This window comes from Mesoplodon densirostris, chromosome 3 (assembly GCF_025265405.1).
Source record: "Mesoplodon densirostris isolate mMesDen1 chromosome 3, mMesDen1 primary haplotype, whole genome shotgun sequence".
Lineage (NCBI taxonomy): Eukaryota > Metazoa > Chordata > Mammalia > Artiodactyla > Ziphiidae > Mesoplodon > Mesoplodon densirostris.
The window spans coordinates 60,449,382-60,593,560 of record NC_082663.1 but is presented as its reverse complement, the minus strand read 5'-3'; the positions used below and the strand labels follow the sequence as shown (position 1 = coordinate 60,593,560).

General features: G+C 39.1%; 1 protein-coding gene and 1 pseudogene across 4 annotated transcripts; one reads left to right on the top strand and one right to left on the bottom strand.

The window, feature by feature from the left end:
• Nucleotides 1-31,132: 31,132 nt before the first annotated feature.
• Nucleotides 31,133-32,824, bottom strand: LOC132486780 (cysteine protease ATG4C-like; annotated as a pseudogene).
• Nucleotides 32,825-72,440: 39,616 nt separating this feature from the next.
• Nucleotides 72,441-142,626, top strand: FAM169A (family with sequence similarity 169 member A). 4 transcript variants are annotated; one of them, XM_060091752.1, is made up of 13 exons: nucleotides 72,441-72,538; nucleotides 92,854-92,988; nucleotides 94,265-94,364; nucleotides 94,678-94,763; nucleotides 96,872-97,043; nucleotides 121,818-121,997; nucleotides 126,724-126,852; nucleotides 127,368-127,480; nucleotides 130,220-130,259; nucleotides 130,800-130,950; nucleotides 134,732-134,888; nucleotides 138,806-139,009; nucleotides 140,396-142,626. In XM_060091752.1, exons 2-13 carry the CDS (start codon nucleotides 92,857-92,859, stop codon nucleotides 140,942-140,944), a joined length of 2,013 nt encoding a protein of 670 aa, XP_059947735.1. In that variant the 5' UTR covers nucleotides 72,441-72,538; nucleotides 92,854-92,856; the 3' UTR covers nucleotides 140,945-142,626. The 4 variants fall into 4 exon arrangements, with proteins under 4 accessions (XP_059947735.1, XP_059947737.1, XP_059947733.1 ...); XM_060091754.1 differs by lacking the exon at nucleotides 72,441-72,538 and adding an exon at nucleotides 72,926-73,036 and having other exon boundaries at nucleotides 127,371-127,480; XM_060091750.1 differs by lacking the exon at nucleotides 72,441-72,538 and adding an exon at nucleotides 72,926-73,036.
• Nucleotides 142,627-144,179: the final 1,553 nt, after the last annotated feature.

Genomic DNA, 144,179 nt, shown 5'->3' with positions numbered 1-144,179 from the left:
CTTGCAGGATCTTAGTCCCCTGACCAGGGATTGAACCTGTGCCCCCTGCAGTGGAAGTCCAGAGTCCTAACCACTGGACTGCCAGGGAATTCCCTTGCTGCTTGTTTTTTTTTGTTTCTGCTTTTTTTTTTTTTTTTTTTTTTTTTTTGTGGCGTTGGGTCTTCGTTGCTGTGTGTGGGCTTTCTCTAGTTGCAGCAAGCGGGGCTACTCTTTGTTGCGGTGCACGGGCTTCTCATTGCGGTGGCTTCTCTTGTTGTGGAGCATGGGCTCTAGGGGCACGGGCTTCAGTAGTTGCAGCACAGGTCTCAGTAGTTGCAGCACACGGGCTTCAGTAGTTGTGGCACGCAGGTTTAGTTGCTCCGTGGCATGTGGGATCTTCCCATACTAGGGATTGAACCCGTGTCCCCTGCATTGGCAGGCGGATTCTTTTTTTTTTTTTTTTTTTTTTCTTTTTGCGGTATGTGGGCCTCTCACTGTTGTGGCCTCTCCCGTTGCGGAGCACAGGCTCCGGATGCGCAGGCCCAGCGGCCATGGCTCACGGGCCCAGCCGCTCCGCGGCATATGGGATCCTCCCAGACCAGGGCACGAACCCGTATCCCCTGCATCGGCAGGCGGACTCTTAACCACTTGCGCCACCAGGGAGGCCCGGCAGGCGGATTCTTAAACACTGCTCCACCAGGGAAGTCCTGCTGCTTGTTTTCATAAATAAAGTTTTATTGGTATACAGCCACACTCATTTGTTTACATATTGTATATGTCCACAAAAGCAAGAATTGAGTAGTTGAGAGAGGGACCATATGGTATTCCAAGCCAAAATATTTATTATCTGTCTCTTTACAGAAAAGGTTTACCAAACCCTGATCTAGAACATAACTGCTTCATTTGTGTTAAAAATGCATATTGTTTGGACTTGAGGATATGGGGAGGGGGAAGGGTAAGCTGGGACAAAGTGAGAGAGTGGCATGGACATATATACACTACCAAACGTAAAATAGATAACTAGTGGGAAGCAGCCACATAGCACAGGGAGATCAGCTCGGTGCTTTGTGACCACCTAGAGGGGTGGGATAGGGAGGGTGGGAGGGAGGGAGACGCAAGAGGGAAGGAATATGGGGACATATGTATATGTATAACTGATTCACTTTGTTATAAAGCAGAAACTAACACACCATTGTAAAGCAATTATACTCCAATAAAGATGTTTAAAAAATGCATATTCTCCAAATCATGGGCATTGAGTTTATATTTATATTGACTTACTTATTTGTGTTCTTCAGATCTTCTTCTATACATTCATTGATTTTTTTTTTGTATACTTGATTTAAGAATTATTGAGAGGGACTTCCCTGGTGGCACAGTGGTTAAGAATCCGCCTGCCAATTCAGGGGACAGGGGTTAGAGCCCTGGTCCGGGAAGATCCCACATGCCATGGAACAGCTAAGCCTGTGTGCCACAACTACTGAGCCTGTGCTCTAGAGCACGTGAGCCACAACTATGGAGCCCACGTGCCACAACTACTGAAGCCCGTGTGCCTAGAGCTCATGCTCCACAACAGGAGAAGCCACTGCAATGAGAAGACCATGCACCACAACAAAGAGTAGTCCCCACTCACTGCAACTAGGGAAAGCCTGTGCACAGCAACAAAGACCCAACACAGCCAAAAATAAATAAATAAATAAATAGATTTATTTTTTTAAAAAAGATTATTGAGTGGTATATTAAAATCCTCCACTGTAAGAAAGAAGAAAGTAAATTTAGTTTTATATTAAATATCCCAGTGCCTCATGGAATTCTATTTAGGTATTATAACTTTTGAAATTAATTAAAGACACAATGGAACCTCAAGTGCAAAATAAAGTTCAATATTTTTCTTTGAAAAAGAAAAATCTTCCACTGTGAGTTTTTCAACTGATCCGTGTACTGATGTTAATTTTAGCTTTATGTATGTATATATATATATATATATATTTTTTTTTTTTTTTCTGCGGTATGCGGGCCTCTCACCGTTGTGGCCTCTCCCATTGCAGAGCACAGGCTCCGGATGCGCAGGCTCAGCGACCATGTCTCATGGGCCCAGCTGCTCTGCGGCATGTGGGATCCTCCCGGACTGGGGCACGAACCCGTGTCCCCTGCATCGGCAGGTGGACTCTCAACCACTGCGCCACCAGGGAAGCCCACTTTATGTATATTTTAAGTCGTATTACTAGGTGTATATGAATCCAGAATCATGATGTTAGTTTCACCAACACCCACACCCACAGCAGTAGTTCTGTTCCTCATCTCAGCTTTCTTGGATCATGGCCGACAATAAGCACACTTTTCATTTATGTCAAGCCTGGTGGCATCTAGCACTACCTAGAAGGAGAGATCTTCAAGTGTTTTGAGCCAAAGAGATTCTGCTTTATGTCAATGAATTTTCTTAAAGCATCTAAGGAACATTCAAAACAGCTTTACATTGACCCGAAAGGCAGACCATCTGAAGTGCATGTACTCAGGTCTAGTTGTGATGATTGTTTGGGAAAGACTGAATATGATGTAGATAGGGTGGAGGTTTTTGCATTTAAGTTAACAGGAACGTTATTTATGGCAATGATCCTTTAAAAATGGTTATGAACAGTTTCATGGGGGACTTTCCTCCTCACGAATATGAGTTTTCTTACTGTTGTGTGTTGGGGAGGGGGGCAGGTGTTGTCCTAGTTTGCCCTTTCACTAAGAATGCTGCCTCCTGTTCCCTGCATCGTATATGCCCTGAGGATACTAGACTATGTGTCCTGTCACCTACACAATGATTAAAACAGGAGCTCACGAACAAAGTTGGAGGGCTCACACTTCCTGACTGCAAAACTTACTACAAAGCTACAGTAATCAAAACAGTATGGTACAAGCATATAGACAGATGCATAGACCAATGGACTAGAATAGAAAGCCCAGAAATAAACACTCACATGTATGGGCAATTGATTTCCAACAAGGATGCCAAAAGCATTCAATGAGGAATGGGCAGTCTTTTTAACAAATGGTGTTGGTAAAACTTGATATTGACGTGCAAAAGAATGAAGTTGGGACTTGCCTGGTGGCGCAGTGGTTAAGAATCCACCTGCCAAGGCAAGGAACACAGGTTCGATCCCTGGTCCGGGAAGATCCCACATGCTGCAGAGCAACTAAGCCCGAGTGCCACAACTACTGAAGCCCACGTGCTCTAGGGCCCACGTTCTACAACTGCTGAGCCTGCATACTGCAACTACTGAAGCCCATGCACCTAGAGCCCATGCTCCACAACAAGAGAAGTCACCACAGTGAGAAGCCCACACACCACAGTGAAGAGTAGCCCCTGCTTGCCTCAACTAGAGAAAGCCTGCACGCAGCAATGAAGGCCCGACGCAGCCAAAAAATTTTTAAATCAAAAAAAAAAAAGAATGAAGTTGGACCCTTATACTACATACAAAAATTAACTGAAAATAAAGACATAAGACATAAAACTATAAAACTCTTAGAAGAAAACACAGGGGAAAACCTTTGTGACATTGGATTTGGCAATGGTTTCTTGGATATGACATAAAAAGCACAGGCAACAAAAGAAAAAATAGATAATTTAGACTATATCAAAATTTTAGACTTTTGTTCATCAAAGGACATGATCAAGAGAGTGAAAAAACAGCCCATAGAATGGGAGAAAGATATTTGCAAATCATATATCTGGTAAGAGGTTAATATCTATAACTTTGCTTTATGGTCTAGAATGGGAGTTGTCAGACTGCAACTTACGGGCCAAATGTGGCTTGCTGCTTGTTTTTTGTTTGTTTGTTTGTTTGTTTTGGCTGCACTGCATGTCTTGCGGGATCTTAGTCCTATATAAAAAAACTCCTAAAACTCAACAACAACAAAAAACAACAACGTAATTAAAAAATCATCAAAGGGGGCCTCCCTGGTGGCGCAAGTGGTTGAGAGTCCGCCTGCCGATGCAGGGGATGCGGGTTCGTGCCCCGGTCTGGGAGGATCCCATATGCCGCGGGGCGGCTGGGCCCGTGAGCCATGGCCGCTGAGCCTGCGCGTCCGGAGCCTGCGCGTCCGGAGCCTGTGCTCCGCAACGGGGGAGGCCACAACAGTGAGAGGCCCGCATACCGAAAAAAAAAAAAAAAAAAAAAAAAATCATCAAAGGAATGAATTCCCTGGTGGTCCAGTGGTTAGAACTCCATGTTTCCACTGCAGGGGTCCCGGGTTCGATCCCTGGTCAGGGAACTAAAATCCTGCAAGCCATGTGGTGCAGCCAAACAACAAACAAACAAAAATCAAAAGATGGTCAAAGGATTTGAATTTCTCTGAAGAAAATATATTACAAATGGCCAATAAGATACTTAGCATCATTAATCAGTGGGGAAATGCAAATCAAAACCACTATGAGATATCACTTCACACCCACTAGGATGGCTATTACGTAACAAAAAGAAAAAAAAAACAGAACACAGCAAATATTGACAGATGTGGAGGAATTAAAACCCTTGTGCATTGTTGGTTGGAATGTAAAATGGTGCAGTCACTCACAAAGTTTAGCGGTTCCTCAAAAAGTTAAACAGAATTTTCATATGACTCAGCAATTCCACTCCCAGGTACATACCCGAAAGATCTGAAAACGGGGATTCAAACAGATACTTGTATGTCAGTGTTTGTAGCAGCATCATTCGCAATAGCCAAAATATGGAAACAACTGAAGTGTCCGTCAACAGATGAATGGATAAACAAAATGAGGTATATACAAACAATGGAATTTTACTTAGCCATTAAAAGGATTGAAGTTCTGATACGTGCTACAACACGGATGAACCTTGCTTGCTTCATCATGGATGAATACGTGGATTATATATGCTACGATAAGGGTAAACATCCATGCTAAGTTAAAAAGCTGGACACAAAAGGACAAAGGTTACATGATTCCACTAATATGAGGTATCTAGAATGGGCAAATCCATAGGGACAGAAAGTAGAATGGTGGTTACCAGGGGCTGGGGGGAAAGAGGAATGAGGATCTATTGCTTATGATTAGAGTTTATGTTTGCGTGTTAAAGTTTATGTTTTAGGTGATAAAGTTTGGGTGATAGTGTTGATAGTTACACAACATTGTGAATGTACTTAATGCCACTGAATTGTACACTTAAAACTGGTGAAATGAGGGAATCCCCTGGCGGTCCAGTGGTTAGGACTCTGCCCTTTCACTGCTGAGGGCCTGGGTTTGATCCCTGGTAGGGGAACTAAGATCTCACAAGCCGTGTGGCGCAGCAAAAAAAAAAAGGTAAAATGGTAAAGTGGTAAACTTCATATTATGTATGTTTTACCACAATTAAAAACCAAACCAAACAAAAAAGATTTTATAACAAGAGTGGCATTTATGTTTCTTAAAACTACCTTCCATAGTAGAGTATAATACAGAAAAAAAGACACTTTAACAAGAGAAATATGGAATGAATCATAAATCCACTTGATGACGAAGGAAATCAAAATGCTTAAGGAAAACACAACTACATCAAATACTACCATGCACTAAAATTAATCTGACAAACTATGTACACTTCTAGTAATTTTTTTCAAACAATGGTAAAAGATGTGAAACTAATTCAGTAGGAACAGATCAATCTCTATTTTGCCTGAGTTTCAAACTTTCTGACAGCATCAACTATTCCACTATATTAGAAACAGCAAACAGTCTGCTGCATCCATACATCATGGACTAGGTGGCATACAGGGTAAGCAGATGCCTTAGGGCAGCACCCTTCAGCACTCACTCATCTCTCTGGATCCATATATATATATATATATATATTGCATTTTATTTAGCATTCATAGGTATTCTATAGCAGAAGCATTTTCCAGGATATCTATTATATTGCCAGAAATGTAAGTTTCCCCAACTTATCTTTTAAAATTCTACTGAAATCCCATTATGTTTTTAAACCCCCCCCCCCACCCACACACACACGTATAAAACATTTACCAGATATATTGTTAGATTTTTTTAAATTGAATGATGCCAAAGAGTATTTATATAGTATGCTTCCACTTGTGTTTTAGTAAAGAGGGAGAGATATATGTTTGTATTCACTACTTTGATATAAAATAAAATACTTGTAGAATAATACATCAATAACTGCTAGCAGTTCCTTCTGGAGAGTGGACTGGGGATCTGAGGTAGAAGGATGTTTTTATATTGCTTGAATATTTTACTCTGTGTGTGTGTGTTTAATTTTAAAAATCTACCTATGTTTTTTGAGAGGGGCTCTTCTAGTTTCTGCTACATTAGATAATATACCTTTTGTTGCAAGTTGCAACCAAACTACTTTAGGTTCATACAACCTTCTCCTTTAAGGAACTCATGTAACTGCAAACTCTAACCTTCCAGCTTCACAAAGGAGCTTAAACAACGTGCTGAGCGCTTATCCAAGTCGCAGCAGAGATGACTGCTTTTAAGTACTTTATCTGCTCACTAGGCAGTGCAGCTCTTTCTAAGATAGAATCTTAGATTCTCATTAGAGAGGAAATGGATGACCTCATCAAACCTCTCACATCCTCTTTGGTGGAACTAGATATTCCAACCCAAAGGATGTATCTGAAACTGAACTGATAGCAATGAATACAGTTGCAGTTTTAAATGATATCTTTTTCTGTAAATAAAAATTTATATTCATTAAAGTGAGTTTGAACTACTAGTACTAGCATAGAAATAGCTCCAAAGCATAAAATGAAAAAAAAAACTGGTTTTAGAACAATATATATAGTACTGCTATAAGTTACAAAAAATTAAAGTCAAACTAATGTTTTGTAATAAGAATATATGTGTATGACTTGCATAATTCTTTAATATAATGTTCATTGTCTAGATTTTGGTAAATACAGAAAAGTTTAGGAAGGGAAATTGAAAATGAATCATAACACTTCCCAACAGAAATAATTCCTATTAACATATTGGTGGATTTCCTTCCAGCTTCTCTGTCTCTCTATTTCTCTGTCTCTCTTTCTCCCTTTCATCTGTCTGCGTCATATGTGTGTATGTATAGAGATATATGTATTACAGTTGTAATTCTGCTTTACTCTCATAGCACTGTATTTTTTATTGAAGTAAAAAAATGTATACTATTGTGTTAGTATCTGATGTACAGCAAGGTGATTCAGTTATATATATGTATATTCTTTTTCATATTCTCTTCAATTATAGTTTAATACAAGATATTGAGTATTTAGCTCCCTGTGCTATACAGTAGGACCTTGTTATTTATCTCTTTTACATATAGTAGTTTGTATCTGCTAATCCAAAACTCCTAATTCATCCCTCCCCCCACCCCTTTCCCCTTTGGTAACCATAAGTTTGTTTTCTGTGTCTGTGTGTCTGTTTCTGTTTGTAAATAAGTTCATTTGTATCATTTTTTAGATTCCATGTATAAGTGATATCGTATAATATTTGTCTGTCTCTGTTTGACTTACTTCACTTAGTATGGTAATCTCTAGGTACATCCATGCTGCAAGTGACATAATTTCATTCTTTTCATGACTAATATTCTATTGTGTATATATACATATATATATATATATATATATACATATATTACATCTTCTTTATCCATTCATCTGTTGATGGACATTTAGACTGCTTTCATGTCTTGGCTAGTGTGAATTGTGCTGTTTTGAACATTGGGGCGCAGGTATATTTTCGAATTAGAATTTCCTCTTAGCATTATATTATATGCTTCCATGTCAATAAATATTACTTGGAAACACAATTTAAAATGTTAAGCAATATTCCTTTATGTGGAAATATCATTTATTTAACCATATTCCTATTTTTACACATTTCCCCCTTTCTTTTTATTTGAATGCATTTTTTTTATTGGAGTATTATTGCTTCACAATGGTGTGTTACTTTCTGCTTTATAACAAAATGAATCAGTTATACATATACATCTGTTCCCATATCCCTTCCCTCTTGCGTCTCCTTCCCTCCCACCCTCCCTATCCCACCCCTCCAGGCAGTCACAAAGTACCGATCTGATCTCCCTGTGCTATACGGCTGCTTCCCACTAGCTATCTACCTTACGTTTGGTAGTATGTATATGTCCATGCCTCTCTCTCGCTTTATCACAGCTTACCCTTCCCGCTCCCCATATCCTCAAGTAGGTCTGTGTCTTTATACCTGTTTTACCCCTAGGTTCTTCATGACATTTTTTTTCTTAATTTCCATATATATGTGTTAGCATACGGTATTTGTCTTTCTCTTTCTGACTTACTTCACTCTGTATGACAGACTCTAGGTCTATCCACCTAATTACAAATAGCTCAATTTCGTTTCTTTTTATGGCTGAGTAATATTCCATTGTATATATGTGCCACATCTTCTTTATCCATTCATCCGATGATGGACACTTAGGTTGTTTCCATCTCTGGGCTATTGTAAATAGAGCTGCAATGAACATTTTGGTACATGACTCTTTGAATTATGGTTTTCTCAGGGTATATGCCCAGTAGTGGGATTGCTGGGTCATATGGTGGTTCTATTTTTAGTTTTTTAAGGAACCTCCATACTGTTCTCCATAGAGGCTGTACCAATTCACATTCCCACCAGCAGTGCAAGAGTGTTCCCTTTTCTCCACACCCTCTCCAGCATTTATTGTTTCTAGATTTTTTTTTAATTAATTAATTTATTTTTTCACCTAGTAATCTTTTTTTTTTTTACAAATTTAATCAGTTATACATATACATATGTTCCCATATCCCCTCCCTTTTGCGTCTCCCCCCACCCTCCCTATCCCACCCCTCCAGGCGGTCACAAAGAACCGAGCTGACCTCCCTGTGCTATGAGGCTGCTTCCCACTAGCTATCTACCTTACGTTTGGTAGTGTATATATGTCCATGCCGCTCTTTCACTTTGTCACAGCTTACCCTTCCCCCTCCCCATATCCTCAAGTCCATTCTCTAGTAGGTCTGTGTCTTTATTCCTGTCTTACCCCTATGTTCTTGATGACATTTTTTTCTTAAATTCCATATATATGTGTCAGCATACAGTATTTGTCTTTCTCTTTCTGACTTACTTCACTCTGTATGACAGACTCTAGGTCCATCCACCTCATTACAAATAGCTCAATTTCATTTCTTTTTATGGCTGAGTAATATTCCATTGTATATATGTGCCACATCTTCTTTATCCATTCATCCGATGATGGACACTTAGGTTGTTTCCATCTCCGGGCTATTGTAAATAGGGCTGCTATGAACATTTTGGTACATGTCTCTTTTTGAATTATGGTTTTCTCAGGGTATATGCCCAGTAGTGGGATTGCTGGGTCATATGGTAGTTCTATTTGTAGTTTTTTAAGGAACCTCCATACCGTTCTCCATAGTGGCTGTACCAATTCACATTCCCACCAGCAGTGCAAGAGTGTTCCCTTTTCTCCACACCCTCTCCAGCATTTATTGTTTCTAGATTTTTTGATGATGGCCATTCTGACTGGTGTGAGATGATATCTCATTGTAGTTTTGATTTGCATTTCTCTAATGAGTAAAGATGTTGAGCATCCTTTCATGTGTTTGTTGGCAGTCTGTATATCTTATTTGGAGAAATGTCTGTTTAGGTCTTCTGCCCATTTTTGGATTGGGTGGTTTGTTTTTTTGTTATTGAGCTGCATGAGCTGCTTATAAATTTTGGAGATTAATCCTTTGTCAGTTGCTTCATTTGCAAATATTTTCTCCCATTCTGAGGGTTGTCTTTTGGTCTTGTTTATGGTTTCCTTTGCTGTGCAAAAGCTTTGAAGTTTCATTAGGTCCCATTTGTTTATCTTTGTTTTTATTTCCATTTCTCTAGGAGGTGGGTCCAAAAGGATCTTGCTGTGATTTATGTCATAGAGTGTTCTGCCTATGTTTTCCTCTAAGAGTTTGATAGTTTCTGGCCTTACATTTAGGTCTTTAATCCATTTTGAGCTTATTTTTGTGTATGGTGTTAGGGAGTGATCTAATCTCATACTTTTACATGTCCCTATCCAGTTCTCCCAGCACCACTTATTGAGGAGGCTGTCCTTTCTCCACTGTACATTCCTGCCTCCTTTATTAAAGATAAGGTGACCATATGTGCGTGGGTTTATCTCTGGGCTTTTTATCCTGTTCCATTGATCTATCTTTCTGTTTTTGTGCCAGTACCATACTGTCTTGATTACTGTAGCTTTGTAGTATAGTCTGAAGTCAGGGAGCCTGATTGCTCCAGCTCCGTTTTTCGTTCTCAAGATTGCTTTGGCTATTCGGGGTCTTTTGTGTTTCCATACAAATGGTGAAATTTTTTGTTCTAGTTCTGTGAAAAATGCCAGTGGTAGTTTGATAGGGATTGCATTGAATCTGTAGATTGCTTTGGGTAGTAGAGTCATTTTCACAATGTTGATTCTTCCAATCTAAGAGCATGGTATATCTCTCCATCTGTTTGTATCATCTTTAATTTCTTTCATCAGTGTCTTATAATTTTCTGCATACAGGTCTTTTGTCTCCTTAGGTAGGTTTATTCCTAGATACTTTATTCTTTTTGTTGCAGTGGTAAATGGGAGTGTTTTCTTGATTTCACTTTCAGATTTTTCATCATTAGTGTATAGGAATGCCAGAGATTTCTGTGCATTAATTTTGTATCCTCCTACTTTACCAAATTCATTGATTAGCTCTAGTAGTTTTCTGGTAGCATCTTTAGGATTCTGTATGTATAGTATCATGTCATCTGCAAACAGTGACAGCTTTACTTCTTCTTTTTCAATTTGGATTCCTTTTCTTTCCTTTTCTTCTCTGATTGCTGTGGCTAAAACTTCCAAAACTATGTTGAATAAGAGTGGTGAGAGTGGGCAGCCTTGTCTTGTTCCTGATCTTAGTGGAAATGGTTTCAGATTTTCACCATTGAGGACGATGTTGGCTGTGGGTTTGTCATATATGGCCTTTATTATGTTGAGGAAAGTTTCCTCTATGCCTACTTTCTGCAGGGTTTTTATCATAAATGGGTGTTGAATTTTGTCGAAAGCTTTCTCTGCATCTATTGAGATGATCATATGGTTTTTCTCCTTCAACTTGTTAATATGGTGTATCACATTGATTGATTTGCGTATATTGAAGAATCCTTGCATTCCTGGAATAAACCCCACTTGATCATGGTGTATGATCCTTTTAATGTGCTGTTGGATTCTGTTTGCTAGTATTTTGTTGAGGATTTTTGCATCTATGTTCATCAGTGATATTGGCCTGTAGTTTTCTTTCTTTGTGACATCCTTGCCTGGTTTTGGTATCAAGGTGATGGTGGCCTCGTAGAATGAGTTTCGGAGTGTTCCTCCCTCTGCTATATTTTGGAAGAGTTTGAGAAGGATAGGTGTTAGCTCTTCTCTAAATGCTTGATAGAATTCGCCTGTGAAGCCATCTGGTCCTGGGCTTTTGTTTGTTGGAAGATTTTTAATCACAGTTTCAATTTCAGTGCTTGTGATTGGTCTATTCATATTTTCTATTTCTTCCTGATTCAGTCTTGGCAGGTTGTGCATTTCTAAGAATTTGTCCATTTCTTCCAGGTTGTCCATTTTATTGGCATAGAGTTGCTTGTAGTAATCGCTCATGATCTTTTTTTTGTGTGTGTGGTACACGGGACTCTCACTGTTGTGGCCTCTCCCATTGTGAAGCACAGGCTCCGGACGCGCAGGCTCAGTGGCCATGGCTCACGGGCCCAGCCACTCTGCGGCATGTGGGATCCTCCCAGACCGGGGCATGAACCTGTGTCCCCTGAATCGGCAGGTGGACTCTCAACCACTGCACCAGCGAAGCCCTCTCATGATCTTTTGTATTTCTGCAGTGTCAGTTGTTACTTCTCCTTTTTCATTTCTAATTCTATTGATTTGAGTCTTCTCCCTTTTTTTCTTGATGAGTCTGGCTAATGGTTTATCAATTTTGTTTATCTTCTCAAAGAACCAGCTTTTAGTTTTATTGATCTTTGCTATCGTTTCCTTCATTTGTTTTTCATTTATTTCTGATCTGATTTTTATGATTTCTTTCCTTCTGCTAACTTTGGGGCTTTTTTGTTCTTCTTTCTCTAATTGCTTTAGGTGCAAGGTCAGGTTGTTTATTCAAGATGTTTCCTGTTTCTTAAGGTGGGATTGTATTGCTATAAACTTCCCTCTTAGAACTGCTTTTGCTGCACCCCATAGGTTTTGGGTCGTCGTGTCTCCATTGTCATTTGTTTCTAGGTATTTTTTAATTTCCTCTTTGATTTCTTCAGTGATCACTTCGTTATTAAGTAGTGTATTGTTTAGCCTCCATGTGTTTCTATTTTTTTTACAGATCTTTTCCTGTAATTGATATGTAGTCTCATACTGTTATGGTCAGAAAAGATACTTGATACAATTTCAATTTTCTTAAATTTACCAAGGCTTGATTTGTGACCCAAGGTATGATCTATCCTGGAGAATGTTCCATGAGCACTTGAGAAAAATGTGTATTCTGTTGTTTTTGGATGGAATGTCCTATAAATATCAATTAAGTCCATCTTGTTTAATGTATCATTTAAAGCTTGTGTCTCCTTATTTATTTTCATTTTGGATGATCTGTCCATTGGTGAAAGTGGGGTGTTAAAGTCCCCTACTATGAATGTGTTACTGTCGATTTCCCCTATTATGGCTGTTAGTATTTGCCTTATGTATTGAGGTGCTCCTATGTTGGGTGCATAAATATTTACAATTGTTATATCTTCTTCTTGGATTGATCCCTTGATCATTATGTAGTGTCCTTCTTTGTCTCTTCTAGTAGTCTTTATTTTAAAGTCTATTTTGTCTGATATGAGAATTGCTACTCCAGCTTTCTTTTGATTTCCATTTGCATGGAATATCTTTTTCCATCCCCTTACTTTCAGTCTGTATGTGTCTCTAGGTCTGAAGTGGGTCTCTTGTAGACAGCATATATATGGGTCTTGTTTTTGTATCCATTCAGCCAATTTGTTTCTTTTGGTAGGAGCATTTAGTCCATTTACATTTAAGGTAATTACCGATATGTATGTTCCTATTCCCATTTTCTTAATTGTTTTGGGTTCGTTATTGTAGGTCTTTTCCTTCTGTTGTGTTTCTTGCCTAGAGAAGTTCCTTTAGCATTTGTTGTAAAGCTGGTTTGGTGGTGCTGAACTCTCTCAGCTTTTGCTTGTCTGTAAAGGTTTTAATTTCTCCATCAAATCTGAATGAGATCCTTGCTGGGTAGAGTAATCTTGGTTGCAGGTTTTTCTCCTTCATCACTTTAAATATGTCCTGCCAGTCCCTTCTGGCTTGCAGAGTTTCTGCTGAAAGATCAACTGTTAACCTTATGGGGATTCCCTTGTGTGTTATTTGTTGTTTTTCCCTTGCTGCTTTTAACATGTTTTCTTTGTATTTAATATTTGACAGTTTGATTAATATGTGTCTTGGCGTATTTCTCCTTGTATTTATTCTGTATGGGACTCTCTGAGCCTCCTGCACTTGATTAGCTGTTTCCTTTCCCATATTAGGGAAGTTTTCAACTATAATCTCTTCAAATATTTTCTTAGTCCCTTTCTTTTTCTCTTCTTCTTCTGGAACCCCTATCATTTCCCCCTTTCTGCCATACAATGTGAAAATATGAAAAACTTACTTGTGTCTTCAACATTTCTTTTTTTTTTTTCTCTGCACTTCTTGGCTTGCCGGATCTTAGTTCCCTGACCAGGGATTGAATCCAGGGCCATGGTGAAAGCCCAGAGCCGTAAGCACTGGACTGCCAGGGAACTCCCTCAATCATTTTCACTGGAAAAATTTCTAGCAGTAGACCTACTGGATTTGGAATGTGAACATTTTAAAGCAATTTTAAGACCTAATTTACTAATTGTTATGTCAGTGTACACTCCCACCAAGCCTATAGGAATGTCTAATGCCTATTTTCCTCATCCCAGTACTGGGTATGACTCTCTTTAAAACTCAGTACTGGGCCTCCCTGGTGGCGCAAGTGGTTGAGAGTCCGCCTGCCGATGCAGGGGATACGGGTTCGTGCCCCGGTCTGGGAGGATCCCATATGCCGCGGAGCGGCTGGGCCCGTGAGCCATGGCCGCTGGGCCTGCGCGTCCGGAGCCTGCGCGTCCGGAGCCTGTGCTCCGCAACGGGGGAGGCCACAACAGTGAGAGGCCCGCATACCGCAAAAAAAAAAACAAAAAAAACTCAGTACTAAACACACACACACCCACACCTACACATGCCCATGCCCATGTACACACCCTTTACATTTCTTTAATTAATAAAGATATTGAAAAAAATTTAGATGTTTACTGACCATCTGTACTTCTACATTTTTAACATGAAATATTTGCGCTTACAGGGAGATCAGCTCGGTGCTTTGTGACCACCTAGAGGGGTGGGATAGGGAGGTTGGGAGGGAGGGAGACGCAAGAGGGAAGAGATATGGGGATATATGTATATGTATAGCTGATTCACTTTGTTATAAAGCAGAAACTAACACACCATTGTAAAACAATTATACTCCAATAAAGATGTTAAAAAAATTTGTGCTTTTTCCCCAAATAACAATAATCATTTCACTTCTGAGTGTGTGTGTGTGTGTGTGTGTGTGTGTGTTTTCTAGGTGCTGAAGGATGAAGTACACAGAGTTACCACAAGAGGTTCCTAGCACACGTATTATATCAAAATCTGAAGTCTATTGGGCTCAAGTTTCAACAAGTCAGCATCTCCTGGAGTGGACAGTTTCATTAATTTCAATCTTAGAGCCTCCAAACAGTTGTCCTGGCCTCATAAGAACAGGCCTTTGGACATCGACAAAACTTATTGAAGAGAACAAGAGACAGTAGCTCAGTAATTCAGAAAGCTAGATTGAACTGTGCACTCCACACCCCACTCTCCTTCGTTTCCCTATCAAGATCCCCCATAACTTGACTCTTTTCGTTAGATATAGTCACTCTCAAATTTCAAAAGGAATATAATCACTTTAAGCCTAAGATGCCTTTGAGTCATTCATTTGATTGTCCTGCAAATATTTATTACTCTTTTCATATTTAACCAGAAGAACGATGGACATTTTTTTAACTCAGCAAATAAATATTCGCTACCACGTGCCACTATCCTAGGGGCTGGGAATATACACTGACCCCAGCCTTGCAGAGCTCACACCTGCGCTCTCCTTCCTAGTACCTCTAAGCAGACTCTCGGGGAATTCACCCCCATAGATGCTTTTGCCTTGATGGGAGACATCGTGTGCAGCCCGCACAGGAAGTGTCTGCTGCTCCAAGGTCCAGAACATTGTCTCCAAGACCCATGATTACATCCCGGTCTGTTCTGCATATCAAGCCAGCTAGTTATGACTTTTAAATTGCTTTTAAAAAATTTCACAGTGTAATATACCTACCCCATAAAGAGTACAAATTATACAAATATAAATAACAAAAATGAAAATCACCCATAGTCACAATCTTCACAGGTACCTTTTTTTGTTTTGTTTTGTTTTGTTTTTGCCGCACCACACGGCTTGCAAGATCTTAGTTCCCTGACCAGGGAATTCCCACAGATAGCTATTTTTAAACTTTTTTATAGGTATATCATTATATACATGCACATTTGACAAATACTTGTTGAATACTCACTGTGGAGAAAGTATATTCCAAGGGCTGTGTCTTAGTCTGCTTGGGCTGTCATAACAAAATATCGTAGACTAGGTGGCTTAAACAACAGAAATTTAGTTTCTCACAGTTCTGTAGGCTACAAGTCCAGTCAATCTGTTGTCTGGTGAGACTCCTCTTTCTGGCTTGCAAATGGCTACCCTCTCTCTTTGTGTTCACGTGGGCTTTCCTCTGTTGAAGTGGGCAGGGGGAGCTCTCTGGTGTCTCTTCTTATGAGGACACTAATTCTATTTGATCAGGGCCCACACTTATGACCTCATTTAACTTTAATTATTTACTCACTCCAAACATAGTCATGCTGGGGGTTAGGGCTTCAACTTACGAATTGAGAGAGGAAACACAAGCATTCAGCCCATAACAAGCTGTGAAGTCTTTACAAATGAATGAGACACAATGTTTGCCCACTTCTCACTAATGTAGGAATTCATGGCACAAACTCTGTTTCTGCCTCTTTGTGCTTTATCTATTTTATTATCTTTTGGAATTTCCACCAAGGATGGATATATGAGGTAAGGAGAGAAAGTGAGATTCAAGAAAGTTTTATTTCCCATTTGGTTTGGAGAACACTCTCTGGAAAAGGAGGTTTGAAGCTCTTAACTACTCCAAAGATCCCCACTGAAGCATCGTCTCTCACTTTCTGGCTTCTCCTTTAGGAAAGGAAGTTGTTAAATATATGCAACACGGACAGCTCTCTACATCCATCTACTCTACAGAGGAGCAATGATTCCAAGTGGGGCTGGATTCACTCCTTCAGAACATGATGGCTGACAACACACACCGCTGAGAACAGAGGTGAGTGAAATACGGTCTCTACTCTTGAGGAGCTCACTACCCAGTAAGCCGGTGACGAGAAGGTAGTGTGAGAAGTGCCGTCTAAGAAAGAGGTAAACTCGGGAAACACTAGGAGAGAAAAAGGAGACCCAGAAAGAGTTCTGGGAAGAAATTACACCCCCACTGAAGTCTGAAGAAAACTAGGATTGAGCTTGGAAGGAAAGGGGAAAGGTAATCTAGGTAAGGCTATAATAGTAGCCCACTTGGGCAGATGAATTGTATGTCAAGGCTGAATTCTGAAAGGGCAGGCTGAATGTGCTCATCTAGGGGACCAATCTAGACTGTCTCTAGGTAGAATGATCCCTCAAAAGGTTACCTTGAGATTTTTATCAAGATGGCAAAAACCTTATTGTTAATTAAAAAACATATGTTATAGTAAGATGGCAAATTGCATCCCCAGAGAAGCCTGTGGGAATCCTCAGAAAACCGAGGAAAGGAGAATGTACCTCTTCCAAATCTCTTTAGCATGCATACACATATCCCTGTGCTTTATGTCATAAATGAATTAAACTGAATTAAGCTGAATTGAATTTTGCAGTTCACTTAGTTGCTTGTGCCAGAAGCCTGTTATTCATTCTAAGCTACCTCTTTCCTTCCTTTATTTTATTTTATTTTTATTATTTTTTGTATTCAACAAATAGCTGTCAAATGCGCACTCTGGGCAGGCACACTACTAGACGCTGGAGAGACAGTGGAGCAGTGAGGCCTGCAGAAGAGAAAGGGGAGATGCAGTGAGAGAGAGGCGGGGGCCAGATCCTGAGGGCCTTGTGTGCTAAGCCAGGAGTTGGAATTTTATCCTGAAAGCCATAGATTACCACTGAAGTATTTTAAGCAAGAGAATGATGCCTCTAGCAGTCACAGGGAGAAGGTTTGCCCAAAGGGGCAGGATTTAGCAACAGTGAAACCGGTTAGGCCTCTGTGGCAAATCCTATCAGTGACCTATTCTTTATCCATCTTTATCCAATCCTTATTTTAAAAAATAAAAAGAACACTGCTAAGTATCTCTTATTTCTCTCTTCCCTTGAAACTGCTGTGACAACAGTTCTGGCAAAAGTAGAATTCTGCTGGGAATTTCCAGAAATGTTTTACTTTCCAGATAAGATGCTGCTCTCCATTCTCACTACTCCTCCCACCTGCAATGCAGTTAGGAGGCTGTTGGTTTGTCCTTGGTAACTTGTTTGGGTTGTTGCACCAGCTCTGCGCTGTTAATTTCTCTTTGGTTAAGACTTTGTATTTGGGTTTCTTTTACATGCAGCCAAACACAATCCTGATACAATTGTTACTACAGCAATTCAGGTAATGACATAATGAGAACCACACCACCCCTCTGAACTAAGACAGTGAAATGAAGCTATGGGTGACAGGATTAACTTACAAGCTATTAAGGAAGCAGGATCAATAGGACTTGTGATTAATTTGATGTGACCTATTGGAAATTATCATCAGAGAAATGACTTTTCCTCTGAGTTCAAGGACCCACAGTCCTCCTACTTATTTTTTTACTACCCAGTGTCTTTTCTTCTCCCAGCATTTTCCCTTCCCTACTTAGAAAAGTTTTTATGTGTCCTTGTTCAGAGGCATTTGTGTAGTAGACCAAAAAGAGATATTGCATAAGACAGCCCCCTTTCCTGGCTTTTGTTTTGTAAAATCTAGGTTCATTTGGGGTTACAGTGATCACTTTCCAGGGAAAGGAGACTGACCACTCATGGCCTTCCATGCAAGGAACCAAACCCAGTGAGAGCAGCTGGAGAGATTTCCTGAGACTAAAACAGGGCATGTCGGGGTGCAGTTTCCTCTGATGTTCCCTGCCTCAGAGAAGGGTCCCATTTAGTAGTGCAAGCCACTAACCTGGGACTCATCCTTCACTAGAACCTCTCCTGCATTGCCTCTCATATTTAGCCCATCACCTAGACTTTTCTGTTTTACCAAAGTATCTCCTGCATCTCTTCATTTCTTTCCAACTTCATAGTCACAATCCTAGTTCATAAAACATTATTTTAATCCTAAACTGCTGCAATATCCAGTGTGTCACCTGACCATAGTCCATAAAATGATCTTTTTAAATTTGGAATATTTTAAGAAGGGTACAGATATTGCAATGGCTTCCCTTTGCCCTTAAAATAAATAAAAAAAATGTATCCTCCAAATGCTGGCCTCTGTCTAGATCACCAACCTCATCGCTCCACCCCTTACTCACTGCCCAAACTCCCACCATGGTGACCTTGCAGCAACTAGAATGTTCTTTCTCTCCCCAAAGACTTTATCCTAGCCTCTTCACCTGCCCGGTCAGGTCTACTTAACTGCCACACCCACCTGCAAACACACACATGCACACACACACACACACAGAGATACACACAGACACACACATCCTAGCTAACTTATTTTCAAATTCAGGTTTCAGCCCAAATGTCATTTTCTCAGAGAAGCCTAACCTGATCCCACCTCACTGCCCAACTAAATCAGGGGCCCTGATTTTAAGGCATGGGTGTCTTTCATAGCACATTTTCAGTATATACTTGTGTGATTACCTATGTGTCATAAGTTCCATGGAGTAGCGACCCCACTTATCATTGTCTCTCCAGGATCTGGTAGTGTGCCTGCCCAGAGTGGGTGTTTGATGGCTATTTGTTGAATACAAAAACATAAAAGAAGAAAGAGGACTCTAGAATGAATATCAGGCTTCTGGCAAAAGCAACTAGGTGGATTGTGAAATTCAACTCAGCTCAATTCCATTTAATTCTTTTATGAAATAAAGCACAAAGATATGTGCATTTATGATAAAGAGAGCTGGAAGAGGTACATTCTCCTCTGCCTCTCTGAGGAGTCTCACAGGCTTCTCTGTGGATGGAATTCGCCATTGTGAATGAAAAATATTGCCTGTCATATCAGTAAACAAAGGATGTTGCAGCCATTAAGCCATCACAGTACAGCCGCCCAAGAGTGAGCCCTGAGGGAACTCAGGATGGAGGCAGGATGCCTGCCATCAAATCATCAGACACCGTAGCCATCCCCTGACAGTGCACCCTGAGGAGACTCAAGGTGACAAATCACAGGATACTGGCCCCAGAGAGCTGATGTGCATATCAAAGGAATGATTTCAGGGAGCCCAGTCTCTTGCATCTTCCCATACATAGAAAAGTGCTACATTCCTTAACTTGAGATGGCTGGTTTTCTTTCATTAACAGTAATCTTCTGCTGTTCCAACTTCCTGGTCTTTGTTGCAAAAACTCCTATGTATCCTGGCTCCCCCTTGCGTCTTTGGAGCGGTTTCTCAGAGTGATCTGAGATGCTGTGTCCCGGGCTAAAATCCTCAGTTTTGTGTGCCAAATAAAACATAACTCTCAACTTTTAGATTGTGCATTTTTTTCAGTCAGCACCATCCTATTACAACACGTAGCACACCAAAGAGGAAATGAACAGAGTTAAGGCAGAATTCTGAAAGGGCAGGCTGAATTTGCTCCTTCAGAGGATCTATCTAGGCTGACTCCTTGAAAGGTCATCTTGAGATTTCATGAGGATGACAAAAAAACTTATTGATAGGGGCTTCCCTGGTGGCGCAGTGGTTAAGAATCCGCCTGCCAATGCAGGGGACACCGGTTCGAGCCCTGGCCCAGGAAGATCCCACATACCACGGAGCAACTAAGCCCGTGCACCACAACTACTGAGCCTGCGCTCTAGAGCCTGTGAGCCACAACTATTGAGCCCTCATGCCACAACTACTGAAGTCTGTGCACCTAGAGCCCATGCTCTGCAACAAGAGAAGCCACAGCAATAAGCCCGCATACCATAACAAAGAGTAGCCCCTGCTCGCTGCAACTAGAGAAAAGCCCGCGTGTAGCACCGAAGACCCAATGCAGCCTAAAATAAAATAAATTAATTAATTAATTTTAAAACATTGATAATTACAAAGCATGTGTTATATGGACTTTGGAAGATAATGATGTTTCAGTGTGGGTTCAATATCACTAATTATCAGAGAAATGCAAATCAAAACTACAAGGAGGTATCACCTCACAGTGGTCAGAATGGCCATCATCAAAAAATCTACAAACAACAAATGCTGGAGAGGGTGTGGAGAAAAGGGAACCCTCCTACACTCTTGGTGGGAATGTAAATTGGTACAGCCACTATGGAGAACGGTATGGAGGTTCCTTAAAAAACTAAAAATAGAACTACTATATGACCCAGCAATCCCACTACTGGGCATATACCCTGAGAAAACCATAATTCAAAAAGACACGTGTACCCCACTGTTCATTGCAACACTATTTACAATAGCCAAGACATGGAAGCAACCTAAATGTCCATCAACAGAGGAATGGATAAAGAAGATGTGTATATATATACAATGGAATATTACTCAGCCATAAAAAGGAACGAAATTGGGTCATATGCAGAGACGTGGATGGACCTAGTCTGTCATACAGAGTGAAGTAAGTCAGAAAGAGAAAAACAAGTATTGTATATTAACGCATATATGTGGAATCTAGAAAAATGGTACAGATGAACCTATTTGCAGGACAGGAATAGAGACACAGACAGAGATAATGGATGTGTGGACGTGGCGGGGAGGGGGGGAATGAATTGGGATATTGGGATTGATGTATGTGCACTGCCACGTGTAAAACAGATAGCTAGTGGGAACCTGCTGTATAGCGCAGGGAGCTCACCTTGGAGCTCTGTGGTGACCTAGATGAATGGGATTGGGGTTGGGGTGGGAGGGAGGTCCAAGAGGGAGGGGATATATGTATACATATAGCTGATTCACTTTGTTGTACAGCAGAAACTAACATAACGTAAAGCAACTATACCCCAATTTAAAAAAAATTATTGATTGTAAAAATGTATCACTCTGAGCTTGATGTCAATAGTGGAGGAGGCTGCAGTGGTGGGAGACCAGGGTGGGTGTGTGGGGACTTTCTGTACCTTCTGCTCAATATTACTGTGAACCTAAAACCGCTCTCAAGAATAAAGTCTATTAAAAACAATATGTTAAAGATAACTTACCCCAAAAGATAAAATCGTGATTCTCATTCAGAAGCAAAATGAGCATGTTGAAGATTACGTTTTACTCAAAATTAGGGAATCAGGCAGATGTTAAAACTGGTTCAAAGGAAAAGTCAAAGAACAGACACGTTCATATAGTGGGAATATAGTGATGAATGTGCCAATGGAGGCAAATGAACTTCTTCCTCAGTGGGGGAGGGAAGTCAACTGAACATCTGTTGGACAGAATAGAATTTGCGTGCCTGTAGACATGTGCATGCCTAGAAAGATCAATCTGCATTTCTGTTATCTATGGGGTACAGAGCTGTAAACTAGTTCCCATAGAATTAGCATCTGGACTGTGGAAGCATGTGCTATCGTTTGCCTTTGAAGCACACATTTTCCCTACACATGCGTACAATAAACCATTAAGACTGTATGGCTCCATGCTGAGAATCCACTGTGTCTGCACAGACTTTGTTAAGTCCGGTGAGGATTGCTTCTTGGGTGAACCACAGAACTGCCATCTCACATGATCTGGTACCTGTAGGAAGATTGAACCACATCCTGACATTTCTTCTGAAACATTATATTCATCCCCTGGGTAGAAGCAAGGCATTGACTTCCTTATTCAGACTTTCTTATTTTTTTAAACAACTTTATTAAGGAATAATTTATCAATCATAAAGTTTACTTAAGAACACAAGTTAATGATGGTTAGTAAATTTACAGAGTTCTGTATCTACCACCTTCAATCATTACAGTTTTAGAAGATTATCATCAACCCAAAGAGAACCTTCATGCCCATTTGAAGTCAATCCCTGTTCCCATCCCAGCCCCGGGCTGTCACAAACTTACTTTTTTTCTCTATAAATTTGTCTTTTCTGTACTTTTTTTTTTTTTTGGCTGCACCATCCCTTTTATGGGATCTCGGTCCCCCGACCAGGGATTGAACCTGGGCCATGGCAGTGAAGCCCAGAATCCTAACCACTAGGCAACCAGGGAAATCCTCTGAACATTTCTATAAAGGAAATCATATAGTATGCGGTCTTTCATGCCTGGCTTCTTTCACTTAGATAATTATTTTAAAGTTTGTCCATGTTTTAGCATCTATCAGTAGGTCAAACATTTTTATTTCTGAATGAGTATTCCATTGTATGGATATAACACATTTTGTTTATCCATTCATCAGCTGATGGACATTTAGGTTGTTTCCACTTTTTGACTATCATGAATAATGCTGCTATGAACATTCATGTACAAATCTTTGTGTGAAAATAGTTTCATTTCACTTGAGTAAATACCTAGGAATGAAATTGCTGGATCATATGGCAAACATATTGTTTTAAAATGTTGGTCTTATTTTTATTCATGTGTAGTGAGGCCAACAGATCAAGAGATAATTTTCTTTGAAAAGATGGTCTGTTACTCACAGTTCCCAGGAGAAGGGGGCATGCCAGGCCAGGCAAGGCTATATTGGGAAGCACTGGGTTGGTCAGGAGACAGAAAGGGAAAATGTGAGCAAAGGACCTTATTTTGGCTTCTGCAGAAAGGTACTGGCAAGGCAGGGTAAGTGGATTTATGATTGGCTGGTTTAAATAATTTCAGTAAGTTATGGTGCATAGAGGCTGCCCCTAGTTGTCTGGTACCTGGCCCTTAGGTGATTAGAGCAGGAGGATAGTGGCTCTGTGTGCAGAGCTCCATAAAGAAGGGAGTGGGGGGCTTCCCTGGTGGCGCAGTGGTTGAGAGTCCGCCTGCCGATGCAGGGGACGCGGGTTCGTGCCCCGGTCCGGGAAGATCCCACATGCCGCGGAGCGGCTGGGCCCGTGAGCCATGGCCGCTGAGCCTGCGCCTCTGGAGCCTGTGCTCCACAACGGGAGAGGCCACAACAGTGAGAGTACCGCAAAAAAAAAAAAAAAAGGAAAAAAAAGAAGGGAGTGGGGTTGGGTTTTGGATTGGTTGGTTTGCTGGTTTGCATATGAAAGGCGCCCTCCTGGAGAGCTGTTTACTCTCTAGCTGGACCTGGGAGGGCAGACTCCCCACCTAGTATCTGCAAGGCTCCAGATGTCAAACATTAGAATGAAAAGACATGCTTAATACACATATGTTTCACTTTTTGAGAAACTGCCAAACTGTTTTCCAAAGTGTCTATGCCATTTTACATTCATCTCAGCAATGTACGAAGGTTCCACTTTCTCTATAATTTCATTAGCACTAGTGATGACCTTTCTTTTTTATTATAGCCATTTTACATTTTAGCAGGTGTGACGTGTTATCTTGTAGTTTAATTTGCTTTTCTCTAATAACTGATGATGTTGAGCCTATTTTCATGTGCTTATTGGCTTTTCCTATATCTTCTTTGGTGACATATCTGTTCAGAAATTTGCCCATTTTTAAATTGGATTTTATCATCTTATTATTGAGTTTTAAGAGTTCTTTATATATTCTGCAATCAGACATATAATTTGCTTCCTCACAGCATAGCAGCTGGGTTCTAAGAAAGAGCCTTTTAAGAGGCAAAACGTAGAAGCTGCCAGTCCTTGTACAGCCTGGGCTTAAGTCCAGAATGTCACTTCTGCCACATTCTCTTTTGTGTGGTACGCGGGCCTCTCACTGTTGTGGCCTCTCCCGTTGCGGAGCACAAGCTCCGGACGCGCAGGCCCAGCAGCCACGGCCCACGGGCCCAGCCGCTCCGCGGATGCAGGATCCTCCCAGACCGGGGCACGAACCCACGTCCCCTGCATCGGCAGGCAGGCTCCCAACCACTGCGCCACCAGGGAAGCCCTGCCACATTCTCTTGATTAGAGTTAGTGACGTGGCCAGCCCAGACTGAAGGGGAGGGTAAATGAGCTCCTCTTCTTGTTATGAAGAGTAAAATGCACATACAAGGAGGGCATGAATTGGACTTGGCTATCTTTAGAGATGGGCTGTCACCCTTTCAAGTACTTTAATAATTCTAATATCTATAATACATTAAACAAGTATGGTGGATGTTAAGATATTTTAAATGGTTCAATATAATTTTCAAACATTAAAAATTCTCTTATACCTCTTAGCTCAAATTCCAAATCTAAATCATTTATTTACTCATTTTAAATTGGAATCACAAAGCTAACCTGTTAGATGCTATAATTTGCCAAATTTTCTTAACATTACAAATACTTTAAATACCAAGCAAATAAAGATTGTTCCTCATGGCAGACAGACCCTAAGGTGATCCCCAATGATTTCCCTTGTCCCGGTGTCCATACTTTTGTGTAATTCCCTCCCCTTGAGTGCAGGCAGGACCTGTGACTTGCTTCTAGCCAATAGAATATGGCAAAAGTGATGTGACATCAGTTCCTTGGTTAGATTGTGTTATATGGAAAAGATGACCAGACATTACGCCCATGATTACGTTATGTTGTAAAAGACTGTTTTAGCAGACTGGAGTGAGAGATTCTCCTTGTGGGAGATGTAAGCATCTCTTCATCTTACTTGATGAAGTAAGCAGCCATGTTGGGAAAGCCTGCTGTGGACTGAATGTTTGTATTCCTCCAAAATTCATACGTGGAAATCCTAACCCCCAAAGTGATGGAATTAGGAGGTGGGGTCTTTGGAAGTAATTAGGTCATGAGGGTGACCTCATTAACTTCACGAATGGAACTAATACCCTTATAGAGGAGGCCTCAGAGAGCACTGGTGCCCTTTTTCTTCCACATGAGAACACAACTACAAGCCGACAGTCTGCAACCCAGAAGAGGGCTCTCACTGGAACTTGGCTATGCTGCTATCTGACATCCAGTCTCCAGAACTGGGAGAAATAAATTGCTGTTGTTTATAAGCCACTCAGTCTATAATACCTTGTTATAGCAGCCCAAGTGGACTAAGAAAAAGCCCACATAGCACTGTGGACTCATTTAGAAACGTGGACACCTCTAGAATCTGAGGGAGCCCTCCAGCCAACAGCCAGCAAAAAGTCAGGGTCCTCAGTCACATAGCAGAAAGGAAATACCTTCTACCAACAGCCTGAATGCACTTGGAAGTGGATTTTTTCCTCAGACAAGCCTCCCGATGAAAATGCAGTCAGCCAGAGCCTTGATGGAAGCCTGGTGAGAGCCTGAGCTGAAGACCAGCCAGGACTCCTGATCCTCAGAAACTGGGAGATAATAAACGTGTGTTGTTTTAAACCACTATGTTTGTAGTAATTTCTTACACAACAATAGAAAACTAATATATTATTAATCTTAACACAAAAGTACTAATGTTATGGATGTGATTTACTTTCTTTTTTCTACTAATTCTAATCTTCCTTTAGTCAAAAGATATCTATAAAACAATTATATCATCTATGCAAATTGGGATTCTTATTTTAATTCAGCCAATTGTGGTTGTATATCAGCCAGAGGGATTTTTCTTTAACTGGGACTTGGGATTTGATTTTTTATACTTTGCTAATGGGACATTATGAGCCATTTAATGCAGTTCTATACCTTAAAAGGGATGGTCTTGGGCTAACACATCTCCTAGATTCAAATCACACCTTACCTATTCTTCTGATTTGAATCTTCTACCCTACCCTGCCCTCTCCATAAATTATAGTCCATTATTTGTTCCTTGTTTAAATGTGTGTTTATTTGGCTTTTAAAAGCTATTATAATGTCTTTCTGCGTGACTTAAAGGTTGTTTTAATGACTCTTTCTACATATATCTTATTCTTTTTTTTTTTTTTTTTTTTTGCTGTACGCGGGCCTCTCACTGTTGTGGCCTCTCCCGTTGTGGAGCACAGGCTCCAGAGGCGCAGGCTCAGTGGCCATGGCTCACGGGCCCAGCTGCTCCGTGGCATGTGGGATCTTCCCGGACCAGGGCACGAACCAGTGTCCCCTGCATCGACAGGCGGACTCTCAACCACTGCGTCACCAGGGAAGCCCCATATATCTTCTTATTATTAGTGCTGTTTGAACGTGATCATTGCACTTTTTTCCTGTTTTTCGGGTCACAATTCATGTAGATATTTAAATAGCATTTGTCTGGATTCTGCATATTGCATACCAGAAACAATAAACATTTGATAAAAACTCCAACATGAGAAGATGTGGAAAAACAAACAGAAAAAAAAAGGAACCTGATGGAAGCAAACAGGAACAGAAGAAAAGAAAACCAACCAATAAATAATATCCTTGGGAAAATAATAGAAGATTTTGCATCCATCAGATAAGACTGGGGTACTCTGAAAAACTAACAGTGAACATTTGGAAATTTGAAAAATATGAAAGCTGACATAAAACACTGTGATAGAAGAGTTGGAAAGTCAAGTCAAGGTTATTGTCCAGCAAGAGGAGCAAAAAGAGAAAAGGAAAATAGAACAGAAAGGGGCGGGTGACATGGACATAGAGCATCAATCAGAGAGGTCAGAAATCATAGAAAGAAAAAAAAAAAAGGAAAGACAGAAATTTTCCCAAGGAAAAGTACAAGAAAATTTCCCACACATGAAGAACACAGAGCCTCCAAACTGAAAGGGCCCTCTAAGTGCTAGCAACATGAATAGCAAAACATCCACGAGGAGGCACATCCCTGACATTTCAGAACACCTGACTTAAAGAGGCAACATGAAAAGTTTCAGAGAGACAAAACAGGTTACATATAAAATAATGACAATCAGAGTGCCATAAGACTTCTCAACACCACTGGATAGTAGATAATAATGTAGTTATGCCTTTACAATTACCCAGCCAAACCATGAATCAAGTGTAGGGGTTGATTAAGACACTCTCCTTCCTTAGAGCCTGCTGAAAGCTGTGCTTCAGCAAATGCGGAGAGCAAACAAATGAAAGGAAAGAATATCATTGGATCCAGGAAAAGGAAGCCCAACACAAGAGAAACAGTTTGATGGAGAAGGGAATTCTCAGGATTATAGCTGCACAGAAGGGCTTAAGAGCGACCCATCCAGACTGCGGTAGGAAGGTAGAGTGCTATGGGAGGGAGGCCTCAGAGAAAAAAATGGAAATAGATTATCGAGAAATACGCTCGAGCATTGTGGGGAAAGAAAAAACCTATTGAGAGTTTTTTTTTTTTTTTCTTTTTGCGGTATGTGGGCCTCTCACTGTTGTGGCCTCTCCCGTTGCGGAGCACAGGCTCCGGATGCGCAGGCCCAGCGGCCATGGCTCACGGGCCCAGCCGCTCCGCGGCATATGGGATCCTCCCAGACCGGGGCACGAACCCGTATCCCCTGCATCGGCAGGCGGACTCTTAACCACTGCGCCACCAGGGAGGCCCTATTGAGAGTATTTGACAGAACAGATGGACCACTTGGGAAAATATAAAAGATCAGTACAGAGCAAACAGAATTTTAATAATTATTAATTCCAGGAAAAATAAAAACTTGTATGAGATAAATATAAAACTAACTGGATCATCACTAAACTATATTTGCGTAGCCAAAATAATATATTGACTACTGATTTAGCTAGAATTTTTTATCCTGGAGAAGGAGAGTGGAAGTAGGAGGTGGTAATACAACAGACTGTATTATCTTCCACTTAATAGGAAGTTAATAGTTTCAAACTGATAAATCAAGAAATCGCAGTATATATTACTTAGAAATATGAAGATAAATGCCAGGTTTAGGAAAAAAAGCTAAATTAATTCAAAATATGTGCCTCCAGGGAATAGGGAACTGATATTTTCATTAAGACCTTTCAATATCATTTTGAGCACCTACTATATGCAAGGCATATACCTCCTTCTCCTCAAGATCCCAATCTTCAAAGTCAGTCCACTACCAAAGAGCCATATGGTGACCCCTTTCATTGCCTCCTCCAGGACTCTGCTCCATCCATCACTTTTTTTTTCATTTCCATCATCAGTCAGTCTCTCCCTCTCCACTGGTTTCCTTCCCTTTGCTTATAACTGTGTCCAAGAACTTCCAGCCTGGCAAACTGACTGGCCAACTTTGGCTTCATTCCCTGGATTCTGATCTCATTTCTTGGCACAGAACATCGTTGGAATGATATCCACTACTAATGAGCCCTCGTTGGGCCCAGCTCCAGGACCTCCCACTTAATGGGTACTTGCCAGGCACATAACGCCAGCGCTACCTGTAGCAATGGGCACTGAGAAGTCAGAAGTACGGTAACTGTGGAAAAACAAAAAGGAAAGAGAAAAGGATGACACCAAAAGATGACAGGGTCATTATCGACATTGGGAACTCAAGAGCAGGACATTTGGTGAGAGAAGTAAGGAATATGATAAATTTGGTTTAAAACATTGAGTTTGAAGCTTATAGAATTGGGTATTAATCAGGGTAAGGTGGACAGTTAATCATGATCCTGAAACAGTGAAATATAATGGGAAAGGTTTTGGAGTTAATATATACTAGATTCATATTCTGGCTCTGCCGGTTACTAACTGAATAGGCAAGTCACTGCTCTGAGGCTCAACATTCTCATCTGCAAAATAGGGATTGTATCTTGATTAGAAAGCAAGCATGACAAATTTGAGATGTCACCAGGCAATCAGAACGTGATTCTTTCCGTTTGCCAATGCAGGGCACACGGGATCGATCCCTAGTCTGGGAAGATCCCACATGCCGCGGAGCAACTAAGCCCATGAGCCACAACTACTGAGCCCGTGAGCCACACTCCTGAAGCCGGCGCACCTAGAGCCTATGCTCCACAACAAGAGAAGCCACTGCAATGAGAAGCCTGAGCACTGCAACGAAAAGTAGCCCCAACTCACCACAACTAGAGAAAGCCCACAGCGCAGCAACAAAGACCCAACGCAGCCAAAAAAAAAAAAACAAAAACAAAAACTTGATTCTTATTGACTGTAGTGTGACATCTAGATTGGAGATGTCAGGACTGAAGGTCATATTCTGATTGCAATAGTGCAGAAGATCAAGGATAACGGGCTCGAGGTGTACTCGAGGGAGGGGGCAACCAAGGGTAGAGAGAAATGGGACAGTTTAGGAAATACTCGGGAGGTAGAACTATTAGGATGTTGCGATTTAGCGGTTTTGGAAGCGGGATTGTGGCAGATGATGTCAGTGCTCCACCTGTGTGCTTTTGGATCCCTCTACCATTTTCATGCTGTGCTTTCACTTCAAGCAGCCAACACCTGCGAAGAGAGCCAGAACTCTCTGGGATTACATCTCCCAGGGGAGAGCCCGAGCAAATGACTCCTGGCATGGAAGTATACCTCCTCCAGCTTCCTTGCCCCTGGTCCAGACCGCTCTCAGGTACGACTGTCTCCAGGCTCTTCCGTGGAGTTGAGCCTAAATTGCCCTCCTAGGGACTTTGTTGTTTTTTCGTTTGTTTGTTTGTTTTAATGTTCTTATATCTTTATTAAAGTACTTTATAAACCTGGCTCAGTAATAACTCTTATACTTTTACATCACAAATTTGCCTTTAAATAATACATAATACACTTAGGGCAGATTTACCTTATAGATGGCCTCAGCTTCTAAACACCACTGCACTGGTTTATACAAATAGCAAAAATCACATGGAGGAGCATCTACTGACATCTTTCCTGGTACTTATCTTTAGCTTTTTCGGAGCACAGGCTCCGGACGCACAGCCTCAGCTGCTCCGCGGCATGTGGGATCCTCCTGGACCTGGGCACGAACCTGCGTCCCCTGCATTGGCAGGTGGACTCTCAACCACTGCGCCACCAGGGAAGCCCAATCTTTAGCTTTTAAAACTGCATAATAAGTAGAGTTTCCATAAAATTTCATTTTTGAGATAGGAAACAAACAATTTTGCCTTTATCTGTTGGATTGGATGTAGTTATTATTAATAACGTAAACTTTAAATCTGTGGGGAAAACCAATACTTTACCTTCACTCCCCAGAGAAAGCTCAACAGCAAGCAAAATGAGGAGCCATTGTAAAATCATATTGCTAAGTATTACCTTAACTCAAAATTCTGCTTATGTAATTGTATCATATCACAGCTAAAAATTACTATTTAAAATATCAAGATACATCCAAAAGTATCCTTTGGTTGCATTAATATCAGGAGGCTTAGGCAGCACTGAAGATTCATTCTCTGGTCTTCTGGTCATTAGTATAAACTGAAGCTTTTGAAACTATTTGGTGATCCCATTTTGGGGCCCAATATCATAAAACCTTCAGGAGAATAGTGTACCCAGGTGGAAGAATTTGAAGACTGGAAGACTTGCAGTTAAGGTAGAGTTATCACTAGCAGATCTTAGGGAAATAGGAATGCAGCCAGAATCACTTGATATTTATTAGAAATCAAGATTTACTAAATCATTTCTCTTTCAGAAAAATAGCTTTAAAACTTGTATATTTTCAAATGTTCTTTTTTTTTTTTTTTTTTTTTTTGCTGTACACAGGCCTCTCACTGTTGTGGCCTCTCCCGTCGCGGAGCACAGGCTCCGGACGCGCAGGCTCAGCGGCCATGGCTCACGGGCCCAGCCACTCCGCGGCATGTGGGATCTTCCCGGACCGGGGCACGAACCCACGTCCCCTGCATCGGCAGGTGGATTCTCAACCACTGCGCCACCAGGGAAGCCCTCAAATGTTCTTTTTATAAAGAACATATAAAATTAAGATATTTGTGAAAGTAAACCAGTTTCAAGTATACTTGTTTCTCTTCCTTTTTCCTCCTTCAAAGGATTTCTTCTCATTGAGCACAAATGTGCTGATCTTTACAGCAAGACAAACCCGTCTGTGCTAAATCTTTTTAATCTTTTCTTTTCATCCTCTGAGAAAAGGTCTTCTTCATTGGTTGTAGTAGATGTAAAATCATAGTCTCTGGAATGACCATTTACAAAACTAAATAAGGGATATTTCTCCTTAGAAGAAATTTTCAGCATCTTAGTGATTTCTTCAGAAGCTCGTTTGAAGTCCTGAACATTTCGACAGTAAAATCCTATTGTACAGCTAAGATCCATTTTTCGAAATGACATCTTTTTGGGAGGAGGGCAGTGGAAAGCCTCAAGAGGGAAATCCTTTATGCTGGCATCTACAAAAGATTGGCAGTAATGAGGATCCATGTAAACCAAAGTGTCATCTTGAAATCCAGCAAAGTAATATGACTGTTTAGGTTTGCCACCAATAATACCCACACAGTATTCAAGGCTTAAAATACCCTTTACAAAATCTAAATAGTCGGCATTGTTTCTCTCTCCACCAAGTCTAACAGGAACTAGAATAATAATAGCTTTGTCATCTGTATTATCAGAGGCCATGGAAGCACACTGTTTATCAGTTACATCAGAACTGTAAACTGTACAATGTTGCACAACATAAATAGTTATTCCTTGTAAATCGGGGTGTCTTGCTTCTTCAACTGCTTTTCTTAAAATGTGAGCAACCGCAGCTGGTCCATACCAATCTCCAGCTTTTTCCCCAGACTTCTTTCCATATTCTATTAGTTGGTGTAAACCAAAGAGAGTGAAGGGGGAATCACCAAACCAAGGGATGATTTTCCTGTGATAAATTTCATTTTGCATTTCATGATCATCAGAATATCTCCCGATTGTTTCCTTCAGAGAAATTGTTGGGGTTTTAAGTTCTCTTTCCCCTGAAAGTGACGCTTCGAAAGATGCAGTAAATATTTTTTACAGTGTTGGAAGTCCATGATTCAGAGTCTGAATTTTCAGTGTTCAAAGCCTCAGGCCAGCCAGGTCTAAGCTCTACCAAGGAAGTGTAGTCTGAGTCCTTGAGCCAATAAATAGCATCTGGCCAGTTGTTAATGTACAGCTCCAAGCACAGTCTGTTGTCAAAGCTGAGCCTTCTATTTGAGGAAATTCTTCCCTGTGGGTAAGCCATATTCTTGAAATGAAATCTTTACGAAATTCTTCTACGTTTCCCTCAATTACATGATCTTCTATTGTACATCCTGATCTTGCAGGTAACAGTTCATTTTCATTTTATTGAAATCTTTGCTTTATTGCAGTGGTCTGGAACCAAACCTGCAATATCTCTGAGGTATGCCTGTAGTCTAAACAACTTCATATTTAAAATGGTAACACTTTCCAAGCAATAATACAGGGGAATTTCTACTAAAATATGTCTTTGTTTTCAACACCCAACTATATTTCACATTGTTGCAAGCAGATATAAATTTAGTTTTTAACTTGTCAACTTCATCTGTTCCTGTGGCCTCCCTATTCAGATTCTGAAGAAAAAGCCATCACTTGATTGCATTCTTCTGTAAGTTTAGTCTTTTGTCCAGGAAATGTTCCAGCTCCAGCAGCAACTGCTACAAAAGTAGCCAGCACACATGCAGACGCTCTGACCTCAGCGCCGCAGCTACAGGTACCTCGAGCTCCCCAGCCACCATAGTCAGGACTTTGTTTGATATCAAACACTTGCTTAACTTCCTTCTCTTCCATGTCTCTCTTCCTCACTCCCTGACTGTTTCTTCCTAGTGGCACTTCCTAATTAGTCGCTTTCACATGAATCTTCATCTCAGAGTCTGCTTCTGGGGAGTCCATCCTAAGACAGTGTGGTAGTCATTAATGTTACTTATTAATTTTTCTGCCCTCTGCCTCTGGGCACGTGGTAGGGCTATACTTCCTGGCTTTCTGTGGTTGGGTGTTGGGGCCAAGTTATCAGCTCTAGCCGAGGTGATGTGTGTTGCTTCTGGGCTGAGCATGAAATCGCCAAGATGAAACCCTTCAGAGCTCTTTTCCCTTCATTGTGGTGACCAAGAATGCTGAGATAGTGGCTTATCTCTCAGCCTGGGACCTAGAGGCAGTGTGACAAAGTGGAGCAGACCCCCAGCTCCGACTCAGTAGTCAGAGGGAGAAATAAACTTGCATTGTGTTAAGCCACTGAGAGTTGCGGGTTATTTGCTATACAGCAATACAACCTAGCACATCTTGACAGATACAGAGAGTGAGAAAAAGAGAAGAATCAAGGATGACTAAGATTTCTGACTCAGTCTATTAGATGGATGGGGTTAACATTCTTTGAGCTTGAGAAAAACAAGGAGGAAGAGCTGGATATTTTTTTGTTTTGTTTTTTAGGTGGGGAATTAAGTGCAGTTTTAGACATTTTCAGTTTGAGATTCTAGTGGCAATCTAAACTGAGATATTGAGAAGACTGGTTCTGAATCTCTGGAAAGTGATCTGAGCTGGAGACAGATAATTGGGACATAAGTAATAATTTAGGAAAATAGAAATATAAAATCAGGACCAAGGGAAAAATAGAATTGCATGGGTGTTAATGATAAACATTAACATAGATGCTATGATTGACATTAAAATTTTTTTTTTTTTTTTTTTTGCTGTACGCGGGCCTCTCACTGCTGTGGCCTCTCCCGTTGCGGAGCACAGGCTCCGGACACACAGGCTCCGCGGCCATGGCTCGCGGGCCCAGCCGCTCCGCGGCATGTGGGATCTTCCGGGATCAGGGCATGAACCCGTGTCCCCTGCATCGGCAGGCGGACTCTCAACCACTGCGCCACCAGGGAAGCCCTAAAATTTTTTTTTAATTGAAGTATAGTTGATTTACAATATTGTGTTAGTTTCTGGTATACAGCAAACTGATTCAGGATATATATATGTATTATTTTTCATATTCTTTTTCACTATGGTTTATCATAGGATATTGAATATAGTTCCCTATGCTATATAGTAGGAACTTATTGTTTATCTTTTTTTAATTTTTAATTTACTTTTATTTTTTTATACAGAAGGTTCTTAATTGTCATCCATTTTATGCACATCAGTGTATACATGTCAATCCCAATTGCCCAATTCATACCACCACCACCCCGCACCCCCCCGCCGCTTTCCCCACTTGGTGTCCATACGTTTGTTCTCTACATCTGTGTCTCAATTTCTGCCCTGCAAACCGGTTCATCTGTACCATTTTTCTAGGTTCCACATATATTTGTTAATATACGATATTTGTTTTTCTCTTTCTGACTTAACTTCACTCTATATGACAGTCTCTAGATCCATCCACGTCTAAACAAATGACCCAATTTCGTTCCTTTTTATGGCTGAGTAATATTCCATTGTATATACTTACCACATCTTTATCCATTCATCTGTTGATGGGCATTTAGGTTGCTTCCATGATCTGGCTATTGTAAATAGTACTGCAGTGAACATTGGGGTGTGTGTCTTTTTTTTTTTTTTTTTTTTTTTGCGGTATATGGGCCTCTCACTGTTGTGGCCTCTCCCGTTGCGGAGCACAGGCTCCGGACGCACAGGCCCAACGGCCATGGCTCACGGGCCCAGCCGCTCGGCGGCATGTGGGATTTTCCCAGACCGGGGCACGAACCCCTGTCCCCTGCATCGGCAGGCGGACTCTCAACCACTGTGCCACCAGGGAAGCCCTGTGTGTCTTTATGAGTTATGGTTTTCTGTGGGTATATGCCCAGTAGTGGGATTGCTGGGTCATATGGTAGTTCTATTTTTAGTTTTGTAAGGAACCTCCGTACTGTTCTCCATAGTGGATGTATCAATTTACATTCCCACCAACAGTGCAAGAGGGTTCCCTTTTCTCCACACCCTCTCCAGCATTTGTTGTTTGTAGATTTTCTGATGATGCCCATTCTAACTGGTGTGAGGTGATACCTCACTGTAGCTTTGATTTGCATTTCTCTAATAATTAGTGATGTTGAGCAGCTTTTCATGTGCTTCTTGGCCATCTGTATGTCTTCTTTGGAGAAATGTCTATTTAGGTCTTCTGCCCATTTTTGGATTGGGTTGTTTGTTTTTTTAATGTTGAGCTGCATGGGCTTTTTATATACTTTGAGATTAACCCTTTGTCCATTGATTCGTTTGCAAATATTTTCTACCAGGCTGAGGGTTGTCTTTTGGTCTTGTTTATGGTTTCCTTTGCTGTGCAAAAGCTTTGAAGTTTCATTAGGTCCCATTTGTTTATTTTTGTTTTTATTTCCATTACTCTAGGACCTGGATCAAAAAATATCTTGCTGTGATTTATGTCAATGAGTGTTCTTCCTAAGAGTTTTATAGTGTCTGGTCTTACATTTAGGTCTCTAATCCATTTTGAGTTTATTTTTGTGTACAGAGTTAGGGAGTGTTCTAATTTTATTCTTTTACATGTAGCTGTCCAGTTTTCCCAGCTCCACTTATTGAAGGGACTGTCTTTTCTCCATTGTATATCCTTGCCTCCTTCATCATAGATTAGTTGATCATAGGTGCGGGGGTTTATCTCTGGGCTTTCTATCTTGTTCCACTGATCTATGTTTCTGTTTTTCTGCCAGTACCATATTGTCTTGATTACTGTAGCTTTATAGTATAGTCTGAAGTCAGAGAGTCTGATTCCTCCAGCTCCGTTTTTTTCCCTCAAGACTGCTTTGCCTATTTGGGGTCTTTTGTGTCTCCAGACAAATTTTAAGATTTTTTGTTCTAGTTCTGTAAACAATGCCATTGGTAATTTGATAGGGATTGCATTGAATATGTAGATTGCTTTGGGTAGTAGAGTCATTTTCACAATATTGATTCTTCCAGTTCAAGAACTTGGTATATCTCTCCATCTGTTGGTATCATCTTTAATTTCTTTCATCAGTGTCTTATAGTTTTCTGCATACTGGTCTTTTGTCTCCCTATGTAGGTTTATTCCTAGGTATTTTATTCTTTTTGTTGCAATGGTAAATGGGAGTGTTTCCTTAATTTCTCTTTCAGATTTTTCATCATTAATGTATAGGAATGCAAGAGATTTCTGTGCATTAATTTTGTATCCTACAAGTTTATCAAATTCATTGATTAGCTCTAGTAGTTTTCTGGTAACATCTTTAGGATTCTCTATGTATAGTATCATGTCATCTGCAAACAGTGACAGTTTTACTTCTTCTTTTCCAATTTTTATTCCTTTTATTTCTTTTTCTTCTCTGATTGCCGTGGCTAGGACTTCCAAAACTATGTTGAATAGTAGTGGTGAGAGTGGACATCCTTGTCTTCTTCCTGATCTTAGAGGAAATGCTTTCAGTTTTTCACCATTGAGAATGTTTTCTGTGGGTTTGTCGTATATGGCCTTTATTATGTTGAGGTAGGTTCCCTCTATGCCCACTTTCTGGAGAGTTTTTATCATAAATGGGTGTTGAATTTTGTCAAAGGGTTTTTCTGCATCTACTGAGATGATCATATGGTTTTTATTCTTCAATTTGTTAATATGGTGTATCACAGTGATTGATTTGTGTATTTGAAGAATCCTTGCATCCCTGGGATAAATCCCACTTGATCATGGTGTATGATCCTTTTAATGTGTTGTTGGATTCTGTTTGCTAGTATTTTGTTGAGGATTTTTGCATCTATATTCATGAGTGATATTGGTCTGTAATTTTCTTTTTTTGTAGTATCTTTGTCTGGTTTTGGTATCAGAGTGATGGTGGCCTCATAGAATGAGTTTGGGAGTGTTCCTTCCTCTGCAATTTTTTGGAAGAGTTTGAGAAGGATAGGTGTTAGCTCTTCTCTAAATGTTTGAAAGAATTCACCTGTGAAGCCATCTGGTCCTGGACTTTTGTTTGTTGGAAGATTTTTAATCACAGTTTCAATTTCATTACTTGTGATTGGTCTGTTCATATTTTCTATATCTTCCTGGTTCAGTCTTGGAAGGTTATACCTTTTTAAGAATTTGTCCATTTCTTCCAGGTTGTCCATTTTATTGGCATAGAGTTGCTTGTAGTAGTCTCTTAGGATGCTTTGTATTTCTGCGATGTGTGTTGTAACTTCTTTTTCATTTCTAATTTTATTGATTTGAGTCCACTACCTCTTTTTCTTGATGAGTCTGGCTAATGGTTTATCAATTTTGTTTATCTTCTCAAAGAGCCAGCTTTTAGTTTTATTGATCTTTGCTATTGTTTTCTTTGTTTCTATTTCATTTATTTCTGCTCTGATCTTTATGATTTCTTTCCTTCTGCTAACTTTGGGTTTTGTTTGCTCTTCTTTCTCTAGTTCCTTTAGGTGTAAGGTTAGATTGTTTATTTGAGATTTTTCTTGTTTCTTGAGGTAGGTTTGTATAGCTATAAACTTCCCTCTTAGAACTGCTTTTGCTGCATCCCATAGGTTTTGGATCATCATGTTTTTGTTGTCATTTGTCTCTAGGTATTTTTTGATTTCCTCTTTGATTTCATCAGTGATCTCTTGGTTATTTAGTAATGTACTGTTTAGCCTCCATGTGTTTGTGATTTTTACATTTTTTTCCCTGTAATTCATTTCTAATCTCATAGCGTTGTGGTCAGAAAAGATGCTTGATATGATTTCAATTTTCTTAAATTTACTGAGGCTTGATTTGTGACCCAAGATGTGATCTATCCTGGAGAATGTTCCGTGTGCACTTGAGAAGAAACTGTAATCTGCTGTTTTTGGATGGAATGTCCTATAAATATCAATTAAATCTATCTGGTCTATTGTGTCATTTAAAACTTCTGTTTCCTTATTTATTTTCATTTTGGGTAATCTATCCATTAGTATAAGTGAGGTGTTACAAAGTCCCCCACTATTATTGTGTTACTGTCGATTTCCACTTTTATAGCTGTTAGCATTTGCCTTATGTATTGAGGTGCTCCTATGTTGGGTGCATATATATTTATAATTGTTATATCTTCTTCTTGGATTGATCCCTTGATCATTATGTAGTGTCCTTCCTTGTCTCTTGTAACACTTTATTTTAAAGTCTGTTTTATCTGATATCAGTATTGCTACTCCAGCTTTCTTTTGATTTCCATTTGCATGGAATACCTTTTTCCATCCCCTCACTTTCAGTCTGTATGTGTCCCTAGGTCTGAAGTGGGTCTCTTGTAGACAGCATATAGATGGGTCTTGTTTTGTGTCCATTCAGCAAGCCTGTGTCTTGGTTGGAGCATTTAATCCAATCACGTTTAAGGTAATTATCGATATGTATGTTCCTGTGACCATTTTCTTAATTGTTTTCGTTTTTCTTTTTTTTTTTTTTTTCGGTACGTGGGCTTCTCACTGCTGTGGCCTCTCCCATTGCAGAGCACAGGCTCCGGACGTGCAGGCCCAGCGGCCACGGCCCACGGGCCCAGCCGCTCCGCGGCACATGTGATCCTCCCGGACCAGGGCACAAACCCGCATCCCCTGCATCGGCAGGCGGACCCTCAACCACTGCACCACCAGGGAAGCCCTTGGGTTTGTTTTTGTATGTCCTTTCCTTCTCTTGTGTTTCCCACTTAGAGAAGTTCCTTTAGCATTTGTTGTAGAGCTGGTTTGGTGGTGCTGAATTCTCTTAACTTTTGCTTGTCTGTAAGGCTTTTGATTTCTCCATCGAATCTGAATGAGATCCTTGCTGGGTAGAGTAATCTTGGCTGTAGGTCTTCCCTTTCATCACTTTAAGTATATCATGCCACTCCCTTCTGGCTTGTAGAGTTTCTGCTGAGAAATCAGCTCTTAACCTTATGGGAGTTCCCTTGTATGTTATTTGTCATTTTTCCCTTGCTGCTTTTAATAATTTTTCTTTGTCTTTAATTTTTGCCAGTTTGATTAATATGTGTCTCGGCGTGTTTCTCCTTGGGTTTATCCTGTATGGGACTCTCTGTGCTTCCTGGAGTTGGGTGGCTATTTCCTATCCCATGTTAGGGAAGTTTTCAACTATATTCTCTTCAAATATTTTCTCGGGTCCTTTCTCTCTCTCTTCTCCTTCTGGGACCCCTATAATGCAAATGTTGTTGAGTTTAGTGTTGTCCCAGAGGTCTCTTAGGCTGTCGTCATTTCTTTTCATTCTTTTTTCTTTAGTCTGTTCCGCAGCAGTGAATTCCACCATTCTGTCTTCCAGGTCACTTATCCGTTCTTCTGCCTCAGTTATTCTGCTATTGATTCCTTCTAGTGTAGTTTTCATTTCAGTTATTGTATTGTTCATCTCTGTTTGTTTGTTCTTTAATTCTTCTATTTCTTTGTTAAACATTTCTTGCACCTTTTCAGTCTTTGCCTCCATTTTTTTTTCCGAGGTCCTGGATCATCTTCACTATCATTATTCTGAATTCTTTTTCTGGAAGTTTGCCTATCTCCACTTCATTTAGTTGTTTTTCTGGGGTTTTATCTTGTTCCTTCATCTGGTACATAGCCCTCTGCCTTTTCATCTTGTCTCTCTTTCTGTGAATGTGGGTTTGTTCCACAGGCTGCAGGATTGTAGTTCTTCTTTCTTCTGCTGTCTGCCCTCTGTGTTTATGTATTTTATATATAGTAATTTGTATCTGTTAATCCCAAACTCCAAATTTACCCCTTTCCCCTTTGGTAGCCATAAGTTTATTTTCTGTGAGTCTGTTTCTGTTTCATAAATAACTTCATTTGTATCATTTTTTAGATTCCACATATAAGTGATATATGCTGTTTGTCCTTCTCTTTCTGACTTAATTCACTTAGTATGATACTAAGTCCATCCATGTTGCTGCAAATGGCAAGATTTCATTCTTTTTTATGGCTGGATAATATTCCATTGTGTGTGTGTGTGTGTATACACACACACACACACACACACACATATATATACACACACATTGTATATATATATATATATATATATATATATATATATATATATATATACACACATACACACACACACACACACTACATCTTCTTTATCCATTCATCTGCCAATGGACATTTAGTTTGTTTCCATGTTCCATGTCTTGGCTATTGTAAATAGTACTGCTGTGAACATTGGGTTGCATGTATCCTTTCAAATTATAATTTTGTCCAGATATGTGTCCAGGATTGTGATGGCTGGATCATATGGCAACTTTTTAAGGAACCTCCATACTGATTTCCATAGTGCCTGCACCAATTTAATTCCTGCCAACAGTGTAGGAAGACTCCCTTTTCTCCACACCCTCTCCAGAATTTATTTGTAGACTTTTTACTGATGGCCATTCTGACCGAAGTGAGGTTGTACCTCATTGTAGTTTGGATTTGCAATTCCCTTATAATTAGTGATGATGAGTGTATTTTCATGTGCCTATTGACCATCTGTATGTCTTCTTCGGAAAAATGTCTCTTTAGATCTTCTGCCCATTTTTTGATTGGGTTTTGTGTTGGGGAGGTTGTTGTTGTTATTGAGTTATATGAGCTGTTTTTATGTTTTGGAAATTAAGCCCTTGTGGGTCTCATTGTTTGCAAATATTTTCTCCCAGGTTGTCTTTTCATTTTGTTCATGGTTTCCTTTGCTGTGCAAAAGCTTGTATGTTTGATTAGGTCACATTTGTTTATTTTTGTTTTTATTTCTATTACCTTGGGAGACTGACCTAAGAAAACGTTGCTACAGTTTATGTCAGAGAATGTTTTGCTTATGTTCTCTTCTAGTTTTATGGTGTCATGTCTTATATTTAAACCTTTAAGCCATTTGGGGTTTATTTTTGTGTATGATGTGAGGGTGTGTTCTAACTTCACTGATTTACATGTGGCTGTCCAGCTTTCCCAGCACCACTTACTGAAGAGATTGTCTTTCCTCCATTGTATATTCTCGCCTCTTTTGTTGAAGATTAATTGACCATAGGTGTGTGGGTTTATTTCTGGGCTCTCTATTCTGTTCCATTGATCCATTTGTCTGTTTTTGTGCCAATACCATGCTGTTTTGATTACTGTAGCTTTGTAGTATTGTCTGAAGTCTGGGAGGGTTATGCCTCCAGCTTTGTTCTTTTTCCTCAGGATTGCTTTGGCAATTGTGGGTCTAGGTCTTTTATGGTTCAATACAAATTTTAGGATTATTTGTTTAGTTCTTTGAAAAATGTCATGGGTAATTTGTTAGGGGTCGCATTAAATGTGTAGATTGGGAATTCCCTGGCAGTCCAGTGGTTAGGACTCTGTGCTTTCTTTGCCATGGGCCCAGGTTCAATCCCTGGTCAGGGAACTAAGATCCCATAAGCCGCATGGCACAGCCAAAAAAAAAATCTGTAGGTTGCTTTAAGTAGTGTGGCCATTTTAACATATGATTGAAATTTAAATTGGGCATTAAGCTTCCTGGCCAGGGAAACAAAGGACACATATTCTAATATATGACTCTCACTATTGGAAAGAAATAAGTATATCAGTTCCTTTCTTTCAAGAAACCAAAGTTCTGAATGTTCTCCTCCCACTTCAACCAGAGTAGCTTCTGAATAATATGGTCTTAGAGAAAGAATTTCATGACCCCCCAAAATTTGGAAAACTAGAGCTGATCTTCCCTGAGTATCATTTCTTTGGGCTAGATTTCTGCTACAAACTGAATGACAGAAAATTCAATATATAGTCTCTGAGGAACTCCAAATGGAAGAGAACCCCAGGGGTATCTAGGCAAAGCAGACTTTTCTCCAGGAAACAGCTTTGGAACTTTCCCAGCATTTATTTTCGCTATCTAAGTTGTCCTGTGAAGTTACATTTTGTGGCTTATAGCCCATCTTGATCACAAGTTTGGACAGTGCTGCTCTGTATTTGCCAGCATCTCCACTGAATAGTGACTGCTACAACTTTTGTGGCCATGAAACTTTCCCAACAAGTATTATAATGTCTTCAATAGAGCAGAAGGGAATAATCGACTACAAAGGGGCCTGGAAGTGATTTTAATCATGGAGAATGACTCTGCAAGATGACTACAATACCTAGCTAATGTGATATGTAGGGTTTTCTTTCACAGAACAGCAAATCAACTCAGTTCACTGAACAGACATGGTCATTGGTAAAGCATTCATGTATTTGTTGGAGTCTAGTAAGTTTTATGAGACTGAAAGAATAATTCTGGCATATATGTAAAATATTAACATTTGAGGAAAAATAGCAACCAGAGGAAAGAAAATGGAAAAAAAATTACAAAAAGTAAAAATTTTAAATGTAAATACCATGCAAGAACCACTAATATATGCTCAATAAGATGCCATGATAAAAGTCTTCTTTTATAGAGTGAACTGAGTGAACTAAAGCATGTTTTTGGTATTCATGATAGTGTCTAGAAGGAAAACCCACAAACCCTTAAAACAAAAAGACAATGATTTAAGTGTTCTCCTTATTCTCCCAATTATAATGGGTTCCAGAGTGTTTTAGGGAAAACTTAAATTGTAAAAATACTCATAGAATGGGCAAAACAGAGAACAACTATAAAAAGCTAGTGGTAGGCACAAAAAGCACAAACCATAGAAGAAAAGATTAGTAAATTTACACATTAAAACTAAAAACGTCTATTCATCAAAAGATACTATAAAAATAATTTAAACTTTTCATCAAAAGACACTGATAATAATAATAATAATACATATTAATAGAGTGCTTCCTAGATGTGAGGCACTGTTCTAAATATGTTACATATTTGCTTAATAATACTTAATATTATTGCTTAATAACAATAATACATACTTGCTTAATAATATTACCTTCATTTAACAGATGAGGAAATTGAGGCAAAAAGGATTTTTTAAAAGTGAAAAACAAGCCATGGACCAGGAGAATATATCTCACACACACACACACACACACACACACACACACACACACACACAGAATATCTGCAAAACAATAAACAGAATAAAAATGACCCAATGGAGGGCTTCCCTGGTGGCGCAGTGGTTGAGAGTCCGCCTGCCTATGCAGGGGACACGGGTTCGTGCCCCGGTCCGGGAGGATCCCACATGCCGCGGAGCGGCTGGGCCCGTGGGCCATGGCTGCTGGGCCTGCGCGTCCAGAGCCTGTGCTCCACAGCGGGAGAGGCCACAGCAGTGAGAGGCCCGCGTACCGCAAAAAAAAAAAAAAAAAAAAAAAAAAAAAAAAAAAATGACCCAATGGAAAAATGGGCAAAGGGGATGAACAGGAGACCCAGCGGTCAATAAAACATAAAAGATGCACAATCTCATCTCTGCAAGATGACTACAATACCTAGCTAATGTGATATGTAGGGTTTTCTTTCACAGAACAGCAAATCAACTCAGTTCACTGAACAGACATGGTCTGAAATGCATAGTAGAACAGGGATGAGACAACATTCCCAGAGCATCCAACCTGCAAACAAGACTGACAGTAAGTGCTGGTAAGAATGTAGAAGAACTGGAACATCATTACGCTGGTGGCAGCAGCAGAAATTCGCACAGCCACTGTGAAGAACAGTACGACCTTATCCAGTAAGCTCGAACAGGCGCAACCGCTAAGATTCAGTAATCTCACTCCTAAATATATATTCTTGAAAATACAAGCCCATGAGCACAAGGTGACATGGGCAAGAATGCCCATTGAGCCGTATTTATAATGGCTAGTTATTGGAAACCGTCTTAATTTCTACCAATAGGAGGTAAACTATAATTGATTCACCTGCTAGACTAACTCACAGCAGTGAACATTAATGATGGGCACCTGCCAGACTGTGTCTCTGTGAACCTCCCCCAGCCCTCTCCTCATTGCTTCCTGGGTTTACCAGACCCTTCTCTTCACATGGTCTTACTGTGAACGGGGCAAATACAATTAATTGTCTTTCTGTTTATTAAATTACAGGGTTTTCTTTTCCCCCATATTTTCTCCCTCAGATTACCCAACACTTTTTTTTTTAATTGGAAAGTCTCTATATCCTGCAGTCACATATTTATAAACAATTGCTTGCTTTACCTCCAGAGGGCTAATCACATCCACGGTGTACACGTTTGCTTGTTTTATTCTGTGGCAGCCTTATTTCTAAATCACTGGGTAAGAGACATCTCACTGTGGTCTCGAGATAGAAAAAACATCCTTGCATGTGCTGAGTTTTGAAAGATGATTAGAGTTTGCCTGGCAGACTGTGGTAGGTAAGGGCATTCCAGGTGGAGGAATGAAAATATGTGAAAACACAGAGATGGAAACAGCTGGGTTGTTGAAGGACCTATGAGCAGTTTCTAGAGCTCTCAGCATGACTGCAGTAGTGTCAAGGGCAAGCCCGAACACGGAAGTGTCAGATTGGAGGGGGAAGGCTTTGTGTCTTGGGAGGAGCGAGGGAGCACATTAAACAGCCATGTCACTTTCTCTCTGCACGTTTACCCCTCTGCTTTCACACTGCTGCCCCTAAGCTTTTTTCATTATTGCCATAACAAGTCACGTTAACATATTAATCTGGAAAAATAATTGCTGAAAGGACCCCCGTTTTGAAGAAGGTGCTCAGGAGGAGCACTCTTCCTTTTGCTCCCTACTGTACATCCCTCTGAAAAGTGGCTGCAGAGTGAAGTAGACAGGGACCTGACCACATGGGACTTGGGAAAACCTGCTAATCGCTGGGACTTAACCTGGTCGGGGCGGGGGGGGGGGACTTAACCTGGTCTGTGATGTGCCCAGCAAAAGGTTTTAGGCAAAGGATTAGTCCAAAAAACCCTACACATCTGAGAGCAAACACACACTCCTACACACACATACACATATGTGCATGTACAGATAAATAGACACACTATTTAGAGGCATTAGATAGATTCTCTATAAATGTATCAAATATGTATATAAATGTATACATAATTGCTTAGTTTACTATATTCACACATATATGGTGTGTTATACATATATATATATACATACATGTATGTATATACATAATACCATCTCGTATGTATATATAAAGAATATGATATTTATATGTATGTATGCAATGTGTATATACGTATCTATATACTGTATAGAGGGCGAAACAAACAGTTGGAGAGAGAGAGGTAGAGAGATGGCGAAACTGGATAGATACCTACCTACACTACTAAAAATGGTTACCTCTGAAGGCAGATTGGAGGGGGGACTTTCACTTCCTGTTTATACCTTTTAGGATTATTTGGATTTGATACAAGAGCATACATTGATTTTGTAATATAAAAATCTCAAAAGCATAAAAATTTAAGGATTATGTAGATATAGGCTAATAATGAACATTTTAGAATAAATGCCCAGTGTTCTATGGAAATAAGGGCTGTGGCAGTGGTGTGAGGTAGGGATGGGGGGCTGCAGGGGGTGGAGCAGATACAGGCTGGAGATCAGTCAGGAGGCCTTTGCAGCAGATCCAGGAGAGGATGATGTGTGGATTATATGCACTCTTTCACTGCTGAGCCTTTGCTGTGCTCCTCCCCAAATCAGGAATCTGTCTCCCACCACAACTTCTCCACCTACTGAGATTCTGCTCATCCTCCAAGGACGAGTTCAAATCCTGGTTTCTTCATAAAGCCTCCCCAATCCCAGTCTCCTTTCCAGAGTCACCTCCTCAATGTTTCCATGGCACTTTATTTCTTCAAGGATGGCATTTCTTTCTGCCTTGTTCTATCACTAGTTACTTATATCTCTGAACCAGACTGTAACAACTTTAAAGGTCAGAGCCATTTTCCTAGCCATTAAAAAAAAAAACCCCACAATTCTAGCACAGGGCTTTGCATGTCATAGATTCTCAATAAATGCTCTTTGAATGAAAATCATTCAAAAGAACCAGGTTTTGAGATAGAAACCATTTTAAAGTGATATTTTCCTTCTTTTCTTCTGTTGATGTAGCTTATGATAAATCTACAATTTTTTCCTAATTTCATTACTCTTCAATTAAAAAAAACCTGACTGTAATGACCACATAGCAAAAAATAAAAGCTTATTTTCCTAAACAGTGTAATTTTTTTTCAGCTTTTGAAAAAATTTGATTGAAGTCTGGTTGATTTACAGTGTTGTATTAATTTCTACTGTACAGCAAAGTGATTAGTTATATATACATTCTTTTTCATATTCTTTGCAATTATGGTTTATCACAGGATAATATAGTTAATTAAATATAATAATATAGATAATATAGATAACTGAATATAGTTCCCTGTGCTATACAGTAGGACCTTGTTGTTTATCAATTCAATATATAATAGTTTGCATCTGCTAATCCCAAACTCCCAAACCACCCCTTCCCACACACCCCTGCCTTGGCAACCACAAGTTTCTGTTTCATAGATAAGTTCATTTGTGTCATATTTTAGATTCCACATATAAGTGATATCATATGATATTTGTCTTTCCCTGTCTGACTTCACTTGGTAATGATCATCTCTATGTCCATCCATGTTGCTGCAAATGGCATTATTTCATTCTTTTTTATGGCTGAGTAGTATTCCATTGTATTTATGTACTACATCTTCTTTATCTATTCATCTGTTGATGGACATTTAGGTTGTTTCCAGGTCTTGGCTATTGTGAATAGTGCTGCTATGAACATAGGGGTGCAGATATCTTTTTGAATTAAAGTTTTGTCTGCATGTATGTCCCAGAGTGGGATTGCTGGATCATATGGCAACTCTATTTTTAGTTTTTTGACAAACCTCCATACTGTTTTCCACAGTGGTTGCACCAACTTACAGTCCCACCAACAGCATAGGAGGGTTCCCTTTTCTCCATACCCTTTCCAGCGTTTGTTATTTGTAGGCTTTAACGATGGCCATTTTGACCAGTGTGAGGTGCTACTGCACTGTAGGGTTTTTTTAAAATAAATTTATTTATTTTATTTAATTATTTTTGGCTGCATTGGGTCTTCGTTGCTGTGCGTGGGCTTTCTCTAGTTGTGGCGAGAGGGGGCTACTCTTTGTTGCAGCACGTGGGCTTCTCACTGCAGTGTCCTCTTGTTTTGGAGCATGGGCTCTAGGCATGCAGGCTTCAGTAGTTGTGGCACGTGTGCTCAGTAGTTGTGGCTTGAGGGTTCTAGGGCTCAGGCTCAGTAGTTGTGGTGCAGGGGCCTAGTTGCTCTGTGGCATGTGGGATCTTCCCAGACCGGGATTTGAACCCATGTCCCCTGCATTGGTAGGTGGATTCTTAACCACTCTGCCACCAGGGAAGCCCCCACACTGTAGTTTTGATTTGCATTTCTCTAATAATTAGCAATGTTGAGCATCTTTTCATGTGCCTCTAAACAGTGTAATTTGATATTCTGCATATCGGTGTCTACTTTATGGAATTTCAACCTTGCCTGCCCATAAGAATCATCAGGGGAATTTTTTTTTAAATACAGTTCCCATGTACTGTATATTTGAAAGTTGCTTGGATCTTAAAAATAGATCTTAAAAGTTTTCATCAGAAGAAAAAAAATGTGTAACTATGTATGGTGATGGATGTTAACTAGACTTATTGTGGTGATCATTTCTCAGTATATACAATGAATCATTGTGTTGTACACCTGAAACTAATATAATGTTATATGTCAATTATACCTCAATTAAGAAAAAAAAAGTTTCCAGAGCTACATTCAGAGATTTTGATTCAATTGTTCTGAGGTGGAGGCTAAGGCCCTTATTTTAAATCTCCTCCTGTGATCTTAGCATGCAGCCAGGGTTGAAGTTTTATTGAGCTAGCCCATCCCCAAAGGATTTCCTTTGAACTCCTTTACCAGAGAGAGATCAAAGGCTTCACATGGATTCACTTGAGATCAATTTCACTTGGCCATCTGGCTGACTCTCTGGGTCTTCCTCATTTCCACCAAGATTCTAACAATGTTTAAGCCCCACCAACCCCATCCCTTTACCTGCTCACCCTACACACAGGTCAGGAACTTTATTCTCATTTCACTTTTTTAAAAACTTTGCCATAAGTTTGACAGATTATAATGCATTTTGTCATTTTGCTTTTACAGTTCACTATAAGTGTCTTTTAAATAATTCTTCCAACTTTATTGCTTCCTATTTTTCAAAAATATACTATTTATATAAAAAACATACTGGGAATTCCCTGGCGGTCCAGTAGTTAGGACTCTGCATTTCCACTGCAGGGGGCACGGCTTCAATCCTTGATCAGAGAACTAAGATCCCACATGCCACATGCCATGTGGCATGGCCAAAAAAAAAAAAAGAACAAACAAGCAAACAAAAAAAAATACAGATATATGTGTATTGCATATATGTAAGCACACACACACACATGTGTGTATACCTATATCTATTGTTCTGCACCTTTTTTTAGCTTATTCTGAGATCTTTCAAACGTACAGAAGAATATATATAAGAAGTAGTCAATAAATAGAAGCATAAATCCAAATGGCCAATAAACATATGGAAATATTCTCAATCTCATTTTAGTTAGGAAAATGCACATTCAAACTACAGTAAGAATGCAGTTTACATCTATCATCCTGTCAAGAGTTTAAAAGTCTGACAAGAGGACGATGTGGAGCAATGCAGTGCTAAAATACTGCTGATTTGAGTATAAGTTAGTACAACTGCTTTGGAGAGCAAGTTGGCAGTATTTTGTGTATTAGTCAGCCATAGCCATAATAATGCTCTGTAAAAAAACCACTCCAAATAAGCAAAGATCTCTTTAAAAGAATACAAAAGAAAAATGAAAAGAAGTTAAAGAAAACTTTGATAAATTGAACTTCATTAACTATTTATTAACACTATTAAAAGGGTGAAAAGAGAATCTACAAACTAGGAAAAGACTTTTGCAATAATACATCCTACAAAGGACTTATATCCAGAACAAGAAAAGAACTACAAATCAATAAGGAAAAGAAAAAAAGCTAAATGAAAAAATTAGGCAAAGACTTGAAGAAGCACAAAAGAGGATAGTCAAGTGGCCAATAAGCATATAAAAAGATATTGTTCATCAAAGATATGAATAGGTTGAAAGTAAAAGGATGGAAAAAATATATCATGCAAACAGCAAAAGAGAACTGGAGTGGCTATATAAATATCAAAGTAGACCTTACTACCAAAAAAAGTTACTAGAGTTAAAAAGTCACATTTTATCATGATAAAAGTATCAGGAAGATGTAACAGTTATACACATAATACTTACCTAAAACTGAGCCCCAAAATACGTGAAGCAAAACTTGACAGAATTAAGTGGAGAATTAGACAATTAGTAATAATAGTTAGATTTGAACACCCAACTTTCAATAATGGGTAGAGTAACTAAAAAGAAAATCATCAAGGAAATAGAAGACTTCAACTACACTACTTATTCACTAGACTTAACAGACATTTACAGAATGGGTCACCCAATAGTTCATCCAACAACAGCAGAATACACATTCTTCTTAGGTGCACATAGAATATTCTCCAGGATAAATTATATTTTAGCCTATAAAACAAATATGTACATTAAAAAAGAAGAAAGATCTATCATCAAAAAGAACACAAATAATAAATGTTGGCCAGGATGTGGAGAAAAGAGAACCCTCCTACACTGTTGGTAGGAATGTAAATTGGTGCAGCCACTGTGGAAAACAGTATGGAGGTTTCTCAAAAAACTAAAAATAGAACTACCATATGATCCAACAATTCTACTCCTGGGTATATATCTGAAAAAAACAAAAATATTAATTATAAGAGACACATGCACCCCAATGTTCATGGCAGCATTATTTGCAATTACCAAGATATGGAAGTAACCTAAATGTCCATCAACAGATGAATGGATAAAGAAGATGTGATACACACACACACACACACACACACACACACACACAGTGGAAGACTACTCAGCAGTAAAAAAGAATGAAATTGTGCCATTTGCAAAAACATGAATGGACTTGATTGGTATTATGCTAAGTGAAATAAGTCTGACAGAGAAAGACAAATACTGTATGATATCATTTATATGTGGAATCTAAAAAATACAGCAAAATAGTGAATATAACAAAAAAAGAGGCAGATTTACAAAAATAGAGAACAAACTAGTGGTATCAGTGGGGAGAGGGAAAGTGGGAGGGGCAGGGTAGGAGTAGGGGATTAAAAGACACAAACTAAAAAAAAAAAAAGATACAAACTATTATTTATAAAATAAGCTCCAAGGATATATTGTACAACAGGGGGGAATATAGCCAATATTTTGTAGTCACTCAGTTCTTATGTTTCATTCTTCTGAGGGTGTATGAGTGAGAGTCTCCATTTCATACCTCCGGTCCATTTTATTGTTTGTTTGTTTGTTTTTGGCCACACCGCACAGCATGTGGGATCTTAGTTCCCTGACCAGGGATCGAACCTGTGTACCCTGCCTTTGAAGCATGAAGTCTTATCCACTGGACCGCCAGGAAAGTCCCCTCTGGTCCATTTTAGACTGAAATCCTTTCAAATGTTTAGATAGACTGACCATAAAAAGAGAAGACTCAAATTACTAAAATCATGAATGAAAGGGGATCATTACTACTGACCTTTCAGAAATAAAAAGGATTATAAAGGAATACTATGAACAAGTGTATGCCAACAAATTAGGTAACCTAGATGAAATCAACAAATTCCTAAAAGCATACTATCAAAACCAACTCAAGAAAAAAATAGACTTTGAATCAACCAATAACAAGTAAAGAGATTGAATTAGTAATCAAAAACTACTCACACACACACACAAAAAGCCCAAGCACCAACTTCACAGCTGACTTCTATGAAACACTTTAAGAATTAACAATAATTCTTTTCATACACTGCCAAAGAGAGAATACTTCATAACTCATTCTATGAGTTCAGTATTACTCTGATAACAAAGCCAGACAAAGATATCACAAGAAAAGAAAACTGCAGACCAATATCACCTATGATCATAGGTGCAAAAATGGGATTTATCCCAAGAATGCAAGGTTGATTCAACATATGAAAGTCAATCAACATAATACATGATATTAATAAAATAAAGGAAAACCACAGAATTATCTCAACAGACAAAGAAAAAACATTTGACAAAATCCAACACCCTTTCATGATAAAAAACACTCAGCAGAATAGAAGGGAACTTCCTCAGCCTGATAAAGGGCACCCATGAAAAACCCACAGCTAACATCATACTCAATGATAAAAGACTGAAAACTCTCCCCCTAAGATCAGGAACAAGACAGAGATATCTGGTGTCATCACTTCTCTTCAGTGTTGTCCTGGAGGTTCTAGCTAGGGCAACTAGGTGAGAAAAAGAAAAAAAAAGGGAATCAAGATTGGAAGGGAGGAAGTAAAATTATTTTTATTTGAGATGACATGATCTTCTACATAGAAAACCCTAAAAAATCCAGAAAAATAATAGAGCTGATAAACAAATTAAAGTTGCAGGAGGGAATTTCCTGGTGGTCCAGTGGTTAGGACTTGGCGCTTTCAAGGCCACGGCCCGGGTTCAATCCCTGGGAGCTAAGATTCTGCAAGCCACGTAGCAAAAAAAAAAAAAAAAAAAAAAAAAAAAAAAAAAAACAGTTGCAGTATATAAGATCAGTACACAAAAATCAGTTTTATTTCTATACACTAGCAGTGAACAATCTGAAAACTGAATTAAGAAAACAATTTCATGTACAGTAGCATCTGAAAGAATAAAATAAATTTCTCTAAAGAAGTATAGGACTTATACACTGAAAACTATAACAATGTTTAAAAAAAAGTTAAGATCTAAAGAAATGAAAAGATACACAGTGTATACATACTGAAACACATAATATTAAGATGATAGTACTCCTCAAATTGACCTACAGCTTCAATGCAATCTGTATCAAGAACTCAGTTGCCTCTTTTACAAAAATGGAAAAAATGATTCTAAACTTCATATGTGCTTTGTTTGGCGGTGGTGGCAAACTATGCTCAGAGACTGAGATTGTCTTTGCCGATATTTTTGTATCTATTTGACACACGTTTACTGTAGGAATTATAATAATTTTGCAAGCCAACAGCATACAGGATAATGTCTCTTAATAAGTCAGTAAAGTAATAACATACTCCAGGAACTCCCCTGGAGGTCCAGGGGGTAAGACATGGCCTTCCAATGCAGGGGGTGCAGGTTTGATCCCTGGTTGGGGAGCTAAGATCCCACATGCCTTGTGGCCAAAAAACCAAAACATAAAACAGAAGCAATATTGTAACAAATTCAATAAAGACTTTAAAAATGGTCCACATCAAAAGAGAAAGAAAGAAAAAAGATAAGAAATAACATACTCCAAACAAATGATAGATCAAAGATACTATTGTTCCAGGCAAGGGAGATAAAAGAAATAAAGTCCAAATTTAGTTCAAGATATACCTTTATACAAGTTGGTTCTCAGGAGAGGCAGCTTAGCCAACAGTGAGCTGACATCCAGCTGCCAGCAAAACAAAAGTGAAAAGTCCCCTGTTGCTAGAACACATTGCTAGGGAACCATGGCACTGGTGTTGGCAGGCAAGATGATCTTCTTCTTTGGGCCACTGCATGGCTTTTGCCACTGTGGATAAAACAGTTACCTTTACCATGGCAGGAGCTAATGCCCTAAGATCTTCAAAGGCTATTTAGATCAGCAAAGGGTGGCCTTACCCATACCTAACACTCTTGGATAATCCTCACATACTGTAGCTATTTTTAGCCTAAATGTCCCCTCATAATAGTTGCTTCTTCATATGTTCTTATTAATCAGCCTCCAGTGGGTCCCCTCAGCAGCTGAGTTACTGAGTGCTTATCAGCAGCCCCAGATGTGGATGATGACATCCTGACATATGATTTCACTTTGATATCAAAATAACAACTTCACTCTTAACAACAATTTCATTTTTGTCATAAACATGTGGATTTGAAATCATATCAAACCACTACACAATAAGATGGAAATGCCAAACTTGAAATGACTGATGTCCATCAACGGGAGAAGGGGCAAATACATCATGGCATTTTTATCCAATGGAATAGTACACAGAAATCAGACAGAAGAAGCTACTTCTACACTCAACAACATGGATGAGTCTCACACACATAATGCTGAGCAAAAAAGTCAGACAAAAAAAGTTCATACTACATTATTCCATTTACATGAATTTCAAAAACAGGCATCTATGACGTCAGGTGTCAGAATGATGGTTACCTCTGGGGAGAGGTATTGACTGGGAGGGGGAATGGGGGAGCCTGCTGACATGTTGGAAATGTTCCCTGTCTTGATTTGGGTGGTAGTTATCTGGGTGCCCACATATTAAAAATTAATTGAGGGCTTCCCTGTTGGCGCAGTGGTTGACAGTCTGCCTGCCGATGCGGGGGACACGGGTTCGTTCCCCGGTCCGGGAAGATCCCACATGCCGCGGAGCGGCTGGGCCCGTGAGCCATGGCCGCTGAGCCTGCGCGTCCGGAGTGCGTCCGTGCTCCGCAACGGGAGAGGCCACAACAGTGAGAGGCCCGCGTACCAAAAAAAAAAAAAAAAAAAAAAAAAAAAAAAATTCATTGAACTGTACGATTAACATTAGAGAACTTATGCCCTTTCCTATAAATGTGATGCCTTAGTTCAAACTTAAATATCAAAAGTTTAAATCCCTTCACTTTGTCTCATCTCAGTTTCTCTGTTGCGTGAATAATCTCACCCTCTGCAGAGTTCTAATAAAGGTGATAACCATGATACTTATTCAAAATGCAGATTCTTTGGTCCCATTCTAGATGTCCTGGATTGGAATGTTTAGAGAGAAGAGACTCAGGATTCTGCATTTTAACCCTGAAGCTGGGGAACACAGGGAGCCTGCACACTGAAGGCCTAGTTCCAGCCTAGCCCACACCCTGGTGCTAATCAGTTCCACTGTAGCATTTTCAAACTAAGGCCAAGCTGAAACATTGAGAGACACTGTGCATTGTTTAGCCTTGATGTGGGGGAAGCAGAAGACTGTCCCTCTTCTAATCCTTGGCAGGACATGCCTTTCATAGCCGGATATGCCTTTGTTTGGATTGAAAGTTCATTTCTTTTTGCTCCTTTCCAATATATAAAAGAAATCAAGAGTTTTGCCTGATCTTTTTTTTTCCTAGTCATCCTAGTTCAGAGTTTCATGGGGTTTTGTTTGTATGTTTTATTCATTGATTTTTGGTTATGAAGTTGGGGTAAAGGAGTCTTTGCTTTATGCTTTCTTGATTACAACATGTATTGCTTCCACATGCAAATTTTTACTTTGAAAGCATTTTTTTTATTTTTTGCTTTATAACAAATTTAATCAGTTATACATATACATATGTTCCCATATCCCCTCCCTTTTGCGTCTCCCTCCCACCCTCCCTATCCCACCCCTCCAGGCAGTCACAAAGCACCGAGCTGATCTCCCTGTGCTATGCGGCTGCTTCCCACTAGCTATCAACCTTACATTTGGTAGTGTATATATGTCCATGCCGCTCTTTCACTTTGTCACAGCTTACCCTTCCCCCTCCCCATATCCTCAAGTCCATTCTCTAGTAGGTCTGTGTCTTTATTCCTGTCTTACCCCTATGTTCTTCATGACGTTTTTTTTTCTTAAATTCCATATATATGTGTCAGCATACAGTATTTGTCTTTCTCTTTCTGACTTACTTCACTCTGTATGACAGACTCTAGGTCCATCTACCTCATTACAAATAGCTCAATTTCATTTCTTTTTATGGCTGAGTAATATTCCATTGTATATATGTGCCACATCTTCTTTACCCATTCATCCGATGATGGACACTTAGGTTGTTTCCATCTCTGGGCTATTGTAAATAGGGCTGCTATGAACATTTTGGTACATGTCTCTTTTTGAATTATGGTTTTCTCAGGGTATATGCCCAGTAGTGAGATTGCTGGGTCATATGGTAGTTCTATTTGTAGTTTTTTAAGGAACCTCCATACCATTCTCCATAGTGGCTGTACCAATTCACATTCCCACCAGCAGTGCAAGAGTGTTCCCTTTTCTCCACACCCTCTCCAGCATTTATTGTTTCTAGATTTTTTGATGATGGCCATTCTGACTGGTGTGAGATGATATCTCATTGTAGTTTTGATTTGCATTTCTCTAATGAGTAAAGATGTTGAGCATCCTTTCATGTGTTTGTTGGCAGTCTGTATATCTTCTGTGGAGAAATGTCTATTTAGGTCTTCTGCCCATTTTTGGATTGGGTTGTTTGTTTTCCTGTTATTGAGCTGCATGAGCTGCTTATAAATTTTGGAGATTAATCCTTTGTCAGTTGCTTCATTTGCAAATATTTTCTCCCATTCTGAGGGTTGTCTTTTGGTCTTGTTTATGGTTTCCTTTGCTGTGCAAAAGCTTTGAAGTTTCATTAGGTCCCATGTGTTTATTTTTGTCTTTATTTCCATTTCTCTAGGAGGTGGGTCCAAAAGGATCTTGCTGTGATTTATGTCATAGAGTGTTCTGCCTATGTTTTCCTCTAAGAGTTTGATAGTGTCTGGCCTTACATTTAGGTCTTTAATCCATTTTGAGCTTATTTTTGTGTATGGTGTTAGGGAGTGATCTAATCTCATACTTTTACATGTCCCTATCCAGTTTTCCCAGCACCACTTATTGAAGAGACTGTCCTTTCTCCACTGTACATTCCTGCCTCCTTTATCAAAGATAAGGTGACCATATGTCTGTGGGTTTATCTCTGGGCTTTCTGTCCTGTTCCATTGATCTATCTTTCTGTTTTTGTGCCAGTACCATACTGTCTTGATTACTGTAGCTTTGTAGTATAGTCTGAAGTCAGGGAGCCTGATTCCTCCAGCTCCATTTTTTGTTCTCAAGATTGCTTTGGCTATTCGGGGTCTTTTGTGTTTCCATACAAATGGTGAAATTTTTTGTTCTAGTTCTGTGAAAAATGCCAGTGGTAGTTTGATAGGGATTGCATTGAATCTGTAGATTGCTTTGGGTAGTAGAGTCATTTTCACAATGTTGATTCTTCCAATCCAAGAACATGGTACATCTCTCCATCTATTTGTATCATCTTTAGTTTCTTTCATCAGTGTCTTATAATTTTCTGCATACAGGTCTTTTGTCTCCTTAGGTAGGTTTATTCCTAGATATTTTATTCTTTTTGTTGCAATGGTAAATGGGAGTGTTTCCTTGATTTCACTTTCAGATTTTTCATCATTAGTATATAGGAATGCCAGAGATTTCTGTGCATTAATTTTGTATCCTGCAACTTTACCAAATTCATTGATTAGCTCTAGTAGTTTTCTGGTAGCATCTTTAGGATTCTCTATGTATAGTATCATGTCATCTGCAAACAGTGACAGCTTTACTTCTTCTTTTCCCATTTGGATTCCTTTTATTTCCTTTTCTTCTCTGATTGCTGTGGCTAAAACTTCCAAAACTATGTTGAATAAGAGTGGTGAGAGTGGGCAACCTTGTCTTGTTCCTGATCTTAGTGGAAATGGTTTCAGTTTTTCACCATTGAGGACAATGCTGGCTGTGGGTTTGTCATATATGGCCTTTATTATGTTGAGGAAAGTTCCCTCTATGCCTACTTTCTGCAGGGTTTTTATCCTAAATGGGTGTTGAATTTTGTCGAAAGCTTTCTCTGCATCTATTGAGATGATCATATGGTTTTTCTCCTTCAATTTGTTAATATGGTGTATCACGTTGATTGATTTGCGTATATTGAAGAATCCTTGCATTCCTGGAATAAACCCCACTTGATCATGGTGTATGATCCTTTTAATGTGCTGTTGGATTCTGTTTGCTAGTATTTTGTTGAGGATTTTTGCATCTATGTTCATCAGTGATATTGGCCTGTAGTTTTCTTTCTTTGTGACATCCTTGTCTGGTTTTGGTATCAAGGTGATGGTGGCCTCGTAGAATGAGTTTGGGAGTGTTCCTCCCTCTGCTATATTTTGGAAGAGTTTGAGAAGGATAGGTGTTAGCTCTTCTCTAAATGCTTGATAGAATTCGCCTGTGAAGCCATCTGGTCCTGGGCTTTTGTTTGTTGGAAGATTTTTAATCACAGTTTCAATTTCAGTGCTTGTGATTGGTCTGTTCATATTTTCTATTTCTTCCTGATTCAGTCTTGGCAGCTTGTGCATTTCTAAGAATTTGTCCATTTCTTCCAGGTTGTCCATTTTATTGGCATAGAGTTGCTTGTAGTAATCTCTCATGATCTTTTGTATTTCTGCAGTGTCAGTTGTTACTTCTCCTTTTTCATTTCTAATTCTATTGATTTGAGTCTTCTCCCTTTTTTTTCTTGATGAGTCTGGCTGATGGTTTATCAATTTTGTTTATCTTCTCAAAGAACCAGCTTTTAGTTTTATTGATCTTTGCTATCGTTTCCTTCATTTCTTTGTCATTTATTTCTGATCTTATTTTTATGATTTCTTTCCTTCTGCTAACTTTGGGATGTTTTTGTTCTTCTTTCTCTAATTGCTTTAGGTGCAAGGTTAGGTTGTTTATTCGAGATGTTTCCTGTTTCTTAAGGTGGGATTGTATTGCTATAAACTTCCCTCTTAAAACTGCTTTTGCTGCATCCCATAGGTTTTGGGTTGTCGTGTCTCCATTGTCATTTGTTTCTAGGTATTTTTAAATTTCCTCTTTGATTACTTCAGTGATCACTTCGTTATTAAGTAGTGTATTGTTTAGCCTCCATGTGTTTGTATTTCTTTGAAAGCATTTTTAGTTCCAGCATTACTTGTAGGACAGAATTTAACTGTTGAGCAAATTCCTCATTCTGGTAACTAAGCTGACATGAAAAAAAGCCAATTGGTAATATTGCTGCCTTCTGCTCTGCAATATTTTAAAAAATCAGTAAATGAAGCTGGCAGCGGTGTTAGTGAAAAAAAAACTTGGGTCCGCTTGCCCACGTGTAGTAAAGCCAATCCACTGACACTGGGTTGTGGTGAGGGAATGTGCAGCGTTTATTGTAAGGCACCATATAAGGAGTTCGGACAGCTAAATACTCAAGAAGCCTGAACTCCCCAGTGGGTTTCAGGAAAGCGTTTTTAAAGGCAAGGGGAGGGAGGTCGGTCCCATGGTGTGTGGTCAGCTTCTGCACAATCCTCTGATTGGTTGATGGTGAGGTAAAGTAAAAGGCGATAAATTGTTGCACGTATTTCCTGGTTCCAGAGGGGATGTGTTAATTTCTTCCAACTGGTGGTGGTTTTAGCACCTGTAAAACATCTTGGGAAATGTGCATAAGATACTATTATCTAGGTACTTCAGAGAGGAGCTAAAGCAGAGGACATGGGGGAGGAGGTCTGTCCTGGGAAGGCCTTATAGAGTCTTGCTTGGTTACAATGGGGCTGGGGGGTATTGGAGAGGTGGGGAGGAGGGTGAATGGCAGGGTGGGATTGTAATGCCTCTCCATCTTTAGTAAACACAAGTGTAGGTACTTTATACATTTTGGTTAGTAGAGTGTTTGCACAACAGTGTACTCAGATTGTGGAATGTTCCACCAAAACGCAAAATAATGTGCTGTAATTCATTTTCATTTAAAATGAGTTATGTCTTTCTCAAAACAGATTAAAGACCTAAATGTAAGGCCAGACACTATAAAACTCTTAGAGGAAAACATAGGCAGAACACTCTATGACATAAATCACAACAAGATCCTTTTTGACCCACCTCCTAGAGAAATGGAAATAAAAACAAAAATAAACAAATGGGACCTAATGAAACTTAAAAGCTTTTGCACAGCAAAGCAAACCATAAACAAGAAGAAAAGACAACCCTCAGAATGGGAGAAAATATTTGCAAATGAAGCAACTGACAAAGGATTAAACTCCAAAATTTATAAGCAGCTCATGCAGCTCAATATCAAAAAAACAAACCACCCAATACAAAAATGGGCAGAAGACCTCAATAGACATTTCTCCAAAGAAGATATACAGATTGCCAACAAACACATGAAAGGATGCTCAACATCACTAATCATTAGAGAAATGCAAATCAAAACTACAGTGAGGTATCACCTCACACTGGTCAGAATGGCCATCATCAAAAAATCTAGAAACAATAAATGCTGGAGAGGGTGTGGAGAAAAGGGAACCCTCCTATACTCTTGGTGGGAATGTAAATTGATACAACCACTATGGAGAGCAGTATGGAGGTTCCTTAAAAAATTAAAAATAGGGCTTCCCTGGTGGCTCAGTGGTTGAGAGTCTGCCTGCCGATGCAGGGGACACGGGTTTGTGCCCCGGTCCAGGAAGATCCCACATGCCGCAGAGCGGCTGGGCCCGTGAGCCTTGGCCGCTGAGCCTGCGCGTCCAGAGCCTGTGCTCCGCAACGGGAGAGGCCACAACACTGAGAGGCCCACATACCGCAAAAAAAAAAAAATTAAAAATAGAAGTACCATATGATCCAGCTACCGGACAGATACCCTGAGAAAACCATAATTCAAAAAAGAGTCATGTACCACAATGTTCACTGAAGCTCTATTTACAATAGCCAGGACATGGAAGCAACCTAAGTGTCCATTGACAGAAGAATGTATAAAGAAGATGTGGCACATATATACAATGGAATATTACTCAGCTGTAAAAGAAACGAAATTGAGTTATTTGTAGTGAGGTGGATGGACCTAGAGTCTGTCATACAGAGTGAAGTAAGTCAGAAAGAGAAAAACAAATATCATATCTTAACACATATATATGGAATCTAAAAAAATAAAAATAAAATGGTTCTGAAGAATCTTAGGGCAGGACAGGAATAAATCGCAGACGTAGAGAATGGACTTGAGGACATGGGGAGTGGGAAGGGTAAGCTGGGACAAAGTGAGAGAGTGGCATGGACATATATACACTACCAAACGTAAAATAGATAGCTAGTGGGAAGCAGCTGCATGGCACAGGGAGATCAGCTCGGTGCTTTGTGACCACCTATAGGGGTGGGATAGGGAGGGTGTGAGGGAGACACAAGAGGGAAGAGATATGGGGATATATGTATATGTATAGCTGATTCACTTTGTTTTAAAGCAGAAACTAACACATCATTGTAAAGCAATTATACTCCAACAAAGATGTTAAAAAATATATATATATATATATGTTTAATGAAAGGTACTTAGTGATTATTCACTAATTTTATGTCCATCGTTTAATCCATGGAGCATACATAGGTATACAGATTATGGAAAATTTCATGGACATCTTCGACATAATTATCAAGTCGCTTCTTTTGTATATTTTTACACATTATAGTTTTAGTAAAAATATCTAATTTAAAGGTCAAAACAATATAAAATTTTCATTTTTATATGTGCTCCTTATATCTTTGTATGAAGTGGGCTTTCAATTACAGCATCCAGAAACTATAATACAACATAGGTATTAACTTATTCAATAAATAAATCCTAGTTCATTTCCACAAACAAAAACAAATAAACAAAAAATAAAATGAGTTATGTCTTTTTATAAGGTCCCATAAAGGGTGATCCCAAATTTTCTTTTTTTTTTTTTTTTTTTTTTGGCTGCACTGTGCAGCTTGTGGGATCTTAGTTCCTGGACCAGGGATTCAGATATTGAACCCAGGCCCCCGGCAGTGAGAGCATGCAGTCCTAACCACTGGACTGCCAGGGAATTCCCAATCCCAAATTATCTGAGATCTGCTTTCCAGTATCAAAGATCCTTCACCTAATACAGTTAGGATCACCTTAGTGTAGAGGAACACTTTGTTTGGTTAAAAAAAGGTTAATTATTTCCAGAATAGACAAATTAGAAATAGACACCCCAGAAAACCTAAATAGACATTTCTCCAAAGAAGACATACAGATGGTCAACAAACACATGAAAAGATGCTCAACATTGCTAACCATTAGAGAAATGCAAATCAAAACTACAATGAGGTATCACCTCACATGGGTCAGAATGGCCATCATCAAAAAATCTACAAACAATAATGCTGGAGTGGGTGTGGAGAAAAGGGAACCCTCTTGCACTGTTTGTGGGAATGTAAATTGATACAGCCACTATGGAGAACCATATGGAGGTTCCTTAAAAAACTAAAAATAGAACTACCATACGACCCAGCAATCCCACTACTGAGCATATACCAAGAGAAAACTCTTGATTTGAAAAGATATGTATACCCCAATGTTCATAGCAGCACTATTTACAATAGCCAGGACATGGAAGCAACCTAAATGTCCATCACCAGAGGAATGGATAAAGAAGATGTGGTACATATATGCAATGGAATATTACTCAGCCCTAAAAAGGAATGAAATTGGGCCATTTGTAGAGACGTGGATGGACCTAGAGTCTGTCATACAGATGAAGTAAGTCAGAAAGAGAAAAAGAAATATAGTATATTAACGCATATATGTGGAATCTAGAAAAATGGTATAGATGACCTTAATTGCCAAGCAGAAATAGAGACACAGAAGTAGAGAACAAATGTATGGAAACCAAGGGGGAAAGGGGTGGGGTGGGAGGAATTGGGAGATTGGGATTGACACATATATGCTACTGATACTATGTATAAAACAGACAACTGACAGTGATTTGGGCTGCAGGTAGCAGTAAGTGTCAGCTTGCAGCCATCTGCAGGGAGCAGTAGCTGCAAGCAAGATCTTAGTTCCCGGGCCGGGAGTTGTAACCACTGGACCACAGGGGCCAGCAGCTAGGGCCTGGATCCCTAGTTCTTGCCCACCTTGTCAAAAAAGAATTCAGGCAAGGAGGCAGAAGGAAAAGAGAAAAGTAGAAAAGTTTATTGGGAAAGCAAAGTACCTGTGGAAAGACGCACGGGCGAACTCAGGGAGAGAGAGTCCCAAGAGTCGCCCTTCTGGGGAGTTTAAATCCTTTATAAGGGGGCAGTCTTCTGGGTCTTTGTCTTCTTTTTGACCAGTCGTATTGTTTTGAACCCATGGCTAATTTGCCTCTGGACCCTCTCCTGGGTGCGCACACACCCTCGGTTAAGATGGATCCCACTGCAAAGGCCTCTGGGAGGAGTTAGTAGGACTTACTGTGGTCTGGCATCTCCTGCCTTTTTGACCCCGTGAAGGCTTTTGCACATGTGTAGTGCCTCCCTTGCTCCAAGGATGGGAAATGGGTGAACTCTTGATCTTTTAACAGGGTTTAGTCCCACTCTATCCCTGCCATAAAAATGCCCAATGTCCGGTTATTTACCCTATTCCTGTTGCTGGTTTTTATATCAAGGTACAGATCTTGAAATATAGACAGGAGTCCGGTCATAAATATGTAGTCCTGGAGCCCATTTGTCTCCTGCTTCAGGAAATGTAAACAGGGGGCTGGTAATGAGCCTGGAGCTCATCTTCTTCTCACCCCAGGAGGTGTGAACAGGAGGCCAGTTGTAAATGCCTAGCCTGGAGCCCATCTATCTCCTGCCTCAGTGGGAACACACTGTATAGCACAGGGAACTCTGCTTAATGCACTGTAGTGTCCTAAATGGGGGGGGGATATATGTACATGTATGGCTGATTCACTTTGCTGTGAAGTAGAAGCTAATACAATATTGTAAAGCAACTATACTCCAATAAAAATTAATTTAAAAAAAAAGAGAAAAGAAAAAGGCGCCCCATCCTCTGGCTGATGGAGTTAGGGCACTTGGTATGGCACACAGAGCCCAGGTAGGATTTTAGCCTTTTCTCGTGCCCTCTGGCGTGTGGCCTTGTGCCAGGTCTAGCATGTATAAAGACCATGGAGCAAGGACACTATAGTGTGTATTCTCAGGGTCCCTCTTCAGCTAGGAATCGACTCTGCTGGGGAGTGGGCAAGGATTAAAGTACGGGACTCATTTACTACGAGACTGATGGAGCAGGGGCCTTTACCCAGTTGTGTAGGAAGAGGACCTACACAGCCTCTCCGTGATCTGTCACCTCCTTTTTTTTTTTTTTTTTTGTCCCCTCTTTTTGATCTTGGACACGTTGGTCCTGAAAACTGCAAAAACTCTGGGTATGAGTAACTCCATCCAAACCCTCGTCCTAAGAGACTTGACCAAACTCTAGCCAGCTTCTAGCAGCCTAAGGCCCTGGCATGACCCACCGTCCACCCCCCCTTAAGTTCCTGTCTGGAAAAGCTCTCAGCTGACAAAAGAATTACTGTTTGTTCCAGCCAACACCGGACCATAGGCCCTTGACCTCCCATTCTCAGAGCATTTATTGAAAAAACTTACAGTTGTAAATTCTTCTTCTGTCCCTTTGAGATATATGTGAGTCTCCTACAACCCAAGAATGTCTTTTTCAAAGACCTGAAAGCCATTTCTTTGAAGCTTAATCATCAGGATGATAGGGCCTCTGCCTCCCAGTCTCTGGGGGACACCAGATGCCTAACTTGGATGAATTCCACATAGCAGACACAGAAGGCCTAATCACATTCACATTCACGTTAACCAACCCCCTTACCAGCTTTTTGTAACTTTTCCCTTTTCTAATTTTGCTTGCCCCTCCCTCCCTGCTTTGCTCCCCCCTCCCTAATCCCCAATTCTCCTTTTAAAATGCCCCTTCACTTCTGCGCAAATCAGAATTGAGTTCAGCTCTTTCCCCTGCGGCAGTAGTTACTGAATAAAATCTGTCTTCATCCCCTTTAACTAGTGTGTGGCTTTGTTTGTCTTTGATGGTTCTACCAATTCTTATCCTGCTCCTTTCTATAAAAGTAATTTAACTTGCCGTCCCTTAATGTTCTAGCACACATATTCTTCCATCTTGATATCTAGTTTCTATAAATATAATATTTAATCACTGCATGTTATGGGTTACGTACCACACATTTCTTAACCAACACCCCACTAAATTTGTTCTTATTATAAAAAGACTATATGTTTATCATGAAAAAATAATATTAAAAAATATAAATTACCTATTCAGTAATGCCACTACCCAGTTTTTCCCCTTTTGAATTCATTTTCCAACTTTTGGTGTTAACGTTTCAACATATATCCTTATGGTTTATACATTCTCTGAATATATCTGTATAATTGAGCATAGTTTTAAAAGCAAAAGTGGTATCATACTCTTTAGACAGATGTCTTTGCTACTCAACATTTTCCTATTGTCCATAAATATTGTTCAGAAAGGCGGTGTAAAGACTACAGCACGTTCCACTGTATGGAGGTACCAACGCTTTCAGTAACAACTCTTTGGTGGGCTTTCCCACCACCAGTATTTTCTTGTTACAAACAATATCAAAATCATCTTGTTTGCAACTCTTTGTGCTCACCCTTAACTAGTTCCTTTGGATAAATTCTGAAGGGAGCGTTTAACTCCACTGATGACTCAACTCCTTTCTTTGGGCCTCAATACCCCACATTCACCCTTTCCTCTCTGGCTACGTCTCTGCTTCCCATGTAGGACCTTCTTCTGGTCTCTGTTAGGTTCTGCCTGTGCCTGTGCTTTTTCCTCCCAGTCTCCCACAGTAAGCTCACTCATCCCATGGCTCCTCCAACCTCCATCCCTATGCAATGACTCCCCATCTATACCTTCAGTCTAGATGTCTCCCCTGTTGGGGCCCAGGGCAGGCCGCCTCAGTAATCAAGAAGGCTCAGTGGCATATTGATTATTTTGAATGAAAGTTACCTAAGGGAATTCCCTGGCAGTCTAGGGGTTGGGACTCCATGCTTTCACTGCCGGGGGCCCGGGTTCAATCTCTCCCTGGCTGGGGAGCAAGCTGCGAGGCACAGCCAAAAAAAAATAATAATAATTAAAAAATAGCCAATGCAGTAGAGACACTTTGACCCTCCTCTCTGTCTCCCTGAAAGGAGGAAATAAATCTCCCATGTGAAAGGTGCCTTCCCTGTGCCAGGAGGTAGAAAGATATCCTTATCACCAGAGGTAGGGAATTCGGGGCTGAGAAGCCTGTATAAATAAACCTTGTTCCTCCTTTACTAATTTACTATCCAAGCCCAAACTTTGCTTAAATTCCTTACTAATTAAGCATCCAAACTTAAGGTTCTTTGTCCTGTCAAATCCACACAAATTTATTGTTTCTTTGTGTGAAAAAATATAAAAGCTACCCGCCTTTGGTCACTTTCTGAGCATCATTTTATGATCTCCTATGTGCATGAAATTTAATTGGTTTTTCTCTTGTTCATCTGTCTTGTATATTAGTCCAGCCACTGTTACTGATCCAGACGTGGGTCTGCTTGCCTGTGCCCAGTAAAGCCAGTCTACTGACACTGAAACTCTGCAGGGCCCTCCCAGGTACAAAAGACTTTCCACGTACTGTACCGTGGCCCGTGGCCCGTGGCCCGCTTCTTATTTACAGGATAAAGGCTTCAGCCTCCTAGACCTCCCTGAGCTCCAAAGAGCAGATTCAAACAGTTGCTAATCAGGGAAGTAAGGAAATGCAGAAACAAAGGAGTAACAATCAAGAAACTATAGTGCAGGATCCTGGTGCCTCCTCAAGGAATATAGGTAACAATATCTTTGAGTTTTCTGCAGGAACTAAGGCCTCCACCCAGGTGGAGGATGGTAACTTCAGGCTGAGCACAAGATTCCTCGGGCACCGCCCCTTTACCTCAACCACCAACCAATTAGAAGAAAGTCACACACCCTCCTCACCCCAAATTTTGCCTGTAAAAACTTTTCCCAAAAATTATCGAGGAGCTCGGGTTTTTGAGCACAAGCCACTCATTCTCCTTTCTTGGCCCTGCAATAAACCTTTCTCTGTTCCAAACTCCCACATTTTGGTTTGTTTGGCCTCACCGTGCATGGGGCACATGGACTTGTGTCCAGTAACAACACTGGGTTGTGGTAAAGGAAAGTTCAGCATTTATTGCAGGGTGCCAAGCAAAAAGTCCAGGGCAGCTAGTGCTCAAAATACCCAACCTCCCTGATGGGTTTCAGGGAGGCATTTTTATTTTTTTTATTCTTTATTTTAAAAAATCAATTATTTATTTATTTTTGGCTGTATTGGGTCTTCGTCGCTGTGCGTGGGCTTTTCTCTAGTTGCGGAGAGTGGGGTCTACTCTTTGTTGTGGTGAGCGGTCTTCTCATTGCAGTGGCTTCTCTTGTGAAGCACGGGCTTTAGGCACGTGGGCTCCAGTAGTTGTGGCTCGCAGGCTCTAGAGAGCAGGCTCAGTTAGTTGTGGCACACGTGCTTAGTTGCTCCGTGGCATGTGGAATCTTCCTGGACCAGGGCTTGAACCGGTGTCCCCTGCATTGGCAGGTGGATTCTTAACCACTGTACCACCAGGGAAGTCCAGGGAGGCATTTTTAAAGGCAAGATATGGAGGGGAGTTGCAGGGTATGTGATCAGCTCATGCACAATTCTCTGATTGGTGGATGATGATGTCACAGGGGTTAACATTATCAATCCTCAGGCTCCAGTAGGTCGGGTCATCAAATAGTCAACTTCTTCCATTTGGTGGGGGTTTTAGCATCTCAGTAAAACAACTGAGGAAGTGTGCATCAGATACTGTTATCTAGGTAATTCAGGGAGGAACTAAAGCAGAGGGAATGGGAGGGCGCAGTCTGTTCTGGGAAGACCCCATAGGATCCTGCTTCATTACACCACAAGAACTCAAGAGGGGTAGAGAGGGAAATTGCCCCCCCGTCCCTGACAACCCTGAGCTCCAGTTCCTAAAGATCTGTTTCAGATGTTCCCACTTGAATGTCTTACAGCACAGAAAACTCAACAGAGCCAAAATTGAATTCATGATTTTTTTTACCTCCTAAATTCTCCTTCTCTAGTGATGCCTATTTTAGTAAGCAGCACCAACATCTACCCTGGTTGAAGCCAGAAGCCTGGTGGTCTTGCTTCCCTTCTCTATTACTTTGCACATTTTGCCAAGTCCTGTTGATTCCACTTCCCACCTTTGAGCTTTAGAATTCATTTACTTCTCTTCATCCTCACTGGGACCTCTAGACCAGACTGCCCTCTCTCACCCAGATTAATTAATCAGCTCCATAACTGGTTCCCTGCCTCAGTCATATTTTCTTCAATTCATTTTCCCCATTGCAGCCTGAGAAAATTTGCTAACATGTGTCACTCTGAAACGTAAACTTTTTAAACAGCTCTCCCTTGCCTTTGGGAGGGAGTCCATACTGACCATGGCTGACCAGGGCTTTTTAGAGGAATAACTGGTCCTGCCTGTTTCTCTGGTCTCGTTTCTTGACACCCTGCACTCTGCTAAAAGCACTAGTTGTCTTCTCAGTTCTGCCAGCAAACCATTGTTCTGCAGGCACATCCACATTTCTTGTTGGCTCTGCCTGTCCCATTTGTCACTTTGTCCCATCACAGGGTCTATACAGCACAGTGCCTGGCATAACAGACTTTTCAAAAGACACATGTTCAGTTAATAAATATATAATATTGGGTGAGAGGGTGTTAATATAAATATTTTCTAGAAGCTTGGATATATACTAATGGAGAAGCAGTATGGTTAAGTCTAAAGTCTAGTATAATTCAGGACAACGGTCAAATCCCTGCTCTACCACCGTGGGTCAATTTCTTCACCTCCCTAAACCTCAGTTTCCTCATCCTTGAAATAAGGATATAGTATCTACCTGAAATAGTGTGAGGATTAAACAAGACAACTTAAGTAAAACATTTAGTACAATGTTTGGTACATAAGTGTTTAATAAACGTAACCCAGCAGCAGTGATAACGGTGACCATGATACTTTGCCTCCAGATGGGCAGGGTCCATTTGCATGCCAACCTATTATAGAGTGAGTAGCTGTTTCAATAAGCTTTGTGGTTGCTATGAGTGATGAAAAATAATACCTCTTATTGCCTGCAATAAGATAGGCAAACTTTTTTGTATTTCTTTGATTAATAGTAATATACCTCTTTAGACATTCATGGTATTATTTATACATTTTGGCTTTAAAAAAATGCTTTAGTGACATCTTCATGCACATAACTTTTTTTTCCACTGTTTTGAAATTTTTACTTATTTTCTTGTCATTGATTCAACAGCCACTTTAGGAAATAGACTCAATAAAAAACATTAGATTGTAGTTAATTTTTTCTTCTTTTTCAAAGTTTCCTTAAGTATTAAGGGGAACATTCACATTTTCATCACTTTTGATACGTATTGTCAGGTGGCTTTCTATGAAGTATAGACTACTTATACTCATTTTAGGATTCCTCTTGATGCCTTGATTCTTCTACTTGTTTTTAATTAAAAATGAAAAACATAATTATACTTTTCTGTATATTCCTTATACACTTGGCATGGCGATTACTCTGGCCAGTAACTTGTTTCTAGACTACTACAGCCACTTCTTATCCTTCCTCACAGTGATATTCGAGACTTACTGAGGTCATGTGTGCAATGTTTAAAATCAAATGCACTAAATGATCAAGTATAAGATATTCTTTTCATGGTCAGGGAGTAGTGTGTTTTCTTCATCAAACACCAGGTAGGTAAGTCACAGAGAGCACTGATTTCTGCAAAATGCAGTTTCTTAAGACAGCAGCAAAATGATAGAAGAGCATCTATAAAGTATAGTATACATATTATAGAAGAGTGTTCTTTTTTCCTAGCCATAGCAAGGAGACAGTGTTTAACTTTGAATTTTAGTGAGGACTGCATTTGTTGGCAAGTGACCAAGAAGACTGGGGGTAGGCAGTCTGGAATTGGTGTGGTAGCTCTATCACGTCATGATTGTTCCATGTTACTATATCTTGACTCTGGCATAGTTAATACATGGGTTTCATTCTCATGGTCAGCTCATGGTTACAAGACGGCTGCTCTGATCCTAGAGGTCAGGCCTTCATCCAGGCAGGAAGGAGAAAAAAGCACAAATGGCAAAAGGCAAAGGGATAGCTCAGCGTGTCTTTTATCAGGAAAAAAAAAAAAAAAAAGCTTTCTTGGAAAGCCATACCAAATAATCTTCTGCTTACATTTCATTGACCAAAATGATCATAAGCTGCCAGAGGAGTCTGGGAAGGAAAATAGTTTGGGTTGGACACATTGCCACCCTGAACAAAATTGGGTCTGTCAGAGAGAAGGGGAAAATGGATATTAACTAGGCATCTTGCTATATATGGATGTAAATATGTAACTTTTCTTTAGTAATATGAAAAATACCACATCTTCTTTCTCTTAAACTGAGCCTAAACTTACCAAATACTCTGTGCTTAAACTTGTATCTCATATTAGATCAAACCAAACCGGAAGAACAAATGTAACTGGTCTTCTCAAACCTGTTATTTCTCTTGTTCTTCAGGTTCTTTTTTCTTCTTTTTCTCAGTGCATAGTACCATTCAGGAATTTGAAATCCTCAGATAGTAGTAGTGTTTGACAAAGAAAACCCCAACAAAATACTGCTTTTAATAATTAAAGCATTCCTGTGACATACTTTATATACCTGAGGAAAAAATAAAGCATTCTTCTAGGGTGAGTAGGAAAGATTACCTTCTCGCTTCCCATTTTCCATGGCTGACACTATTAGCTAACTAGTTAACTAACTGGCTAATATTTTAGATCTAGAAGTCCCTTGGCTACCTCAGTCATGAAAACCTTTTCATTGTAATTTTATGAATTTAAAACATGTGTATTGTATACATTGGACCCTAATGCTACCCATCTAAGTCTAATGGAGGGTCAAAGATGGTGATGAATCTTTTCTCAGGAAATGTGTTTCTTCCATTCACTAAATAAATGTATAAGTAAAACTTATAACTGTTCTCTGGAACCTGAAAAAAAAAAAACTTGGAGAGCAATTAACCTTAAAAGTTTGTGGGGTTTTTTGTTGTTTTGTTGTTTTTTGCTTTTCAAAAACTAACAGATAATGTAATTTTGCTTAATATATATGTGAGGAAGTCTTAAAGTTTTCTTTCTAACTAAGGGTTTAATTCCCTCTTCATGTCCAGGAAAATACTACTGGATCTAAGAAATCATTTAAACATGAAGGCACTGGTATTTGGTATGTTTTAGGGCTTCAAAAGTGAAATTCAATCATATGGCATAAGATTTTGTGTCCATGAAAGGTGGTAGAGAACACTGGTTGAGTGTGCTCTTGAGCCAGATTGCCAGGATTATTAGCTGTGTGACCCTGAGCAAATTACTTAGCTTCTCTGTGTGCCTCAATTTCCTTGTAGGTAAACCAGGGATAACATTGGTATGTACCTCAAAGGATGGTTATTAGAATTAAATGAGTTAATTTCCACAAAGAAGTTAGTAGAGTGCTTTGCAATTTGTTAACAATCAAAAACATTAGCCATTATTTTAGCCATTAGGAATTTCTCTTTTCCAGTACAGTTTAAGGGCTCTTTTCTGGGTCATTTGTATCAGCAATCTCCAAAGTCCAGTGTTGTAACAAGTCTCTCTTAACATGGTTTCATTCCACTTTTGACATATACTAACAATGCAGTAAGAACTCAACATGTTTCTTTCCGCTTATAACTTAACAAAATAATAATTAAAGCAAGCATATGCAACAACAAAAATCAAAGCAATAATCCTTTTACTTGCTATAAAACTTTTTAGACAAAAGCGTCAAAGCATATTTCAGATTATTTGGTAGTGATTTACAGCATGCATTAATCTGATAAAGACTTGTTTTTTTAATTCTTTGCGCACTAAGAGCACATGGATCTTCAGAATATGGGTAAACACAGAAGCAAGATTTCATGTATCTCAGCCAAAGAGGAACGTAAATGGTGATTTTTTTTTTCTTAAAACACTCAAAGCCTTATCACGTTGCAGGTAAAGAGAACGAAGCCAGAGCTTCCTCACAGGACACTCCTCATAGGTAGGAGACAGCACTTCTTTAGCAGGTCTCTGCAGTAAAGATCCTTTTGCTGCAGGAAGAGAGCTGGGTTTAGCTGCTTGAATGAGGGGCCACTGGACCCTCTCTTTTATGGGGCTAGGTGAGTGTGGCTTTGATTCCTAACAGAGTGGCCAGACATTCGAAAGACAGGCTTTCCAGGCACAAGTAGCCACTGACTACAATAACAGCTAAAAGCCAATCACACTCATGCATTTCAAACATAAAAAGTTGCATTGGCTAGCTTTACTCTATGGCCCAAGGCGTCAACACCTGTAGTGGGGTAGCCAAAAGAACATCTTCCCAAGTGGCAATTGTTTGGAATTGCCCTGGGGACTCCGACTTACATACAGCCCTAGAAATATAAATTCCAGAGTTATATAACTTCATTCATTCAAGATTTGCTGTGGATAAAATACATGCATCCCACTGTTCATTGCAGCACTATTTACAATAGCAAGGATGTGGAAGCAACCTAAGTGTCCATCAACAGATGAATGAATAAAGATGTGGTACATATATACAATGGAATATTATTCAGCCATAAAAGGAACGAAATTGGGTCATTGGTAGAGACGTGGATGAATCTAGAGACTGTCATACAGAGTGAAGTAAGTCAGAAAGAGAAAAACAAATATCGCATATTAACGCATATATGTGGAAACTAGAAAAATGGTACAGATGAACCGGTCTGCAGGGCAGAAATTGAGACACAGATGTAGAGAACAAACGTATGGACACCAAGTGGGGAAAGCCGCAGCGGGTGGGGATGGTGGTGTGATGAATTGGGAGATTGGTATTGACATGTATACACTGATGTGTATAAAATGGATGACTAGTAAGAACCTGTTGTATAAAAAAATAAATAAAATTCAAAAATTAAAAAAACCCCAACTATTCAAAATTCCTGCTCAATTAAATCTAGTTCATTGTTAAGGTCCACAGAAATGGTAACTACTTTATGTATAACGTTTAAGATTTCTGCTAATATTACAAATTAAAAAAACATTACAGATGTGAGGTTGATTCTTACGAGCAACTGAAGGTAGAAAAGTCTATTTGATGAAAAAAATCTGAGCCAAATATCTCTGCATCAACAAGTATTCTTTGAAGTATTTATTGATCTCATTGATCGTTAGTAACTTCATGAAAGGTCGGTACTATGATTGCTAAATATTTCTGAGGAATTAAAGAAGCAATTTCAAAGGCACTGGATGAGCTAAAAACAGTGCCACGGCTCTTGAATGATGAGTTTATTTTCCAGAGTTTATGGATAATAGGAAGTCTTAAAATTACTCAAATGCAATACTATTCCTCAGTACATTTATTAAACATATTTAAACCATGGCATGCATTACTTTAAAGAAATCTACCAGGCTTTAAATACTTGAGAGTTTATCTTTCTTCCGTGGGAGTGTAATTAGCAAAAGGGCCCTGGGCGCTAAGGCAAGGGAAATGAATTGGAAGAGGAAGCGGAGGAAAGGAGGGTGGAGCACGGTCCTTCTGGGTTAGGGATAGTTTTGCGTGTGCTAGTTTCTGAAAGAGAAAGGCTCAACGCAGGAATCTGGTGGTTCCTTGTAATCTCAAGATGGAAGTCTGGGCACTTGGGCTTGTCCAAATTGTGAAGGGGCCTCTCGACTTCCTTTCGCCTTCCATCCTCCAGTGTGGCAGTGGGTTTCGGAGGGAGGTGGCCGGCGGAGGCCTCTGGACCTCGTCCGCACTCTCCGTATCCCTGTCCGAGGCCGGCAGGCCTCGCCCACCCTGGGTAAATTCCCGGAGGTCCCGCCCCTCGGTAGAGGAGAACTCCTTGGGGCGTGCAAACGGGATCCTGCGAATGTTGACATTCAAGGAATACGCAAATTCAGCGTCGTGGTCCCCGCAGCTTACCCGCACCTATTTTTATACCTAAGCCAAGGTCACTCTTTAATACCCGGCCATTGCCTGAGCTGGGGCGTCGCGCTCTGACTAGCTACGGTGGCGGGAGCGGGGAGAGGGGGCGCGGGTGGCGGGGCGGCGGCCGCGTGGCGCCCTCCGGCCGGCCGAGCCCGCACCTGCCCGGCGCCCGCCTAACCAGCGAGCCCGGCGGGAGGCAGGGCGGCGTCCCGGGCGTTGAGGAGGGGCCGCGCGGCGCGGGCGGGCGGGGGGATTCGCGGTGGGCGCGGACGCCGCGCGGCTGCTAAGGCTGGAGGCGCTGCGGCGCGAGTGCGTCACGCTGGCGGAGGGCACGGTGGGCTGCGGCCGACACGCCGACCAGGAGCCGGGCGTCCCGGGCGAGGGGCAGGCGGCTGTACCGGCCCCGGCAGCCGCGAGCGGCGCGGCCCGGGCCCGGCCGGAGGTCGCCAGCGAGCCGCCGCCGGCTTCATTCATTCCCGCGGCTCCGCCTCCTTTCCCGGGCTCCGGCGGCGCGTCCGAGGTGAGTGCGCGGCCCGTCCCGGGCGGGGGCCGCGGGCCCAGGCCGAGGCTGCCCGGTCCGGCCTCGCGTCCCGCCGGCCCCGGCCCCGCACCCCCGCGCGCGGACCACGAGCTGCGGGCTGCCCCGAGGACTCGGGCGCGGCGCAGGCCCACGCCGGCCACCCGGGCGCGGGGCGCGCGTCTAGCTGTGTGCGACTGGCCTGCTCCCCCGAGGGGCGTGTGGCGCGCCCCAGGTGCGTCGGCCTCCGCGCCAGCGCCACCATTTTGTGTGAGGGAATGCCTCCTTCTCCTTCCTCCGCCCGCCGCGGCCCGCTCCCCAGCTGCTGCTTGCTGTGCCCCCTCTACTCCCCTCCCGTCCCACCTCTCCCACCTGGAGCCTGTCCGCCCGGTCGGTCGCCTCAGCGTGGGGGAAGCGGACCTGGTGGCTGGTGGGGCGGAAGCATTTGGACTCGGGTTCAGCCACGGATGCTCTGACGGCCTCTCTTACCTTTAACCACTTTTGGAATAGGTATTGTATAGATTCCGTTCTAGAATGTAGGTCATTACAATTTTGTTCTAATTCATAGCTGCCCATTATGCAATTTTTCGAGGCCTGTGCCCTAGGAAATCAGTGGGTGAAGCTTTGGTTTGTTTAAGGCTCAGGGATCTGGATTACATTTACCCCCATTATCGCCCTTTGGGAGAGGAGGTGAAGTATCTCCCTGGCTTTTCAGCTTCTGGAAAGTGGTATGAGTGTCTTACCTGGAGTAGATTCTAAAATAACCTCTACCCCTTCCTCCTTTGGGATATCGTTTCAAAACCTGAATGAAAACGCTCTCGTGTGAGGATTTTGAGGGGGGTAGGGACAGGTTGCTAAAAGACTACCCAAAGGAAAAGTTGTGATTTAGAACTGTTACACCTTCCGTCGTTTTCACGGTTCCAGAGAATTTGGTAATTCTTGTTTTAACTTGTCTCCTCGCAAATATACGTACGTACCTAGTAGATTATACTCCGGTCATCTGTATTTTATCACTGCATCACAGACAGGGATTAAAGTCTGGAATGGTGGCAGTTGCATAATACACACATTTGGGCCCTGGAGGGAATTCACTAAAATGGATCCGGGTTTGATGTGCCTTGTATCGTCTGCTTACATTTATGTATGTATGTACAAAAGATGTATAGGTTATTTTTGCAAACTGTATTTTGCTTTTCTCCTTCAAGAGGAACGATTTTTAGTGACTAACATGGACAAGATTAAGTTTTTGGTATGTGGATGAGACTAAGTTTTTGGTTTTTAAAAACCTTTGCTTGTTTGTTGTTGTTTGGTTTTTCTGGTGGGGGGAGCCCAGGGAATGTGGTGGTGAGAGGAACCTGGGAAAAGTCCATTTGTGATAAGACTTGCAGTACAAATAAAGGTAAACTATCACAGCCTTTCACGGAAAGCTTGTAGCTGTCACAGTGAACTCCTCTCTTTGAATTTATGATGAGGATTGGCTTAGGGAACTTAGCTTATATGAGTAGCAACATTGGTCTGCTGCTTGAGTGATTATAACCTAAGATGCTTTACCTGTGGATTTTAGGTTCTAACAAGTTCCAAATGAGACTGACCTTTGAAATAGTATTCGAATCATTACAGCTGGTATCATTTCTCTAATAAAGATACAATATACGTCAAACAAAAGGCTTAACTTTGATTTGGAGAAAACAAAATATTTTATAGTTAGATGCTTTTGAGAGTCATCCTCTTTATTAAATTACTCAACTTTTTTTTTGATTAGTTGAAGACTCTTTCACTTAGTATCTCTGCAAACACATGATTCCATATCATGTACCATCCCTAGCAGAAGTGTCATGCCACTCCTTAATGACATGTTCTGTGGGAAGAATTACGGATGTGAAAGGGACCTTGGACGTCAAGAGATGAGCTGAGAGATGTCTTGTTTCAGAGAACTTAAGGAAGTAAAGATTGCCTGCTAAGGGTTGCCTATGCCCTGACTGGACCTGTGCTAGGTTCCAAGGGATTGAGATTGTTCCTGCCGGCAAGTTCAGCACATAGTCAAACACAATCCCTGTATCTTTACACTGATTCTCTTAATACACGTGTCAGAGAGGTTCACTGAATTGGTACTATTGTATTTAATTAACCTGAGTTTGGAAGTGATCTTGGTGTGCTTTTTTATCTTTAATGTGGCTTGAGATTTTGAGCATTATTATACCAATGGTTGAGAAATTGAAAAGAGAAAGAAAAACCTCCAACATTTTTCTACTTATCTCCTACCTAGCTAACAACCCTTTTTAAGCCTTCTGTGTGTGTTAGGTTCAGTCATATGCCTAAGATTTACTTTTTAGAGTTAATTAGAATACAAAAGGATTGAGTATTCGGGCAGGTTTTCAAAAAATATCAAGGATTCTGTAGAAAGGATCGTTGGTTGAGTAGGAAGTTAAACAAAACTTTCATGTTTATTCCCATTTCTAAGATTTTATGATTCGAAATTGAAAAAAAGAATTGCACGATTATTGTGTTTATAGTGATTTTCTTTTCACACACCATTAGGCTTCTGATCCTTTGTATGTTTAACCCTGAAATTAAAGTACTAAATTTGGCATGCTTCATCGGTAGTAGGGGTATTTCACAATTCTTTAGTACAACAACAACAAAATTACTCAAGGTTGTATTTATTAAGGAAGAGGTGTGATGATTTAAAGATAATCTGGGAACAGCTGATAATTATTAGACTCACTGAATTTTAGAGCTGGTATATGAAACCTTAAGGTTTATCTGCTCTGTAGGAGGGATCTACTCATCTAGTCCAACCTATTTTTTGGGCCAGAACGTTTGTGACTTCGCACATACTTTTTAAAAAAAGCATGATTTTAGTTACCAGCTGCTCCAATGAGATGTTAGTTTTAGGTTACACCAAAGGTAGCTTTCATGTATTCAGCAAACACTGAGTGTCTTATGTTATGGACCACAAAACCAAATAGACCCCACCCACATGGTGTTTATAGTTTAGTGAAGTATTGTGGATTAAAATGTTTAAAATTCCTTAAAATCTAAATGCACAAAGATTTTTGCAAATATGTATAGGGAACAAATCAACTTAGTAAATTGTATTCTTCAAGAAAGTGCCAAGCTGCATGTTGGGGGACCCCTGCATTTATGGATTGTGCAGAGGAGAGAGAGGGTTCAGTTGCTGAAAGAAACTGAGGGAAAGAAGCTAAAAAATAGAATTGAGAGAGAGTGTTGTCCAAGGAAGGAGGGAAACTTTTAAGTGGCAGAAAATAGTCAGTTGGGTCTGGTCTGTCATAAGGACAAGAGGAGTGAGAATGAAAATAATCCCTTGAATTTGGGAATTGAGAGGTTATTGGTGGCCTTAAGAGAAGTAATATAAGTATAGCGATAAGGGGAGATGCCAATTTAAGAATGAATAGCTGTGGAGAAAAAGTCAATGAGCTTGACTCTTTGTTGTACAATGATTGATAAAGTAATAAACTGTACTGATAAGGAACTTCTTAGTCTGAAGTCCTTTTTTTTTTTTTTTTTTTTTTTACTTTTTGGCCACACGGCAAGGCATGTGGAATCTTAGTTCCCCCACCAGGGATCAATCCCAAGCCCCCTGCAGTGGAAGCACGGGGTCTTAACCGCTGGACCACAAAGGATGTCCCTCTAAAGTCTTATACGTATTAACAATGCTTTCAGGTTTAGATCAGCCAGCCCCTGATATATCAGATGAAGTTATTCTGATTCTTAAGTTAACAGTAGTTATTATTCAGAGCAGTATAATTACACAATTTAAACCAAATAGACATAAGTTTGAACCCTGGCTTTATAAAAGAGTAGTTATAACAGAGCTTATCTCAAAATGTTGGCAGAGGTAAATGTGATAATGTTCCTAAAGGTGAGCTACAACTAATGTTATCAATGAGATTAGGATAGTTTTTTGTTTTTTTTTTTGTATCTAGTTCAGTGTTGCTAATCTTTTTCTCCCTTTTATTATCTTCTCCCCACATCGCGCCATGTACAGCACTTTTTTGAGGTACATTTCAAAGCACTGATTTACTTTTTCATTTTTAAAATTGTGATTTCTCTACCACTTGTCAGAGCTTTTGCTTTACCTGAGATAAAGTATAACCAAAATGAGTTGAGTTGGTAGAATTCTAGTTAAAACCAAGAAAATCTTTGGTTTTCATTATTTTGTGTATTATGTAGGGGAAATATGTGTTTTTTGAAAAATTGAAAGTAATTCACGTAGTCCCCTTTATAGCTTTTGTGGATCCCAGACTAAGAATCTGTTTTCTATTAATTACTTAATCCATATGAATGGGAAATAGAGCTATATTTAGCAAAAAACAACCACATGTTGGGAGTCTTGATATTTAGCTTTGTATGTTAATGCATATCTAAAAGTCCTTGAAATTAATTTCAAGGCTGAGGAGATTTCTTGATAAAATTTTCTAAACTGTGAAAAAAAATTGAAGTGATTCTGAGTAAATTTTGTTTGGAGAATACTAACTTTTTGTATCTGAGTAGCTTCTCAGAATGGCGACAACAACAACAAAAAGCATAGTTTTATTTTATAAAATGATTTACATGATTTTACAATTTCATACACAAATAACCACTCAACTGAAGTCTAGAAGCTCTTGGCTCTCCTTTCTAGAACTGGCTCACAGATGTTCTTGTGCCTTTATTTACAACAGGGTAAAGATATGTTACTCCAACCAGAGTTGGAATGTATCAGCTGTCACTAACAGTACTCTCATCAGCTAATTGGTTGGTCTGTGTTTTCATGCGGCATGATACATTTGTGGGTAGAATTTATTGTTGGGAAGGCCCGTTTCTTTTACTCTTTAGAGATATGTTGAAAAAGTCTAAGTATTCATCTGTGTATTGACTCTTCAAATATTTGAAGGGAACTTTCTTGCCTCCCTTCCAAGACTTCCCCAGCAAGACATGCCCTCACTGATTTCTCCCAATTCCTATTCCTCATCTACTGTACCGTGGATTCCAGATCCTTTGCCATCCTGGTTGTTTTCCACCGGAGGCATTCCAGTTTTTCAGTGTGGTTTTCTTAAAATGTGGATGTTCATTGTCCGATGCATGAAGAGGGCAGGGATTCTTTTCCATCTCTGCATCTGGACAGTCAGAACCCTAATAATGATGCCCTATTCTGGGGTCATTTTGCTTTAACTTAAAAAAAAAAAAAACTTGCTCATAATTCGTATTGAGTCTAGTACCAACTGAATCTCAAGCAATGGATAATAAAAAAAACTGTAATTTCGGTTTTTTTCCCTTAGCTCTATTTTGTAGTAATTTGTTAAAAGAAATATTTGGTAAGCATTTTACTTTGTCAGCTTTTAAGTTTCCCTTTTATTTTAGAACAGTTGGCTTTCTATTTATTATGTAGTAAACATTTAAAAATTCTGACGAAGATGGATCATAGTGATTAGAACAAGTATCTAAAGTCTGAAGAGAGGATACTGCAAGACTTAAAAAAAATCTAACACTTAAAGAGTGACTGAACAATATGCTTGATATATTCTATGATAATTGTATGATTAGATACATTATGGGTTATACTGACCTTTTGTCTTGACCTGGGAACCTGGTTAAATCCAGGTTCTGGAGAGAGATTGCCTAGGTTTAGAGACTGACTCTGCCGCTTACTAGCTGTGTGAACTTGGGCAACTTACTTAACCTTTTCACACCTGAGGCTCCTCGTTGGAAGAATGTATGAATACCTGCCTCATAGGGTCATTTTGAGGAATAAGTGATATAATACGTGTAGAGTGTTGAACATAATGCCTCGTGCAAGGTAAGCAAGCAATGAATGTTCATCATCAGAAAACATTTTGAATTATAAAAAGTGGTTATAAATGAATTTGATGATATTACCCCTTTGTAAATTATTTCCTATCTATCTTCATTATCTAAGTAATCAAACATAGACACCTAAGTTACTAGTTAGAAAGGACATCAGAAATCATTTGATTCATCCCTACTTTATATGTTTGGAAAAATGGATTATGCTTCTCTGGAGTTCTGAGCCTGGTAGAATAGACGAAGAAAAGTAAATCACACTCTCATGTGATAAGTATGTTAAAAGAAGTATGCACAAGGAACTTACGAGAAACTCATGAGTTTCTCAACTTGTGTGCCTTCATTTCTACCTATTAATCCATCCTACACACAGTTGCTAGATAAATTATCTTAAAGCATAGCCTTGGATGTCTCTCTTTTGCTCAGGATCTTTAAATTGCCTCCTTCTGTGTGCCAAATAAAGTCCAAACTCTTTAGTCTGGTATTCTTGGCCTGTTATGTTCTATCCTCAATTTATTTTCCTAGTGTACCTACCACTACTTCTTTTTATATACCTTAACTCTGTTGGTGAATCCAACTACTTGCCATTCTCAGCATGCTTTCTGGCTTCCATTTAGCATTCCCATCTTCTTAGAGGGTCTTCCTTTCTTATTTTCTTTTTAATTAATTTTTATTGGAGCATAGTTGCATTACTCGAGGGTCTTCACTTCTATCTCTGCCTGTTGAGAGACTATCTCTTGCTCTTCCTTTAGCAGCAGAACTTCACGTGTTTCATCTGTGGCAGCTCTTGCTCCTAGCACCAGTGTGTGGTTTATTTATACAAGCCTTTGTTCAGTCATTCATTTATGTAGTAAATATGTATTGAAGCCAGAGAGGAAGGCTACTACTATCTCTTTTTTTCCCCAGGACTGCTGCCAGTGAAAGGTAAGAAAACAATTTCACTTGACCTGGGTAAGCATACACACCTGAGTTTGCACGAGGATTGCAAGAGCAGGTGTATGGGGCCATGAGTCTTACGTGCAGAGTTGGAGAAGCCTGGAAGGGAGAGCGGAATGGTTAGCCTGTGGGTTGGAGGCTGCTGTTTTTCCAAGTTGGGGTGATACTCTGCAGATAGCAGCAGCCCTTGGTTACATTTATTTGTTGTGCAGTGAAAATACTAGGGGATGGGGTGGGGTGGTTTTTGGTGGTGGTGATTGTGACTCAGCAGAATATTTCATAAATCATATGCCCAAATGAAGCACCAAGTTTTGTTTTGTTTTTGCTTTTTGTTCTGAGTATTTCCTTTAAAATGAAAATATCCATCTTCGTGGTTCTGAATGAGACAAACCTGTGATATTTTATGTGAAAGATATCTACAACAATATGCATGTTGTTTGGACTCCTGTTTTTTAAAATTGCCTGTGTCCTTGAGGTTTCCTACCAAACCCCTGTTAACTTTAAGCACCATAAAATCAGACCTGTTACATGGTAAAGAAACCAGGTTTAAAAAAATAATAAATTTAGATTGTCTAATGTTGAAATGAAGGACAAAACTTTATGGTGTATTCATTTAAGTAGTTCTTATTTTGCCCTTCCTGATGTTTGTAGACGGCTGGGTTCAGTAAGCTGTTCAGTAAGCTGGGTCATGAAGGGCTAGAGTAGCCGACATGTTCTAGAGGCGCGTGTATTCTGCAGTACTATATGTAGTCAGTCAAGTGGAAGCTTCAGTTATAAGCAAATTTTTTTTTTTATCTTGTATAACTTAAAAAAATTTTTTAAACATCTTTATTGGAGTATAATTGCTTTACAATGGTGTGTTAGTTTCTGCGTTATAACAAAGTGAATCAGCTGTACATATACATATATCCCCATATCTCCTCCCTCTTGCGTCTCCCTCCCACCCTCCCTATCCCACCCCTCTGGGTGGTCACAAAGCACGGAGCTGATCTCCCTGTGCTATGTGGCTGCTTCCCACTAGCTACCTATTTTACATTTGGTAGTGTATATAAGTCCATGCCACTCTCTCACTTTGTCCCAGCTTACCCTTCCCCCTCCCCGTGTCCTCAAGTCCATTCTCTACGTCTGCATCTTTATTCCTGTCCTGCCCCTAGGTTCTTCAGAAACTTTTTTTTTTTTAGATTCCATATTATGTGTTAGCATATGGTATTTATTTTTCTCTTTCTGACCTCACTCTGTATGACAGTCTCTAGGTCCATCCACCTCACAACAAATAACTCAGTTTTGTTTCTTTTTATGGCTGAGTAATATTCCATTGTATGTGTGTGCCACATCTTTTTATCCATTCATATGTTGATGGACACTTAGGTTGCTTCCATGTCCTGGTTATTGTAGAGCCGCAGTGAACATTGTGGTACATGACCCTTTTTTTTTTTTTTTTTTTTCTTTTTGCGGTATGTGGGCCTCTCACTGTTGTGGCCTCTCCCGTTGCGGAGCACAGGCTCCGGATGCGCAGGCCCAGCGGCCATGGCTCACGGGCCCAGCCGCTCTGCGGCATATGGGATCCTCCCAGACCGGGGCACGAACCCGTATCCCCTGCATCGGCAGGCGGACTCTTAACCACTTGCGCCACCAGGGAGGCCCACCCTTTTTGAATTATGGTTTTCTCAGGGTATATGCCCAGTAGTGGAAATATCACCTATTAATTTATTGTTAGGCTTTTGCATATGTATCTGAGGAGTGTAAGTAGCTCTCTATATCTTGCTGCAAGTGTATATCTAGTTAGAAACGGATTTAGCATCCATTTCTGGGTGTGGTCATTTAGTATTTGTGTTCTGACTCATTTTGCTTAGGAGTCTCATTTCAGCCCTATGAGCCCTGTTTTGCCTCCCCAAGGTAGAACCCCCATATCATATTCTGTCTCGCTTGGAGGTTGGATGCAGGCATGTAACCTAAATTTTGTCAATCGGATGCATCCAAGAGAGGCTGCACTACAAAAGCGATTGAGGAAGAGGCTCTATATGGAATCTCCTTTCTTCCCCGCATGTCTCTTCCCTTGGGTCCCTCCTTCCTCCTTCATCAAGAATAACTACTGTTAACAATAGCAATATAATGTATGCCCTTCCACATCATCTTCTGTGTAAACATGTAAGTATATACCAATATTTTTCATAAATTAGTTTTAAAAGTACATGCAATAGGCTTTTTAAAAAGAAATTAAGAGTTGAGCATTTTTGGTGTTTGTCCTGTTTTACGAATTGTCCATGCCACTTGCTTGTTTATTTGCATCTTAGTTTAAAAACCATTGTATTTGTATTAAGCAACCTAACTCTTGCAGGTCATATTGGTTATATAACGTTTGTCTCTGAATTTTTTGTTTTTATATGTAAAAATTTTAATATGTATTCAAAGTTATTAGTTTTACCCTTGCAATTTATTCCTTCCTCAGAGTCCCTTTTTCTCTCTCTGTTCAAGTAATTTGCCTATGGTCACACAGCTAGTAATCCTGGCAGTTTGGCTCAAGAACACACTCCCTTAACTAGTATTCTACATATTCCACCTTTCATGTGTACAAAATTCTATGACATATGACTGGATTTTTCTTTTGTAAGCCCTAAAACATACCAGATACCCAATACCTTCATCTTTAAATGATTTCTTAGATCTAGGACCATTTCTGGATATGGAGAGGAATTAAACCTTTAGAAAGAAAACTGGTAAGATTTCTTTTGATATGTATAAGCAATCTTATACCATCTTAGGGTCCTAAGGCGCTGTGCTTTCAGACATAGCGTGGTAACTAAAAGGATAGGCCTCACAGCTAGACTGCCTGGGTTTAAATTCTAGCTTTGCCACTTACTATAGTGTGCCTTGAACAAGTTACTCTGCTGCTATGTGTTTTAATTTCCTCATCTGACAAATGAAATAATTAAATTATCCACTTCATGGGTTTGGGATAAAAACTCTATCAGGGATACATGTGAAATGTTTCAAATAGAACCAGGTGTGTAGTCCACTGTTGGCTTCAAAAGATGATTTTGTTTTCTACTTGAAATAAAAAGAGGTAACAGGTATGAACTGCATTTAACTTCCTGCCCCATTACCCATAAACTTATAGGTAGTCTTTACCTATATGTAATCAAATCTTTTTCCTCTCTCAGAAGATAGAAAAGGATTTCTGAGCAGTGTTGAGCCCACCTGAGAGTTGATAGTTGTAGCAGTCTGTTCAGTGGTTTCATTTTTGTCATACTTAAAAACTGAGCTCTAAGAGCAGAGAAGGATTAACCTAGGAACTAGGGTCTTGTGTGGGTAGGAGGGATAGAAGGATAAAAGGTGAGTTGGGGAGAGAGTTCAGTTGAGCTGATGTAGTACATAGGCTAGGTTCGTTAGGGAAGGTTATGATGTTCGAAAGAGACAAGGGAAGAATCAAGAGGAGAATCATAATAAGGTCCAGAAACAGGCCTTCTGTGTAAAAGGTTGAGAGCTTTGCGGATTATGTTGCTGGGACACCTAAGCTATTTTCGGTGTTGGGGGAACAGTGAGGAGAGGTAGGATCATGCCTTGGATTGGTTGAGATAATTATTTTTTCTCTAAGAACTCTTTCAGCTCTAAAATTTCCGTAATTTTTTGGATCTTCTCCTCCTCCTAAAGCCCCCAGATAATAGCAATAATCTATAAGAATCTTGAAATTATTTAGGAACTAGTGTTAAAAAAATATATTTCCCTGTTTTAAGAGTATAGTTGATATCCAGTAATTAACCTTAAATAGGGAAAAAAATCACAATAATAGGAATATGTTTTTTAACTCTTATATTTTCTTTCTTGTTAAGAGCATTCATTCTTGCAAATAGATACTTTTTCAGGAAAAAGGGATGAAATTATTAAAAGATGGGTGTAAAATAGCTGGTGGGCATCTTAGAGTTCTTACGTAAGAGGTATAAGCATTAATTTTTTTTTTACAGGTTATCCAGGATTAATGAGCATGCCATTTTGCTTAATTTATAAATTAATTTGGACACTTTTTACACTTCATTGTCCATTCTGCGTAAATTTTTTGATGAGTTAGTTCGCTCAAGGCGACATTAAGCTTTCTCATTCATGTAGAATCTAGTTAGGCCTTTCGGTTCATCTCATGGGCAGAGCATAAAGTACTTGACAGAATTTGATCTGACAGCTTTACAGTTATGTAACATAGAACAGAAGCTTAAAAACAACAAAAAGGAGAGAGAAGTGACTGATTTTTTTCACAGCAACCTGTATTTCTCTCCAGAACCTTATTACCCTTCTCTTGCCTCCCTGAACTAGCGGAACCAGCTTAAGGCTAGTAGTTTACACAGTCTTAAGTCACCACTATTTTTTAAAATAAACAGTTAGAAACATTTAGAGGTGAAAGGTCCTTAGGATTATCCTGTCCAGTTGCATCACATTACCAATGAGAATACAGAAGCCTAAAGACGGTAAGAAACTCGCCTAGGGTCACAGAGCTGGTTAGCACAGCTGACCCGGGAATCAAGGTCACAGGATTCCAATGCGAGTACTTTTTCTGGTGTAATATGTGAATAGAATATTTAATAACAAGGTAATTATTGTGATATTTTGCAAAAGGAAGTTTCTTGTAACCATGACAAAGACTATGATATTTGATTTTGCATATTGAGTACAAATAATTATATTGGAATGTATATTTGATTGTCTGGATTCATATTCTTCTAGCTCCACTAGTGGTATGACGTTGATCAAATCTTAATCTCTAAAGCTCCATTTCTTTATCTGTAGAATGGGGCTGATAGAAGTGCCTCATTACGTATTACATGCCACAGTCCCTTTAAAGTATGGTGTGTGGTCATTTCTCAGTAAATGTTACCTGCTATTACCGATTTATAATAATTTCTAGTTCTTTCATCTTCTTTAAATACTAATTGGTGATTGTTTAGCCAATAAAATTTAGCACTGAGAATGACCAGTAATAAACGTAACAGATTTAAGGACAGATTTGAAAACACAAAAATATTTTAGAGGAGGTGTGTGTCTGGGCTTTTGGAATTGGGGAAACATTTTCTCATTTTTTTCATATTAAAAACTGATGCCATAGTTGTTTTTAAACTATATTCAGAAATCACAACTTTTTTTTTGGAGAAATCACAACTTTTAAAAAAATAAATTTATTTTATTTACTTATTTTTGGCTGCATTGGGTCTTTGCTGCTGCACACGGGCTCTCTCTAGTTGTGGTGAGCAGGGGCTGCTCTTCATTGCGGTGCGTGGGCTTCTCATTGTGGTGGCTTCTCTTGTTGCGGAGCACGGGCTCTAGGTGCGCGGGCTCAGTAGTTGTGGCTCGCGGGCTTTAGGGCGCAGACTCAGTAGTAGTGGTGCACGGGCTTAGTTGCTCCGCGGCATGTGGGATCTTCCCGGACTGGGGCTCAAACCCGTGTCCCCTGCATTGGCAGGTGAATTCTTAACCACTGTGCCACCAGGGAAACCCCAGAAATCACAACTTTTAAGTTTGTTGGGAGATGTCCTGGAGGTGAGATGAGAGAGAAAAGAGTGAAATAATTCCTTCTATAGTGAAGAAGAAATACATTCATTTTAAACTAGCTTTGCTGCCACAAAAATGATGGATTTAAGGATTTGTTTAGTTATGCTTCCAAATCTCAAAAAAAAAAAGATTTTAAAAAAGTCCTTTAGATCAACAATATTAAAATCAAGTCAGATGTATCTGGAAATTGCCAGATTTCTAGTGCTCCAAGTCTAAAGTTTTTCACTATAAAATGTGCTCTTAAAGGGCCTTGAATGTGATGCAGTAACCCAGTATTTAACTGCGTCTGTAGGATGGGCTTGGGTGTCAGATCCATGTCTGGATCTCAGGTTTGCCACCCGCTCTCCATGTGACTTTGGGGAAATGATTAACCTCTCCAAGGTGGTTTACTTTTCTATAAAATAAGAATATTGGTTGGGTCCACCACATATCTTTGCTACAAGGCTTGAATGAGAGTGAATGGCATTCTTCTAGCACAGTTCTGACACATTCTGGCACTTAATAAGTTAGTTGTTAAAAATCACAACCTCTAATTAAGTGAAGTTTTTTCCCTCCAGTAATGCTCTTTATGTAAATTTCAGAGTATTTAAATGATTGGATTTCAGGAAAATAGAATTGTTTCATTTTGTGTTTGTATATAAAATTTTTTTTAATTTTTAATTTATTATTTTTGGCTGTGTTGGGTCTTCGTTTCTGTGCGAGGGCTTTCTCCAGTTGTAGCGAGCGGGGGCTACTCCTCATCGCGGTGTGCGGGCCTCTCACTGTTGGGGCCTCTCCCGTTGCGGAGCACATGCTCCAGACGTGCAGGCTCAGCAGTTGTGGCTCACGGGCTTAGTTGCTCCGTGGCATGTGGGATCCCCCCAGACCAGGGCTCGAACCCACGTCCCCTGCATTGGTAGGCAGACTCCCAACCACTGCGCCACCAGGGAAGCCCTGTATAATCTTTAATAATAAAAATTAGCCTAGAATAGATTATTTTTCTATTTAAAAATCTCAATCTAAAAAGGTTTAAGAATGAAGGATAATGACTTTCTCTTTTTACACTTGAGTTTAGTCATGTTATACTTGCCTTTGATCTGTAGCAGTCTTCTTTTTTAATTTTTATTATTTATTTATTTATTTATATTTTTGGCTGCGATGGGTCTTTGTTGTTGCGTGCAGGCTTTCTCTTGTGGCGAGTGGGGGCTACTCTTCCTTGTGGTGCGCGGGCTTCTCACTGCGGTGGATTCTCTTGTTGCGGAGCACGGGCTCTAGGTGCGCGGGCTTCAGTAATTGTGGCACGTGGGCTCAGTAGTTGTGGCTTGCAGGCTCTAGAGCACAGGCTCAGTAGTTGTGGCGCATGGGCTTAGTTGCTCTGTGGCATGTTGGATCTTCCTGGACCAGGACTCAAACCCATGTCCCCTGCATTGGCAGGCGGATTCTTAACCACTCCGCCACCAGGGAAGTCCCTAAGAAAGTTAATTTAGTAATAGATTAAAAAAAACAATCCCTGATAAACTTGCTATTCCGCCAGTCTCTTCCTTGTGGGTCCACTGTGTATTCTTTGTCTAGAATACTGTTTTTTTTTTTTTTTTTTTTTTGCGGTACGCGGGCCCCCCACTGCCGTGGCCTCCCCCATCGCGGAGCACAGTCTCCGGATGCGCAGGCTCAGCGGCCATGGCTCACAGGCCCAGCCGCTCCGCGGCACGTGGGATCCTCCCGGACCGGGGCACGAACCCCGGTCCCCTGCATCGGCAGGCAGACTCTAAACCACCACGCCACCAGGGAAGCCCTACTGTATTATTTTTATGTGATTGTAATCAACTATGCTTTTGTAGACCAAGATTTTGGCAGCAATCTTCAAATATTAATTTACATTTTATCCTTTAAATCAGGATTACTCTTAGCAAATGAAAATTTTAAATGTTTCATTCATACCTTGTTTTGGTAGCTAATATTCTAGAGTCTTTTGAGTTGGTTTAAGAGGAATACTTTTTTGAGGGGGGAGCGGCATGCGGGATCTTAGTCCCCTGCCCCCCCTGCCCCCCACTCCAGGGATTGAACCTGCGTCTCCTGCAGTGGTAGCCCACTGGACCGCCAGGGAAGTCCCAGGAATGCTTTTATATTAATACTTTTTGAGCTTCTGTAGTATATTAAATGCTTTTGAATGTTTTACCTGGATACAAAGCTGGGAGCTTGTCTACAAAAGAGCAAAAACAGTTACTAACATTCTTTTAACTAGCGTCCTCATTATGCTTCTTTCACCCACTACTGACCATTTGTTTCATGTTTTTAGTTTTGTCTAAATTTTAATCTTCACTACAATTGTTAGATCTGACTATAGAACATAATGTTGTATTTCCTTAGTTCGCTTTTGCATATTGACTTTGATAGAGTTATAAAGATTTGCCACACTAACAAATAAGCGTCCTTCAATGCAGAGCTACTGTTTTATTTTATGATCCTTTTCTAAGTATAGCCTCTTTTTTTTTTTTTTTTTTTTTTTTTTTTCTGGTACGCAAGCCTCTCACTGCTGTGGCCTCTCCCTTTGCGGAGCACAGGCTCCGGACGCGCAGGCTCAGCGGCCATGGCTCACGGGCCCAGCCGCTCCGCGGCATGTGGGATCTTCCCGGACCGGGGCACGAACCCGTGTCCCCTGCATCAGCAGGCGGACTCTCAACCACTGCGCCACCAGGGAAGCCCAGTATAGCCTCTTTTTAAGATAAGCTCCTGATGGTTCTCTCCTGAAATTCAGTCTTTTTTTTTTCCCCCCTTTTTGTAAGTTGGATGGAAGTTCTGTGGTATTGCTTTCATAAATCGTTCACAAATTTTTCTTGCTTTCTCCTTTTATTTAGACATTTACATTTACTAACAGATGGGCTGAATTTATGTGTTCTATTTCTAGGTTTTGATTTTTAAAAATTAAAAATCAATGTAATTAAAAAATACATGTTTGTATGTATATAAATTTATATATACAAATCAGGGCCCCAGTCATATGTATATCAAGTTTTAAAGTTCTTAGCACCAAGATTTCAGATTATGGCAAAAAAGTAACTTCCTCTCATTATCATATCTTCGAAATTCATAAAAATATGTTTAACTATGTATATCTGTTACAGTATATGTCTGTCCTGTCTTTTTTGTGTTTATCTCATATTTCCATTAGATTTTCAGTTTCCTGTCTACTAATACTTTTGTTGTGTTAAAATAGATTTGATGAAGGTCACCTTCGAGAAAAGTAACTTTTATTTTTTCAATTTATTTTCTCCTGCCTTTCCATTTATAAATTTTTTAAAAAATTAAAATTGAGGTTTTTGACAGATATTCGGCTCTGCAGTTTTTATTGTGGGTAAATACAAAGCAGGTAACTTTTAAGACAATATAATCTTTACCAGCTTTATTTATACCTCCTTTAAGAACTAGTAGATCAGTAGTTGACATAGCTCATAAGTTGGGTTTTTTTTTTAACTTTTTCTCATGGAAATTTTCAAGAATACACAAATCAGGATGCTCTCCACAATGGATTTGATCAATATGTCTCTTTAGTTTCTTTTAATTTACATTAGTTTCCACTTTTTTCTTTAAACTCTATTCTGTATATATATTGAAGAAACTGAGTTATTCTAAATTTGGCCGGCTGCATACTTTAAACAGCATTTCACATGTTTGTCTAATGGCTTAGGTAGATTTGGATCCAATTTTCTTGTTGCATTACATCAAACTACATACAATATCTGCTTGTCTTACTTTTAGTAAGATTGATAAGTCTGGGTATGCAGGCCTGTCACAGAGGAGTGCATTTAAAAAAAACATAAATCAACAAAGCATTATTAAATATTTTATACCTTGGAAAAAAAACAGAAGTGAGTGCGTATATCTACCGAAATATTCCTGCAGCAATGCTCATGGCAGCCCAAATGCCCATCAGCAGTAGATTGGTAAATAAACTGTATATGTGTATTGTGGAATACTACATAGCAATAAAAGGGAACAAATTAAATGATAGATGCAGCACCACTTATGTTTCTCACAGAAATAATGTTGAGTGAAAAGAGTTGATGCAATAGAGAGCATACTATATGATTTCAGATATAAGAAGTTAAAAAATGGGCAAAATTAATTTCTCATTTAAACATATTGTAAGGCCAGTGAAACAATGCTACCTATTAAAAAGTGCTTCTTTCTCCAATTGATTGAAATAGCTCTGTAATCATATACGCAATTTCTATAGGCATTAGGGTGTATTTATCTTTCTCCATTGGTCTGTCTATTTATATGCCTGTATCACATAGAAGTTTTATATATGCTTGTATCATATAAGGTTTTTTGGGGAGGGGTTTTGGTTTTTTTTTTTTGCGGTACGCGGGCCTCTCACTGTTGGGGCCTCTCCCGTTACGGAGCACAGGCTCCGGATGTGCAGGCTCAGTGGCCATGGCTCACGGGCCTAGCCGCTCCGTGGCATGTGGGATCTTCTTGGACCGGGGCACGAACCCGTGTCCCCTGCATTGGCAGGCGGACTCTCAGCCGCTGCGCCACCAGGGAAGCCCCATAGAAGTTTTATAACCTGCTTTAATATCTTAGAGGGTTTGAACTTTTCTCCAGTCATTGCTCTGCCTTTTTAGGATTTTTCTAGCTATTCTTATTTATTCTTTCAAATTCACTTTATAATCAATTTGTCTTGCTTCAGGAAACAATAATCCTGAAGATGTTTTCATTAGGATTGCATTAAATTAACAGATTATCTTAGAGGAAACTGCTACCTTAATGATGCAGAATCTTCCTTTTCAAGAACGTGGTTTGTCTTCCCTGTTGTTCACTTTGCTTCCTTCAGGCATGCTGTTTTATAGTTTTCCTTATATAAGTTTTATATTGTTTATTGTTAAATTTAAGTCTATTTTTATCTTTACCATTGTTAATGGGGTTGTCTTTTCTATTTTTACTTCATTTTTTCCCATTTATTATTTCTCCTTACTGATTATTATATATATGAGGGCTTGATTTCTGTATGTAATTTTATGTCCTACCATTTTACTACATTTTCTTATTGTTTGGAATAATTTTTCCATTGATTCTTTTCGGTTTTTCAATTAAATTTATTATTTGCGAAGTAAGGTTGAGATAGTCTCCCCTCGCCCCAAGCCATGCACATCCCCAATTGTTATACCTCTAATTGCTTTCTCTTGTCTAATTACATTGGCAAGTACCTATTTAATGTTATTTATTAGTTAAGTCCTTATTTTTCTTGACTTTAGTGAAAAAGTCTATAGAGTTTTCCCCATTAAGGTGCTGGCTTTTTTTTTTTTTTAACAGCTGTATACATGAGAGATACAGTTTACATGCTGTAACATTTACCGATAACAGCTGTACAGTTCTGTGGGGTTTTTTTAGTAAATTTATAGGGTTGTGTAGCCATCACTATATGTAGTTGTAAACATTTCTATCATTCTGAAAAGTTCCCTTGTGTCCTTTTACAGTGACTTTTATGTTGGGAGGTATATGAGGATATATTTGTATGTATGTGTGTTTATATCCTATACCTTATAAATATTTATTTTTATAATTTAAGGAATTATTCATTTTTTTAATTGAAGTATAGTGGATTTACAATATTAGTTTCAGGTGTACAACATAGTGATTCAATGTTTTATAGATTATATGCTATTTAAAGTTATAAAATAATGGTTATATTTCCCTGTGCTGAACAATATATCCTTGTAGCTTATTTTATACATAGTAGTTTGTACTTCTTAATCCCCTACCCTTGTCTTGCCCCTCTGTTTCTCTCTCCCCACTGGTAATGAACAGTTTGTTCTCTATATCTGTGAGTTTGTTTTGTTATGTTCATTTATTTGTTTTATTTTTTAGATTGCACATAAAAGTAATAACATACAGTGTTTGTCTGACTTCTTTCACTAAACATAATACCTTCTAGGTCTAGCCATGTTGTTCTTTTTCTTTTATTCTTTTTTTTTTTTTTGCGGTACGCGGGCCTCTCACTGTTGTGGCCTCTCCCGTTGCGGAGCACAGGCTCCGGACATGCAGGCTCAGCAGCCATGGCTCATGGGCCCAGCCGCTCTGTGGCATGTGGGATCTTCCCAGACCGGGGCACAAACCTGTGTCCCCTGCATCGGCAGGCAGACTCTCAACCACTGCACCACCAGGGAAGCCCTCTTTTATTCTTTAAAAGAAAAAATTTCATTCTTTTTTTAATGGCTGAGTAGTATTCCATGGTATATATATTAACACATCTTCTTTATCCATTCATTTGTTGATGGACACTTAGTTTACTTCTGTATCTTAGCTATTGTAAATAGTGCTGCTATGAACAGTGGGATGCATGAATCTTTTTGAATTACTGTTTTTGTTTTCTTTGGATATATACCCAGGAGTGGAATTGCTGGATCATATGTTACTCCTATTTTTACTTTTTAATTAAAAAAAAAATTTTTTTTTTGGCCGTGCCGCAAGGTGTGTGGGATCCTAGTTCCCTGACCAGGGATTGAACCCAGGTCCACGGCAGTGAAAGTGCCAAGTCCTAACCAGTGGACCACTAGGAAATTGCCTATTTTTCGTTTTTTGAGAAACTTCCATACTTTTTTCCACATTGGCTGCACCAATTTACATTCCCACCAACAGTGTTCAAGGGTTCCCTTTTTTCCACACCCTCTCCAACATTTGTTATTTGTGGTTTTTGTTGATGATAACCATTCTGACATGTGAGGTAATATCTTACTGTGGTTTTGACTTGCATTTGTCTGATGATTAACGATGTGGAGCATCTTTTCATGTGCCTGTTGGCCATCTGTATGTCTTCTTTGGAAAAATGACTATTCAGGTCTTCCGCCCATGTTTTAATTGGTTGGTTTTTTTTTGATATTGAGTTGTATGAGCTGTTTATATATTTTGGATATTAACCCCTTATCAGTCATATCATTTGCAAATATTTTCTCCCATTCAGTAGGTTGTCTTTGAATTTTGTTGATGGTTTCCTTTGCAGTGAAAAAACTTTTCAGTTTAATTAGGTCCCATTTGTTTATTTTTGCTTTTGTTTCTTTTGCCCTAGTAGACAGATCCAAGAAAATATCTCTACAGTTTATGTCAAAGAGTATTCTGTCTATGTTTTCTTCTAGGACTTCTATGGTTTGCGGTTTTACATTTAGGTCTTTAATCCATTTGGAGTTTGTTTTTGTAAATGGTGTGAGAAAAATGTTCTAATTTCATTCTTTTACATATAGTTGTTCGGTTTTCCCAGCACTACTTATTGAAGAGACTGTCTTTTGTCCATTGTATATTCTTGTCTCCTTTGTCATAGACTAATTGACCATTGGTGCATGGGCATTAATTCTTATTTCATTGCTTGTTTTTAATACAAGTGAGTGTTTAAGTTTTCTTTCTGACATATATTTAGATTAGCAGGCTTACGTTGTAGTCTGTCTTGGCATAGTGAAAAAGAAGTCTCCTTACAACAAAATGCTGCGCTATTACAATAAAAAGTTTTTTCTCAGTACAGGAAGATAGCCTTTCACGTTCTGAAACATTTTGTCCCATGTTGTTTGTTAAAGAGGATGGCATTCCCTGTGGATATGTTGGATAATTGCAGTCATGAGGAAATGGAAAATTCTGCTGAAGATTACATGTCAGATCTCAGGTGTGGGGACCCTGAAAATCCTGAATGTTTTTCTCTTCTCAATATTACGGTAAGGCATCCTGCAGTGATTTATCAATCTTTTCAGTTGAGTTTATACATGAAATCAATATCCTTTTATTATCTTTTAAAGTGTTAACTAATCACTTTTGAAAATTTTATCAGAAGACTTTTCAGTAAAATGCATAAATATTGATTAGTTAGTACAGCAGCATGATCAAGTTTTAAAAGGACTAACTTTACAGGCAGTTGCTTATTATTTGTATTGTGCCTTTAAAATTATATGTAAGTAGTTTACTAGTTTTGCTGAGATTGATTACCATATTTGAGCTAACCCAATTAAGTCTACTTTAGATTTGGAAATTGTTGTTTTAGAAATTTTTTTAATAAAAAAAATCAGCAAAACACTACATTACACATTTTTGTGTCACAAATCTTCCTTTTCCCAAAATATTAAAATAAAATTTCTAATTAGTAAACTGAGATATATTTTCATAGATCATTAGATGTGAAATTATTAGAATTCTAGTGTGAATTTGATGATAGTCAAATAATTCTCTAACCTCTTTAGGCCTCAGGTTTTTCTTCTGGAAAATGATGTTTATTTAAAGAATTCTTTTTTTTTTTTTTTGCGATACACGGGCCTCTCACTGTTGTGGCCTCTCCCGTTGCGGAGCACAGGCTCCAGATGCGCAGGCCCAGCGGCCATGGCTCACAGGCGCAGCTGCTCCGCGTCACGTGGGATCCTCCCGGACCGGGGCACGAACCCATGTCCCCTGCATCGGCAGGCGGACTCTCAACCACTGAGCCACCAGGGAAGCCCAAGAATTCTTTAAAGTTTCTTCCAAAATCAATATTTTGTAATTTTCTGAATGGCAATATTGTGTGTAAGTAGGGAATTAACGTTGGATTAATGAAAGCAGAAAAAATTTAAAGTATTGCATATATCTCACTGGAAAAATGAATTTACCCTAGTGGTTTTTACTAGAAAATGGAATTCTTTCCTCCTCAAGTGGTCTAAATAACAGATGATAAAGTTTAACAACTTTATGGATCATATCATGCTTTTGTTTTTATTCATATGCATAGCTAGAGCGCAGTAATGTTTATTGAAATAGACTTTCATTTTTCCCCCAAGTTAATAAAATTCCTGCAAAAGCGAAGTCTATCTGATTTGCTCTTTTTTTTTAAGACTAGAAATATCTCCTATGAAATGAAATTATATAATTAGCGTTAACGTACGTTTGAAATTTTGGTAGAAGCATGGTGTTTTTGTCTGATGTTTTCTTACCGACTCTTGACTAATCTTTAATAAATTGTCATTTCAGATTCCTATTAGCCTGTCAAATGTAGGCTTTGTACCTCTCTATGGTGGAGATCAGACCCAGAAAGTTCTTGCTCTTTTTGCACCCGAGGACTCACTCACAGGTCTCTGTTTTGTTTAATATTTGTAAATTGAGGAATTTGTTTTTCAAGCAATTAGAAATCTATTGAAAGATAGCTACATGAAGGAATTTTTAAAAAGAAACTTATTTCAAACTGTAAATTCAAGAAAATAAAATCCTCAGTTGCTTATAATTAAATGTTTAGTGCGTGAAATACAATAAAAATGGTATAAATGGGGCTGCCACATTGTATTGTAAACTATGGGTATATTTAAGGGTATCCTTGAAAACCTTACCAAATAGTAATATCATGTACTTTAAGACTTAAATGTTAACAATCATTTATTTTCTTTTAGCTGTGGCACTTTACCTTGCCGATCAGTGGTGGGCTATTGATGATATTGTGAAAACATCTGTCCCTTCTAGAGAGGGACTTAAGCAGGTAACAAGATCCTGGAATTTTAAAAGTGTTTAGGAGGCCATTTCACAATATGTTTCCCATAAACAGTGATAGTTTTTGAAGTTATTGAGCTTTTCTCCATTTTAGTATACCAGGTTATATTAAACCCTTAGAGTTCCATTGTTAACGGTGAAACTGGCACTTAGATTGGGCTTCCTTGATTTTATGTGAAAGTGTCTGAGAATTGGGGGAGGAGAAATGAGTACCTGTGGTTTAGTTAAGCTGTAGTTACCCATATCAACTTTAGCTTCTGATTTTTCTTTTTGGATGGGAAAAAGCTTATTACCTCTGTGTGGTTGCTTAAGTTCTCTGTCTCTAGGAGAGAATGACCAGTAAACTTGCTTATCAGTAGGGCCATTTTGAGTGGTCTATTCAGTGTTCCAAACAGTGTAGTGGAAGGGAGGTCCTCAGCAGCATGCTGTAAAACTGGGTCCTTTATTCTGTCTTAGTCACCATTTTATCAGTTACTTAGAAGAAGACATAGTTGGCATACTTATCAGTTCTGCATGCCACAGTGCTGAATGGGAGAACTAATCCATAAAGGCAGAATTAAGAAACAAAGAGAAAGATCTAACATGATGAAAATAAATTAGTGAGAAAGGTAAAGTAGTATCTATGGGTTCAAAAATTTAACTGTACTGTATACCATGAAGACCATACTAAAACAGCAACACATATGAAAAAGATTGGGCTTCAGTTAATTAGAAGTAAAATCAAGGAAAGCAAAAAAGCTAATAAAAACCTTAAGTTTATACAGAAAAGCCCCATTATCTTATCAATATCTTTGATGTTTATACCTGTAATATCTGCATGCCCAACATGAAGAGAAAAAAAAATGTTAGGGATCTGAAGCAATTTGAAGGGAGAAGACTGAAATGGCAAGAGTACCCCAAATCGTATTAGATTCGTCTTTTCCTCTGTTTAGCTTTGATAGGAAACTTAAGAGAATATCATGGCTGTCTTCAAATATTTGTAGACTATGTGATCCAGAATATCAAAGTATAGTCTTTGGGAAAGAGATTTCAGCTCAGTATCAGAAAGAACTTCATTCTGGTCAGAGCTGTTCAAGGAAGGCATGGGGTACCCTGTAAGCTGGAGAGCTTTGTCATTTCATGTGATGTTTGGTATTGGAAATTCCTTACCGGGGAGGTTTTTGAGAGTAGTGTGTGTATACCTAATGCTTTTTGTCTCCTCTCGCCTAATTAGAGGACATTCTTGTTTTTCTTTAGGGAGACTTGGGATGGGGTGGGGGGGATAGATTTCATGGATAGACTCTTGTTTTTAGCAGTGACAGATGTCTATGGGGAAAACCCCACTGTTCAATGTCAGGCAATTGGTGAAGGTGCCCCTGGGACCGTGCAGCCCTGCCTGTAGGAGGTGAGGTTCTGTTTCCATTCTGTGATTGCCGCAAGTTTTATTTTCATCAGACTGCCCTGGTGCCCCTGTCATTGCCCATCTGGTCTGGCAGAGGGGTATGTGTGTATGTGTGTAGGGGGAGACAGGTATTCCTATAGTTAGACAACAAAGACATGACTGTTAAATGACCATTTTACCTAGAAAAGATGAGAGAGATTCCTTTCCCAAGAGCATAATTATGGCTTTGCTCATCAAATGAGATAATCATTGTTTTTAAAGTCCTCAGGGCGTAACACTAAGCTTTTTTCACTTTCTTTTCCTTCTTTCTTTTTTTTTTTTTTTTTTAATGTGTAGGCTGGAATGGGGTGAAAAGAAGCATTAGAAATGGTGGGGGGCAGCAATTAGAGTGGGGGAGACCTGGGATCTGGGCAGCTGGAAGCAGAAAGAGAGCACTGACGGCTAACATGGAGATGCTGGGGATTGGTATATTGGAAACCTGTTTTAGAATTTTGCTGAGAGGCATTATTTCATGCATAATTTGTGTCCATAGAAATGGATTGTTATTGGTATGAATGACTGGTCTCATCTTTGTGATAATAAAATGGTTTACAAATCATTCTGAATGTATTCAAAGTGCTTTGAATGTCAGTACAAGGTATGGAAGCAGGGAGCAAGGTAAATTGCATCTCCGAGTTGATGCTAACTGTTGTGCCTGGTGTCTCATCTCTTTGTAGGTGAGAACTCTTGGGGAGAGAGTGGTTCTGTATGTTCTGAATCGAATTATTTATAGAAAGCAGGAAATGGAGAGAAATGAGATCCCATTCCTGTGTCATAGCAGTACTGATTATGCTAAGATTCTGTGGAAGAAAGGAGAGGCCATTGGGTTTTATTCAGTTAAGCCTACAGGTGAGTCTTTAAAAGTTATTTAAAATATATATTACGTAAACCCACTTTTTGGACCCCAACTGTATCAATGTCCCTTTTAAATTAGTATCTAGAGTATGAATTGAGATGATTTTACTCAGTATTTCTTGGGAGTACTTTGATTCTATATAAGTGAGGATTGTTAGGAAAGTCTTTTGAAAAAAAAAGTAAACCTGTGACAGAGTGGAAAATTTCTCCACGTATGTGGACAGAGAGTTGTATGTTGAGCCTCAGATTTGTCTTCTTTCCCTCCCATTTCCTTCCCTTTATTTAAAGGTCCTTGTTTTACTTTGATTCCTGCTGCTATCACTATTACTGGCTCGTTTTAAATCCCCTACCTGTGGACCAAATGCGTAGCCTTTTTCTTCTAGTATAGCTGATTCAGCCTGACATAGTAAAGCAGCTAAAGCAAAGTATTTTAATATATTTAGAGAATCCAAACAGCTTTGAAATAGTCAATCTTGTAAAGTTTGGATTTCTGATCCTAAGACCCAACTATACCCTTTTCCTGAAAGACTAGTGCAGCTTCATCTTGCTTTACCTGTTTTCCCGTTCATTCAGTTCCCTAGAGCTACTGGAGCCAGAAAAATCAAACCTGCTTACTCCATGTACACATATACCCCACACCTTACAACCACTACACCACAAAGGCAGCCTTGTGTACCTTGGCCAAAAGACCTTTCACAGAGAATACTCACATTATTTTCCTGTCTTTTATATTTCACACTTGCCAAATTTAGCTCTTGTGGTCAGATGCAGTCTAAAGATAATACCAAATTTCCTGCTAATTTGAAGGACAGTTGTGACTAATACCTTAATTGTATAATTAGTACACATTTATGATGAGAACATCAGTCATGATGAATATGATGAGTACATATAGTCAGTAAAAGGAAGGTCACTTTTTCTCAATAAAAAAAAACCTGTAGTTTTTTTTAGATCTATAGTTTTAAATGTTTTTGCTGTTTAGTAAATACTTTAACTCTCCCTTAATATGCTGTTTTATTCTTGTATAAATTTGAAGTAGAACCAATAATTTACGCAGCTCCAGAAAGATATCATCATACAGAGGTAGAATAATAATGTTTGTTAAATGGAAGCTTAGTGCTGCATTGCATAAAAGGCATCACTTTATTGTTTTTAAAATGTTTTCATAAGTTTGGGGCTGGAATATGGTTTAATTACTTTATGCTTTACTTTATACAAGTAATTCCTATGGAATTGGAGGCTTTTTGCTGCTCACGCTGGCTGCAGCGGGGTTTCCTACTTGAAACTAGCTCATAGACATTTGAAGTACATAAGAGTTTATGCTTTCTCATTTAGAGCATCTGTAGATGAAAGACATACAGTTAAGAAAGGGCATAGCATTCCCCCCTCAGTATTTCTGATCAATATTTGATTCCAGGCATCGGCTCCTCTTTGTTTTCTGTGTTTTGGGAGCTCCTCCACTCCTCTGGGACCCGGCTTCTATTGTTACTTTTTCTGGCAGTCAACTCAGTTTTATATGCTGGAGCTTCCAAGTACTACTTGTCTACCCTTTTAGCTCCTTCCATACTTCTCTACTAATTGCCTTACTTCCTTAGTATTTATTTCAGTGTTTTCCTGCTTTAAGTTCTGGCTCTCATCTGCCAGAGAACAGTGGAATTAGATGTGCTTATGCCTTTGGATCAGTAACCATCTAATTCAGTCTGGAAGTGTTTTTTCTACAAAGGAAACCCAAACATAAAATAATTTGAAAAAAATTGTCCAAAACAAATACCGAAACACTTTGTGATAGAAGTATTCCTAATGTACATATCAGGAAAAAAACTGTACCAGTAGCAAAAAGATAAAATCTTTATTAAATACATTTGTAGTTGAATAAAAGCCTTATGATATCACTTATTATTTATGATTTTTAAAAATAAAATAGCAAATCAGTATATAGGGATATTAGTTGGAACATAAAAATAGCCTTGAGGGGACTTTGTTTATGAGGTCAAATCCTATTACAGTATAATGAAATTCAAGAAAGTATAAATTTTTTTTTGCCTGAAATAAAGAGATTACTATGAAGGATGTATAGTTTGTTTCTTGGGTTAGGTAGATGTCAGATCACTAAAAATAGTTTTTAACAGTAGGTCGTTGTGTAATATCTGATACATAACTCTAAAGGGAACTTGCAGAATTGAGTAACATCACTATAATAAGATTTTCTGGTCCCTTCTATGGTTATTAAGCATTTTAATCTATAAAAATAAAAAATAGGAACAGGATTAATGCTGAACCTTGTCACATTCTGGTAGTAAGTAATATTTATTCATGGACTCATAAACTGGAAAAAAAAAAAAGGTAAGCTCCATGTATTTCGTTGAGATGTATTTTCAATAAAACTTTATTTTTTGTTGAATAATTAGTTTTCCCAATGTATAATAGTTTTCCAAATGTATAATATACTTGTGTTTTGATCCATCATATACTAATATTAATTATAATGATAACTCAGAATTTCTTTTGAATTGATACTTAGAATCTTATGGTCACAAGAAACTTAAAAAATGTATATTTTTATATACAGATATGTTTTTGCAGAGAAGAATGATTAGATAATCAATATATAATCCAAATATAAAAATATATTACATTAGGGTAATAGTCTATAGTATAAATATAATAGAAATAGAAGGTCAGGGGTGGGGAAGGAACAATGTAAGCTTTTTGAGTGTTAAGAGTGGTTAGTTCAATAGTAGAGGAACAGTTTGTTCAATGGATGATGACAGTTATCAAATCAAATTGATAATAGTTTTTAGGGTCCATTTGATACATTTAAAATAGTAGTGATACAGTTTTTTTTCTTTAATCGATATTGTTTAATTGAAAAGGGAAACATAGTAAATTTACATAGCAAATCCTGGCAGACACCGTGTTAACTAATAGATCATGGTTAACATCACCAGCAATGAGACACATCACCATCAGAGACCCCAATTTATGATGTGGTGAGAAGGACATAATGTCATTTCTGAGGTATTTTTGCCCAAAATGCATAACCTCAATTTTATCATGAGAAAACATTAGACAAAGCCAAATTGAAGGTTATTTTACAAAATAACTGATCAGTAACCTCCAAAAGTATCAAGATCATGAAAGACAGGGAAGGGTGGAGGAATTATCAAAAATCAGAGTTGGGACATTAAACTAAATGCCATATGGAATCTTTGATTGGATTCTGAAACAGAAAAATTAGTAGAAAAACTGGCAGAATTTGAATAAGGCCTGTAGTTTAGCTAATAGTATTTTATCAATGTTGATTTTCTGGTTTTGATAATAGTACTCTGGCTATGTAAGATGTTAACATTAGGGGAATCTGGGTGAAGGGTATGTGGGAACTCTTTGTATATTTTTGCAACTTTTCTGTAAGTCTAAAGTTATTTTTATGATAAATAGTTGTTAAAAAGTTAATGTTATGTTAGAAATTACATTCTTTGTAATTATTGAAACTTAAGATGGAAATTTTAGATGTTACCAAAATGTGTGAATACATGCCATCTATTTCAATATTATTTAATGGTTACATGAGCAAAAAAGTTCCCTTTGAGGAATTTGACTGGGCCAAGAGAAAAAATATTCTAAAAATACCAGTATAAATGGTTCCCCTGGGAAAGGTCCCAGTCATTGTCAGCAATCCCCACCTTGCACACTGATCAACTTTTTAATGTCTCGTTCTTTTTTTTTTTTTTAAATATTCATTTATTTATTTGGCTGAGTCAGGTCTTAGTTGCAGCACATGGGATCTTTGTTGCAGCACGTGGGATCTTTTGTTGCGGTGCACGGGCTTCTCTAGTTGCGGCATGCAGGCTCTCTAGTTGCGGCGTGCAGGCTTAGTAGTTGCACACAGGCTCTCTACTTGTGGTGCGTGGTCTCAGTAGTTGTGGCTTGCGGGCTCAGTTGCGGCTTGTGGGCTCAGTAGTTGTGGTGCACGGGCTCTCTAGTTGTGGTGCACGGGCTCAGCAGTTGTGGTGCATGGGCTCAGTAGTTGCGGCACTTGGGCTGTCTAGTATGGTGCGCAGGCTCAGTAGTTGCAGCACATGGGCTCTCTAGTTGTGGTGCGTGGGCTCAGTAGTTGTGGTGTGCGGACTTAGTTGCCCTGTAGTATGTGGGATCTTAGTTCCCCAACTGGGGATCGAACCCGTATCGCCTGCATTGGAAGGCAGATTCTTAACCACTGGACCATCAGGGAAGTCTCTAATGTCTCATTCTTAACTATGAACAAATAGCTTAGTTAGGAAAAGTCACTGATATGAAAGATGGAGATCAAAACCAAAAAAGAATAAAAGCAATTTGGAAGAGACAGACAATGCAAAAACAAACAAAACAATTCAATATTTGTGGAACGTATGAGTAGTTAGTACATTCATAAATGGGAACAAGATATATTAAAACAATGTCCATAGAGCTCTTGGAAATTAAAAACGCAGTATAAGGGAGATAAAGTTGATGTTGATTAGAAAGGAAAGCAACCATAACAACAACAAACCCTAAATGATGGAAAATAGGAAAGAAAAGATAAAATTAGAGGAACAGTCTGCATAATAGATGTTTCAGAAGGAGAGAACAGAGAAACTGGAGGGGAAGAAATCACCAATGAAGTAGTTCAAGAAAAGTCTCAGAATTATAGAACATGTATTTCCAGGTTAAAAAGGCCCATTGAACATCCATCGCAATGAATGAATTAAAATAGGCCCGTGCTGAGGTAGATTATTGCAAAATTTCGGAACATCTGGGATAGAGAAAAGATTCTGTAAGCCTCTACAGAGTGAGAGGGGGGAATTTATACAAAGGATCAAGAATCATAATGATTAGATTTCTCAAAAGCAGCACTGCACTGAACACTAGAAGTGGAACAATGCCTTTAAGATACTGGGAGAAAGTGATTTCCAATATAATTCTATGCCCAAATTATGAATGAAGTATGAGAGTAACAGAAGGAAATTTCTACACGGTTAATTTTTTTTTTAATTTTTTTAATTTTTTTTTTTTACCTTTCATGCATCATTTTTCAGGAAACTAACAGAATTTATGCTCTACTAAAATAAGGAAGTAAACCAGGAAAGAATGATACCAGATCAGGAAACTAAGGAGAGAAATATCCCCACATCACAGCTGTTTGATAGTTCTGAGGCTGCTCTGTCCAGATTGGCAGCCACTAGCTTTATGTGACTATTTAAATGAAAATTAATTAAAATGAAATAAAATTTAAAATTCAGTTTCACAGTCATACTAGCCACTGTGTAAGTGTTCAGTAGCCTCATGTGGCTAGTGGCTACCACATTGAACAGAGAGATATAGAACATTTCCATCATTGCAGAAAGTTCTTTTGGACAGCACTTTTCTAGAGATTGACTAATCTAGATTGTGGTAAGTCAGAAAGCTCTGCGTCATTGATCCAAGAATATGGAGGGCTTCCCTGGTGGCACAGTGGTTGAGAGTCTGCCTGCCGATGCAGGGGACACGGGTTCGTGCCCTGGTCCAGGAAGATCCTACATACCGCGGAGCGGCTAGGCCCGTGAGCCATGGCCGCTGAGCCTGCGTGTCCGGAACCTGTGCTCCGCAACGGGAGAGGCCACAACAGTGAGAGGCCCGTGTACCGCAAAAAAAAAAAAAAAAAAAAAAAAAAAAGAATATGGAATACCTGATGTGTTTGCACTTATCAAGATAAGTGTTACAGTTGTGGGAGACTTTGGGGGGTAAGTTAGAGGTAAATACTAAATAATGAGTGATCAACCATTATTAAGGCAAATCAAAAAGCAGTGCAGGAAAAAAAAAGCAGTGCAGGAAAAGGAAAACAATCATGATATACTACATGGCTCAGTTATCAAAAGTGTGTGTGTGTGTGTGTGTGTGTGTGTGTGTGTGTGTGTGTGTATAACATAAATGCTGAAAATTGACCTAGCCAAAATTATAAATTACTGTATTGGGGTAATAGGGCAGGGCATGTATAGGCAGTATGGTAATGGTGTATTGGGAGTAGGGTATGTGCATGTATATAAAAGCTAAATTCTCATCTTCCATACTGGGAAGCCAGTTGATTATGCCTAAAATGGAAAAAGCAAGTAGTAAGTTACTTAGAGATAATGGGGGTAAATACCGAAAAAGACCCAAGTGTGTGTTTCTGGGGGATGGAAAGTGTGTTTGTATGTGTGGATCAGGGAAGCAGTCACAGGACGGTTTTTTTCCCAACAAATCTTAGAGGACTGTTGTACGCGAACAATGTACATGTAAAACTTTGATTAAAAGTAAGAAGTGAACATGATCAGAGAAGGAACTATTCCCAGAGTCTAATCAGTGTCTACCACAAAACTAGATGAAGCTTATAAATCCTCACAGGGCCTAAGATGATCAGGACCCCCTGGTAAAAGGGCTGTGCTAACTAGAAAACTGCTAAGGAAAAAAATCTCATACAGGTATGAAAAATAAGACAAAACCACTTGTTAAATCAGTGGAAGTTCTGTTAACTGTTTGTCCTATGTCAAGAAATACAAAAGATATAAATGTGTATAAATCAGATACCACATTTTAGTGTAGACAAGCTGAGAAAAAAAACAAAATGGAGGACACTATCATTAGGTGCTATTTTGGAAATATTATTTGGCCTCAACTGTGAATCACCTTGATCCAGTTTGAAGACTCATGTTTTGGAAAAGCATGAGAACCATATGGGAGAAGCAGAATCTAATCAACAACTACTTTAAAATCAGTTTGTTGATTCACTTCTAAAGGGAATTATGATCAATACCAGGAGACATAGTTTTGGTTTTTGTAATTTCCATTTGAAATAATTTATAGTGGAAGCATTCTTTCCTCTCTTCATTTGCTAGTTAGCTTTCCTTATGACTTTCCAACCTTTTTACTGAGAGCTATAGCTGTGATCTTACCTCCTCTTTTGGGCAGGTCACTCTCTTTCTGTTGACTGAAATTCAGATATCTGGCCCTTCTGTTTTAAGATTATTTAAGGAATAACAAAACTGTGATATAAAATGATAAGTATGGAGATACACCAGAAATACAGCTACACGTGGAACAACTCCTACAGAACACCTACTGAACGCTGGCAGAAGACCCCAGACCTCCCAAAAGGCAAGAAACTCCCCACATACCTGGGTAGGGCAAAGCAGAGAGATTCCCGCACAGAGGAGCGGTGCCGAGCGGCACTCACCAGCCCGAGAGGCTTGTCTGCTCCCCTGCCGCGGCGGGCGGCGCTGGAGATGAGGCTCGGGCTTCGGTCAGAGCGCAGGGAGAGGACTGGGGCTGGCGGCGAGAACTCAGCCTGAAGGGGGCTAATGTGCCACAGCTAGCCGGGAGGGAGTCCGGGAAAACTCTGGAGCTGCCGAAGAGGCAGGAGACTTTTTCTTCCCTCTTGGTTTCCTGGTGCGCGAGGAGAGGGGATTAAGAGCGCCGTGTAAAGGAGCTCCAGAGACGGGGGCGAGTCGCGGCTGAAAGCGCGGAGCCCAGAGACGGGCGTGGGACGCTGGGGCTGCTGCTGCCGCCGCCAAGAAGCCTGTGTGCGAGCGCAGGTCACTGTCCACACCGCCCTTCCGGGAGCCTGTGCAGCCTGCCACTGCCGGGGCCCCGGGATCCAGGGGCGGCTTCCCTGGGAGAACGCACGGCGCGCCTCGGGCTGGTGCAACGTCACGCCGACCTCTGCCGCTGCAGGCTCGCCCCGCACTCCGTGCCTCTCCCTCCCGCCCAGCCTGAGTGAGCCAGAGTCCCCGAAGAGGCTGCTCCTTTAACCCTGTCCTGTCTGAGTGAAGAACAGACGCCCTCAGGCGACCTACACGCAGAGGCGGGGCCAAATCCAAAGCTGAGACCCAGGAGCTGTGAGAACAAAGAAGAGAAAGGGAAACCTCTCCCAGCAGCCTCAGAAGCAGCGGATTAAAGCTCCACAATCAACTTCATGTACCCTGCATCTGTGGAATACATGAATAGACAACAAATCATCCCAAATTGAGGAGCCAGGAGTCAGTGCTGTGCCTCTGAGGTGGGAGAGCGAACTTCAGGACACTGGTCCACAAGAGACCTCCCAGCTCCACATAATATCAAACGGCGAAAATCTTCCAGAGATCTCCATCTCAACACCAGCACCCAGCTTCACTCAACGACCAGCAAGCTACAGTGCTGGACACCCTATGCCAAACAACTAGCAAGACAGGAACACAACGCCACCCATTAGCAGAGAGGCTGCCTCAAATCATAAAAAGTCCGCAAACACCCCAAAACACACCACCAGACGTGGACCTGCCCACCAGAAAGACAAGATCCAGCCTCATCCACCAGAACACAGGCAGTAGTCCCCTCCACCAAGAAGCCTACACAACCCACTAAACCAACCTTAGCCACTGGGGACAGACACCAAAAACAACGGGAACTACGAACCTGCAGCCTTCAAAAAGGAGACCCCAAACACAGTAACATAAGCAAAATGAGAAGACAGAAAAACACACAGCAGGAGAAGGAGCAAGATAAAAACCCACCAGACCTAACAAATGAAGAGGTAATAGGCAGTCTATCTGAAAAAGAATTCAGAATAATGATGGTAAAGATGATCCAAAATCTTGGAAATACAATAGACAAAATGCAAGAAACAGTTAACAAGGACGTAGAAGAACTAAAGACGAATCAAGCATCGATTAAAAACACAATAAATGAAATAAAAAATACTCTAGATGGGATCAATAGCAGAATAACTGAGGCAGAAGAACGGATAAGTGAGGTGGAAGATAAAATAGTGGAAATAACTGCTGCAGAGCAAAATAAAGAAAAAAGAATGAAAAGAACAGAGGACAGTCTCAGAGACCTCTGGGACAACATTAAACGCACCAACATTCGAATTATAGGGGTTCCAGAAGAAGAAGAGAAAAAGAAACGGACTGAGAAAATATTTGAAGAGATAATAGTTGAAAACTTCCCTAATATGGGAAAGGAAATAGTTAATCAAGTCCAGGAGGCACAGAGAGTCCCATACAGAATAAATCCAAGGAGAAATACACCAAGACACATATTAATCAAACTGTCAAAAATTAAACACAAAGAAATCATATTAAAAGCAGCAAGGCAAAAACAACAAATAACACACAAGGGAATCCCCATCAGGATAACAGCTGATCTCTCAGCAGAAACTCTACAAGCCAGAAGGGAGTGGCAGGACATACTTAAAGTGATGAAGGAGAAAAACCTGCAACCAAGATTACTCTACCCAGCAAGGATCTCATTCAGATTTGATGGAGAAATTAAAACCTTTACAGACAAGCAAAAGCTGAGAGAGTTCAGCACCACCAAACCAGCTTTACAACAAATGCTAAAGGAACTTCTCTAGGCAAGAAACACAACAGAAGGAAAAGAACTACAATAACGAACCCAAAACAATTAAGAAAATGGGAATAGGAACATACATATCAATAATTACCTTAAATGTAAATGGACTAAATGCTCCCACCAAAAGACACAGACTGGCTGAATGGATACAAAAACAAGACCCATATATATGCTGTCTACAAGAGACCCACTTCAGACCTAGAGACACATACAGACTGAAAGTAAGGGGATGGAAAAAGATATTCCATACAAATGGAAACCAAAAGAAAGCTGGAGTAGCAATTCTCATATCAGACAAAATAGACTTTAAAATAAAGACTACTAGAAGAGACAAAGAAGGACACTACATAATGATCAAGGGATCAATCCAAGAAGAAGATATAACAATTGTAAATATTTATGCACCCAACATAGGAGCACCCCAATACATAAGGGAAATATTAACAGCCATAAAAGGAGAAATCGACAGTAACACAATCATAGTAGGGGACTTTAACACCCCACTTTCACCAATGGACAGGTCATCCAAAATGAAAATAAATAAGGAAACACAAGCTTTACATGATACATTAAACAAGATGGACTTAATTGATATTTATAGGACATTCCATCCAAAAACAACAGAATACACATTTTTCTCAAGTGCTCATGGAACATTCTCCAGGATAGATCATATCTTGGGTCACAAATCAAGCCTTGGTAAATTTAAGAAAATTGAAATTGTATCAAGTATCTTTTCCGACCACAATGCTATGAGACTAGATATCAATTACAGGAAAAGAGCTGTAAAACATACAAACACATGGAGGCTAAACAATACACTACTTAATAACGAAGTGATCACTGAAGAAATCAAAGAGGAAATTAAAAAATACCTAGAAACAAATGACAATGGAGACACGACGACCCAAAACCTATGGGATGCAGCAAAAGCAGTTCTAAGAGGGAAGTTTATGGCAATACAATCCCACCTTAAGAAACAGGAAACATCTCGAATAAACAACCTAACCTTGCACCTAAAGCAATTAGAGAAAGAAGAGCAAAAACATCCCAAAGTTAGCAGAAGGAAAGAAATCATAAAAATCAGATCAGAAATAAATGAAAAAGAAATGAAGGAAACGATAGCAAAGATCAATAAAACTAAAAGCTGGTTCTTTGAGAAGATAAACAAAATTGATAAACCATTAGCCAGACTCATCAAGAAAAAAAGGGACAAGACTCAAATCAATAGAATTAGAAATGAAAAAGGAGAAGTAACAACTGACACTGCAGAAATACAAAAGATCATGAGAGATTACTATAAGCAACTCTATGCCAATAAAATGGACAACCTGGAAGAAATGGACAAATTCTTAGAAATGCACAAGCTGCCAAGACTGAATCAGGAAGAAATAGAAAATATGAACAGACCAATCACAAGCACTGAAATTGAAACTGTGATTAAAAATCTTCCAACAAACAAAAGCCCAGGACCAGATGGCTTCACAGGCGAATTCTATCAAGCATTTAGAGAAGAGCTAACACCTATCCTTCTCAAACTCTTCCAAAATATAGCAGAGGGAGGAACACTCCCAAACTCATTCTACGAGGCCACCATCACCTTGATACCAAAACCAGACAAGGATGTCACAAAGAAAGAAAACTACAGGCCAATATCACTGATGAACATAGATGCAAAAATCCTCAACAAAATACTAGCAAACAGAATCCAACAGCACATTAAAAGGATCATACACCATGATCAAGTGGGGTTTATTCCAGGAATGCAAGGATTCTTCAATATACGCAAATCAATCAATGTGATACACCATATTAACAAACTGAAGGAGAAAAACCATATGATCATCTCAATAGATGCAGAGAAAACTTTTGACAAAATTCAACACCCATTTATGATAAAAACCCTGCAGAAAGTAGGCATAGAGGGAACTTTCCTCAACATAATAAAGGCCATATATGACAAACCCACAGCCAGCATCGTCCTCAATGGTGAAAAACTGAAACCATTTCCACTAAGATCAGGAACAAGACAAGGTTGCCCACTCTCACCACTCTTATTCAACATAGTTTTGGAAGTTTTAGCCACAGCAATCAGAGAAGAAAAGGAAATAAAAGGAATCCAAATGGGAAAAGAAGAAGTAAAGCTGTCACTGTTTGCAGATGACATGATACTATACATAGAGAATCCTAAAGATGCTACCAGAAAACTACTAGAGCTAATCAATGAATTTGGTAAAGTTGCAGGATACAAAATTAATGCACAGAAATCTCTGGCATTCCTATATACTAATGATGAAAAATCTGAAAGTGAAATCAAGGAAACACTCCCATTTACCATTGCAACAAAAAGAATAAAATATCTAGGAATAAACCTACCTAAGGAGACAAAAGACCTGTATGCAGAAAATTATAAGACACTGATGAAAGAAACTAAAGATGATACAAATAGATGGAGAGATGTACCATGTTCTTGGATTGGAAGAATCAACATTGTGAAAATGACTCTACTACCCAAAGCAATCTACAGATTCAATGCAATCCCTATCAAACTACCACTGGCATTTTTCACAGAACTAGAACAAAAAATTTCACAATTTGTATGGAAACACAAAAGACCCCGAATAGCCAAAGCAATCTTGAGAACGAAAAACGGAGCTGGAGGAATCAGGCTCCCTGACTTTAGACTATACTACAAAGCTACAGTAATCAAGACAGTATGGTACTGGCACAAAAACAGAAAGATAGATCAATGGAACAGGATAGAAAGCCCAGAGATAAACCCACAGACATATGGTCACCTTATCTTTGATAAAGGAGGCAGGAATGTACAGTGGAGAAAGGACAGTCTCTTCAATAAGTGGTGCTGGGAAAACTGGACAGCGACATGTAAAAGTATGAGATTAGATCACTCCCTAACACCATACACAAAAATTAGCTCAAAATGGATTAAAGACCTAAATGTAAGGCCAGACACTATCAAACTCCTAGAGGAAAACATAGGCAGAACACTCTATGACATAAATCACAGCAAGATCCTTTTTGACCCACCTCCTAGAGAAATGGAAATAAAGACAAAAATAAACACATGGGACCTAATGAAACTTCACAGCTTTTGCACAGCAAAGGAAACCATAAACAAGACGAAAAGACAACCCTCAGAATGGGAGAAAATATTTGCAAATGAAGCAACTGACAAAGGATTAATCTCCAAAATTTATAAGCAGCTCATGCAGCTCAATAGCAAAAAAACAAACAACCCAATCCAAAAATGGGCAGAAGACCTAAATAGACATTTCTCCACAGAAGATATACAGACAGCCAACAAACACATGAAAGGATGCTCAACATCTTTACTCATTAGAGAAATGCAAATCAAAACTACAATGAGATATCATCTCACACCAGTCAGAATGGCCATCATCAAAAAATCTAGAAACAGGGCCTCCCTGGTGGCGCAAGTGGTTGAGAGTCCGCCTGCCGATGCAGGGGATACGGGTTCGTGCCCCGGTCTGGGAGGATCCCATATGCCGCGGAGCGGCTGGGCCCGTGAGCCATGGCCGCTGAGCCTGCGCGTCCGGAGCCTGTGCTCCGCAACGGGGGAGGCCACAACAGTGAGAGGCCCGCATACCGCAAAAAAAAAAAAAAAAAAAAAAAAAAAAATCTAGAAACAATAAATGCTGGAGAGTGTGTGGAAAAAAGGGAACACTCTTGCACTGCTGGTGGGAATGTGAATTGGTACAGCCACTATGGAGAACGGTATGGAGGTTCCTTAAAAAACTACAAATAGAACTACCATATGACCCAGCAATCCCACTACTGGGCATATACCCTGAGAAAACCATATTTCAAAAAGAGACATGTACCAAAATGTTCATAGCAGCCCTATTTACAATAGCCCGGAGATGGAAACAACCTAAGTGTCCATCATCGGATGAATGGATAAAGAAGATGTGGCACATATATACAATGGAATATTACTCAGCCATAAAAAGAAATGAAATTGAGCTATTTGTAATGAGGTGGATGGACCTAGAGTCTGTCATACAGAGTGAAGTAAGTCAGAAAGAGAAAGACAAATACTGTATGCTGACACATATATATGGAATTTAAGAAAAAAATGTCATCAAGAACATAGGGGTAAGACAGGAATAAAGACGCAGACCTACTAGAGCATGGACTTGAGGATATGGGGAGGGGGAAGGGTAAGCTGTGACAAAGTGAAAGAGCGGCATGGACATATATACACTACCAAACGTAAGGTAGATAGCTAGTGGGAAGCAGCCGCATAGCACAGGGAGATCAGCTCGGTTCTTTGTGACCGCCTGGAGGGGTGGGATAGGGAGGGTGGGAGGGAGACGCAAAAGGGAGGGGATATGGGAACATATGTATATGTATAACTGATTAAATTTGTAAAATAAAAAAAAAATAAAAAAAAATAATAAAATTAAAAAAAAATGATAAGTATTGATGATACATATAGCTAAAGGCAAAATATAGTGGAAGTTTGTGTTTGAGAAGGGTTGAGGTTATATTTTAGGGCCTTGAGACTGTCTAGGCTTAATCCTTTTCTTAAGGTGGTGAGCAGAGGCATGGGGGAGTCCCACTGTACTCTGTGGCTGCCTGAAATGTATCATTGGGAAATGAGGTGGGTACTTTGTTTTCAGGTCAAGTTTTAGCCATCTTAAAAAGTATGTACTTCCCAATAGGGTTTCTGTTTATTGGGGAGGTAGGGCTGATTCCATTCTCAGTAGAGACACAAAGATGACTGGTCATGGGGTGAGCCTTCAAAGCACCAAAAATCTAGTGGATGAGACAGAAAACTAGTTACCTAATCAAAATTCAGTTTGGTAAGTACTGTATCTGAGGTATCAACAGTAGTAGTCATGGAAGAATGGAGCAGTTAATTTTGCCTGGAAGAAGGTGTCACTGAGAAAGAGATATTTAAAAGTGGCTTTGAAGGATAAGTAGGATGTCAGTAGGCAGAGAAGGGGAAAGAAAAGGAAAATTCTTAGTAAACAGATGAATGGAATATAAATGTGAAAGAAGGAACAGAATCATGAAAGTTCAAAGTGCATTTATAACACCACCTTGAGCAAGCTGGTGGGGCTAAAAGGATTGTAGGGTGGGGAGAGGTGGAGATGGAGGTCCCCTTGTGAAGGTTCTTAAATGCCATACTAAACATTGGAACTTCATCTTATTGGCACGAAGTGATCAAAGAATTTTATTTAGGGGCATCATGGTTAAATATTTTAGGGAGATAATTTTTGTAGCACTTGGTGATGGATAAAGAAATTGTGTTCTGAAGTCAGGGACTTCGCTTAAAAGAGCTATTTCAGTCATCCAGGTGAAGGAAGGACCAATGCTAGGAAAGAGGCAATAGGGATAAAGAAGGAAACAGATGTGAGGGAGGTTTCTGGATGGACAGAGTGAGGTGACTGCAGTGCGTGTGTGGGGGAAGGGGAGGGGAGGAACCAGTGATGAATCTGGAGGGTTTTGACTCAGGTGCCTAGGTGGGAAGCTGTTAACTAAAATTGGGAATATACGGGGAGTGGATCTGGTAATACTTGAGTTCAGTTTTGATATGTAAAGTTCAGTGTTCCTATGGGACATATAAGTAGAGATACATAGTTAGAAATGTAAGGTGGACCACATGGGGGAGATGTGGATATTTGTGTGGGCCACAGAAGTTAGTGTAATCTTAAAATGTGAATGAGATCAGTCAAAACTATTGTATAACGTGAGTATGTGTATTTGTGAATATAGGTGTTAGGCTACCAGTTACTGAAAATAGCCTGAGATAAGCAAACATAACTGTGAAAGGAGTCTGCCAGCAAAAAGTACTATCTGCTGAGATGCAAAGTTGATTTCCTGAAAGTTGAAAAGGAAATGTTAATCTACTGGGAGATAAGAGAAAGCAGAAAGTTAACTGAGGCTGCTAGCTGTCTACCAAATATTTGTGCTTCCTCTTCTGTATTCTTGTCATCAGCCAGCAACTGTCCATTCAGGGATTATGTTTTTCAGTTGCTTTCACAAGTAGGTGGGGCTGTGTGACTAATTCTCCCCATGGTAATGAGAGAAATGATATGTATGACATCAGAGCAGAGTGGTTAAGATGCATTCCTTTTCCTCATCTGTCTGCTAAATGCAAAAGATTCTGAAGAGCTAGGGGATGGAGAAGCCACAAGATAGAAGGAGCGTGAGTTCCTGTGTTACTGTGAGGGCCCCAGTGAACCGTGCTTCCAGTATCTATGTCCTTGTGTAGCCTGCTTGAATCTGTTGGCCCTGTGACTTGCTTTAACCAGTAGACTGCAGCACAAGTGACACTCTCCTAAACCTTAAGAAGCTTGGTGGTTTCCACTTTGGTACTCTTAGAGACTAGTCACCATGTAAGAAACACACCTACCTCAAGACTGCCATGTGGTGAGGAAGCTCAAGCAACTACACTGAACTGAGGTGCCCAGCTGGCAAGGCCAGCTGCAATTCCAGTCAGCAGCCGGCTAGCTACTGCTGTGGGAGTGAAGCCATTTGGACCTTTGGCTGTGCCAGTGGCCCATCTGATACCATATGAGAGTTGTGATAAATAATGAAATAATAAATTTTGTTTTAAGCCAGTACATTTTGGGCTGGTTTGTTAGGCAACAATAGGTAACTGAAAAAGTTCTTGGATGATTGTGAGTCAGAAAGCCGTCCACTACCCAGCAACAACTATGTGGGACTGTTACTTAAACAAAAATGAAACTTTTTAATGTTAAGCTTTCCAGATTTGGTTTGTTATAACAGCTAACGTTACGTTAACCAATTTATAAAGCCTGAAGACTGTAATGAGAGTACTTGCCTAGTGGTGTATGACAAGATCTCTCGTATAAAGATAATCACATTATTTGTTTAGAATTCACTTTATGTTGTGTTCTGTGGAGACAGTCACACATTGATGGCTTTATGAAGGTTTTATGAAGGTCAGGAAAGACACATTCCTGGTTGGACAAAGAAGAAATGGTAATTCCATGAAAAGAGAGTCATTCAGTTGCGACAGAATAGCTGTTCTTGAATGTGATGCATAGATCCTGAATGGTACTGTTGAAATGTATTCATTTATTCAAAAGTTATTTTTTGTATCATATTGATAGGGAAGGAGAGGGAAAGGGGAGGAGGGTGAATAGGAAAAAGAGCAAGAGGGAGAAATTGAGAGATAGTAATACAATTTTTGTAAGTAAACTGTCATCACAGAACCTACATTTGAGAGGAGGAGATAGCAATGAACAGACAAATAGGCGATATGCTCTCAGGTCTGTGAAGAAAAAGTAGATTAAAAGAATAGAGAGTGTGTGTTGGGGGGTACTATCTTAAATAGAGCGGTCGGGGAAGCACCTCTGAAGGAAGTGAGGGAATGATGAGATACGTGAAGTTCCAAGAGAAGAGGTATTCAGGCAAAGAACTGAAAGGCAAAGGCCATGAGGCAGAAGAAAGTTCAGGGTGTTTCAGAAAGAACAAGAAGGCCAGTGTGGCCAGAGTAGAGGGAGTGAGTGATATGGGGATGGAGAGAGACCGGCACGTATCCTGACACGTCCAGTAAGCCAAGGAAAGAGTCTAAATTTCACTCTGTGGGTGATAGGAATCTGGTGGAGGATTTTAAGCATGGGCGTGACACAGTCTGATTGGCCTTTTAAAAAAGGTAGCTCTGTTGTGTAGAAAACCAGAAAGAGAGGTGGCAGGGTTAGGAGCTATGCTTGTTAAGAGGCTATTATTGCAGAAAACCCTGGTGAGAGGTGATGGTGGCTCGGGCAAGGAAGAAGCGGGTAGAAGTCATCATAATTGAGATAAATTATGAAGTTATTGCTGCAGTGTTTCTGATGGATTGTACATGGCCTATGAAGGAAGAGTCAAGGATGAGATCTCACGGTTTGCTCTGAGCCACTGGTAGAATGGTGATGAGATTTACTGAAAAATTAGTAAACAGGAGGAGAAGCAGGTTTGGGGAGTATATGAAAAATCTAATTATAAATGGTTTATTGGAGTCACATGTATAAATTATGTTGTTTATTTACATTTTTACAGCTTTATTAAGGTTTATTTATATAGCATACAGTTCACAGATGTAAAGTATACAATTCAATTTTTTTTAGTATATTCACAGAATTGTACAACTTTCACCATAACCAATTTTCGATCACTTTCATCACCACAAAAAAAACCCTGCCCTGTACTCGTTAACAGTCACTCTCCATTCCCTCCCCACCCTTGGTACCTGGCCCTAGGTGACCACTAATCTGCTTATAGATTTCTGTCCCTGTAGATTTGCCTGTTCTGGACATTTCATGTAAATGAAATCATACAATCAGAATAGTTTTTTGCATCTGACTTCTTTAGCATACTGTTTTCAGGTTTCATCCATTCTTGAATCAGCACTTCATTCCTTTTTATGGCCAAATAATATTCCCTTGTATGGATGTTCTAATATTGTCTTTTATCATTTGATGGACTTTTGAGTTGTTTTTATGACTTTGCCATTATGAATAATGCTGCTATGAAGATTTGTGTACAGGTTTTTATTTCTCGTGGTTATATACCTAAGAGTGGAATTCCAGGTTCATATGGTAACTCTAAATTTAGCCTTTTGAGGAACTGTCAGACTGTTTTCTAAAGCAACCGCATCGTTTTACATTCCCACCAGCGATGTACCAGGACTGCAGTTTCTCCACATCCTTGCCGATACTTTTTTAAAATGCTTTCAGAGAATATTTAATGACATGGGAAAATAGACTATTTAAGAAAAAGTAAACATGATATAAAGCAATGATTCTTTTTGTTCAGCAAAAATATATAGATGCACAGAAAATAGTGAAAAAATAAACATTTCATTTAAGCGTTGCATTGTGAGCCAACACTTATTTTTATCTATGTTTTTGACTATAGCCAACCTGGTAGGTGTGAAGTGGCATAGCATTGTCATTTTGATTTGCATTTCCTAAATGGCTAAGGATGTTGAGCATCTTTTCATGTGCATATTTGCTGTTTATATGTCTTCTTTGGGATGTCTATTCAAATCCTTTGCCCATTTTTAAATCGAGTTGGCCTTTTTTAAAAAAATCTTCCCCCCCCAGCTTTATTGTGGTATATGTGACATACAAAAACTTGACCATATTTAAAGTTTCCAATTTGTTGTATTTTTACTTATTTATACAGCTGTGATACTATCACCACAATCAAGATAATGAACATATCTGTTACCCCCAGAAGTTTCTTTGTGCCTATTTGTAACCATCCTTCCTTCCCCCGTTTGACCCCAAGCAAACAGTTATCTGCTGTCTATTATTATATATTAGCCTGCTTTTTCTGGAATTTTATAAAATGGAATCATACAGTGTATACAGTTTTTTTTAGTCTGGGTTCTTTCAGAATAGTTATTTTGAGATCCATCCTACTATAATTCATATATCATCAAATTCACCCTGAAGTGATTCTTAGTATACTCACAGAGTTGTACAACCATCACTACTGTCTAATTTGAGAACATTTTCATCACCTCAGGAATTTCTGTACGCATTAGCTATCACTCCTCATTTCCTTTACCCTGAAATTCCTGGAAACCACTAATCTCCTTTCTGTCTAGATTATTTATCTTAAAAAATATTTTGTAATCTTTATTGTGGTAAGAACACTTAACGTAAGATCTACTCTCAACAGATTTTTTTTTTTTTCTGAGTATGCGGGCCTCTCACTGTTGTGGCCTCTCCCATTGTGGAGCACAGGCTCCGTGGCCATGGCTCACGGGCCCAGCCACTCCACGGCATGTGGGATCTTCCTGAACCGGGGCATGAACCCGTGTACCCTGCATCGGCAGGCGGACTCTCAACCACTGCGCTACCAGGGAAGCCCTCAACAGATTTTTAACTGTAGATTACAACACTGTTGACTATAGGTGTAATGTTATACAGCAGGTCTCTAGAACTTGCCTTACTGAAGCTTTAAACCCATTGATTAACAGCTCCCCAATTCCCCCTCACCCTGCCCTTGGCAACCGTTGTTCTGCTCTCTGCTTCTGTGAGTTTGACTATTTTAAATGTCTCATATAATTGGAATCATGCAGTATTTGTCCTGTGACTGACTTATTTCACTTAGCATAATGTCTTCAAGGTTGATCCATGTTGTATATTGCAGGATTTACTTTTTTTTTTTGAGGCTGAATATTATTCTGTTGTGTATATATATATATATATATATATACCATATTTTTTTTAATCCATCATCCATCAGTGGACATTTAGGTTGTTACCACATCTTGGCTATTGTGAATAGTTCTGCAATGAACACTGGATTGTTAATATCTCTTTGAGATCCTGATTTCAATTATTTTGGATATATACCCAGAAGTGTGCTGGATCATGTGGTAGTTCTATTTTTAATATTTTGAGGAACCTCTATACTGTTTTTCATAGTGGCTGCACCATTTTGCATTCCCATTAACAGTATACAAGGGTTCCAGTTTTCCATATCTTTGCCAGCATTTGTTGTCTTTGTTGTTTTTGTTTTTTTGATAATAGCAATCCTGACAGGTATGAGGTGATACCTCATTTGATTTGCCATTTCCCTGATGATTAGTGACATTGAATTTTTTTTTTTTTCTTTTGCGGTACGTGGGCCTTTCACTCTTGTGGTCTCTCCCGTTGCGGAGCACAGGTTCTGGGCGTGCAGGCTCAGCGGCCATGGCTCATGGGCCTAGCCGCTCCGTGGCATGTGGGATCTTCCCGGACCGGGGCACGAACCCGTGTCCCTAGCATCGGCAGGCGGACTCTCAACCACTGTGCCACCAGGGAAACCCAACCCATTTTTAAATTGGGTTTTATTTGTGTCTTTGTTATTGAGTGGTAAGCATTTTTCATACATTCTAGATACAAGTCCCTTATCAGATACATAATTTGAGAGTATTTTCTCTCATTTTTGGGGTTGTCTTTTTACTTTCTTGATGGTATCCTTTGAAACACTAGTTTTGATAAAAGCCAATTATCTTCTTTTTATGTGTCACTTTTGCTTTTGGTGGTGTAGCGCTTTTGGTGTTGTAGCTAAGAAGGCTTTTCCTACCCCAAGGTGGTGAAGATTTACTTCTGTGTTTCCTTCTAAGATTTTATAGTTTTAGCACTTAAAGTTATGTTTATGATCCATTTGCAGTTAATTTCTATATATGGTCTGAGGAAAGGGGGAGGGGTCCAACATCATTTTTTTGCATATAGGGATATGCAGTTGTCCCAGCACCATTCATTTAAAAAGACTATTCTGTTCCCATAGAAATGCCTTGGGACTCCTGTTGAAAATCAGTTGACCATAAATAAGAGGTTTTATTTCTGGAACTTCTATTCTGTTTGTCTCTGTTTATTCTTGTGCCAATATCACACTGGCTTGATTCCTGTATGTAGCTTTGTAAGTTTTAAAATGGGAAGTGTGAGTCTTCCAACTTTGTTCTTCTTTGTTACGATTGTTTTGGCTGTTTGTGGTTCTTTTGCGTTTCCATATGATTTTTAGGATTACTTTGTCAATTTCTGCAAAAAATCCAGCTGGGATTTTGAACCTGTAGGTCCGTTTGGGGAGTATTGACATCTTAACAATGTTGTCTTCTGAACCATGAACATGGGATGTCTTTCCATTTATTTAAGTGTTCTTTTTTTTTTTTTTAATTTTATTTGTTTTTGGCTGCGTTGGGTCTTTGTTGCTGTGCCTGAGGTTTCTCTAGTTGGCGGCGAGTGGGGTGCACAGGCTTCTCGTTGTCGGAGCACGGGCTCTAGGCGCATGGGCTTCAGTAGTTGTGGCACACAGGCTCTAGAGCTCAGGCTTCAGTAGTTGTGGCGCACAGGCTTAGTTGCTCTGCGGCATGTGGGATCTTCCCGGACCAGGGCTCGAACCCGTGTCCCTTGAATTGGCAGGTGGATTCTTAACCACTGCGCCACCAGGGAAGCCCTATTTAAGTGTTCTTTAATTTCTTTTAAATGTTTGTAGTTTTCAGTATACAAGTTTTGTACTTTTGTTAAATTTATTCCTAAGAATTTTATTATTTGTTGATGCTATTGTAAGTGGAATTGTTTTCTTAGTTTCATTTTCAGATTGTTCATTGCTGGTGTATATAAATACAATTGATTTTTCTTTTTCGGCTGTCCTGCGTGGCATGTGGGTTCCTAGTTCCCTGACAAGGGTTCGAACCTGTGCTCCCTGCAGTGGAAGTCTTAACCACTGGACTGCCAGGGAGGTCCCCAACTGATTTTTGTATATTGATCTTATATCCTGTGACCTTGCCGAACTTTAAAAAAAAATCAGTTTTGATAATTTTTTAGTGGATTTCTGGGACTTCACTGGTGATCCAGTGGTTAAGACTTCATGCTCCCAATGCAGTGGGCCTAGGTTTGATCCCTGGTCAGGGAACTAGATCCTGTATGCCTCAACTAAAAGATCCTGCACTTGGCAACAAAGATCCCATGTGCCAACTAAGACCCAGTGCAGCCAAATAAATAAATAAATATTTTTTTAAAAAATAATAATTTTTTAGTGGTTTTCTTAAGATGAAAATCTTAAGGTCTGTATACAAGATCATGTCATCTGTGAATGTGGTTTTACTTCTTTCTTTCCAATCTGGGTGCCTTTAATTTCCCTTTCTTGCCTGATTGCCCTGGCTAGAACCTCCTTACCATGTTGAGTAGAAGTGGTGAGGATAAACATTTTTATCTTGTTCCTGATCTTAGGGAGAAACATCCAGTCTTTCACCATTAAGTGTGATGTTTGTTAGCCATAGATCCCTTATCAGGTTGAGGATGTTGAGTATTTTTATCATGAATGTACTGAATTTTGCTTTGTCTTTGGAGATGATCATGTGTTTTTTGTTGTATTTACATTTATATTAGCTCTTCCATTCATCTTGTAGTAAGTCTCATGTATTACAGAAATAAAAGTTTAGTGGTGGGCTTCCCTGGTGGCGCAGTGGTTGAGAGTCTGCCTGCCAATGCAGGGAACACGGGTTCGTGCCCCGGTCTGGGAAGATCCCACATACCGCGGAGCGGCTGGGCCCGTGAGCCATGGCCGTTGAGCCTGCGTGTCCGGAGCCTGTGCTCCGCAACGGGAGAGGCCACAACAGTGAGAGGCCCACGTACAGCAAAAAAAAAAAAAAAAAAAAAAAAGTTTAGTGGTCATGAGCATTTGGATAAATGGTAGAAGGCTTTAGAGTAGGTGAGATTACCCAGAGAAAGCATGTAGAAAAAGAAGGTGGCCAAAGATGGTACTCTGAGGAACATAAATATTCAAGCTGCCATATGCAATGCTAAATTTAATTTTATTTCAATTAGTAGATTTATTTTAATGAAAACTTCATTTAAGGAGGTTGTGGTTTTTACTAAGTAATTGTGCTATTATCTGCAGCTGTTGATGTGTCTGAAGAAACTCTGGTAACAGGGCAGAGGTTTTCTGCCCTTTATTTGATTGCTTTTGTATCAGGGTAGAACCTGATACAAATACAAAAATAAGTATTGAGGTGTAGGCAAAAGAGAATTAGCATGATTTTTTGAAATGAATATGTACATGGTGAGTAAATGGTAGAACTTTAAACTTTGTGAACATTATTAGTTCCATAAATTGACCATTTGAACACTATTAGATGCTGGACTTTACCTTTTCTCTGCTTAAAGGAATGTTTGTGTGAAAACAGAAAAAAAAATTAATTTGTGGGAAATTTACTTCATATAATTGGTATTCTGAGGCACGCACAATAGTAAGTAGCAACAGATCCTCAGATGGTATTGAGAACTAGATAGTGCTTTCTCTTCTCATTTTTGCTTTGTCCTTTGAATTACTGCTACTTATAAAGTAATGTCTCCTTTGATTTCATTATCACTTCTAGCAGTTACTATGAGAAAACCCTGATTTTAAGGCATTAAAAACTGATAATGGTCACAGTAGCTTGTTGGTGAGACTACCTGTTAGATTCTTTAAAAATTTATTTAGGCTTTTGAATATAATTGATAATTTGAAGTTGTATATGTTTAATGTGCGCAACTTGATGATCTGATGTACATTGTGAAATATTCACCAAAATCAAGATAATTAATAAATTTATGGTTACCATTTTCTTTCTTTTTTTTTCTTGAGGTGCTAACGCTTAAGATCTACCTTTTTAGTAAATTTAAAGTATATAATACAATATTGTTAACTAAATCACTATAATAAGACATTTTGACCCTTAGCAGTATCCAAACTGAATGTCAGCCGTGAAGATCTAAGTACGTAGCAATGTGCGTTAACTATTCTGAATTTAAATTAGTTGATAGTCTTAGAGTCTATTGCAAAAAGTTATTGGAGTTCTCCAATTTAATCATATGTAATTCATTATTTGGTTGAACTAAAAAAAGCCTTGTTACACTGACCAACTCATCAAATGATATGATTGGTAAAAGTTAATTTGTGAGGTGTTTGTTACCTGAAATTTTGTTTCTTTCTTGAACTACGTTATTATAATTATCCAAAATCATGTGAATAATGTAACTGAGAATAATAGGTTGTTTTACTTGAGGCACAAAAAAGTAGAATGTTGACTGATAGCTAACTATGAATTAATATTAAAATTAATAGAAAGTGGGCCGCCCCACCATGATGCCCTCAACTTATAAACTATCTTAAGATACATTACAGGAGCTTACACATCTATTTGGAGGGTCAAAACCCAAATCAGAGTTCTTAAAAGACAAATCAGAATAGCTCTGTAATGTAACAAGGAGAGACATTTAATTACTACTACAAACATTTCTCCTGTTAAACCTTAAACGTACAAGATATTTTAAAATGAATATTCACAGCAGAAAGATTGCTGACTTAGCCATTTCTAAAACAGATGTTTCCATTTAGTCCTAATCCATAGTCCTTAAAAATTTGGAGAACTAACTCACTTCTTTGCCATCATTAAATAGATACAAATGAGACTGTAATCACTAGGCAAAAAGTAAAGGGAAAAGATGAATATTCACATAATAAGGTTGGAATTAGATACTTCAGGTATTATAATATAAACTATATACAATCACCAAATACTCTTTAAATTTGAAAATTTAATAGTTGATGAGTTTTAAAGCTGTGCAAGTCTATGGACAGTGATATATATTCTAGTATATAGTTCATCAGATGGTAATAGTTGTTTATCTTGTATGAGATACTGTTGGCAAACGTAAAATAAATAGCTCTTCTCATCATCTTGTATACATTATGATATGTAATAGCTGGAAAGCATTTTATATTATAAAACTTATGTGTGTCTTTAACATTTTTCTTCATGTAAGAAAAGCTAAACAATTTTAGATTTAACTCATGTTCTCTAAATGTATATACATATATGGCCTTTTAAATGTGAAAAATTGTTGGATTTCTGTTTTATGACTGCAGGAAGCATATGTGCCTCGTTTCTTACCCAAAGCTACCAACTGCCAGTTCTTGATACAATGTTCGTAAGAAAGAAATATAGAGGCAAAGACTTTGGGCTTCATATGCTGGAGGACTTTGTTGATTCCTTTACAGAAGATGCACTTGGCTTGCGGTATCCACTGACCTCTCTCATGTACACAGGTAATTGGATTAAATTTTTAGGAAGTTAAACTTGTCTCAGTGTCACTTCTGACTTGTTTCTGCAGGATATTTTAAATGTGCATATATCAATATTAAGTAAATTATATTCCTTGGCTCCCTAGGGCTTAATTTTGCAAATGTGCCCTTACCTCCACATAAATGGCATTTTGGGGGTGTGGTAACTTTTTTTAAAAGTTGAAATATAATTCACATACCATAAAATTTACCCTCTTAAAGTGTACAATTCAGTGGTTTTTTATTATATTCACAGCTATGCAACCATAACTACTGTCTAATTCCAGGACATTCTCATCACGCCAAAAAGAAAACCTGTACCAATTAGCAGTCACTCTTCTATTCCCCCATTCCTTTATCCCCTAGCAATCAACCACTAATCTATTTTCTGTGTTTATGGATTTACCTGTTCTGGACATTTCATATGAATGGAATTGTATGATATAATTCTATTGTAAGCCCTTTGTGTCTAGCTTCTTTCATTTTGCATAAATGTTTTCAAGGTTCATCCATGTTGTAGCATGAATCAGTGCTTCATTTTTTTCTTTTAATGGCTGAAGAATATTCCCTTGTATGGATATGCCACATTTTGTTTATCCACCATCAGTTGATGGACTTGAGGACTGTTTCCACTTTTTAGATATTACGAATAGTGTTACTTTGAACATTTGTGTAGTTTTTGTGTGGACATTACTCTGGTGTATATACCTAGGTGTGGATGAAATTGGTCATAACCTTTTGAGGAACTGCCAAACTGTTTCCCAAAGCAACCGCACCATTTTACGTTCTCATAAACATTGTATGAGAGTTGCAGTTTCTCCATATCCTCGCCAACACTCGTTATTATTTGTCTTTTTTATTAGAGCCACCTCAGTGGATGTGGAGTGGCATCTCATTGTAGTTTTGATTTGCATTTGATGTTGAGCATCTTTTCATGTGCTTATTGGTCATTTATGTATCTCCTTTGGAAAAATGTCTATTTAGATCCTTTAACCATTCTTTCTTTGGGTTATTTTTCTGTGGTGGCTTTTAAAATTAAAAAAAAAAAGAAATTTCAGATACACAAAAAAATATAAAGAATAAGGTAACAAATACTCATGTATCATCCAGCATGTACTATCCATGAGAAGTGGATCATTGCCAAAATAAGTTGAACTTCTGTCCTATCCAATTAGCTTACTCCCTTCCCTGAAATAAGCACTATCCTCAATTTGGCATTTATTTTCCCCATGCATTTCTTAGGCTTTAATACATATGTATACATCCTCTAACAATGTCATATTGTTTTACATAGTTAAAAAGTTTAGGGGATTCCCTGGCAGTCCAGTAGTTAGGACTTTGTGCTTTCACTGCCGAGGGCCCGGGGTTCAATCCCTGGCTGGGGAACTAAGATCACACAAGCTGTGCAGTGCCGCAAAAAAAAAAATAAAAAACTTTATGTAAATAATATGTACTGTATGAATTCTTCTGTAGTTTGCTTTTTCTTATTCATCTTTATCATTATGAGATTCATTCCTGTGGATTCATGTAGCTCTATTCTTTTTTAATGCTGTTTAGTATTTCATTGTGTGGATATATTGTGTTGTGGTGTTTTAAAAGCAATTAGTGAATTTATATTTGCATTTGTGTAAAGTCCATAGCACTATTCTTTTCTTAATGAAGTAATATTTAACTGGAAAGTAATTTATTAGAAAACTTTTATAAAATATAATTTACCATTGATTTTAACCTAACATCAGATATTTATTTCCACTGAAAAAATATTTTTGTTCTAAGTTTCTTTCCCCCCTTTTAATACCAAAAATCCATAAAACAAGAGCGAAGTGTTGCATGTCCATCTTGAATCACAGTTTCTCTCTAGACCCATACATGAGAATGGAATGAACCCTGTATACCCTTGGATAATATGAAAATGGATTTTCCTCTTGAAGTCTAATTATTGCTTTACTAAATTTGGGGAGGAATGCAAACACATCTACTGCAAGCAGACTCTCTTATTACCCTTTTTTAGGATTCTCATGATAAATAAATCGAATACCAAATGAATTATAGGTGCTTATGTATTATGTAAGGCATCCTCTGCTATTTTAGTTATTTTAATTCAGGCAAAGGACTAGGTGTGGCTTGTTGGTTTTCTCCAGCTTTTCCCTTCCTAATAAGTATAGGAACTACAACCAGAAAACATGAGAAATATTGTCAAATATGTGGGGGAAAAGTGAGCAAATGGTATCCTTGTGTCCACATATCCAGTGTCCAGATTAACAAATGTTAAGATTTTGCTATATTTGTTTTCATTTATTTTTGGGGAGACCTGAACAAAACGTAGGTACAGTTGATGTTCTCTTTGGACCCCTCCCTAATCCCATTCCCCTTTCTTCTTTCCTCCCCAGAGATAATTGTGTTCCTCAAGTCGGTGTATATCCTTCCTGCCCATGTTTTCACACATAAGTCTATGTCTATAAACACTATAAAGCATTATTTCTTGTGCTTTTTTATTTTAAGAAATTTAAAGTTTTTAAAAATAATAATTTTAGATTTATTTTATATATATATTCTTATTTAAACAGTTACTTTAGACTCTCACACTTCCTCCCAAAATATAATTTAAATAGCATTGAAGTTCCCCTCATTTGCCCTATTAGAGGTGTTGCCTGGAAACTGGGTTCGCCTCTTGGTGGTTGTTGAGCCAGAAGACATACCAAGCCAAAGAGTGGGAGAACTTACCACTTGCAGTAAGTAAGGAGAACACCGGGGATCTTTCCCAGAGCAGTGTCTCCTCAACAGGTTTTGGTCATAAAATATACGTAACATAATATTTATCACTTTAACCATTTGTAGGGGTACAATTCAGTGGCATTCATTCCCAATACTGTGTCCCCATCATCACTGTCTATACCCAAAACTTTTTCATCATCCCCAGTCTAAACTCTGTCCCCTTCAAACAATAATCCCCCTTCTCCTCTCCCCTCATTCTCTAACTTCTTTTCTGCTGTCTGTCATGAATTTGCTTATTCTAGGTACCTCACATAAGTGGATTCATACAGTATTTGCCCTTCTGTGCCTTATTTCACATAGCATAATGTTTAAGTTCCATCCTTTTTGTAGCATATATCAAAATTTCATTCCTTCTTATGGCTGAGTAGATTTTTATTGTGTGAATATGTGACATTTCGTTTATCCATTTATCTATTGATGGATGCTTGGGTTGTTTCTACTTTTCTGCATTTCTATGAATAATGGTGCTGTGGACATGGGTGTGCAGATATCTGAGTCCCTGCTTCCAGTTCTTTTGGATATAAACCTAAGAGTGGAATTGCTGGGTTATAATTCTATGTTTAACTTTTTGAAGAATTGTCAAACCATTTTCCACAGAGGCTGTATCATTTTTTAAATTATTTTATTATTTTTTAAATTAATTTTTATTGGAGTATAGTTGATTTACAATGTTGTGTTCGTTTCTGCTGTACAGCAGAGTGAGTCAGTTATACATATACCCACTCTTTTTTAGATTGTTTTCCCCATTTAGGTCATTACAGAGTACTGAGTAGAGTTCCCTGTGCTATATAGTATGTTCTTATTATCTATTTTATATATAGTAGTGTACACTACCCAGTCTCCCAGTTTATCTGACCCCCCACCCCTTTCCCCCTTGGTAACCATAAGTTTGTTATCTACATCTGAGACTCTATTTCTGTTCTGTAAATAAGTTCATTTGTACCCTTTTTTAGATTCCACATATAAGCGGTATCATATGATGTCTTTCTCTTACTTCACTCAGTATAACAATCTCTAGGTCCATCCATGTCACTGCAAATGGCATTATTTTGTTTTTTTTAGATGCTGCATCATTTTTAATGTGTTTTTAAACTTATAAAATGGCATCCTTTTGTAGGTAATATTGACTTTTTTTTTTTTTTTTTTTCTTTTTGCGGTATGCGGGCCTCTCACTGTTGTGGCCTCCCCCGTTGCGGAGCACAGGCTCCGGATGCACAGGCCCAGCGGCCATGGCTCACGGGCCCAGCCGCTCCGCGGCATATGGGATCCTCCCAGACCGGGGCACGAACCCGTATCCCCTGCATCGGCAGGCGGACTCTCAACCACTGCGCCACCAGGGAGGCCCTGACTTGTTTTTTTACTGACTGTTTCTTTAGATTTATCAACGTTGATTATATGTAGCTGTAGTTTATTGGTTGTAGTTGCTGTATAGTATTTTATTATATACATAATTTATTCATATATCCCCTAATGATGGGCACCGAGGTTGTACCCCCTAAAACAGTCCTGTAATGATCATTACAGATGTCGTCTTCTGCATATGTATAAGTCATTACAGTATATACCTAGAAGTAGAATTGGATCATAAAATATTTTTCTTCAACTTGCCTAAGCACTTTAAAATTGTTTTCACACCAGCAGTGTGGGAGTTTCCATTTCCCTTATTTTTCTGATGCTTGTTATTATCTGATGGGTGTGAAAATGGAATCTTGCTGTTTCACCTTATATTTCCTTCACACCTGGTGAGGTTTATCGTCTTTATCTTTGTTTATTCATAAATGAGACTGCTGTATAATTTTCTTGAGTTTCCTTGGTGTTTTTGGTATCAAAGTTATGCTAGCCCCATTAAGTGACTTGGGCAGCTTACTTTCCGTCTTCTGTTTGCCCAAACACTTGATTTTGGGGATTTCTAGAAAACTTTCAATGTGTTTTGCAGCTTGCAACCAGTACTTTGAAAAATATCCAGGAGACCATGAACTGCTTTGGGAAGTTGAAGGTGTTGGACACTGGTACCAGAGAATACCAATCACCAGAGCATTACAAAGAGAAGCATTTAAAATTACGGGTAAGAATGTTTTCAATTTGAACACAAGTCCAGCTTAAAAAAGCAGTGCCTAATGATGGTTGTGTCTTATAGTCCAGAGTAGTGGTGTATTGTAATGTGATCTCTCTAGTAGCAGACCTCCTTGTCTAAACTTTGAATTTTTGTTATATGTAAACATTTGAGTCACTAATAGTCAGAGGACCTAGAGTAGTCCAGTAGAATGTAGCCCAGTAGTCCAGTAGGAATTGGTGGATAAGAAATAAACACAATTTACTCAAACAGCATAGAATAGGCATCAGTGGATCAAAGGTGTAGTACCCAGTTTCATGCATCTCCCCTTGAAGTCACTAAATACAGATAACTGTTTAAGACTCTTTACAATTGCAAGGCTTCATCATAAGATATTGGTGAAGGGGATATCCCACACTTGGATTTTCAACACCCTTCTTTAGGGCTTTGTAAAAATCAGTACAGAGTGTTACAATTAAAAGCAGACACTAACTGGTTTACAATTTAAAAAATTCTTTTACACACAGCAGTTTCTCAAAATGAAGCTAAAAGACCTGTGTCTGGAGAATACGGTCTTGCATCTGTTCCAGACTGTGAAGCAGGAGCTGAAGACAGTCTGTCTAGTGAGATGCAGCTAACTGTAGGTACACTGTTGTTTGCTGTAGGAAATAATAATTTTGCTGTTTTTAAAAAAGAGGTTCAGCTAATACTAATATTTAATTTTTTTAATGTTATTTTTCATTCAACAGACTTATGTAACTTCTGTTGTGTTAGTTACTTGGCATTTTCTGTTAGTTGGTTTCTAAGATTTAATTTTCTTTGAAAAATAATTTGGAATACACAAAATAATATAGAAGAAAATAAAAATCTATAATTCCATTACCTAGATGTAGCAACTAACATTTTTGTATATGTACTTAATATATATTATGAAACATGTATCTGCATGTTTCATTTTTGTTTTTATTCTTTTTTTTTTTTTTTTGCGGTATGCGGGCCTCTCACTGTTGTGGCCTCCCCCGCTGCGGAGCACAGGCTCCGGACGCGCAGGCTCCGGACGCGCAGGCTCAGCGGCCATGGCTCACGGGCCCAGCCGCTCCGCGGCATATGGGATCCTCCCAGACCGGGGCACGAACCCGTATCCCCTGCATCGGCAGGCGGACTCTCAACCACTTGCGCCACCAGGGAGGCCCTGTTTTTATTCTTTTATGCTGCTTCTAACTGCTTTTCTCCATTAATATAATATTGTAAGCATTTTCTATGTCATTACTGTTTTAAATCATTGTTAAATAGTACACTATTCTATTATATATAAATATCAGCATTTGTTTCCTTAACATTTATACTTAAGTTTTTTATAAGTGACCCAACCATGAATGCATTTATACATGAATCTTTGTGCAAATGTAATTATTTCCTTGCACAGATAAATTTCTAGAAGTGGAATTAGTAGTAGGTCAAAGGTTATGAAGTTATTTTGGGAAGTCTGAGGCTATATGTGTTAGGTCTTTGTAGAATGTAATATACTTTGCAAATACTAGGTAACCTGAAAGTAGAAGGGCAGGTCCCATTACTGAATTCCAGAGGACTTACCAGTTACTTTTCTAGAAACTACTTGATATTATTTAAAATACAGGTTCATTGATGGGATCCTAGAGGTCTATTTTTATGCAGTGTTTTGTTGTGGTGGCATTTAATACAGTCATATTTGTTTTGTACACGGGTATCTAAATGTATTTTTAGTGAGTGTTGAATATGTCTATGTAAATGCATGTACATTTCAGAGAGACAGTGCTTTGGGGAATTATTTGTGCCTTTTTTTTTTTTTTTTTTTTTTTTTTTTTTGCGGTATGCGGGCCTCTCACTGTTGTGGCCTCTCCCGTTGCGGAGCACAGGCTCCGGATGCGCAGGCTCAGCAGCCATGGCTCACGGGCCTAGCCGCTCCGTGGCATGTGGGATCCTCCCGGACCGGGGCACGAGCCCCTGTCCCCTGCATCGGCAGGCGGACTCTCAACGACTGAGCCACCAGGGAAGCCATATTTGTGCCTCTTTTCTCCTGTCTTAGTTAGCATGAGCGTTGACTATTTGAGTAAAAGTTTTTTAAAACATTTTTAAGGATTATATAAATAATATTGATACAGTAACTATATATAAGGAGTTCAGTTTTTTTGGTTTTTTTTTTCTACTTTGGAATTTCAGACTTCAGAATAAGCCCCAGTTCTATTATACTGCATTCCAAATTCCTCAGATATATGCAAATTCATTTTAGTCCTGGTCAGATATCATAAGACTAGGGAAAGTAGAAAAATCTACTCTTCTCATACATGTGGTGAGAGCAATGATCTACTTTTATATTAAGCCATATCATTTAAAATGTGTTATTTTAATGAGAACATATTAAAATTTCACCATAAGGTTGGCAATATAAATTAGACTTTTTTCATTTTAGAAATTCATATTCCTTATATTACTTTAATATTTTAATTAATTCAAGGAAAATATTTCTCATATTAAACTATTTTATCTTTTTTTAATCAGTAACCACATGGGGAAGTGGTTTTGTTTGTTTATTTTAACTACATAATTTTTTTAGCTTTATTGAGGTATAATTGACAAAAATTGTACATGTATAAGGTGTACACCTTCATGATAAAGATGATAAATGCTTGAATTAAAGCATTGGTAGTACAAAAGAGGGGGCAGTTTTGAGAGATTCTTCAGTCAAAATTCACAGACTTTGTGGTTGATTGAATGAGGGACAAGAAGAAGGCATTACTGCCTCACGGGATTTTGGTTGGAATGGCATACTGAATTGTTATTGCCATTAACCAAGATAGAGGATAATATTGGGAAAATATAAGACTTCAGTTTGGGACAGGTTGGTTGTGAAATTGGTGGTGTATCCACTGCAGAGAGATTTCACTGGAAATAGAGCTTTGAAAATCGGGAAAAAATTTGGGGAGATTAAATTGTATATCTGGATTCATCATTTGGAAATCAGGGAAAAAGTTGGGGAGATTAAATTGTATATTTGGATTCATCAGCAAATAGCTCTTGAAGTAAAGGTGGTAGATACAGTTACATAGAAGGAGGATGTGGACTGAGAAGAGAAGGGAGCCAAGAACAGAACATTCAGAAACCCCGTGTACATCACTATAGCATATTAGATGGCTTCCGAAGTTCTTAAGCTCTTAATAAACTGAAGCTGTAATATAGCTTTTTTACTTCCTAAGTGAGTTTCTTAGTTGATGAATAGTGAGTACAAAAGGTGCTCTTTGAAAAACTTTTTAAAAGATTTTCTTTGTAACTGTATGAAGTAGATCCATAGGGAGAAGAAAGGATCTAAAACTTGTGGGTTTAATCTGTATCTCTGTTTTAGATTGATTCTCTAAAAGATGCCTTTGCAAGTACTTCTGAAGGTAAGAAATTCAGCTGGTCTATTAGTAAGTGTTTGAGACAGTTAGAATTAAGTGTGTGTGTCTGTGTCTGTGTGTGTGTGTCCCTTAGAGCAAAGTGAAGACTTCTCCAGCCCTAAAATCTAGATCTGGGTTCTTTTACCACTGATTTTGCTGTGTGAACAGTTAGGTACGCTATTTTGCCCTTTTTGTTTTCATTTCCTTACCTGTAAAATAGGGACAGTAATGTCTACCTTGTTTATTTCCCAAGATTATTGGAAGAGGGTCTAACTGAAAATGCAGAAACACTTTGCAAAAAGCTCAAGGTAACACAGAAATGTGAGGAATGAATACTGACAAGGTTATTTCATAATTTAGAAAAAGACACTGACATGGTTTCTTAACCTGAAGTGACGGAGAGGAAGTGTGTAATGTTGGGGATTTAGGTAAACTAGAGTAGTTTTTGCATTTCTGTGTTTTTTTTTTTTCATTTCTGTGTATTTTAATAGGTAATCCTTTGAATACATAATCAATCAATTATAGTTTTGCCATTTTTTTCCTCAGGTCACGGTAAAACACCTGTTTCCACTCGTACTCGAAGTAGTCATCTAAAGCGGCCAAAGATTGGAAAACGGTTTCAGGATTCTGAATTTAGTAGTTCTCAAGGGGAAGAAGAAAAGACTCCCCAGACTTCACCTACAGCTTCAGTGAACAAGTGAAGTATTGTTTATTTTACTCTCATTATTTTGTTTATTCTTATTTTCATATTTTTAGTATTTAGTTTTTAAGGTAAAGTTTATTATATTGTTTGTGTAGTAAATGACCTTGGTGTAGAACTTTGTATTTGAGTTCTTCCACAAAATTATTGATTACACTTGGTAAGTGTCCCTTTGACAGTGGTATAGGGAGAAGTTGCTAGTAAGAGAGTGGAATAAACTCATGATTTAGTCTCTTGTGTGAAAATCCAGGAGAATATTTTAGTGATTGTATTATCCAAATGAGTCATTATTGTCAACTTTGCATTTGACAGTAGCTATGGTTTTTAGACATGCTGAGGTTTAGTCAATTTTAAAAACCCTCAATTTTACTTTATAACTAATTCATTTTACTGGGTTATAGAATATAACCAATTAGTGATAGCCATAAATGGTATTGTCAACTCCTCCAGAAACTTAATAGCCAGCTGAATCAACAGAACACTTGGATCAAAACCTTATTCTCTATCTTCCTTTGAATCTTAAAGAAAGCAAGATTTTCAGTGTTATAGTTAAATTAGGCTTTTGCTCTGATAGTCCTGCTAACTGTTCCTGAGTCAACCATTCATAGTGTTGCCATTTTAGTTGTGAAATTATTCTACTCAGAGAATTCTGTAGCTCTGCTAATTTCATTATGTATGTAACTTTAAATTTGGATAATTATGTAAATGTTATATTTTAATGAAAAATTCATCACTTTAAAGTCAAATTTAAGTAAATATTTAATTTGTGAAAAGAGTAATGAGTTTAGATAATTATAGTTTTTTTCACTGAGCAACATTTTGTTGTAATACCCTTTTAAGAAGGGAATGTAACAGTAAATTTTAAATTGAACACCTCAGAATTATTGTGGAATTTTTTTTGCTTTTTATAAAATAGTAACAGTGAGACTAACTGCTTAAGTGCTCAGACGCTATGAAGAACAAAACTTCATCTTTGCCCTTGAAGAATCTATTAGTTTCTAATGCACATATCTGTACCTGTGACACAGGTTAAGAGCACTGCGAGGTGGATTGTGATATAATAATAGAAGTGCAAAGTGCTGTGGATGCAAAGGAGGGTGTGATTGATTCTAATTGAGGGGATAGAGAAATTTGACATTTGTGCTAGGGCTTCAAAGATAAGTAGAAACTCAACAAGCAGAGTTGGGAAAGAAGACTTTCTTTTCTAGTTCGAGGGTCTACAAACCATGGTCTATAGGCCAAATCTGGCCCACCACCTATTGTTGGAAATAAAATTTTATTGTAACACATCTGTGCTTATTAGTTCACATTTTTATTATGGTTGCTTTTGCTTTACCCTGGTGGAGTTCAGTAGTTGTTCAGAGACCATATGGCTCACAAAACCTAAAGGAAAAGTTTGCTGACCCCTGGTATACACCAGGGCTGTTCAAAGAACCTGTCATGGTGGACACGTTCTTTGTCTGCCCTTCCCTGTCCAGTATGGCAGCCACTACTCAGTTTGCTCATCACCGAGCACTTGAAGTATGGCTGGTGCAACTGAGGAGCTGAGTTTTTAATTTCACTCAGTTTTAATTACTGTAAATAATGACAAGTGTCTTGTGGCTACTGTATTGCACTGTGCAGTTCTAGACTGCAGGAGTAACATGAGCAAAGGCACAAAGCTGGGAGGAGTGTTCAGCAGTTCAGTCACATCTTCAGGCTCCACTTCTCATTCTGATTCTCTTGCTATTTCTACCACATCTTCAGTGACCTCCTCCACTGAAGTCTTGAACCCCTCAAAGTCATCTATGAGGGTTTGAATCAGCTTCTTCCAAACTCCTGGTAATGTTGATATTTGACCTCTTCCCATGAATCATGAATGTTCATAGTGGCATCTAGAATGGTTAATCTTTTTCAGAAGGTTTTCAATTGACTTTGCCCAGATCCATCAGAGGAATCTCTGTCTGTGGCAACTATTGCCTTATGAACTGTAATTCTTTTTTTTTTTTGCGGTACGCGGGCCTCTCACTGTTGTGGCCTCTCCCGTTGCAGAGCACAGGCTCCGGACACGCAGGCTCAGCAGCCATGGCTCACGAGCCCAGCCGCTCTGCAGCATGTGGGATCTTCCCGGACCGGGGCACGAACCCGTGTCCCCTGCATCGGCAGGTGGACTCTCAACCACTGCGCCACCAGGGAAGCCCCATTCTGCCCATTTTTTGATTGGGTTGTTTGTTTTTTTTAATATTGAGCTTCATGAGCTGTTTATATATTTTGGATGTCCTTTGAAAGTTTAAGCAAGGAATTGGCTTCTCTTCTCTAGCTCTGAAAGTCCTAGATGACATCTTGTTCCAGTAGGGTATTTTGTCTGCATTGAAAATCTGTTGTTTAGTGTAGCTACCTTCATTCATTATCTTAGCTATATCTTCTGGATAAGTTGATACAGCTTCTACATTAGCACTAGCTACTTCACCTGGCACTGTTACGGAGAGAGCTTCTTTCCTTAAACCTCATGAACCAACCTCTGCTAGTTTCAGACTCTTTTTCTGTAGCATCCATACCTTTTTCAGCCTTCAAAAAATTGAAGAGACTTAGGGCCTTGTTCAAGATTAGGCTTTGGCTTAAGGGAATGTTGTGGCTGGTTTGATCTTCTAGCCAGACCACTAAAACTTTTTCTCCATATCGGCAATAAGGCTGTTTTGCTTTCTTATCACTGGTGTGTTCACTTAGAGTAGCTCCGTTAATTTTTTTCAAGAACTTTTGCTTTGTATTCACAGCTTGGCTAACTATTTGGCACAAGAGACATAGCTTTCTACCTATCTCAGCTTTCAACGTGCCTTTCTCACTAAGTTTAATCATCTCTAGCTTTTGATTTAAAGTGAGAGATGTGTGGCTCTTCCTTTCATTTGAACACTTAGAGCCATTGCAGGGTTATTAATTGGCCTAATTTCAATATTGTTGTGTCTCAGGGAATAGGGAGGCCCAAAGAGAGGGAGAGAGATGGGGAATGGCCAATCAGTTGCAATAGTCAGAACACACACAACATTTATCAGTTAAGTTTGCTATCTTAAGAGTGGACATAGGTATATGTATAACCAACTCACTTTTCTGTACAGCAGAAACTAACGCTACATTGTAAGTAAACTATACTCCAGTAAAAAAATTCATTACAAAAAAAGTTTGTCATCTTATATGAGTGTGGCACCTGGAAACAATTAAAATTGTAACATCAACCATCACTAATCACAGATCACTGTAACAAATATAATAATAACAAAAAAAGTTCAAAGTATTGTGGGAGTTACCAAAACGTGACACAGACATGAAGTGAGCAAATACTGTTGGAAAAATGGCTTCAATCGACTTGCTTAGCACAGGATTGCCACAAACCTTCAATTAGCAAAAACATAGTATCTTCAAAATGCAGTAAAACAAAGTGCAATAAAATGAGGGATGCCCATAATTATGCCAGTGCTGGGACAAAAGTTGTAAACTGGACTGTCCCAGGTAAGCTGAGATGTATGCTCATTCTAGGAGAATAAGATCCAATCAATATAGATAGAGTAAAAGAAAGGTCTAGTTTACATAATTGAAAAGATGGTGATAGAACTGGAGAACAAGGTAGGAAAGAGAACAAACCTGTAAGAAGATGAAGAGGTTGGTTTGGGATCTGTAAAATTTGAAGTTGTTGTCTGAACAACACTTAGTTGATTCTCTAAAGTGTTACTTTATTAACGGATTCCTGAAATTTTATATTCATCTTTAATAAAACATGTAAGAATATTTTTCTTTGGTTTTGTAGATTGGAGTCTACTGCACGAACATCAGAGAGCTCAGAAGAATTCTTGGAAGAAGAACCTGAACAGAGTGTGATTGAATTTGAGGATGAAAGTAGTGACAAAAATGTTCGACCAGCACCAGAAACCCAGCCGGGCCTGGAAAAGCAAGAAGGTGAAAAGGTAGGAGATTCACTTATTAAATAAAATGAATGGAAGTAAAATTTAACTTTCTTAGTCATATATTGTTAGAAAAGCATAACGTGTATTTTAGACTCTTAGTAGAAATTGTATTTAATGTTAAAAAGCATATATGTTGGGACTTTCCTGGTGGCGCAGTGGTTAAGAATCCGCCTGCCAATGCAGGGAACATGGGTTCGAGCCCTGGTCCAGGAATATCCCACATGCCGCGGAGCAGCTAAGCCCGTGCACCCACACTACTGAGCCTGTGCTCTAGAGCCCGTGAGCCACAACTACAGAGCCCATGTGCCGCAACTACTGAAGCCCGTGAGCCTAGAGCCCGTGCTCTGCAACAAGAGAAGCCATTGCAATGAGAAGCCTGCTCATAGCAATGAAGAGTAGCCCCTGCTTGCTGCAACTAGAGAAAGCCCGCGTGCAGCAACAAAGGCCCAACACAGCCAAAATAAATTAAAAAAAAAAAAAAAAAGCATATATGTCTAAAGCAAAGTCAGGTAGTAGAGGATAAAGTTACAAGTATTTTATATTTCAAACTGAGTTTATAAAGTTTTACATATTGCAAAGATAAAATAGAGGATGTTTAGTTAGTAATGTCCCTCAGTGTATTTAAAGTACAAATTAATTTGTAGAATTAAACATACTTAAGAAGTGACACAAATGATGTGACTGTAAGAGGTCTACCTTATAAAAACAGTTAGAATGCCTTAATGTCCAACAAGCCCTAAATTGCACCCCTATTTTGGTTAGAAGGATAGAATTCGTTGTCCAGAAAAAACATATGTATTTGACTACAGTTGATTTACAAATTCCTAGTAAAATAACTAAATTCATTTTTTTTTTTTACCACTGGAAAACAAGGAGGAAAATCCTTTGTGACTGAGTAAAAAACTCTTTATCTGGCTTCATTTCTTTTTTCCTCTTTTCTATTTCCTATCCTTCTTTTTCTTTAATATCTTCAGTCTTTTCCTCTCTTACAGATTCCTTATTTCTTCTTTCAAACATACTTAGGTTCTTTTTTTTTTTTTTTTTTTTTTGCGGTACACGGGCCTGTCACTGCTGTGGCCTCTCCCGCTGCGGAGCACAGGCTCCGGACGTGCAGGCCCCGCAGCCATGGCTCACGGGCCCAGCCGCTCCGCGGCATGTGGAATCCTCCCAGACCAGGGCACGAACCTGCGTCCCCTGCATCGGCAGGCAGACTCTCAACCACTGTGCCACTAGGGAAGCCCCCATACTTAAGTTTCTTTAAAAATCTTTTACCTGTTTGTCAAGTCCAGCCAGGAGCTAAGCAAGTGAAACTGCATTACTGATTTTATTTCCTTAACTTGCTCCAATTTAGCTCCTGTTTCCTCTACTTCATGAAATTGTATTTTTAAATGGCATTTTTTCTCTTCTTGTAAAAATTAGGGAAGCAAACACATTTTTTTTTTTTTTTTTTTTGCGGTACGCGGGCCTCTCACTGTTGTGGCCTCTCCCATTGTGGAGCACAGGCTCCGGACGCGCAGGCTCAGCGGCCATGGCTCACGGGCCCAGCCGCTCCGCGGCATGTGGGATCTTCCCGGACCGGGGCACGAACCCGTGTCCCCTGAATCGGCAGGCGGACTCTCAACCACTGCACCACCAGGGAAGCCCGACATATTTTTAAAAAGGGATTTATATGCTTCTAGATGTCTACGGGAATGTATATTTTTGTGGTTGTTTTTTTAAAAAACTTAAGATTATACTGTACATACTTCATGTAACCTGTTTCTTTTGTCCAGTAATACATGTGAGTACCTACTCTTGTAGGTCACCAGTGACACTTTCACTCAATTCTGGTGGCTTTCCTTACCTAGGTTGACTACTCTCTCTTCCTCCAGATCCTCTAGTCCCCTGGCTTTATAACACTGTTGTGTTCTGGTTTCTTGGTGTTCTTCTCTGAAGTTTTGTTTGGTTTTATTTATTTGCTTTTTGACTCTTCTGCTTCCTGTTTTTTCCCCTGTATTTGTGGACATTCTAGAAGACTCAGTTCTTGACTTTCTGCTCTTTTGTTCATGTTTCTCATTTGAAAATACATCTAGTCTAATGGCTGAATGGTCATCTCTGTGGGGGTGACCAGTAACTCCAGACTTTCAGTATTGATCCAGACTTCAGTATTACTTGCCTTCTGAATATATCTGTTTAGACAGATGTCTTTTATCATCTTAAATTTTAACATCTCTGTTCTTTCCTATCACTTCTCTATTGAGCCTTTTTTCCTATTTCTTATTTTTCATTCTGTTCCCAAACCTAGAACTTGAAGGACTGAGTTTTTCTCTTCTGTTGCTTCTCACTTGGAGTTACTCACCAAAATTCTGTTTTTTTATAAAAACTTTTGCTATATCTTTCTCATTTTCTTCCTTTTAACATTTCTCATACTGTAGTTGGTCCTTTTGTGAGTTTTATTATAATTACCTTCTGTGTGCAGTTTATTCTTTTTTTTTCGGTACGCGGGCCTCTCACTGTTGTGGCCTCTCCCGTTGCGGAGCACAGGCTCCGCGGCCATGGCTCACGGGCCTAGCCGCTCCGCGGCATGTGGGATCTTCCCGGAGCGGGGCACGAACCCGTGTTCCCTGCATCGGCAGGCGGACTCTCAACCACTGCGCCACCAGGGAAGCCCAGCAGTTTATTCTTTATACTCTCTGGCCAGATTAATTTTTCTAAGTCTCTGATTTCAGTATCCCTTAGGAAAACATTCATTATATGATTTCAGGGGTTCTATATAATCCAGCCAAGTCTATTTCTTAAAATTTGAGTGCATCAGTGTTCTAATTTTTATTTTATTTTTAATTAATTTATTTTAAATTTATTTATTTTATTTTTGGCTGCATTGGGTCTTTGTTGCTGTTAGTGGACTTTCTCTAGTTGCCATGAGCAGGGGCTACTCTTCGTTGTGGTGCATGGGCTTCTCATTACAGCGGCTTCTCTTGCTGCGGAGCATGGGCTCTAAGCATGCGGGCTCAGTAGTTGTGGCACACAGGCTCAGGAGTTGTGGCTTGTGGGCTCTAGAGCGCAGTCTCAGAGTTGTGGCACATGGGCCTAGCCGTTCAGCTGCATGTGGGATCCTCCTGGACCAGGGCTCAAACCCATGTCCCTTGCATTGGCAGGCGGATTCTTCACCCCTGTGCCACCAGGGAAGCCCAGTGTTCTACTTTTTAAAATGATAATTAAATAAAATAATCTCTAGTTATTAGAATGTCATTAGGATTAATTAGAAATATTAGATGTCAATGAAAGTCTTGTAAATTGATAAACCTTGGAGGAGGTGTTTCAGAAATTGGAGACTTAGTGTTATCAAATCGCTTTTCCATATTTTAATGTGATTGAAGGAGCAGCACTGTTCAAAGATGACCCTTTGTTGACTGGAGAATGAGCTCACTAAGACTGAGGGCTCTCTCCTCCCAGCAAGAAGCTGTACCCAAACTCAGCGTCCCACCAGACTGCTAGTGCTTCCTCCCCCTGGCATGCTAAACTGTGGCTTCCCGGGGGCCCCAAGGATTCCGAGTGCTGAACAGCTGATGGTCTGTGAGGAGATGGCACCAAATCTCGACTTTCTCTGGTGGCTTTTTACTGAAAAGGTTCTTCCTGTCACTGCCCTATATGGAGGAAGAGCAAGAAGGAGGCAGGGTCTCTTCACTGAATCTCAGACCCACACTGGGTCCATAGAGCATCCTGGTCATGTCTTTTCTCCATGAGAACAGAGGGAAATTGGGGTACTTACGGATTCTTTTCTCTTACTGACTCTGCTGTTCCTTAACCTGTGTCCTATAACGTGGTAGAATTGAGTCCTGGTGCATGACAGGGTGACTGAGAATGGACCCACCTTGTATGACAAGTAAATTAATCTGTAATTTTGTCCTGACTTTTTTTTGCCCTCGATGGTGTAGGAATCTGAGTCAGAGCCTATGAATGGTGAGATAATGGATGATACTCTTAAGACTTCACTTATAACAGAAGAGGAGGACTCCACTAGCGAAGTTTTAGGTGAAGAATTAAAATTGCAGTCTTTTAATTCCAGTGAAGACTCTACGAACCTTGTTCCACTGGTGGTAGAATCTTCAAAATCTCCTGAGGCTGTTGCACAGGATAAGGTAATGGAGAAATATCCTAATTTTTTATAGTTATAGCGTCCAGTGTTGGTGACTTGGCTAGGGCAGTGCGGGATATATATCTTCCTCTACTTTAACATGTACAGTCCTTCAGGAAAAATAAATTTTACTACATTGGGTGTTTTAAGAAGATGCAATCAGTAATGTTTTTTTAAATTCAAATCTTTGTAACTTCATTCGTCTGACTTACGGTAACAAAATGAGTTTCACTTTGTAGATTTAGGAAATGCTTAGAAAAATGGATAAAGCATTATTTACCAAATATTTGAATACCTATTACTTACGTAGTCTGTGACCAGTACTTTCATTTTAATTTGTTTTAATTAGGGAGACAGATTAGATTAGTGGGGAAAACTTGATGGAATATTTTAAAAGAAATTTAATTATTTATTTTTATTGAAATATAGTTGATGTACAATATTAGTTTCATGTGTACTACCTAGTGATTTGATTTTGCATACATTATGAAATGATCACCACTGTAAGTCCAATAACCATCTGTTCCCCATATAAAGTTATTACAATATTGTTGACCATATTCCTTATGCTATATATTACATCCCCGTAGTTTATTTTGTAACTGGAAGTTTGTACGTCTTAATCCCCTACCTCTTTCAGTCCCCTCACTCCCTCCCTTCTGGCAACCACCCATTTGTTCTTTTTATCTGAGTCTGTTTTCATTTTGTTTTGTTTTTTAGATTCCACATATAAATGAGATCATATGGTTTTTGTCTTTCTCTGTCTGACTTATTTCACTAAGCATAATCCCCTCTAAGTTCATCCATGTTGTCGCAAATGGCAAGATTTCATTCTTTTTTTATGACTGAGTAATATTCCATTGTATATATAGGTGCCACGTCGAAAAGGAAATTTAATTTCTACTTTTGAATATTCCAATTTAAGGGTAAAAAACTCGTGTATAGCATTATTTTATTAGTGTCTCACATAATTACATGAATAAAATTTTCGCTGCCCTCACCTTTCACCTAATAGTCAAACTCAGTGGGGTAGCACAGTGTCAAGTCCCAGGATTCTTGGTTCTGGCTCCGGTAACACCAGGAAACTAAAAACTGAGTTGATTCATGGTTTTGAAGAATCTTGACATAAAGTTTGTGCCTTAAGTGCTTTTTGAGGTAAAATCATGACTTTTATTGCATCTTTAAAGCAAGAACTTAATAAATCCAAATTATCATGTCAGCCAGTTTCGAAGAAATAGAGCTGTATTCAGAACATGTGCACATGATTAACAAAAGTAGTGAGTACTGAATTCTTTAAAATGTGGTTCAGGCTCATTGCATATTAGTGTCTGAGAATAATTTATGTAAGAACAATATTGCAAAAGTTGTTCACCGGGTTTTTTGTTTTTAGACTTCACATGTAACTGACTCAGAAATGTTGCTAGATGAAGGCCCATCTGATGACAAGGGGCACACTGAAGAGAGGCTGCCTCTAGTTTCAAGAAAGAAAGCACATTTCGGGAGTTCAGACAATGTGGCCACTCTCCCAAATGAAGAACGGGCCGACAGTGGTTTTCCAAACTCCGTGGTAACTGAATTTTCTGAAGAATCGATTCCTGAAAATGTATCACCCAACACTACTGCCTCGTTGGAAGACCAGGGTGAGGAGGGGGTAGCTGAGCCCCAGGAAACATCTCCAGCTCTTCCTCAGAGCTCTTTAATAGAGGTTGAACTTGAAGATGTGCCATTTTCACAGAGTGCAGGACAGAAGAACCAGTCAGAGGAGCAGTCTGAAGCATCTTCTGAGCAACTGGATCAGTTGACACAATCAACAGAGAAGACTGTGGATAGCAGCTCAGAGGAGATAGAAGTGGAAGTGCCTGTGGTCGACAGGCGGAATTTAAGAAGAAAGGCCAAAGGGCACAAAGGACCTGCGAAGAAGAAAGCCAAGCTGACCTGAATGAGGAAGAAATGCGGATGATAAATCCTCTTCTTTGTAACAAAATTGTTGTTTTTAAAATATGGCAGTTAATAAATAGCATGGGGCACAGGACAAAAACTCCAAATTTTCAATTTGAACTTATTTATGATGCCGCTTTTCCCTCCCCCGTAGGACCTAGGATTCACAGTTCTTTTTAATTTTTTCAGGCTATTTTGTTTAAGTACAATTTTTTTTATTTTTATTAACCATGTTTCGATTTTGGGAAACCAGATCATACTATATTTTCTTTAGCAGTTGGGGATATCTGACCATTAATATTTCAGAAAATATAAATTAAAAAATGTGAAAGTAGTAGGGCTTCCATCAGTTGTAAGGATCACAGAAATCTTTTATACTAAGGGTTTTAATAGTAATCTTGGTGAAGGTTCTAGGAGTTTTATCTTAAATTTCAAAACTAATCACCATTTTTTAAAATGTAGGCATGCTTAAACAAAAATGTCAGTAAATTAGGATAAATGCAACTTCAACTAAATAAGAGCACAAATTTGGAAATTTATGGTCAAAGGTTTATGAAGGTGGTATTTTGGCCTCTTAGTTCTTAGTTGTAGGTGCAATTTCTTCCTTTGACTTCAATGTCTGTGGAAAGGCACAAACAAAATGTTTCCAGTTCACTCTTGATAACATCTGATATTAACAGTACTGCTAGGGATTTAACCCTGGCCTGTAGGCACTTGTATAATTATTTAAAATTTCATTTGAATCTGGGGACTGTACTTTTGTCCTCACCCAGTTAACATGTATACTTTAGAAATGTGAGAACCCTTCCTAAGGCTTCACCTTAATCCTGCCACTGTCTTTATTCTAGAATCTTCATTATATTCCCCTCACTTTCATCCACTTCCCTAACTCATGGAGTGATTCCTGTCAAAAGATCTTGCCTGCCTGCCAGCTTATGCCCTTGGCTTCCATTTTTGGTAGGTTTGGAACTGCGCCCCACAATCTTAGACCTAGATGGCAGGAATAAGCTGCCCTAGGAGCCATAGTTACAAGAGCTTAAATCACATTGGAGGCTTCATTTGTCCCTTTTGGCTTGCTCACTTTTGATTTATTCCGTGCAGACAGGTTACAGTCTAGCCTGTGTGTACACTGTGGTTGCCTTTGCCTGGGTAAACTAAAAACAACATCCTCAATTGTTTATTTTTGTGTAATAATTTATTTAAAAATGAACAAAATGGTTATTCTTAGAATCCAAAGAGAATCTTAAAACAGTCCTACTCTTTGGAAGTATTATGTGTACTCAAATTTTCATGTAAGTTTGAGAATGCTTTGAGGCCATTTAGATTGTTTTTAAAACTGCTTGGTCCTTACATGAAAAAAAATGTTATGACTTTGTGTCATTATTTGAGGTGCTAAGGATTGATGCTGAAGGTTTATTCAGTCTACAGTCAGGTGATACTAAATTTTATTTTGGGATGTTGGCATTTTAGGAAGATTTGAAGTTAAGGTAAAAACCTTTAGCAGACAAAATAGCAAACCCTCCTTATTCGTGTAAAACTTTGAATACTTGTATCCTCTACTATTTTCTTTAATTATTGGTCAGTTAGGCCAGATTATTCCATTCTAAATGAAAATTAAGCACTTTGGCCATTTGTTTTCCCAACAAATGCTAATCAAGTGAAAGAATAAGTATGACTAATATTAGTGTATCTATCGAATGTTTATGCTGTTTTATACATTTTGTGAGAAATTTTTGTTATTAGTAAATTCTTAACCTTTCCATTTTTAATTTCTTAAAATAGATTTAAAAACCTAACGCTTACTTACTTTTTTACTTGGATTCTTCATTGTTCTCTTTAAAATACTTTCTTTAAAAAGGTGTAGTTTAAGACTGAGCTCACTGACAACTCTTGATGTGTGAATATAGTTGCTGAGGTTTACAAAAAAAGAAATGTTTATTCATATATGACCACTAAGGACTCGCAGTATAAATTTAAACTTGTTTGGTTTAAACAGTAGGTGCATTCTAAGCAGTTTCAAAACCTGTTCAGCCACAATTTTTGTCCGTATTATCTCTGACAGAATATGTTATTTTGGAGTTTATAGTTGGTAGAGGAAAAAAAGTTAGGTCACATGAAAAAAACCTAACTTTCATGTTCAGTAACAATGAGTTCTATGCTCAGTGAGTGTAGAATTTATAACAAAATTTCTCAACAAGGAATCTAAATAAAACTTAATCACATTACTTGTACTTTTTGCAAAAGGCATTAGAAAAACTCTGAGAATGACAGGACTGAAATCTGATTTCAACCAGGTAGTCTAGTTGTTAAGTGTCCAGTCACATTCTATAGTCCTTTATGAACTTTTTTCTGTTTAAAAGTCTTATTTGTGGAAAAGGGAGTTCAGTTTGTGTAAATACATATATATTTCCTTGTGTAATATAAAGCAGTTATTAGCAAAATTTTAGTTTTACTTTCAAGTTTATTCAATTGCTAGACATCACAGAAATATATTTAAGAATTTATTATAAAGTTCCTCTACAACTTTTAACAGTGAGAGGGTCTATTATGATTTTTTATAAAATCAAATAGCATGACAGAATGTCAGTCTTCTACTACTTAAAATGTGTCTCTATTCATGGTGTTTCCATTCAGTGCAGAAAATTATCATGGCAAGGATAAAAACTACTAGTGATTAATGGTTCACTTTTAGCTGACCACCAGAACACCACCTAAAATGGTTTCAGTGACTTTAGAAAAATGTCTTGAAGGTTTATGATTGCATCGAATTGAGCCTTTACCTGGTATCTAAATATCTGCTCTTACATTCTGATTTACCCTTAGGGATTACCTTCTAAGGTTTGGTCACACCAGCAAACTGAAACAGATTTTAATGTAAATAAAGAATTTATACTAACATTACTCATCTGTGTAACAGTATTTTAGAAATTTCTGCCTTGTATGTCCACTAGTAGCAATACTGTGTTTGAAGTGTTAACCCATTCTTTCATGGGTGTGATTAGTTACAAATGTTTATGCTTCTGTTTGCATACTTAGTATCAAGCTTTATTTGTACAGATAGTTTAACTTGCTTATTTTTGGTTGTGAAAAATAAGCAAACCTCAGTTCTGTATCCAGTGCTTACCTTCAGTAGATTTTTTTTCTTTCATCCTCCAAAACTTGTCATTCACACATTCCCCATTTCTATTAGCGGCAAAATCATTTGTTAAAATCTAATTGTAAGGAAGGTTCTGCTT

Bases quoted from the DNA above. Each gene is read 5' to 3' on its own strand.
- FAM169A (XM_060091752.1), top strand. From the start codon at position 92,857: ATGGCATTCCCTGTGGATATGTTGGATAATTGCAGTCATGAGGAAATG. The intron at 121,998-126,723 runs GTAATTGGATTA...TGTGTTTTGCAG, and splicing joins GACCTCTCTCATGTACACAG to CTTGCAACCAGTACTTTGAA. The intron at 139,010-140,395 runs GTAATGGAGAAA...TTTTGTTTTTAG, and splicing joins AGGCTGTTGCACAGGATAAG to ACTTCACATGTAACTGACTC.